Consider the following 144,179-nt stretch of genomic DNA (forward strand, 5'->3'; position numbering starts at 1 on the left):
GAGAGGACAGAGTCATGGACTCCAAGGGAGGACAAGAAGAATGTAGCTGACTGTGTCAAAGGCTGCAAAGGTCAAGGAGGAGGAGGGTGGAGTACTGCATCTGAGCTTTGGTTAGGAAGAAATCATTAGAGACTTTGTTGAGAGCTGTTTCAATGATGTGCAAGCCAGACTGGAGAGGCTCTAGGATGGAATTGGAGGAGAGGAACTCCAGTGATTGTAAATAGCATGTCCCACAAAAGGGAGATGGGGCAGTAGCTGGAGGAGTGAATCAAAGGTGGCAAAAAGGTGGCTGGGATTGAGGACATGGAATTCAGTTAAGTGGGAGAAGCAGAGTTGTCTGCCTTTTCTATGTAGATAATGAGCTCTCCAGGGCAGGGACTCTCTAATATTGCTCCCTAGTGTTCAAAAACCATAAGTCAGGCCCCTCAAAATCATGAGATTTCAAAAACAAGTGCGGGTTATGTTTATTTGCCTTCTGGTGCCAAAACCTTTAGTGCTCACATTTTCAAGCTTTTCCTCACAACCATGAGGACTTGAAACACGATTCCAGAACCGGGGGGCATGGAGAAAACACACCAGATAGGAAAAGCCTTGCGATAAAATCATGAGACCTGGCAACACTGTCTCACACTATGTGTACAGACAAGCAGGGCCGCCCAGAGGGGGGGCAAGTGGGGCAATTTACCCCGGGCCGCAGGGCGCCCCTGAGAATATAGTATTCTATAGTATTGCAACTTTTTTTATAGAAGGGGCCCCCAAAATTGCTTTGCCCCAGGCCCCCTGAATCCTGTGGGCAGCCCTGACAGACAGCACCTCATACAGGGGGATCCTGATCTCAGCTAGGGCCTCTAGCCACTACGGTAATATAAATATACTGGTTCTCCCTCCATTCCGGCTACTGCTTCCCCTGATGGCTCTGTGACACCTGATACTGCAGAAATAAAATCCAGCCTTTAATAATCTGGCATCACCAAAAGACCCAATGGAAATTAAATAATGTTTTGGTTTGTTCAGATGAAAAAAGACACTTTCATATGAAAATACCCGCCAAGCTGAAACATCCAGTCATTTAAAGCAGAAAGAACAGAAGTAATATTTTACAGCTAGAGAAAATAAATCCAGCTCAGAGCAGCTTTCAGTGGCTATGAGTTTTCCCAGCAGCTGGCTGTCCCACTTTTTGCAATGTATAATTATGCTTACTAACAGGAAGTGCTCTTATACGCTCAACAAAGGTACAATCAGGGGCAGCATTTGAAGTATTAGCTAATCTAATAAAGATCTCCTCAAATAGAGCTGAGTATTATTAAACATTGACCTCAGAATATTAGCCAAGAGTCTGAGTAATCAGTAATCACTCCAAGCAAACTCCAATCAGGTTTTATTTCAGAGAGAACCAAACTGAACTGTGCTAGCCACCTATTTAATGCTCTGGTGGAAAACAGAGAGTATGACAACCAGGAATATTTTAATTCTACAAAGAGAATAAACACTTTAGAAAGAAAACTGTTTCAAATATTCACACTTGGTAGATGCTTTGTAAAATGGATCACATTTTATACACGATCCTGGAGAACTGGGTTTTCAGCTAAACAAATTTCTCAAAAAGGGTCAACTTATAGACAAAATGTTTGATTTTTCAATCGAAAACCCAAATGCCTGAGAACTGAAATTTTTTTATTTGAATAGCCTACCATGGTGCCTCACAGGAATTGTAGTTCCACATCCTCATATACCCATTCTCCTCTATGGGAAGGTAATCCCTAGCTCAGGGGTTCTCAAACTGGGGGTTGGGACCCCTCAGGGGGTTGCAAGTTATTACATGGGGGGTCGCAAGCTGTCAGCCTCCACTCCAAACCCCGCTTTGCCTCCAGCATTTATAATGGTGTTAAATATATAAAAATGTATTTTTAATGTGTAAGGAGGGGTCGCACACAGAGACTTGCTATGTGTGCAAACGCAGTACAAAAGTTTGAGAACCACTGCCTTAGCTGGACTACATCACCCATGAACATGGCCAGGGGATGAAATGATGCAACCACCTCCCCTCACCAGGAAGGCAGACCATGGTGCATCATGGAAGACGTAGTCCAACTGGGGAGCCTAGCTCATACAGGAGAAGGGGAACATGAAGCACTGAAACTGCAGTGCCCATATCAGTTTTCCAATCAGCTCTGTCCAACCCTTCGTGCTGCTTGGGATTCTAGTGACTAATGTTATTCTCCTTCCCTTTGAACTAGGAAAGGGTAGCCTGATGCAGAATAGCTACAACTGCTTGTCTCCAAAATTTAAAGGAGCTAAATGGAGCTACCATGATGGGAAAGGTTCCAAGAAAAGGGTGAACTTACAAGGCAAAGATTCAGAAGTTACATATGAATGGCCATACTGGGGCAGACCAAAGGTCCATCTAGAGTGACCAGATAGCAGATGTGAAAAATTGGGACAGGGGGTAGGGGGTAATAGGTGCCTATATAAGAAAAAGCCCCAAATTTCGGGATTGTCCCTATAAAATCGGGACATTTGGTCACCCTAGCTCCATCTAGACCAATATCGTGTCTTCCAGCAGTGGCCAATGCCAGGTGCCCCAGAAGGAATGAACAGAAGAGGCAATCATTAAGTTGCCCATTCTCAGCTTCTGGCAAACAGAGGCTAGGGACACCATCCCTGCCCATCCTGGCTAATAGCCGTTGGTGGACCTATCCTCCATGAACTTACCTAGTTCTTTTTTGAAGAACCGGAAGTTACCAGGCAACCGAAAAGAAATCTCCAGCTCTAACATCGCACCTTGTCTGAGGGCCAGTGGTTTGGGCAGAGGACATGCTCAGGTTTTCAAAACTGGAAGTGGGCATGTTTGAAACAACTGTTTGTTTTTCCTTGATACTATGTCACCGTAAGGAAATGATGAGGAGGGAAGGCAATTGCTGATCATAATATCTGCCTTTTCTGTGCTGATTTTTACAATTGCAAGTGCAGTTTAGCGGGTCCTTGAATAGAAGTTATTGGGCTTGTGGCATTTACCAGCCTTACTGGATTACTAGTTTAGGGGTTGCTGCTCCTCTAGTTGAACTCAGTGGAGCGAAACTGATTTAGACCAGCGGAGGTTCTGGCTCCGTAATTTCAACATTCCGAAGAACAGTAATATGAATTATGACACAATCCAGCAATAACCAGAAAACAAAGTTATTTCACAATCCCCAAACTTGCGTCAAAGGATCATGCTTTCTCCATAGTGGCCTTTGTCAAGTATGAGTCTTAATTTTTCATTTCCTCTCTTAAGTGTGTATCACCCTCTTGCCCAGTCTGAATATAACTTGTGGGGCCATTTTATCAGTGTGTTATTTTTAGCGCATTATTAAGACAAAGAGGCACAATAAGAACCTACGGATTGCAGCACTTGACCTAATTGTTCTATGTAACTTTTTCCCTTTTGTGCTGATAATTGTCAGTGCAGTTCTCAAGAAGCAAAGGTAACAGGATCATATTCACGCTGACGAGGCAGGGTATAAGAAAAGTGCTACTGCACTGAGAGCGCAAGAGGAGTGTGTTTCACTTTCAGAAGAAAATGAAGAGAAATATGAGAACCTCATTTGGGCTGTCACGTCATGTGGCTACAATGCTGGTAGTAACTGGGACCTGAGAAGACCTTGTTTAACAAGCACCCTTAAGCCTGTGCGACCTATATGATTGCACACCTCCTTACGCTTCCAGGGACATCCCTCCCCATGTTTCTCAGTGAACCCAATTCCTTATTCACCATTCCCTCTGATTTCTGTGCCAAGAGGCTTGTGGCAGAGATTCAGGGCCAGATCCACTTGTAATCACAACAACCAATTGGCTAAGAATTGCATACAGCCTGTTACAGGCCCCCTCTCCATACATGAGTCCTATCCACATGTCTGTTAGCTTTTACAGCCTTTGGGGCAAGGACTATGGCTTTTTATATTTGTACAGCACTTCACACAATGGGGCCTGGACCTTGTTGGTTTCTAAGTGCTACTAGAATGTAAGTGTTAAATAACGGTTAATAATAATCCACAGCTGGTGCAAGTTATCATGGCTCCTGATTTACACCAGCTGAGGATCCAGTCCTGATTCCCTAACTAAGCCCCAAACCCACTTCTCATAAGGAAGTCACGGATCCGGCTCTACCTTCTGCTCCAGGAGTAGCTGTGGACTGAGTTCTAACTTCTGAGCAAGCAGAGTTTTTATATTAATGTGCACAGGAGAAAACCCCTAAGCGAATGTAAAAAGGATCTTTGTATTTCCACGTCATGCCTTATTCTGAATGTCTTTTTAATTAGCATAATTGATAACAGTACTTTCAATCTGGCAAAAAAATAAAACAGAATTAGTTTGATAATGTACTTTAAGGCCACCTTCCTATCTTCTTTCCTTTCACAGCTTGGGGTGTTAGTCAGAGCCCTGCTGCTTCTGGATATTAAGGTAACAGAGTAGTGCGGAGTGGGTTTCCCTCCCCCCCCGCACTTGTGACTGGAGATAAGGCAGCAACCTTTTTTCTCTGATTGTCACCACAGGAGTGGATTGGTGCACAATGTGGGCCTGATCCTGCAAACACTTACACCCGTGAGCAGCTTTACATATATGAGCACTTGTGCATTAGTGTGAGTACTCGTGTGTGGGGCTGCCATTTCAGAGTACTTCAGCTACTGCAGAATGCAGCTCTCTACTTGTCTAGCGAAGCTTCTCTCATGTAACACATTACATGCCTGCGCCGTGGTCTGCTCTGGCTTCCATTTTGTCTCCTGGTGCGACTCAAGGCTTGCGTTAGACTTATAAAGCCTTAAATGGTGTGGATCATCTGGCCTACCTTAGAGATGGCCTCTCTCCTCAGGGGACTCTGCTGAGTTGCCTCCTATCCAGTGTAAGTGGGTAAGGGCTGCTGTCTGGGCAATTTCAGTGAGGGGTCCCTTGACTGTGGAGTTCATATGCCCTCTTGGTGTTACACAATCCTGGGTGTTTGTGCTCCTACGCTTTTGACAAGAGAATGGGTCAAGATGGGCAGAGGCAACTCAGGAGGTGGAAGTGATTAGTTTTGGATGAGTGTGCAAGAGATTTTAAAAATTGATATTGACATTGGATTATGCTGTAAATTCTATGTACTATCCGATCCTATCTATATTCTTATAATGCCCTCACCACTGTAGTATCTGGCCTCTAAGTTTTGTTTGTGTGTTCATACTGCACATGGGGTGTGGTTTATCAATGAAATAATGTACATATTCACCCGAGGTAGGCTCTATTCATTGTTTAAGTGTGCGGATGTGCACAGAGGCAGAAAATGGAGCATTTGTGTAGCAGAGGGGGGATCTCTCCACACGTGTGCTGCTAAGGGGTGTGGCGTGGTCTCTTGCCAGCCCTAAATAAGCTTGAAGACTGGGTAATGGGGGACTTGAAGACTGGGTAATAGAATCCTTAATTAACATGAATCCTGTGGCCAAGACTTTCTGTGGTGAGGTGGTAGCCATTATTCCAGTCCACGGAGAGGCTACATTACAGTCCTGGGGCATACCCATGGGCTGTGGGACTGAATTCTAACCCTCTGAGCCCACGGAGATATCCATGCAAAGCTCGATCATTTTAGCTTTGTGCCTGGCTAAGGTAGGAGGGAGGGGGAAATTTCAGTCTAAATATATATCACCTGCCTACCTACAAAAGTTCTGCACAAAGCACCTGTGTACTTACTCATGCATAAAAAGTCTACACCAACTGCTCGCAGAGCTAGCACTGAATGAAAACGTTGCACCAAATACCCTTGTATAGACATGTGTATCACAATGCTGCACCAAGGACTTGTGACTTTTCTAGAGTATAGCAACACTGCACTAAATATCAATGTTCCCGCACATCTATAATAATCCACATTTCAAATCTGCAGAACTGTCTTTGTATTTAACATGTGTCATCATCTGCAAACTTAACTGTAAATATGCACAGGAAAAACTATATTTGGTCTTTAAAACATCAGCTGAGAGGAAAGAAGCAGAAACAGAAAAGAAGGGTGTTTTGAAGAGAAAGGAGAGATATAAGAAATATGGGGTTAGGAAGAAGTATGGTGCAAGAAATTGGTGGGGGAGAAGGTTAGGTCTACATAGTGACCTGCCTGGGTGTGCCCCTTTGCCCACTTTCAGCCTCGTTGACATCAGATAATAATCAAAACAGTAGGTGCTTGGGTCGCCCCAATATTCTGAGGAACCTGATGCATTTTCCTGCATTCAGAAGACTTTAAACATCTCAAAACAAAGATCTGAGACACACAAAACATAAATATATTTCCCTAGAATCCTGGAGATTTATTTCTGGGGCAACAACGGGGTCTATGAAGGCACGGGATTCCCCCATGAAGTTGTCCATGCGGGTCTAGAAACTTTACAGCAAATGCAGCTAGAGAATTAGACTTCCAGCATGTCTGAGAAATAATTTTTTTTGTCTTTGTGTCTGGATGTTTTGTTTTGAAATGCACTAATCTTCTACATGCAGGAAATAGCTCCAGGTTTTCCACAATATTCTGGGAGCTAACAGGATCAGTGCATTCACTGCTTTAATTATAAACCATGTCTCCCTGCTAGTCAGAACTAAATGTTCATACAAGGTTCTCCTGGATGTAAGATGCGGGCAATTATAGCATTTGCAGGCACCATGCTTTCGCTTTTAGGATATGTATTTTCTTTAGACTGGGATTTTTTTTAAAGTTTCTTTTCATTTAACATTTTTTTCCCCCTGTTCTCATCGATGGACAGTTGTTATTTAACTGTGCCTCTTTTGATCAGTTTCTCGGTGTTCTGCACTCTCAGAACCGTTTGCTTTTACCCACAACAAAAATGGTTTCCAGCCATCCGCTGGTAACACATTGATCATTTGCAAACATGAGCCCCCAACTACTTCCTGTTTGGCTTTCATGCCCTCAAGAAAGATGGCTCATGCACTTCCAGTTCAGGAGTTGCAGCTCCCAGTTTTTTCTGCTCCAACTGTGTGAGTATAACAACGACAAGCTAATCAGGGTCTGCTCCCTTTCCCCTTGCAGGCTGTCTCTCTGGGATGGTGTCATTACATGAGGATTACATGATGCTTTAATGGTGTTAGCTGGGGTGGGGGTGTTGCATGGGGGTGCCAGTGGATTTGGGGTGTGGGGGTTATGTGAAGGTTTGGGAAACAAGGGGGGGGAGGTAATATATTTTATTGGACCGACTTCTGGTGGTGAGAGAGACAAGCTTTTGAGCTTATAGAGACAGAGCTCTTCTGGCCTGGGAAAGGGACTCCCAGCTAAATGCAAGGTGGAACAGATTGCACATTGTAAGGGGCCATGCAGAGTAGAGTGGCCTTAACACCTCTCCACTCAGCTTTGTCCTGTCTGGGTGGGGGGTGGGGGGCAAGGAGTTGGGGAATCTGTGTGAGTGACCAGCAGCTGCGCAGGGTGTTTGCTAGAGGCTGGGGGATGTCTGTGTGTGGTTGGGGAGGGGGCTGGTAGAGCAGCACTGGGGCACGCAGGAGGAATGGTTGGCTAAAGGGGGAAGGGTTCCCCTGCCCTAGGGGAGCTGTTAGCGAGCCCTTTTTAGGGAGCATATGGGAGCGGCTGGCAGTTAGTGCGGTCTGGGTGCTGTTCACCTGCCCTCTGACAACCCATCAGCCCTGCTGCCCCCAGACTGTCACAGCTTCTTCCTACAGCCAGGAGGCGGACAGACCTCTCCCAAGGCCTCGCCCCCAGCCAGCGCGCAGTCACACTAAGTAGTGCCGGGGTCTCAATCCTGCGAGCCCGTCTGCATGCATAGACCAGTGCAGGCGCGGGGTCCCCGCTACCTGCTTTCAGGATTGGGGCTGTGGCGACTTATCCCATGCAAAACCATGCTCTTAAGTGTCCCTAGAGCCTCTGCTTGCCAGAAGCTGGGAATGGGCAACAGGGGATTGATCGCTTGATAATTACCTGTTCTGTTCATTCCCTCTGGGGAACCTGGCATTGGCCACTCTTGGAAGATGGGATACTGGGCTAGATGGACCTTTGGTCTGACCCACTGTGGCCGTTCTTATCCCTCCTCTACCCTGGCTGTGCTAGAAAGCCAGGCTTTGTAAATACCACAGTGGAGCACTACAGGGCTTTGTACCATCAGTGGGGGCTGCACATCCCTGCTTGGAACCGATGGCTTGATATGAGGGCCTTTTTACTCACTTTTGGTGTCCCTTGTTGCCTTTCCCTGGGAGCTCTTCTCTGTTTTGCTTTTATTATAAGCAGGCAGGCCCTTAAACGGAAAATTAACATTCAAAAACAAAGCTGGGGAAAGCATCTGTTAAAATACAGCCGCTGGCTTACATGCAGCGCTGGCGGACTGATAAATACTGGAGTTGGGCCAACCTCCCCCAACCCCCTCCAAAAAACCGGACCCGTGTCTCATAAATTTTAGAAAAATGTATGTTTGTTTTACTGGCTCTAACAAATACTAATCGCAGAGACTGATCCCATCATAATATTCACAAGGAGTTCCCTTCCAGCTCGCCTACCCCTGGGCTAGCCGTAAATTATGTTAATGCTTAAAGGGGTGGGTGGGTCTTTAATTTGGCTTGCTTGTTTCAGTGTTACAAGGAGACAGCCCTCATGGTGGGCAGGACGATGCTCTGAATCAGAGTGTGTGTGAATGTAGAAAGGGCAGGGGTAAGCACTGCTGGGACTGTCAGACCTCTGAGGATGGGAGGATCTAGAGTAGGGGTGTCAAACACACCTGAGATAGCGGGCCTGATCCGATACTCTGCCGCTTGTGCAGGCCACACCCAGCAAAAGTTATTAAAATAGAAATAGCCAAGGATAAGCCATGTTGGTAATGACCTACATTTATTTTACGCTTCTCCAGAGCCTCTTAAATGCTTCCAAGTGGTTCAACACCTGTACACAAGGTTTTGCTGGATTGCTGCACCGGAGTCTGGATTGTGGACTAACTCCCCCGCATGGACCCTGCTGGCGCCTGCTAAATGTTCCTTAGTGTGCGTTGATGTCGTCCTGTTTTTATCAGGACTTCATCAGTGCACACTAGCAGGGTCTACACAGGGGTGTTAGAGCACAGCACACTGGTCTGCTCTACAAATCACACCCTGGTAGTGTGGACTCTGGGGTTGTGAAGACAAACCTGAATATTCATGGGAAGTCCACAGTGTGGATGAAACTGTTCTGCAGGCTAGATCCAGCCCATGGGTGTTACATTTGACCCCCCTGATTAGAGGCTAAGAACAGATTTTCCATTCTGTTAACAGCAGTGCATCTCCATTGAGATGAGGGGAATTATATGAGGTTAAGTAGAATAACTAAATGGGGAAACAGACTCTGGAAGGCCAATGAGTTTTATATCAATCTACACCAGCTGCTTGTGGACCTTGCAGTGTGTAAAAACATTACACCAAATACATTTGAATAGATGTGTATGTTATAATGCCGTACCACATGCCTGTGAATTTTGCTCTTTAGGGCAAGGACTGCCTTTTTGTTCTGTGTTTACATTGCCTAGCACAGCAGGGTCCTGGTTCCCGGCTAAGACTCATAGGCCCTACAATAATATAAATAATAATATACTGAGATAGAACAACACTGCATCTGATATCAGTGTTCCTACACATCTATGATGATCCACACTTAAAAGATAGGAATGCAGATTTTTAACATTTGTCATTATCTGCATACTTCTCTTAATATCCATCACAACACAGTTTTTTAAAATCAGCTGAGAGTAGAAAGGCAGAAACATACAAGGAGAGTGTCTTGAAGAGAAGGGAGAGAGGCAGAAATATGGTAGTCTTAGGCCCGAGTCTTGCACTGATGTGCCCACTCTCAGCTCCACTGAAGTGATAACAGTTTCTGTATTAACCTCTGTATTCACATGCTCATAATGTTCTGAAATATTCCTCTTTGGTATTGGAATTTCCTTTCTTTCTGTCTTTCTTAGTTTGAGCAAAATCCTGGCAGTGACTTCAGAGTTATGAGGAGGTAAATGATATATATTTTTTTACTATGGGAAAAATGTATGATTCTCCTATTTCCTTCTGTTTTGTGGGAATAACAGAGAAACAGCTGAACTTTGAAACATCCACCTTGGGGCCTTTGCATCCTGCAGTGTGCTCAGCACCTCCCAGCTCTGCCCTGACTTCAGGTCAAGTTGTGGAAGTGCAAAGCCCCATAGAAACTGCTCTCAAAGTCTTGACCAATCTCTTCCTGGCTAAATCTCAGGTCTGTCCCAGACCACCTCCTCCCTTGCACTTTCCTCTGCCTTTGACAAAGTTGATCATTCCTGCGTCCTCGAATTCCACTTGTCCCTGGTTTCACGGAGCTTCTGGGTCTCTTCCTGCCTCTTTGGCCACCCTTTCCAGGGCTTCTTTGGCAGCTCTTTCTCCTCTCAGCTCCCACGTGCTATCAGAATCCCTTCACGGCTGTGCTCATGGCCCTGGCCGTGGTGTTCTTGGGTGACCTCCTCCACTTGCATGGGTTTAACGACCACTTCAATGCTAATGACACTCACATATACTTCTCTGCTCTGAATTTAGCACCGAGGGTTCACCTTGTGTCTCTCACGGTTTCATTTTGGATCGCTCGCCCTCATCTCATAACCAAGCTCCTAATTTCTTCCAAATTCTCTCCCCTATCTCCGTTCTGCATCATGGCTTCTGACTCCACCAGACCTATAACCTGGGGGCCACCTTCAACTCCTCCTTCTCCTCTCCCACCCAGGTTGTCTCCAAATCCTGGAGCTTTTCCCTCCATAACATTTCAAACAACTCTTCACCGAGGTGAAATCACTGGTATCTAATCATCCTACTTCACTGCTCCAGTCTCCCCCCATGAGATCTTTTGGATACCTACTTCAGCCTCCTCTGTCCATCTTGAATGCCCCAGCCCTGCATCACACAGACCCTGCGTGCTCCTTTCACTGAGTTTCTTTTTGCATTTCCACCCATCTATACCTGCTTTATCGCCTAGCACGAACGTCTCTGTGCCTTCTGCCTTTATGTCTGGATTGCCCTTCCCAAGTCACTTCCCTCTCATTCAGATCCCTCCTCAAAGTCCAGACAGGTCCATGACATACTTCCTCATCTTATTATTGTTGCCCTTGTCTTTCGTTTCCTCTCCTCTTGTTTGTCATACATTAAGTTTAGATTTGTACAGTCATTGGGGCTGGTGTGATGGTCCAAATTTTTGTAAGTGACTTGTGATTTTAGGTGTCCAACTTGAGATACCTTAAAGGAGCTTGATTGTGAGAGAGGAGATTTCAGCAAACAGGTCCCTTTAAGGGGTTTCTAGTTGGACACCTAAAAACATTAGCTCCCTTTGAAAATCTTGGCCTATGTTTTGTGAGGTGGCTAGTCCAGTTTTTGGTTTGTTTACTATTCATTATTTTTCGATCATATACTGAGAACTTGTTCTAACCGGGTTGTGCTTGGATTCAAAAAGTCTGATCTCCAACTTGGTCTGTCTTCCAAGTAAAATTAGGAATAATGATATTTGGGGTTAATATAGCACCTTGGATCATAGGATCTGTGCGTGCGTTACTAAGGTAGGCGTGCATTATCATCACCTTTTTACAGATGGGGAAACCGAGTTTCAGCGGCACGAAGGCCGCAATTTTCAGTACTTTGTTTGCAGGTTTCAGATTTTTGGTTCCTGACTCGAAACACCTTGGCCTTCATTTTTCAGAAGTTTTGAGCACCCACATCTCCAATTGAAGTCAATGGGAGCTGCAGATGCTCAGGACGAAGTTGTCTCAAATTGAGACGTTGCCAGTAAGTGGCCAATCCTTGAAAATATGGTTGCCAGTGACAGTGAGTTTATTGGCTGAGTGGAAAATAGAACCCAGGTCTCCTGAGTCTGGTGCCAGCTCTGAACGCTAGATCATATCCTCTTCCTAGATTATATTTCCTGGAAAGCCTTGGTATGGCACAAACAGGTGTTATAACACTCTGCTGGCTTCAGAATGGCAGCAACAGAGCATACTGGGTAGGTGTGAATGAACGGCTGTTTCCCTAGCACATGTGGGCATGGGCTAAGTAAGGAGGCCGTTTGATTTTTAGTTCCCTGCTTCAAAGTTTTTGAATAAATGAGAGCTCACATGGCATCAACCTAGCACTACAAGTATGGAGGGTGTTAACTTCTCAATGAGGCCGGTCTCACTGTAAAAAGATTGAAGGAAATTATTTCATAAATGTGCTGTTTTTATTTCCCAGGGAAGATCCACTCCTGTGTCAGTCCTGACAAACAGTGGGGAATGTGTTGACTTCAAGTGACACACACTTGTTGAAGGTCATACCATTCTGGCAGTATGATCAGCTAATGCAAGGAATCTAATGACCTGTTTTTCATTTCAAAAGGCTGCAGCTGACAGACTTCCTAGAAGGGAAAGCTGTGTGACAGATGATCACAAACACTGGCAACCTGTTTACTGCCCAAAGGGTTACTCAATCATCAGTGATCCATTCACAGGTATGATGCAAATGAAATGATGTGTCCCCCTCTTGTGCATCTGAGAACTCACAGGTTCAGTCACACCATCACTTTTCCTCTGAGATCAGCCTCTCCACTAAAGGCCTGGAAGCAAGTTAACTGGAGACTGGCTGTACAACTTCTAGAAATCCATTATGGTGTTATAAGGATGTGGCCAATCACCACCTAGCTTGTGTGTTTTTCCCCTTTGCCCTCCCTTCCCTCTTTTTGCTGTGTCTTGAAGAGCATAAGCGACTGCATTCTTTTATGCCTGTACAGCAACTAGACTGTTGGAAGCTCTACTTGTAACTAATATGACTAGGGTGGAGGATAGCTAAAGTGTGGTGCACGGCACGTGGTGCAGAGATGGAATTTTGGCCAGGGATTCCTAGGCATAGTTCCAGTGTTTTGACATGTAGCATAGGAGTATTAATGTCCATGTCGAGCAGACACCCTCCCGTCCACCAGTGAGCTGCGGCGCCTTCAGTTTATCTGTGTAAGGAGAATGAAGGGATGAACTGACCCAGCTGCTGCTAGAGGCCTCAATCTGGAAAAAGGGCTCCAAGCATGTCCTTAATTTTAACTACATGAGCAGTCTAACTCGGGTCATGTGCTCTGTGTTTAGCACTTGCCTCAGTATTTTCCTGGACTCCATGTGTTTCCAGGGAGTCCAGGTATGTCAGCCTTGATGCTTAGACTTCCAAGTTATCCCCTCTGCCCAAGAACAGCAAAATCTACTTCTTTCATGCCGCCTTCCTCTTCTTAGACCCACTCTCCCTTAGTTTAATCAATGACTAAATGCTGAAACCAGAATTTTGTTGTGTGATGATAAAGAGCATGACCAGAAGAGCTCTTCGGAGTTTGCTTTCCTTTGGGTTTTCATGCTACAAAATAGCATTTGGACACAAATCAGACGTCAAGAATTAAAACATTCAAAAACCAGTCTGAGAACACTTCAACCTCCCTGGTCACTCAATTACAGACCTAAAAGTTGCCATACTCCAACAAAAAAACTTCAAAAACAGACTCCAATGAGAAACTGCTGAATTGGAATTAATTTGCAAACTGGACACCATTAAATTAGGCTTGAACAAAGACTGGGAGTGGATGAGTCATTACACAAAGTAAAACTATTTCCCCATGCTAATTTCCCCCCCCTACTGTTACTCACACCTTCTTGTCAACTGTTGGAAATGGGCCATCCTGATTATCACTACAAAAGTTTTTTTTTCTCCTACTGATAATAGCCCACCTTAATTGATTAGTCTCGTTATAGTTGGTATGGCAACACCCATTTTTTCATGTTCTCTGTGTTTATATATATCTTCCTACTGTCTTTTCCACTGCATGCATCTGATGAAATGGGTTTTAGCCCACGAAAGTTTATGCCCAAATAAATTTGTTAGTCTCTAAGGTGCAACAAGGACTCCTTGGTTTTTTTTAACATGGCTGCTACTCTGAAATTTGGATCTCAGTAACAGTTGTGTCTTCACTGCAGTGGGGCCATGGAGGGAGATGAAACAGCATCGAGCCACCCCTCAGAGGACAGCAGCATACTGGACCTTCCCTCTGCTTATGATATAACAGACAGCTTCCTGCTTGAACACAGCACTGGGACCAGTGACGAGCCTTGTAGTTCTGTGGATACTTTTGCCTCATCAGCATGCTTAGGTAAATACTAAACAATGAATGTAAATATTCCTGTTCATACACACACTCACTTCCTTTAGACATAGACCTGTTGGGTCAATATTTATTGCTTCAGGCAGAGTGTTGTTTGAATGAGCAGCAAACAGCTTGCTGAAGTTCGATGCAAGGGCATCTGTCTTAGTGCAAAGTGTGGCTTATTGGAAGTGCAATATGATTCTGTGCTTCCTAGTAAATACAAAGTGCGCTATGGATTGCCAATACATGTGAGAGCAGTCGAGAGGGTTGCTGCTTTCTGGTGTCACTGTGCTCATGGAGGAGGGAGTTACCTGAGGCCAGCCAACAGAAACAATCCTAAAGCACTCATAGGCATCAGGAAAAACATTGCTTTGTACAATTACAACAAGCAAGGCAACATCTACTCTGCAAATCCTTCTACCTTCCATTCCCCCATCTGCAACATGTGTCCTCATTAAACCGGTGCAGAACAAGTGTTCTGTTTATAAAAGGTTATAGAAACAGGCAACTGAAAGGCTGGGTGCTGCATTCCTTGTGGATTAGTAATAAGCTTGCTGTGGGATCTGATTATGCTCAGCAACTAGGAGACAATGGTTAACTTTCTTGCCTTGTTTTGTTTCTTAGAGAGGGGGGATTTCTCCAAAAATGGTCAAGAAACTGAGCTTTGGGCCAGTTCCCACTTTCTAAGCTGCACTGTTGTATTTATCCACAAGGGAGCTGAATTGAGATTGTATCAACAACTTTAATTCTGGACTTTTTCTAATTTTTGAACATGTGACTTTACAACCTGAAAGTTCATTTAATGTAACTGTTATGGAGGTGATATGTATACAGGTATTGTTCTGCTTGTACTTTCTGAGAGCAACTCTGGCCAGTTTCCACTACCTTTGTGTGTTTTGTAGGGATGAATTATTCTACAGTGGTCGGAGTGCCTTTGAGAGGGTGCATTAAAATACAATATTAATATAGTTATCGTAGGTGTCACTAGGTGGCTCTGTTACACACAATCTTCCAAGTTCTTAACAGGGGTGCAGATGTTCAGTCAGGAGAAGACAGGCTATGTGGTGGTCTTGGTTTTGGTTATACAAGATTATGGGATTGGAGCTATGTGAGCAGCAGGAGAATTTGCTCTCTGCCTGGGGCTCTGGTTACCTTTAGCTCTTGAAGCCTCGTTGAAAATTTTCTGTCAAAGCTGTTTTTCAATGGGAAATTGGGTTTTGACCTAAATTAAATTTTCAACAAAAAGTGTCGGCTTTCCACAGAAAATTTAGACTTTTTTCATAAAAAAAACCCAAATATCCAAAATCCAAAAATTTTTGATTTTGGCTGGAAATTTTTATTTTGAAATACAGCCGTTGTGCCTTAATGGGTAGGGTTACCATATTTAAAAAATAAAAAAGAGGACACTCCACGGGGCCCTGGCCCCGCCCCCTTTCCAACCCCTGGCCCTGCCCCAACTCCGCCCCTTCCCCAAAGTCCCTGCCCTAACTCCCCCTCCTCCCTCCCAGCCACGCGAAAAGGGCTGCCCAAGCGCTACCGGCTTCACGGTTTGCTGGGCAGCCCCCAGACCCTGCGCCCCTGGCCGGCGCTTCCCCAGCGCAGCTGGAGCCTGGGAGGGGAAGCGCCCAGCTGGAGGCATAGGGTCTGGAGGCTGCCTGGCAAACCGTGAAGCCGGTAGCGCTCAGGCTTCGGGCAGCCCCTATGCCTCCGGACCCTGCGCCCCCGGCCGGGCACTTCCCCTCCCGGGATCCGGCTGCTGTGCTCCTCCCCTGAGTCTTCAGCTCTGTTTAAGAGCCGAGCTGTCCGAGCGCTACCAGCTTCGGGCAGCCCCCGTGCCTCCGGATTCTGCGCCACCGGAGCCCAGGAGGGGAAGTGCTCGGCTGGTATTTTCCCGGACATGTTCGGCTTTTTGGCAATTCCCCCTGGACGGGGGGTTGATTACCAAAAAGCCGGACATGTCTGGGAAAAAACGGACGTATGGTAACCCTATTAATGGGAGTTGGTTGTACTTTTTGGGTATGTAATGTCCCATTCGCCTCTATGTGCCAAGCTCCCCAAGGGACTAAATGTCTCATGATGCACTGTGGCTATGTGATTGCTGTGATGCACTGTGGCATCTCAGCAAGAAGGGAGAATGTGGTGCATCATGGGAGATGTAGTCCAGCCAGGGAGCCCAGCCCATAAAGAAGAATGGTGTTATGAGGTACCTGAATTACAACTACCATGGGGCAGCATGGCAACATTTCTGAATCAAAAATTTCAGTTTTCTCTTCATTATTTGGCTGAGAATTTTTGGTTTTCAGTTTTCTTGCTGAAAAGTTGAAATTTTCCACAGCGGAAAAAAACAGCAAACCCATTTTTTGACCCGCATAGACTATCCCCAGATTCATCTCACTGTTTTCTCCACCACTGCGAAGCCAACTTGCCAGCCCGTGTCAGTTGCCATGTTGCGGCGGAAGGGGAGCACTGATGTTAGAACAAGATGCTGGTGTCAGAAGAATGGGCAGTAATATATTACATCATGTGATCCAGCCTGACGTTATTGATTCATGTGATCCAGGTTCCCCCCAACCCATCCCCTCCGACTTAAAAGTTTGTGAGGGGAAGTTTGTGACGGGGGAATCGCTTTACTTGTGAACTAAGTGGTGCTACTATGTTGTTTGCTACTTTTAAATATTTCCAGTTAAAATAATTTTTTGATTTAAGACCCACTAGAACAGTCTTCCTTTGTGCGCGGCTTTTGCTGCTGCTGTCATCATCAGCAGGAGTGACACACGGGGCAAAGCTGGATATGTTTGTATTTAGCCTTCGCTCCTTTCTGGAATTTTAAATCCAACCTCCCCACTTTCATCACCTATTCAGTCCTGATGCACCAAGGGTTACGAAGGCTTGTGGCAGTTGGATTAAAAAGCCTGGATTAAAATAAAACTAGATAAGGTTGGGAAGTCATTTGCAAAGAGGTTTGCAAATACTTTTTTAAAAGAAAAAAAATATTTCTTCTGTTTGCAGGCAAAGCTTTAGCAAAATCCCTGTGAAATTTCTGTTCACTTTGGAGATTTAAATAGTTAAAAGGAGGTGTTTAACTCCTCTTCCTCGTGTTCCTGACACAAGATACTTGCTTATGGGCTGAGCAAACTACCAGGGATGGTAACATTTAGACATCAGCACCCTACTGATCGCTCACTATATTGCACAGACAGAGGATAAGCACCCAATGAACCTAGCCTACTGTGGTGTTACTAGCATATGAGGCCTGGGCAGTTTCCTTCAGTTTCCAGTCTGACAATTCCAGGATTTTGTCTCAGGTAAAATAGCATTCATCTGTGACAGGGATTCCAGCCATTGCTGTGTTTTGTCTGTTGACAGTAGGAGCACTGGAGGAGGCTACGTGACCTAGTGGTTATAGTAGATTTGTCCAATCAATATTCCTGTTCTAATTTGAGCCTTGATTAACTTCAGATCTTGGTAATGGTAAAGTGTCCACTTGTGCGTCATAGTGTCATGATGTATTTCCTTGTTGCTAGTGAAAATATGCCAAATGAATCTCTCTTGGCTTTAACAGAGGAATTCCTCTGACAATGTGATAGGCTGGGGTTGGTTTGTTTTAGACAGAGTGTGTCACAGGTTTTCTGTAAGCCTTTATAGGTGTATCCACAAGTGCTGGGATTTGTGGGCAATCCCTGTGATGGGTGTGTGTATCATGAGCTATTTGCTCAGGTCCTATTCTTCTCCAGCAAGGGTTGGTGCTATTTGAGTTAATTGTGTTGGTGATTAATGTTGGGGTGTAGGAGGAACGTGTGATTACTCTGCAGTCCTGAGACTGGTTTGAGGAGCATGGAGTTTACAGCTAATCAGCCAGCCATGACACATGAAAAGACAAACTGCTCAAACGTGAAACTTCATGTTGTGTTTTTCGGCAGTAGAGGCCAGATCCCGCATCTTTGTTCACGTACAACACCCGCTGACTTCAGTGGGTGCTTTGGGTTTTGCAGAGAATGAAAGATCAGGCCCCAGATTCTTCTTCTTTTATTCACATGACAATTGCACCTAGAAGCGCTGACTAGAGCCAAACAGTGATGGACACTGACTACACATAATAAGACAGCCCTGATCCGAAGAACTTGCAATCTAAACAAATACTTATTTGAGTGTCGTTTTCTATACAATTGCGTCTATATAAAACAATGCTGCTCCAAATATCTGGGTGCCTGCTGTATGGAACAGCATCAACGTTTTACATGCACATTCACCTGTGCACATCTATAAAATCATTAACGTTTCAAAAGGAGACTCTGCTTTCTAATCTAGGTTGTTTAGGCTTACATAAGTCCTTTGTAAGTCAGCACTGCAGAAAAACAACCCGCAGCAGCAAGTCTCAGAGCCCGAGTCAACTGACTTGAGCGCTATAGGTTTGCAGTACACCGGGGCTAAAAATAGCAGTACAGATGTTCCCGCTCAGCCTGGAGCCCAGGCTCTGAGACCAACCCCCCTCGCCGGGTTTCATAGCCTGGTGTTCAGCCCAAGCAGGAATGTCTACACTGCTACTTTCAGCCCTGAATCGGGGTTTGGTTGGTTGGTTTTTTTGCAATGTAGTCGTACCCTCAGTCATCTTGGCTACAGAAAACATAACTGCACTGAAAACCAAACCCTACATCTAAGGGGAACTTTCTTAGAGAATTAAATCATACCAAAGAATCTTAGAGTTACAATCCTAGCTCTTGTTTCCTCCCCTCATGAAATAGTGAAAAGTGTTCCAGTGACGACGACTTATTATTTATTTGTATTGCAGTGGCACCTAGGGGCCCCAGTCATGGACCATGACCCCACTGTGTTAGGTGCTGTACAAACACAGAACAAAAAGATGGTCACTGCCCCAGTGAGCTTACCATCTAAGTATGAGACAAGAGACAACAGATGGATACAGACAGAGAGGGGAGCGGAAGGAAACAATGAGAGCATATTGATCAGCATGATAAGCGGTGGTAGCACGCCAGCTTGTAAGATTGAAGTTCAGAGCAGCGATTTGTTCTAACCTGTACTATAAAGCGTTTCGACTTGGAGATCGGCTCCTATGGTTTAGGCAGTGGGAATGACAGGTAATTTTTCGAACTCTGTTTTAAATGCCATTTGTAGTTTGACAAGGACAGTGGTCTCGCTTGCTCCAATGTTAATTTTTCGGCACACAGAAGTACAGCCAGCAGGAGTCACTGTCTCTCAGACATAACAACTTTTCTTAGTGGAGATGTAGATGGAGACAAAGTAATATTTTTCTGGCATTCCTCCTGTCCTGGATTGATATTGACCAGAAGGCATGTCATTCAGCCTTCAGGCATCGCGAATAAATATTTATGTATCCTTAGTGTAACCTAGGAACAATTAAAAGTGTGTATAACAGAGGGAGGATATATCATTTTGTTGGAAGGGAAATGTTGCATCATAGTAGTTGGGTAACTCCATTAGACTGTTGAATCAACAAAACAGTGCTCCCAGTCGCATGGAAATGGTAATAAACACTAAAGTACGTGCGAATTAGTGATTTATGATTCATTAGCAGCATTCTCCTGCTGTAACAAAGATACAGCATAGCCAGCAGTAAACTGAATTTTGTAATGAAGTTAAAGGGACATTGGTAGATCAGAAAGAGCATATTTAAACACACACTCTCAAAATTTCCTTGTTTATACAGCAATGGACCTTAGAATATTAAAGCTGATGAAAATTGTACTTTGCATCTTTTTTTGCTTTTTTTTTTTTTTTTTTGCTCGGCTCAGAAAAGAAAACGAAATGACTGTGTTTATAACATTTCTAATCTGCATTACTCGTATCCTAGCAGGGTTTGGGATACTGGCTTTGTTGGGGATTGTTTTAAATCCAGGCAAATTGTTTTATCATTTCAAGTTTCTAAAAAGGTCTTAAAATATTTAAATTCATATTTCGATTTTGCTGAGGTTTGTTTTTTTTTAACGAAACCTATATTCTGTTCCTTTATTTGCTGCTGTTGTCTGCATTATGGTAGCATCCAGCATGTGCTAAGTGCTGTTCGGACACAGAGGAAGACATGGATCTTGCCCTTAAGAGCCCTGCAGTCTTAAAAAATAAAGGGTGCGAGAAAGGGGATACAGCATCCAAGCGAAGGATCATGGGGAAAGTTGGCTCCTCTCTAAGGCTAAGATTTTGTCATGGCTATTTTTAGTAAAAGTCACGGACAGGTCACGGGCAATAAAGAAAAATTCATGGAAGCCCATGACCTGTCCCTGACTTTTACTAAAAATAGCCATGACAAAGTGGGAAGGGACCGGGCAGCTGTAGGGTGGCTGGGAGCTCTGGGGCTCCCACCACCCATGGGGGCTCAGAGCTCCAGAGTCCCTCTGCCTCCAGCGATGGAGTGGAGCTGCGGGGTCCCCCTGCCCCCTTCTTAGCGGCAGGGAACTGTGGGAATCCCCTTGCCACCACCGCAGTGGGGAGCTGCAGGGCTCCCCCTGCCCCTCACGGCAGCCATCCGCTGCAGGAGTCCCCCTCTTTCCCTATGGCAGCGGCTGGGGAGCTGCGGGGTACCCCTCCCTACCTGCGGTGGCTGGGAGCTGTGGGGTATCCTGCTGCCCATGGCGGCTGAGAGCGTGGGGGTCTGCTGCCTCAGGCGATGGGGGTACCTTGCAGCTCCCTGCTGCTGGAGGTGGCAGGACCCTGCAACTCCCAGCCACCAGAGCTGAAGTCACGGAGGTCTTTGGAAGTCACGGATTCCGTGACTTCCGCGACCTCGGTGACAAAACGGTAGCCTTATTCATCTCTAATTCATTCTGTGGAGGGTTTATGAAAATTGTTACAAGTGATGACTTTGGAGGGGTGGGGTGGGTAGGTGGGAAAAAGGTGGAAAGGAAAGGAGACATTGTAGGGAAGAGATGATGTCAGTGGAGCAAGGGAGTAGGAGAGGAGGGAATTAAGAAGGGGAGGAAGAAGGGGAATGTTGGTGATGTGACCGGAGCTGAGGTCAGAGTCCAAAAGAGTCTTAAGGGCTGGATCATCATCTGGTTTAAATTTGGCTTCAGAGGAGCAGTGTAGTTGGACACATGCTGAGGCTCTGGCCCTATGCACAGATGCACCCTGTGATGTAAGAAGGCTGAGAATCTGAAAGCTGTTCCTGGGAACAAGACCCTTCACAGGCTACCCCAGATGCTTCCCTCCCTGCCCACCCCGGGTATGTCTACACAGCCTGCAGCAGTCAGTTCCAAGACCAGGTCCACAGACTCAGGCTCATGCGACCACGCTAAAAATAACTGTGGAGACAGCACCCTTCAGTTACCCGCCTCTCCCTGCTCTGTTTTGCACTGGTTACGATATTTTTTTAATTAGTATCTGAAATGAAACATGCCCATATCGATGCATATTTATTCTGATTAGTCCCTAACTGTTCTGTTTACTGCTCTCTTTGCCTTTTAAGAGCCTCTTCCATCTTTTCCAGTAGAGCTGTGTCATGTATGTGATGAGAAGAAATGGTTTTACATGCTGTCGTTTTTTTCTTGTACTTGGGTTATGCACGCGTGCTGTTGTGGAATGTTGAACATTAAAGGAACAGGGTGTACTTTTTAATATCGTCAAGCCACGAGGGTCAGTGCTAGCCCTTGAGAGGCCACTCAGAAGTTCATGGCAATATAAAATTCAATGTATTCATTCTTTATCCTGTACATTAAAGAAAAACCCAGCTTGGTTACCTAACTACCAGGAGAAATGGAACTTCTAGAACACGTTTTAACTCGCTGCATTCATTAAGGAGGAAGTGTCATGTCAAAGACCACAGGCTTTATATAAAAGCTCATTAGATGAGTCTGTACATACCCTGTAAGTCTAAAACAGGTTTTCTCCAGTCATGTTATCCATGCAGAGCCAAATTTTAGCTAAAATAGGAGGCCCATTTACATGCACAGTTGCCACAGTTCCATGCAGAGCTTAGATGTGCAAATGGGAATTTAGAAGCCTAAATGCCCATGCATCTGCACAATCATTGTTACTGTGTGCAAAGGTAGATGCACACTTGTGCATGCAAAAATTAATAAAAAATAATAATCAAAATATCTGCCTGCCACGCACGTTCTGATGTTTGGCTTGATCGGGAGGGATTTATATACATACACTTTGTACTCTTATGAAAAAAAAAAAAGACAACTCCTAAGTGAAATAACCCAGTATCGGATGTTAGCGTTTAGAATACTAAGTTAAGGAATGGTAGTTTGATTTCTGCTGCCCTCTAGTGATCAATATTACTGACTTCTGATCTATTAGAAATGTATCAAATGGAGGTACAATTAAACTTCAGGTACTGGTGGTGGAGGAGGAAAATTAACATCTATACATTTCTGCCAGAAGGCCCAGATCCTCAGCTGTTGCAAATCTGTGGAGCTCAACTGATCTCAGTGGAGCTACATCAGTTTACTCCAGCCAAAGATCCTGATCTGGAAATTTTGCCAGAGGAGACTTGATTGTTCACTGCTTAGCTTATAGTATGTAGTTTTCTACATAATGTTGTTCCTGTCAAATGCCGGTGAAGTATTTTTGTGGGTTTTGGAATAGAGTTTTAGTCTGTGTCTACATTACAGCCGTGTCAGCAGATCCAGTGAGAACGACAATGCTTTAGAACCGTGGTTTTCAACCTGTGGACCCCTGGGGGTCCGCAGACTGTCCCTAAGATTTCCAACGGAGCCCCCATCTCCATTCAAAACTTTGTAGGGGTCCCCAAATGAAAAAAGGTTGAAAACCACTGCTACAGAGCTTGATTATGTTGTTTGAGTGTAGACATGACTTGGCCCCCCTGAACTGGGCCAAGCCTTTGAATATGAAGAATGTCTGGTGATTAGCGCTGTTGTAAGGCCGTTCATTACTGGGATTTGCTGATTTTTTTTTTTTTCCCCATCTGAAAAATTCTGGATTTTGAAAAAGCCAGGATTTGGGTTTCACTGTTCCCCCTCCTCCCCTCCAGATTTTGGCTTTTTTGTACCTGGGAATTTTTTACAGGCGAAGCAAATGGAGCTGTGCTGCAGGGGGTCAGCAAGGGGCTGTATGGCTGAGGGGCAGCCTTCTGTTCCCCTCCTGAGCACAGCCCCATCCGCTTTCTCTGCACCGTGGGGGGTGAGACAGGAAAAGAGCCTTGTCCTGGCAGCCAAAACTGCCCAACTGCAGTAGCAGCAGGCCTGCAGGGAGATGCCTTCCTCCACCGCTATATTGCAGGTTACACCCCCCGCCCCCTGGGCCCACCCGCTGCATCCTGGGAGTACCAGGCACCCCCTCCCCTTCGCCTCACCTGCTACCCTTCATTTTCCGTTTTTATTGATTTTTTTTCCACCCGTTTTTAAAATTGGGGACTGCAATTGTAGGTCCTTACGTTGTTGCAGGTGGGTTCTCGGACACAGTCGGAGTGGAGTTGGGAGCATGGACTCTAATCTGGCAAGTGCTATGTTCCATGTGGTACAGACTGGATCAGCCCCAAGGTCCATCTGGTCCATAGTCTGTCTCTGACAGCGACCAGCATCTAATTCTCCAGAGAAAAGTATAAGTATCCTCTCCAGTAGGCAGATGTGGGATAATCTGCCCTCCCCCCCCGCATTAGGTCTCAGCCTGATTTCTGCTAGTCAGAGGCTGGCTTAAATTCTGAAGCATGAGAGTCAAAATTCCTTCAGAATTTTTAGAATTCATTAGATCTCTGGCTATTCCTTACGTCCGTGTTTGATCCCTTGTTGAGGTGGTAGTTTTAGTCGTTTTCCAGGAAAAAGAAGATACTCACACAGCTGGGGGGTTTTCTGTTTTTGTTTTAAGATGAGTGTGTTGATTTTCAGGTTTCAGGCTTGATGTGAAATTGTGCTTCCAATTAATCATTATTATGTTTATTCCCAGTGCACTCACTCCATCCTCGACCAAAGCATCCCTCAGGTACAATTTAAAAAAAAAAAAATCTCCCTCTTCAAAGCTCGTTGGAGTGATTCTGAAATATTTCAAATCTTAATGTGTATGTACACACCTTGGTACAATGGGCCGGATCCTCAGCTGGAGTAAATTAGCATTGCTATGACGAGATTAATGAAGCCACATGGGCTTCACAGCCGTGGACGCTCTAGACAGTTTTGTTTTGTAGTGTCTGTTAGCAAAGTGGTGCAATTGCATGAAATATTAAATGAAGTAGCAAAGCTAAATCGTGGCTTATATAAAATTAATACAAGTAAATTAAGCCGTGCGACACAGAAAACCTGAGATCGCCAGCTAGATGGAGGGTGGCGTGTCCCTGTAGCCATCTGTAATTAATTTTTCAAGAATGTGTTCTACAGAACATTCAACTAAAAATAAACCCAGAGGAAGAGAAGCAGATCTCTTATTCTAGATGCAGTCTAAGGAGGAAAAGCCGCCATGGATTGTTTTTAGAAGTGAGAAGGAGATTTAGAAAGAGCGGGTTCCAAAGATTTTTCTTTGACTATCCTTCCTCTTGACATTGGATCTGGATCAGGCCCATGGAGCCCAATCCAGTAAGGTTGCTGAGCACCCACAGTTCCCATTTAATTTCACGGGGGGTTGGGGGGCTCGGCTCCTCCCAGGACTGGGCACTTACTGCATTCAAACCGCCCGTGATCCCACTCCAGGAAAATGAATCGGTTTCCAAGTACTAAACACAGACTTTATATTCTAATGGCACAGGAGGACTGTGCTAGATATATCTGCCTAATTAATTCCTTGCACACTCCGAACTCCCACTGAAGCCAGTAAGAGTTTTGGATGCAACAGGAATGTGGGATCAGCCCCTTGGCCTCCTGCAGAGTGCTTCATTTGGCCTTTTGTGGCTCTGATTTTCAAATACATATTTTGGGGCCAATGGTCTGCTCCAGTCGGGCCAGATTGTCACCTGCATTCTGCTCCTATGCATGGGAGTAAATAGGTGTAAGAATCCCCTTTGTTCCTTGGCACGGATTCCCTGCATTGTGGGCATCAGCTCTTCTTTCCACACAAGGGTGAGAAGTGTGTGGAGCCTTTTCTCTGCCATTCTGTCGCAGCAGCCAGTGCAGTTGTGCTTTTGTGCTAAGGGAGGTAATCCGGGCCAGCCGCATAGCTGGCTCAGACTATTCCCCTCCCATCCCGGAGTAAGGGCGAACCCGGAACCAGACTGTTACTGAGTCACAACAGTCATGTCATTCCCGATAATGAGAGCCTAGCCAATAAACTGAAAGCTCTTGATTTTGCATTCATCATTTCCTTTGGATGTGAAGAGAGGTGTGGCAGAGAATTCGTACTCTAGAAGAGCATGTTTTGTGTGTGTTTATAGTTAGATTGTAGCATTGGGGTTATAAAAACCCAGTCACTGCAGTCCCCGGTGCAAACTGTGCAATGTCGGAATTTCCATGGAACAGAAATTGTGGCTCCCGACCAGCTCCAATCTTAGCCCAGCTACTGAATGATCGAAAGCCGAAATCCTCCTGTGCTCTGCCTCTGAGCCCAGGGGCAAGGCTCACAGCCTGGTATGAAGATGAACTCGCAGTAGCCCCCCGCCCCTGTAACTTAGCTTTGTACCTTTCCATCCTCTGTGCATGCCCCGGCTCTGATTTTGAAAGGGGGCGTGTTTTTTACTGAGCTACAGCAGGGATTAACGACGTTTACGGACCTGCAGTTGTGCTGTGCTGCTGGAATTGTGCTGTACATCCAACAGGAGGAAGATGTCTGCCGGCTGCTTTCACAGAGACACCTTCTGTCTCTTCCTCCTGTTTCTCCACCCCACAAAAAAGCATTACAAGATGGTGTCCCAGCGAGGACAGCTGCTTCAGTGGTTTCCTGGGCCTGAGTCTTCACTCAGTGACACTGATGTTATGCTGGTGCAGCTCCACTGATTTCAGTTGAGCTATGACAGAACAGGTGACCCAGAATGGAGAATCGGGCCACTTACATCTTTGACGGTGTGTCTGTCACAAGCATCCCCTTCCTGAGGATACTTTTTGGGGGCTGCTAAATGGATGGTCAGTGATTTAAAAGAAGGTTGACTGCCCCCTAGCAGCATATCAGGCTAATGTAAATGGATCTCCCTGTGGGGCCCACTAGCTTGATTTCCCTGCTCCTGAGGGGAAAGGGGGCTGGATGAGGAGAGCCCAGTAGAAAGGAGACTCTTGAGCGTGGGCTGTAGCCTAGCGGATAAGGTGTCTCGTCCCCTCCCTGTGCTTTGTGAAGTTAGTCCCTGCCGCAGAGAGTCTCGGTTTGGCTGAACAGCACCTAGCAGAATGGGATCTCTGGGTGCTACTGGAATACAAATATCCGCACCTTTCTCTGATGAACTCTTTGGCCAACTTCTTAAAGCACTTTGTTGGCTCTTTATCAAGCCCTCCTTGGCCAGAGGAAAGATGATAGGATGTGGGGTTGGGAATAGGAGTAGTAAATACTCTCATGGTCTAGGCTAGTACAATGTAATGTTCACACTAGTTTTTAAGGATGTGACAAAGCCCTGGTTCAGATTCTGGTTGTATTTAGAATCCATGAATTGCGAGTCATGCACTGTCAGTGCAAAACTCTGCAACACGTGGGCAGCTGAAAACGTGGGACAGCGTGAAATAAATGGAATTTATCACCAGAATAAATAACACAGGGCAGAGGTTCAGTATTGGATGTAATAGTCATTTCAATAATGAATTCAGTAAAACACAAACTTTAAAATTTAAATGAAGGTGACACAATTTCCAGTAAAAAGCGACAAAGAGTCCTGTGGCACCTTATAGACTAACAGAAGTATTGGAGCACGAGCTTTCATGGGTGAATACCCACTTCATCAGACGCATGTGGTGGAAATTTCCAGAGACAGGTATAAATATGCAGACAAGAATCAGTCTAGAGATAATGAGGTTAGTTCAATCAGGGAGGATAAGCCCCCCCCCCCCCTTCTAGCAGTTGAGGTGTGAACACCAAGGGAGGAGAAACTGCTTTTGGAGTTGGCTAGCCATTCACAGTCTTTGTTTAATCCTGATCTGATGGTGTCAAATTTGCAAATGAACTGAAGTGCAGCAGTTTCTCTTTGGAGTCTGGTCCTGAATTTTTTTTGTTGCAGGATGGCTACCTTTACATCTGCTAGTGTGTGGCCAGGGAGGTTGAAGTATTCTCCTACAGGTTTTTGTATATTGCCATTCCTAATATCTGACTTGTCCATTTATCCCTTTACGTAGGGATTGTCCAGTTTGGCTGATGTACATAGCAGAGGGGCATTGCTGGCACATGATGGCATATATTACATTGGTGGACGTGCAAGTGAATGAACTGGTGATGTTGTGGCTGATCTGGTTAGGTCCTGTGATCGTGTCGCTGGTGTAGATATGTGGGCAGAGTTGGCATCAAGGTTTGTTGCATGGACTGGTTCCTGAGTTAGAGTGACTATGGTGCGGTGTGTGGTTGCTGGTGAGAATATGCTTAAGGTTGGCCGGTTGTCTATGGGCGAGGACTGGCCTGCCTCCCAAGGTCTGTGAAAGTGAGGGATCATTGTCCAGGATGGGTTGTAGATCGCTGATAATGCATTGGAGAGGTTTTAGCTGAGGAATGTAGGTGATGGCCAGTGGAGTTCTGTTGGTTTATTTCTTGGGCTTGTCTTGCAGCAGGAGGCTTCTGGGTACATGTCTGGCTCTGTTTATTTGTTTCCTTATTTCCTCATGCGGGTATCGTAGTTTTGAGAATGGTTGATGAAGATCTTGTAGGTGTTGGTCTCTGTCTGAGGGGTTGGAACAGATGCGGTTGTACCTCAGCGCTTGGCTGTAGACGATGGATCGTGTGGTGTGTCCGGGGTGGAAGCTGGAGGCATGAAGGTAGGCATAGCAGTCGGTGGGTTTTCGGTATAGGATGTTGTTAACGTGACCGTCACTTATTTGTACCGTGGTGTCTAAGAAGTGGACCTCCCTTGTAGATTGGTCCAGTCTGAGGTTGATAGTGGGGTGGAAGCTGTTGAAATCGTGGTGGAATTCTTCCAGAGTCTCCTTCCCATGGGTCCAGATAATGATGTCGTCATCAATGTAGCATAGATAGAGAAGGGGCATGAGTGGATGAGAGCTGAGGAAGCGTTGTTCCAGGTCAGCCATAAAAATGTTGGCATATTGTGGGGCCATGCGGGTGCCCAGAGCGGTGCCACTGGTCTGGAGGTATATATTGTCCAATTTCCAGAGTGCCCTAGAGTCCAGGGGCCTTATTGAATCATTTAGGTCTCACATATCATAAGAGCATATCTTGGGCCTCCATTGCTAAAGGATTTTTAGCAAAAGTTTTTGGTTTCACTGTATCCTATCCACACCAGGTTGCATGGTGATTTTTCCCTACCGGTGCCAAAGAATTTTCCTTGGGCAGACTGGTAAGTCTAGTCTCTTTTTCTAGATAACTGTTTTTGGACTAATTTTGCTTAGCAATCTACACACACTTCTGTTTCTGGGAGCTTCACTGATAAACATTCCACACTCATAATTTGCAACTTGTGAGCCAAATCCCCAGTTAGCATGAGTCAGCATAGCTCCATTGATTAACAGGTTCTTGTACACTTAATTGATTTCAATGGAGCAATGCTGGTTTATACCAGTTGTAATTCATGCACCATGGAATATGAAGGCACTTGATCTTCTTTCCAATTTTGGCATCGAAATCAGAAACACTGAACAGAATCTATGATTTGGGTCAAAGTAGCTCGTGAACATCCCAATGAGCTCAACGTTTGATTTTGTCTGTTGGGCCATGATTGAAGACAGTGGAAGTACTTCCATTGACTTTGCTGAGCGTTTCTAAGGTCTTTAGAAACCCATAAGCTTGGAGATCTCTTACTACTAGGAACACTGTTGGTTGCTAGTGATGTAACTGACAGGGGGAACAGTCCTTTAGTATGCCAACCACTGCAGATAGGATTCCAAGTCTTTGCTGTTTTCCTTTTCTATAACTCTGCCTATCGGGGTCATTTTTTCTGCTATCTTTTCCCTTTCCCTGCAGAATTCCTTTCCTTTGCAGTTTTCACTGTCTTGTCTCCAACTCTACCCTTTTGTTCACACTTCATCGATTTTCCAAACACATCAACCTTCCTGTTATGGCTTCTGGGTGTGGGAACTTCCACTAGAGGGCTCTCAAAATAGCATGTATCTATTTACATAGTTTGCCAAAAAATATACACTGGAAATCCTAGATATAATTTGTCTCTGGCACTGTACTATTTTGTATTTGTTTTGCATCTCTGAGCTGGTTCCTAAGTTATCAACTATTATTTATTTTGTGTTTAAGGAAACACCACAGTTTCATTGTCTTTGCTTTTAAAGACCTGCTGCACTGAATAAGGCATTTTCAACAAAACGTGGATTGTGTCTTATCTGAGTTTGCGACTGGTATTCAGTTCAATTCTAGCCTTTGGTATATGCTGTTTGTCATATTTTCAAAAGTGGATCTGTTGCAGGTAGCTCTGGGTTATGAATATTTAGATAGAGGGTATGAATTCTGAAATGGCAGAGTTAATATATGAAGAAAATCCTTTAATGCTGGAAAAAGGTCAAACGACCATAAAAGTGAGGCGGAGAAAGAAGAAAATCTATGAGATCGCGATTAGTAGGGAGCGAAAGGATTAGTGAATGTCCCATAGTGGGAATTAATTGTCTCCATAAAGTGTCAAGATATAAAACTGCAGTTAGAGTTCATTGAAAAAAGAAAGTAAATCCTGTGCAAACGCTCCTAGAAGCTTTTAGGATACGGTGTGGCCAAATCTTGTGATTTTGTTGTGACACTCACAATGTTTGTGTGTGTGGGGGTGTGTGTGTGTGTGGAGTTTCTTAAAGCCCAGCTCCAGGAGTTATGTGATTAAAGCTACAATTCTCACAATTTATTTTATATATACACCTCTACCCCGATAGAACGCTGTCCTCGGGAACCAAAAAATCTTACCACGTTATAGGTAAAACCGCGTTATATCGAACTTGCTTTGATCTGCTGGAGTGCACAGCCCCGCCCCCCCGGAGCACTGCTTTACCGCGTTGTATCCGAATTCGTGTTATACCGGGTCGCGTTATATTGGGGTCGAGGTATATATACTTCTAGCCCTCAGGGTTGCAAAGAAAAGCTGAAAAATGTGACCGTTAAAGGCTCCAAAACCAGAAGGCAAATACAAAGACCTGCAATTTATTGTATTTAAAAAACCCAAATCTCCTGATTTTTCGTGGATCTGACTCATGATTTTTTTGAATGCTTGAGGTTGACAACACAGAGGACACCTGCATGCAATGCCAGGAGCTGGGGTACAGTAGATATGTATATATACTGCCAATTTTTCTACCCTGCAATAGGTACACAGCACTGTGTCTGCCATTGGGCATGTTTTGGATCTTTTAATCTTATTTTGCATCACAGTATGGGTTCAACAGACCCTTCGGGCCATTTCTTCTTTATATTTATTTGACCTGTCACTCCAGCACCTCTCATTATAACCTATCTGTGTTTGTCCCACACAGTACAATTGCAGCACCCTAATGTAATTTAGACTGCCGTGATTCCATTATGGTGATTGCTTTTAATGTGGCTGTGAGGTGATTTTGTACAAGTATATGCCAACATTAGTTTATCTCTCCAGACCGGTGAGTGAGCACTGGCTGTCTGTGTAAGGAGGAATAAATACTGTAAATAAATGATGGAGAACATGACTTTGTTCAGTTCTTTATGGGCTGCTCTCCCACCTCCAGAGCACTAGTGGAGATGGAAAGTAATAGGGCAGGAACATTAAAGCAGTTAAAGATGTTTGTTTACAGAAGATTGATGCATGAGTTTGCAGTATACATAAAGTCCTCAGACCAGTATGGTCATGTCTCCTTGACCCACCGTTGTTAGATATTACAGAAGGCAACGGAGAACGTAAGAAGGCCTCAAGAATTTAGTATCCATCTCCCAAGAGTTTGGTCTTATATCAGTGCAGTGCATGTATGATCATCCTTTTGTTCTGTGTTTGTCGAGTCCCTCGCACGACAGAGTACTGGTCCATGACAAGGACTCCTAGATGCTATTGCAACACTGATAATTAATGACAGTAAAATGCTGGGGGATTGCATTGCTGTAGCTCTTCAGGTGCAACACCACCTCCTCACACGCAGTACAGAAATGGCCAAAGAGGCAGTCCCTGCCCTGGAGCAGCATTAGAAACTGTTCCCTGGGTTACACCATTTTATAAATAGAATTCTTATTTTGTGTTTAGAGTAGGAAGTTCCTACTATAGTTCTGCTTTTTAGGCTGTATTTTAAATGTTTTATTCCTTTTCCCTTTGCACTGCATTTCCACACTGCCCATGTCCTTTTTTGTCTATGCTGAACATCCTGTGATTCTAATAATCTGAAGTAAAGGGATTGCAAATTTCCTCTTCTGATCAGGCCTGGCTGGCCTTTGGAGTATGGTAGATCCCAGAAGGGAATTTACCTCTGAGAAAAGGAGCAGAGAATCAACTGAACTCAACGGGACTCTCTGCAGATGGAAGGGCCCACCCACACTGATCCCCTATGCAGCATCAGGACCCTTGTCTGCAAGTTGTTTTTGTTTTTAAATCATTTTAATTGGATTATAAACTCCTCAGGGCAAGGCCTATATCCCTAGTTGGTTATTATTTCTTCACATAAGGCAATGATTTGGCTTAGTAAATGTAGTTGATTCTGTTTCTTCTAGAGCGTGACCCTAATACGTTTTATCCAAAGTCTGTCCAGATTGTTATTGGTGTTTTGAACCATCTGGAGACTCTTCCAGGATGTGTGGCTTTCTTTCTAGATATGAGTCACAACAACCAGAACTGGAAGCCCGAGTGCCTGGATCCCCATAGCCTGGTGTATCTGGTAAGATAAGGTGCCATATTGTGGCTGGTTGCAGGTGGAAACAAGTGTATTTTTGCTGCCAGAATTACTTGGGCACCTGGTTACAATGAGGAGGCCTAAAGGACCCCGAGGCTGAGGGCCAAGTGAACTATCCTGGAGCAGATGCTCCCAAATTGTGGTGGATTTGATAAAAGAGGCAAATCTTTTGAAGTGTTTTGTCTCCCTAGCAACGTCACCTCAATCTCGCCTGGGTACAGCATTAGCCAGCAGCTCCTCATCCAAGTGCTGATGAGTGGGAACCAAGAAAGCCATTTACTTCATGTGATTATAATCTAAAGGACAGGATGTTCTTGCAGGGAGACTTTTCTCTAAGAAATCCGATTGGTAACATGGCTCCTTATCCTTCAGCAATACTGTTGCTTGAGGTAAAGAGTTCAAGCATCAATATAAAGGAGCTAGATGGGATGGAAACATAGAATTCGGGGAAGGGAAACAGGAAATTAAAATCTCTACTACAATGTCCTACTGTAGAAGTTAAAAAACCTCAATAATAAAATGAATCAAAACTAATTAGATATTATTTACAAAACCAAGTAACTTAAGGAACAATCGTCAATGTTATTTAGATGCTGTCTACTTCTTTCAATATTTCATTTTTTTTCTGGGTAAAAAAATAATTTAAAACAATTATTATAATGTAAAAACAATGATTATAGGAAATATTTTCCATGTACACTGAGCATGGATAGAAGTTCCATCTCGATCAAGCACCTTAGGCAGGATACAGGTTGCTTTAGCTGAAATATATCCTCTCCTCTACAGCTACGTTACATTTTAGATGCTGATTTCCTATGTAACTTTTTATGTAATTGTTTTCCAACACCCATGTATCCCTGTTAGTAAATATTTTTCATGCATCTTCCATCCAGGCATCTAAAACGTGCTTTACAAACATAGGGCCATAGTGTTCTCTGTGCACACAACTCCCAGCTAGGGGACAGGGCTGGTGGAATTTCCATTGTCCCCTTCTGCCAGCAAGGTGTTCAGAGGTATCAGAAAATTTGGTCCCCATGCCCCGGTGTAGCCCAGGTTTGCTCTGTCCCCCTCTCATGGCAGGACCACAAGGAGGTTTATGAATCTGCTCTAGCTCATAGATCTGGGTCTTTTTAGCTCAGGCTGTACAGGCTCCTGCTTTTAGGTCCAGAGAGTCCAGGATTCAATCCTTGTGGCCGATGACCCACCCAACGGCATTGTGTTATTTGGAGATCCCCAAGGCTTGCTGAGATACAGGGATGGACAGAGGTTCTGTTCTATGCTGCTTGGGGCTACAGTTCTGGCTGCTGGAGCTGGAAGTCTACTTCAAGGGGCTGGGGGCATTCTGCAGTGCAAAACCAGAGTAAGTTCATGCTGATGGGGTCAGCATCGTGGTTTCCCCCCACGCAGATTTCCTATGGGACCAGAAGGGGGATGATGCTGTAAGGAGCATCCCACCAAGCCCGTGAGATTAGAAAAACGGGGGGTAAATGATGTCACAGAAGTGGCTTTCCCCCTTGTCCATTTTCCTTCCCCACCAAGCAGAGATCTGGCAGAGGGAGCAACTTGGCCCTATGTGCCAGTGCTGTTGGTGTGCCTGGCGTTTTACATAGGGTAATGCAGCCGTACAAAGGGGACAGTGACCCAGGGGAGGGCAGCTCCTGCCGGGGAGGAAAGTTTCTTTCCTTGTGTGAATCTAGTGTTTGTAGGCCTCACCCAGCATCCCCTCTAGTCCCACCCCTCCTTTTGGCAGGAAAGTCAACAAGAGTCCCCTCCCTACATTCTTGCCATACTGGCCCCTTCCGATGTCCCAGTATAAACTGGGCTGGATTTTCATGTTACCCTGCTACAGCCCGGAAGGGTTAAATGCATATATTAGTAATAGCAGTGACTGTTTGAAACTAAAACCCCTTCATTACAAGGAGCTTTTGAATGAATGCCTGGAGATTTAATAAGACCCAGGAAGGAAATAAGGCTGAGTGAGAATATGAGTTACAGCTAAGATTGCAAGGGTTTTTTTTCCCCCCTTGGATCTGCCAGAGATGGAAATGCTGCAATTCCAAGGCTGACTGCTGCCTTTGGCAGTTTGGAAGGGACAGTCCTTCCTTAAGTTCAGCTGAGACGGAGGAGCCTGCTTTGATCTTGCATCTCAATTATTCTCTCGCACCCAGTGAAGAAAGCCCTTTGGAAAATGTAGTCAAGGCAGATAGTTTTCGATCTCGTTCTGAGAGAACCTTGCTTATTTCCCCCTATTCTCATCTAGGCTCTGTCTTTGTAGCTAAAGCTTGGTCTTTGTTCAAAGAGCCTTCAGGAACTTTTCTCTTACTCTAAAAGGTCTCTGAGATTTTCAAAGCCATCTAGGGGATTTAGAAGCATTTTCCATTCATTCCAATGGCGGATGTGTCTAAATCCCTCGATCGCTTTAAAATGTCAGCCCTCCAAATCTGCCAAATTCTTCTTTGCACAAGTGACCTCACTCAGTACAAATTACAGTAAATCCTATATCAACAGGGGCTATGGAAGAAGGTAACTTTGTTCTAAAGAAAATACGATGGACCAAATTCTGCTCTCAGCCATGCCAATCAGTGGAGTTACTCTGGAATTACACTAGCGTAAATTAGAGCAGAATTTGACCCATTAAGTGATTGAAATGCTTACAGACTTGCTTAAGACACATGTCTGTACAACCATTGGAGGTACAGCGTGCCAGAAAAGGTCCCCTACGCCGCCCCCCCCCCCCCCCCGGTTGAAAATTTTTGTCTAAATTTTCCATTAATGTTTTTTGTGCAAAATTTTGAAAACTGATGGAGGGAGGCTGTCAGAGTGGACTCACTGCTGGTGCACCCCTTGTGGCTAGGGGTAATGTAGTAGGCTCTCCTTCTCCAGCAACCTCTGCTGACAGCTGCTCTATCCCTGCTGTGGTCTGCTTCTTCTCATGACTCCTCCCTCCTGCCAGGTCATATTTAGTCCCACCCTGTCTGGGGGAGACAAAGGGTCTAATAAACTAAAGTCACATCAGCGTAACTCCTCACCCCGGTTTACTCTTCTCCAGACTCTTCCCCCTTCCCAGGCTCAGCAGAGTTGTCCTCCCATTCTGATGCAGAATAATACTTCCCTGGAGCCCTAGTTCCAAAGTCAATAGTCCTTCTCCCCATCCCCCCTGTCAGGGTGTTTCCTCACCACCTCTTCCAGTGGAACAAATAGGGGAACACAGGCCCTCCTGCTCCTGTGGGTTCTAGCAGAGGGAACCTGTAATGAGCATACAAAGTCTGTCTGTCCAGTCTCCCACTCCACTGCTATCTCCCTGGGCTTTTTCCTTCCTCAGCCTCTCCCACAGCCCTCTCCTGGGTTTACTGTGCACCCCTCTAGGCTTTTCCTCTACTCTCTCGCACCAGAGAGTGCCTGTGTAACACCGACAGACCCCAGTGGTCAGTGGGTGGGCTTGAACCTGGGACCTCGGGAGCTTAGTGCATTTTATATCTCTCTCTAAGTGGTCTCCGTGCCACTAGATGGGACAGAACACCACATCTAGGAGGTGTGTGGGTTACACCTGCAGAGTTCTTCCCCTCTCTTCCTGCAGCCCCTCCTTATCTGGGCTTCCTCCCTTTATGCTACCCCTCAGCTACTCCCCCAGCTGGCACTCATCTTCACTTGGGCCTGGCCCACCCCAACCAGGTCCCCTAATTGGACTCTCCAGCTCATCTTTCAGTGCCAGTATGGGGTTTACACTGCTTCACAGGGTCAATGTATCATAGGCCTCCCTGGCCTTGGTGTATCATGGGAGATGTAGGTTGGCTGGGGAACCTGGCCAATAGAGAATGGGGACATTAGGCAACTAAACTAGACCTCTTGTGTGGTCCTACTGGAGCATATATCCAAATTGGAATAGCTGTGTTTTTAGCCATTTGGGTTTTTGACCCCTCTGTCAAAAAAATCAACTTTCCACAGAACAAGTTTCCTCAAAACCCCATTTTCCATTGAAAAACAGTTTTGATGGGAAATTTTTGACCAGTCATTCGGGTTGGTCTAAGGTGAACTTTTGTGCTAGTTACAGAATGCTTCATAAATTAACCACTTCTTCAGCATGTTCCACAAATCTGACCGTACCCTCGAATCACTCTGGTGAGGCAGGTAAATATTATCACCATTTTACAAATGGGGCAATTTAGGCTATCACATGAACTACAGTCTGCTCTGTCTCCTTGTATTTTCTTTTTCCTGGTAGACCATAGGGATTTTATGGCCCTGGACAGGAATGCAGGAATTGCCAGATCAGATCCAAAGCCCATCTAGTCCAGTATCCCAGTTTTCTTTTGCTTTTCCGTTCTAAAAAGAAAAAAATAAACGCATGCCCTGAATCCCTGTGTTATTCAAGTAACCAAAGGAAAAACACCGTAGGAGTGTGAATGTTCACATTACATTGACATTCATTCCTGGTATGCTGTTGGTGGATTCTCTCATTAGTGTGTTAGACGGCATTGTCTGGGGCTGCCAAGGTGTCCTACGTTTTATACTTTTTGTATAATAAAGCTGCTCCCTGTAGCTTTGCATTATGGTCTTCTCTCAGTCTCGTGACAATGCAGATTCTACAGAAATGACCCAAAATGGGTTATATCAGTGCTGAGAAGCCAGCAAATTATAAAACATAAAATTGCCAAGGTAACCTTGCTGGATAAAATGAATGTTACCTTTTCCTGCAGCTTTTAAACTTGCATTAATATTTCAAAGTTTAAATGGTATCAGCTGGATCACTGAAAAGTGGCTTGTAAAGTTCTATTAGAAATAGAACTAATTTTTAAGCCACAATATTGTGAAGGTGAGGAATGGCTGCTGTGGGGGCCCAGTGAAAAAGGGCAGTGGGTCTCAACCATGTGCATGCTTGAAGACCCCTCCTTTCCATACCGGGAACCCCCTGTTCCAGCCAGCCAGGACCCCTCTCCCACTTAGTGGCGTGGGAAGGGAGAGCCCCGACACCTGTTTGTGACCCCTCCAGGTTGAGAACTCCTGAATAAGGGCGTATGCTGTAACCAAACATAGGGTGATATTCAGTGCCAATTGGAGTCAGTGGTGATTGGCTCAGATCCATGAAGCACTGATTGCACGTTTTGGGTCCCATCCTGTAGTGATTACTGTTCTGAGTAGTTCTTACTTGCACAAAGAATGCTATTGAATTAGCAGGACTACTCACAGAGCAAGGGGTACTGGATCAGATCTCTATCCAAGTCCTAGTCTCACATATGTAACTGCAACCAGACATCTTAATGTAAGTTGAACTGTGCTGTACAACTCCACTATGGGGAGTTGTCAAATGGAAGGACTTTTTTAATCTGAACCTAAGTGTTCTGTGTTTTTTAATTGGTTTTCCACCGTGGAAAAAGTGCTTAAGTGCAAGATTAGTTGCAGAATATTACAGTACACACATGGTTGCATTGAATAGTCAGTTTAATGGGACCAAATTGTGGGGCCCGGCTAATCTCCATCCAAGAATATTAAAGAAACTGGCACATGAAATTTTAAGCCCAATAGGAAGGATTTTTAATGAATCCGTAAACTCGGGTTTGTACCCCATGACTGAGAATTGCAAATATAGTACCTATACTTAAGAAAAGGGGTGGGGGTAAGGATCTGGGAACTGTAGGCCCATTAGTTTGATCTCAATTGTATGCAAAATCTTAGAACAAACTTTGAAAGAGCATGTAGTTAAGGACGTAGAGGTAAATGGCAATTAATTGGGATAAAATACAACATGGTTTTACAAAAGGTAGATCATGCCAGCCCAACCTGATCTTTTTCTTTGTGTAGGAAATTGGTTTTCTTTTCAAAGGAAATGCAGTAGATATAATCTACCTGGATTTCAGTTCACATGGGAAATTATTAGTTACATTGGAGAAGATAGGTATTAATATGAGAATCGAAAGATGGGTAAAGAACTGGTTAAAGAGGAGGCTACAATGGGTCGTGCTGAAAAGTGAACTAGTAGGCTAGAGGGATGTTACTAGTGGAGTTTCTCAAGGATCAGTCTTGGGGACCAGTTTTATTTAACATTTTCATTAATGACCGTGGCACAAAAAAATGGGAATGTGCTAATAAAATTTGTGGTTGACACAAAGTTGCCATTATGGAGGAAGCCCAGAATATCATACAAGAAGATTTGGATGACCCTGAAATTAGTAGTGCAAGGGATTAACAAGAAGTATGTTTGCTGTAAGATGGGGATGTATCAGTTGGAACTGACAGACGAGGAGAAAGAGTTGGGTGTACGAGTCGATCACAGATGACTATGAGCCGCCATTATGATGTGGCCATGAAAAGTGCTAATGCAATCCTAGCATGTATCAGATGAAGTATTTCCAGTAGAGAAATAGAAGTGTCAGTACCATTCTACAAGGCACTGGTGAGACTTCATCTGGAATACTTTGTGAAATTCTGGTCTCCCATGTTTAAGAAAGATAAATGCAAACTGGAACAGGTTCAGAGAAGGGCTACCAGGATGATCAGAGGAATGGAAAACCTATTTTACGAGAGGCGATTTAAAGCTTTTTTAGCCTAACAGAATGAAGACTGAGGGGAGATATGATTGCTTTCTACAAATGCATCAGAAGGATAAACACCAGGAAGGGAGAGAAGTTACGTAAGTTAAGGGCTAATGGGGACAAAAGAACAAATGGATATACACTGGTCATCAATAAATGTAGGCTTGAAATTAGATGAAGATTTCTAACCATCAGAAGAGTGAAGTTATGGAACAGTCTTCCAAAGGGAGTAATGGGGGAAGGGGGTAAAAAAATCTAACTTGTTTCAAGACTGAGCTTGATAAATTTACAGTGGGGATAGTATGATGAGATTGCTTACAATGGCATATGGCTATTAGCAAAAATCTCCAATGTCCAGGGATGAGACACTACATGGGGAGGGCTCTGAGTTATTACAGAGAATTCTTTCCCAGGTGTCTGTCTGGTGGAGCTCACCCACATGCTCAGGGTCTAACGGATTGATTGCCATATTTGGGGTTGGAAAGGAATTTCCCCCAGGTCAGATTAGCAGAGACCCTGGGGGGGGTTTCACCTTTCTTTGCAGTGTGGGGCACAGGCCACTGGTGTATTCTTTGCAACTCAGTAACTCAGCCAGAGGTTAGGGGTCTATTACAGGAGTGGGTGGATAAGGTTCTGTGGCCTGCGATGTGCAGGAGATCAGACTAGATCAGTGGTTTTCAAACTTTTTTTCTGATGACCCAGTTGAAGAAAATTGTTGCTGCCCATGACCCAACGGAGCTGGGGATGAGAGGTTTGGGGTTTGGGAGGGGCTCAGGGTTGGGGCATAGGGTTGGGGTGCAGGGGTGAGGGCAGGAATGAGAGGTTCAGGGTGTGGAAGGGGGCTCTGGGCTGTGGCAGGGGTTTGGGGTGTGGGAGGGGGTCAGGGCTCTGGGCTGGGGGTGCAGGCTCTGGGTTGGGGCTGGGGGTGAGGAGTTTGGGGTGCAGGAAGGTGCTTCAGGTTTGGGGGAGCTCAGGGCTGGGGCAGGGGTTTGGGGTGTGGAAAAGGGTCGAGGCTCTGGGCTAGGGGTGCAGATTCTGGGGTGGGGCCTGGGATGAGGGGTTTGGGATGCAGGAGGGGGTTCTGGGTTGGGGTGCAGGCTTATGTAGGGCAGCTCCTGGTCAGCGGCGAAGCGGGGGTGCTAAGGCAGGCTTCCTGCCTGTCCTGGCACTGCGGACCGCACTGCGCCCCGGAAGCAGCCAGCAGCAAGTCCGGCTCTGCACGGTTCTCACCTGCAGGCACCGCCCCTCTAGCTCCCATTGGCCGGGGCAGGGGCAGTGCGTGGAGCCCCATGGCCGCCCCGCCTAAGAGCCAGACCTGCTGCTGGCCGCTTCCGGGGCGCAGTGAAGTGTCAGAACAGGTAGGGACTAGCCTTTCTTAGCTGGGCAGCACCGCTGACGGGACTTTTATCGGCCCAGTTGGCGGTGCTAACCGGAGCCGCCACCACCCAGTGCCTTACAGTCCGTGACCCACTGGGTCGCGACCCACAGTTTGAAAACCACTGGACTAGGTGATTATGATAGTCCCTTCTGGCCTTAAAGTCGATGAGCATATTTTATTTTGTAAAGCGTGCTTTTACTGTGATTGTGTATGCAATTGTTGTAACTGCAAATAAACAGATGTACATGGATTTACCACCTAGATGCAAATACAGTCATCGCAAATATGCTTGCAATTTAGGAACAAAAGTACACATGGACCTCCATCCGCAGGGATCTGATACTCTAGTGATGGGCACAGCATTAATGCCTAGATTGAAAACCTGGGTCCCTGAGTCTTTTAAAAACTGCAAATACGGCTCTGCTGTTGTTTCCACAATCTGCCTTCTACGCATATTAGCATCACACATAAATAGCTTTCCTCTCTGATTGTCTGAGTTATTCTTCCCATCACTGGCTATGTGCCCATCCCTTAGCCTCCGTCCTACATCACGCGCTGCGTGAAATCTAACCAGCAGATCCACACCAAAGAGTTTTGTCCTCTAGAGTAATCCAAGGAACAGATTTTATGTCGATCAACACCATCCCACTGGAGCGTGTGTATGTCCATGTCTCTAGCTCCCACTCTATTTTGTGTTCTCTTATGTAATTCTGTATAGTTACTGCTGATGTGGCAGATAGTGCTGTTCTGATTACTTATTCATGTAACTAAGATGTTCTGTATTACAGATTTATGGGCATGTCTTATGTAACTAGCATATGCCAGGGCATACAGTCCTGAGATATCTGCATGTCTTGTGTGTATCTGAATGTCGTTAGAACTGCATGAACCTGGTATTTCAAAATAACCTCATATCCTAAGCTGTGTGGTTCAGTTTGTGTTGTCTTTTACATACTGTATTGCATTCGCTTTTCTGAGTCTGAGTCTATGGTGCTTGGAAGAAGTCTGCTGTTTACGAGCCAGTGAAAGTTGCTTAATAACTATAGCAGTGGACTGGGAGATGGGTCTTGTGTGTTCTGTTCTTGGCTCTTACCCAAGTCACTTAAGGGTTGATTTTCAAAGGCACAAATCTGTGTAAGGTTTGCTCCGTTCTGGGTCTCGGGTGCTGAAACATGCCATTGAGCCTCCTTAAAGGAAGTGTTTCACTGCAGCCCAGACCATTCCTCTTCCTATAATTCCAGCCCTTTCTCTGTGAGTTACTTCAGGTAAGGGGTCTGTGTGCTATGAGACACGGCTGTAGCATATTGCAGCAGCACGACTGCATTAGGAAGCAGCCATCATCTTTTCAGCAAAGGGGAAAGTAGCAAAGTAGAAAGGAGAAGCCTCTGTTCAGACCCCTGGCCTCAGGTCTTCTTCTGACCCATTGCTTCACTGCAGGGTTTCTCTGGGAGTTGCTTCATGGTGGCACTGGGAAATGAATCTCCCATGATGGGTGGGGTGAAGCAGACACTGGTAGAGGGAACCTGACGCTGGTGGAGTGAGAAGCGGTGATTCTCATTAAGCTTTTTTACAGAGCTCCTCAGAGCTGAACTTCTAATAGGCAGAACTTCTTAGATTCTGCTTAATGGATGGGGAGGGCTTCTTCAGACCCACCTGAGTAATATCACTGGGTCTGACAGCACTACAAGAGTAACTCGTTGGCTGCAGCCAAGTTGCACTCTGTTATGTCAATGGTGGAAATGAGGTTGTAGGGGGAAACCACTCATGCCTGTGCAGGAGAAGAGCTTATGCCTGATCAAGCATTGTATGGGAGTGCATATGTAATTTGAGTGGGGAAGTAATGGGGGGAGCTGGCCACAGCTCCCCCACCTTACTGCTCCCAGGAGGCCTCTGAAATCCTGAGTGCCCTAGCATGTGGAATCAGGATACCTCTCCCTGAGTTAATGGATATTAATAATACCTAGCTTTTACATAGCACTTTTCATCAGTAGAGCTCAGTGTGCTTTACAAAGAGGTCAGTATTGTTGTTCCCATTTTACAGATGGGAAAACTGAGACACAGAGCAGTCACCTGGCAGGCAGGGACTAGAACCCAGGCAGGGACTGAGTCCCAGTATAGTGCCCTACCTTTAAACAATACTGCCTCCCTGTTCTTGCAGGCCACTGTATGTTGTCTGAGTGGCTTCAGGTAGATGTGGAGGCTATCCAGCAGCACAGAGGGGAGCTGACTCAAACCAAAAGCTCTGATTTTGAGGGTGACTCTGGATTCAAAGTTTTCAGCTAGAGCTTTTCTCTTAATTCTTGTAATTGTCCCAAACAAGCCTTTGCCCGGGACATCTGTCCGACCTGCCAGCATGCCGTGAGGGAAGGCTGGCCTGTAGGATTGCATTCCAAGCGTAAGACTAGTGCCCTAGCAACTTTCACTTTGGGTTCCTTTTGTTGTTAAAGTTGCTAAAATGTTTTTCCCAGGGGAGCTCTCTCTGGGCTGGGATGATACTGAATTTTGTTGTATTGTCCACGTGAGCCACTAGAATTATTTCATGCCTTTTCTCCCTCGGTTAGCTGCTCGACTAACAGTCTCTGTTGTTTAAACATGTCCACTAGAAGCTACATTTACCTGGGCACCATCTTTTCTCACCCCCTTTGATTGCCCTGTAATCTGACAAGGGCAGTGGGTGGTGGTGTGAGTGAACCCTGGCCAGTCCTGCTTTATTGCACCATTGTTTGGCAATGGAGATCACAGCTTCTGCAATGCCTCAGACTTGCACACATCTTCTCCCCTTACCATTTCCCGCATTTTGAATTGTATTTGTTCCCTAACGACTGCTCTCTGTGGCCAACCCCTTCCTCTCTCCAACCCTACAAGTAGCATTAAAATCAGAGAAGTGAAAGAGAATTCAAAAGGGTCAGCAGAGAAACACATGCAATACAAATCATAAACATACAACTGCAGGGAAGACGTGTGGTGGTGAAAGAATCTGGCAAGTGGCACAACATGTAGCCATGTGGGCCCTGTGTCAGGCGGGGGGAGGAATCACAGAAAGGGTTGTTTTCTTCTAACATCGAACAAAGAACTGTAAGGATAAGGAAAGTAGTATTATTTTCTCTCTCTAGAGCCACTGCCTTGAACCTTTCCAGCCCCTGTTGCTGACTTCCTGCTATCAATTGAAAGATACTCATATCCTCATGTCTTCACTCCCCGCTTTGCCCATCTGCAGCTACAATTTCTTATTAAAGATTGTTCATGCTCAGCAAGATCTAGCCTGAGAGTTCTTTGCCCTTTGAGTCACTTGAATTACAAAATCCCCAAAATATGGACCCCTGTTAAACAGGTTTAGGACTTTTCTCAACGGGATAATCTTCCTCCTTAGGGTATGGTGCAAATACCATTGCTACTAAGGGAACGCTGCAACCGGACTGCATTCTGAGACAGCTGACGATAGTGCCTGCTTTCTCTGTATAGAGGAGCCTTGATCAGTCTCAACCACCTAATGTTTTGTGTTTGAATATAGCTTTAAATGTCTCTTCATTTTACTTTGAGATTGGCCAGAGCCACAAAGTTCAGGTCCAGATTGAACGTTCCCAAAGAGTAGGAGTTAAGCTGAAATAAATATCCAATTTTAAAGGTAAAAGCCAGACATGAATTGGGATCTGGAGCTGCATCTGAATTCCACCAAAATTTCCGGGGATGCTTTGATTCAGGACATTGGTTCCAGCCTCCCTCTCTTTATTTTAGTAGAGTTTAGTGATGTGTGAACACAGACTGACTGTTTATTAAGAATGGGAAGTGAAGAGACAAATAGACATTTTCAGCAGCTAACAATCTTTTAGGACCAAACAAGACTGCTAGTCAGGGAAAATAACCCACCTCCTCCCCTGACAAACCCCATCCGTGTACCTATTTGCTACAACAACGTTGACTTGGACTCTAAATACATTCTATGGGTGGCATACCTGAGATCACTTATTCACTGATGCTTTAAAAACTCCCCAATGTAGGTCTATTCTGGTTAGGTGCTATGTTTGTATCTCGTGAACCTTGTAACCGATACATGTAACTTCTCATAACTCAAGCCTGACCCCAGATGTACAGTACCTTCCTTCTTAACTTGTGTAAATTTGATTTTAAACATTAGCTTTAGTATATATAAAAATAATCTGGTCCTAAAAGATCATGAGTCACAGAAAATGTGTGTGTAAATAAAATATCTGGCTTTAAAAGATGGAGGTATTTCACACACACACCTGAAAAATCAGAGTAAAAAATATGCTCCGGCACATAAGGCCTAAAGCAACTGTGGTATTAGTCATGTCCACCTGTCAGTACTTTTGTTAGAGTGCCACTCTGTTTGGTAGAATTGATCCAGTTTCTTTCACACTTGCCACTTACATCTATGGCTTGGTTCACACGAAGTGCGAACGTTCTAACTGCATCTTGCATCTTAATGGTTATTAGCCAGGATGGGTAAGGAATGGTGTCCCTAGCCTCTGTTTGTCAAAGGTTGGAGATAGATGGCAGGAGAGAGATCACTTGATCATTGCCTGTTGGTCCACTCCCTCTGGGGCACCTGGCATTGGCACTGTCGGCAGACAGGATACTGGGCTAGATGGACCTTTGGTCTGACCTGGTACGGCCGTTTTATGTTCTTATCTTGGCTAGATGGGAACTTCGGAAGAAGAACTTGAGATGTCTGGTATTTTCGTGAAACACATAAAACAGCAAGCAAGAAAAGCTTTTTCTTACGATGGAAAGATCCTCTCATGAGGAGTGTCTTGAACATATATCTCAGTAGCCCAGGTGTGAAAGCCTTACTTTTGTTGGTAATTGTTGCGGAACTAGTCTCATTTGAAAGGAAGGGTGGCCTTGTGGTTAAAGCAGTAGAATGGGCTGTGGGAAATTTGGGCTCAGTGCCTGGCTCTACTACAGACTTCCTATGTGCAAATCCCTGAATTTCTCTGTGCCTCAGTTCTCCGTGTGGAAATGGGTAACACTTCTTTTGTTTGCCTCTAGATGCAACCATAACACGAGTCACAACACCGTTACCACTGAGCCCTAAATTATCCACTAAGGAAAGAATTCCAGGGGTCTCTTAGCATGACAAGGCATTAGGGCGGTGGAATCTGCCACTGCATGAATGCTCCTCTTTAACGCTTGAAGTAGCTTCTATGGAGCAGTTAGGCAGCCAGTCCATGGGCTTGCAGGGCTGGGTGGGAAAGATGCTCACAGGGGGCGCTCTTGGGCTAGGTCTGAGGGCTGCGGATGTGGCATGAGGTGCACAGGTCAGAAAGGGTTAATACCTTTTTCTTTGTAAAACATGTTCTAAATTTTGTGTAGCTGAGCCCCTTGGTTACCTAAAAAAAAAAAATCTTCGGAGATGGATGGAAATCTGCCACGCTGAACAGTGTTTCTGTGTTGACACTGAGCCTTCGCTCTACGGTTACCCACTAACGATAGCTGGCAGCTGGTTATTTATTGCTGTAATAAGCACTGGCAAGCAAATGACCGTGTTTTCTGCTCTGCACTGTTCTTTTCAGCACGGTGAGGGATTTTTTGCTGGGTTTCGCTATTTATGTTCGCTGAGTGGGGTTGTCATTTTGCTTTTGCACAGTGGACTTTGGCTTTTGTTCCCATGCGGGCAATATGTAAACCGATCGTCTCTTTTAAAAATAATATCCATGAGACAGTGCTTCTTACTGTGCTGATAATCTCTGGGGTACACCCGAAGACAAACCCCTGACAGTCTCACTCCCAGAAATCTCTGCGGGGGTGTTTCTGTGCTATTATTTTATGTATTATTTTACCACTTAGAGACCCCGGCTGAAATCAGGGCTACACTGTCCATACAGGTCGTCCCTGTCCAGAAGAGCTTACAATCTAAATAGACAAGACAGGCAAAGGGTGGAAATGCAGGATGGAGAATAAGGCAGAAAATATTATAATCCCTTTATTTCAAATGAAGCCAATGATTTATAGAATCGGTGAGTACTAGTACCCGATCTCAAAAAGAGTATTGCAGAACTCGAGGGGGCTCCAAGAAGGGGGATAAACATGATTGGGGGCAGGGAAATACTCTCATACGAAGAGAAGTTGAAATGGGTGGGATTGTTTACCTTTAGAAAGGAGAGCAAGGAAAAGGGCCATGATAAAATGAGTGAATGGTCTAAAGATGGTATATCAGGAGCTACTGTTCTCCCTGTCTCATACCATAAGAACATGGGGACAACTATCCAAATTGAAAGGTGGCAAATTGAAAACCAATAACGGGAAATACTTTTTCAAAGAATGTATAATTAGACTGTGGAACTCCCTGCCACGAGAAGTTATTGAGGCTTACAATTTAGCAAAATTTAAAAAAGGTTTGGACAAATGGCTAAAAGAATATCCAGGGTGCTAATAGTTAATGGTAACAAAAAGTTTGGAAGGGATATTAAGCTTCATGGTTTAAGCCAGTCTCTGACTATTAGAGATCAAGATGAGACCTATTATGTGGGGTAGATTACCTGACATCCACCTACTGTGGGGTTCTTATGCTTTCTCTGAAGTATCTGGTTCTGGCCACTGTCAGAGACAAAACACTGGACTAGATCATGGACCTCAGATCTGATCAAGTCTGACAATTCCTGTGTTTTCTGTGCCAAAAGGAAGCAGTATTATTCCCATTTTACAGATGAGAAACTAAGGAGCAGAGAAGTTACACCTCTACCCCGATATAACGCTGTCCTCGGGAGCCAAAAAATCTTACCGCGTTATAGTGAAACTGCGTTATATTGAACTTCCTTTGATCCACCAGAGCATGCAGCCCTCCCCCCCCAGAGCGCTGCTTTACCGTGTTATATCCGAATTCATGTTATATCGGGTCGCGTTATATTGGGGTAGAGGTGTATGTGATTTGTGACAGACCTAAGTATTGCACCCAGATCTTCTGAGTCCTAATCCAGTGCCTACCTGTATTTGAAACAATTCTATAGCAATTTATAGAAAACTGCTGATGAAATTTTTCATTTAGCCTTTAGAGCATATAACTGGTTTATTTAAAATATTTTTTCTAGTTTGTTAAGGTGTGAAACAAGTGGGATTTGTTCACTGCTGCCTTGCAATTTAGCAGTAATTTCTTGAAGCCTCAAACTTCTTTCTTTTAAAGTGCTAAATTGGAACAAAACCTGATTATCAAATCTGTACTCTCTGTTGAAATCAATATCACAATGCTTCTCCGCAAAGGGTTTGGGGGAGCCTAGCGAAGAGATACCAATTTCCTCGCTGTCATGGAAAAAGCTCCTAGCTGGGGTAACCCAGACTAGCAAACTGGGGGTGGGGGGAACTATAATTTGGAAGAACTAGCTGGGCAAGGGCATCATATGGATTTTCCAATTAGTCAAGAATGAGAGCTTGGTCTCGTTCTAACACTGAAGTAGTGCTGTGACTTGCTTCCCTCAGCAAAGTGGCAATACTTACAACGAAAACACTTGCTAATGTATCTGTTTGGTCCAGATGCTCTAGGACTGCCAGAGGCCCCAGAGCTACTGGAAACCTTGAAAATGCTTCATAAACTCCCCGGGTCCCGGTCAGCTATGTATCCAGTATCACCTCCCTGAGAGGCAGAAGAATTCTTCTGTTGACAGAACGCTGTCTACACTGGGGGCTATGCTGGCTTAACAACGTCAGGTGGATTTTTTTACACCTTTGGGCGACATAGCTGGGTTGACTTAACTTTTTAGTGTAGCCCTGGCCTGAGAGAGCTCAAATAATGCTAATCTTCCATTACACCCGAACTCTTCACCTTTCCACTCCCTTCCTTCCCTTTTTTGCCTAATTGTGCATGTCATCCTCTGTCTCTCTCCACCGCCTTTTTTTGTTGTTACTCCCACCCTAACATGTGATGTCTGTGTAATGTTCTGATTTTATATATATAATATGGTGCATAATTGCATTGGCTATCACGTGAAATGTGCAGTATTTGGTGACATATACAAACTACGTTGTTTACCTTCTTGTATGTTATGTGTCTCGATGAATATTAATACAAAACTAAATGACTGCTTTGCTTCCTCTGTGGCTGCCAAATGGGGTTATCGGTAGTTTAATTTTTCTCCTGTAGCAGTGTTAATTAAAGATAATAAAGATAGCATGAGACGTGAAGCATAAACAGTGCGAGCGAATCCATTTCGTACTGCACCAATGCTTTGTCAGAGGATATTTGGTATTGCTGCTTGTTTAATAATGTGTGTGAGTCATGCATAGAGTCAGTGGCAACATTCCAGAAACAAAATTCAATTCAGTGGGGAACGTTGCTGCCTGTGAGCTCGTGCTAATGGATTTCATTCCTATGTTACAACAGAGTGGAAGGGAATATCAGGGAAAATTTAAATTGGTTACAATCTGCTCATCAGCTCCAGCAGTTTCAACTATAAAGCTGGGATATTTGAGCACAGAGAAGATCATGGGCTGGTGTCAAACTGGATCACTCCATTGCTGTGGATGGAGAGATACCAGCTAAGGATCTGGCCCTGAGTTCTCAGTAAAAGATTTGGTCCTACACAGGGAAAGCTAAATCCTCCTTCTCCCTCCCCCCCGCAACAAACAAATATAAAATGGCATGTTTTCTCTCACTCATGCATCATCCATTCGTAACAGATTATAGCCACAAAAGCGTATGGGTAGTTTTGACCGCTCCAGGCTGGTAACTTGTCTAAAAGCATTGAGGGCATCATGCTGCTTCAATTGCTTTTTTTAAAAGTAAAAGTCTGCTTTTTTGGGGGCTACAGAAAACACTCTTTCACACTGATTTGCCCACTGCTGGCCTTTAACAGATGCCTGGTTATGATTCAGAAAATATGTAGCTAGTTTCCCCCCAAAATCTTTACTGGGTCTGGTTTAAAACTTGAAGTTGATGTAACAGACAGAGCCTCTTGTGTTTGCAAGCTCTCTTGAGACCACGGTAATTTTCTTTCTGAGATCAGCTAGTCTGAGTCTTTGCACCAAATTCATTTCTTTTAATCTATGAAGAAATTGTTGATATTTCCTGTAGGAATCTCCTATGCAATCGAAACAGAACTTGCCCTCCAGCAGCAATACCAAGTTTGGTACACAGTAATTAAACTTCTAGGGTCAAGTTCTTCTTGCAGCTACACCAGTGAAGTCAGTGGGCTTGCAACTTGGAAGTCAGTTAAATAGAACTGAGTTGCACTGGTGGAGCTGGGAGAATTTGGCCCCTTGGAAATAGATTAATTCAGCATGCATCAAGAGGCCAATCCAATTCCCCTTGAAGTCAATAGGAATCTGTGCATTGACTTCAGTAAATGCTGTGTCAGACAGAACAGGGATGGGTAGGGTTACCATGCATCTGGGATTTCCCAGACATAACCCCTTTTTCAATCCTCCATCCGGGAGGAATTTTCAAGTAAGAGGAAATGTCCAGGAAAACAGTCTCCGTGCCCTGATTGGTCCCTTCCCTGCATCCACAGCTGCCAAATCCGGCCAAGCCCGGCCCACCAGATAAGCAGAGCTGCAAAGCGCCTCTTGGCCGGGCCACCCGCCTGCCCCTCCGCGGGGCCTCAAAGCCCAGCCAGGAGGGGTGACAGGGCCAGGTGCTGTGTCCCAGGCCTGTACCAGCCACGCTGCCACTGCGACAGAGAGCGCGACTCTGTCCCCACCTCAAGTATGAGGCCACAGGTACCCGCTCCAGCACAATGCCAAATACCCTCTCCCAATACACACATCCCTCCAGCTCCCCCCAAACACCCTGTCCCAGTACACCTACACCCCTCCAGCATCCCCCAAATGCCCCCTTAACCCCCCCCCATACCACTCAAGTACCCCCTCCAGCTCTCCTCCCACAGCAGTGTCCTCTATTTGAGAACTTGAAATCTGGTAACCCTAGGGATGGGCAAATTGGAGAAGGTTCCTAAACTATGGAATCCCTTCTGAACCTTTACACCATTTTGAAGCTCTCCCAGACATTTGACTGACCCACCCATCTTTCTCCCCATGGCCGCCCTTGGACTTCTTTCCTCCACTACACCGGCAGCTACCCAGCTTGTTCCACACCTCCCACCTTGCTCCTGCAATAGGGAAACGCTAGTGCTGTTTTTTGTTTTTGTTTTTCCTGTGGGAGGCTGGATGTTTGGGGACGTTTTCTGATGAGATTTTGTTTCCTGTTCACCAAAACTGGCGCTTCTCGGTTTAGCTTTGGTGGAACCAACGTGTATCCCTTTGCTTCACTCTCTTTGTGGTATTAACAGTGTCACAGAGCTTGTCCACCAGCAGCTGAAGCAACAGCAGATGTGGCCAGTGGACTTGGCAGAATCTGGTCACTTTCAGGTAGTGAGAAACATGAGCTACAATGCTTGGATCTGGATCTTCATTTCCCCAAAGTTTGGTTAGTTCCAAGATTTTGATTAAACCCATTTTAGTGACAGGGGTCAGCAACAAGATTCAGAACCAGCTCTAAACTCCCTCAGGAGTAGAAGGGTTGTCCAACAAGAGGAAGGATGGCCCAGTGGTCAGACTTTGGGCAGATCACTTAGTTTCTCTATGCCTCAGTTTCCTATCTGTAAAATGGGGATAATGGCACTGTCCTATCTCACAAGGTTGTTGTGAGGACAAATACATTAAAGACTGTCCGATGCTTAGATACTACAGTCACGGGGGCCAAATAAGTACCAGAGGCTAGAAAGTTCTGGGTAGCTGAGATCTGGAGATTTAGTTGAGGTCCATCTTTACTTTAGGACAATTTCATCCCAGCATTCAATGTTGAATGTGCCTGCCAGACCATACATATATGCACATTCTGATGCTCCAAGTGCACCTTCCGATAATATTGGCATGCCCATGATCCAAGTGACAGTAAGATTAGCAACAAAAAAAGAAAGGAGGGAGCTGACTAAGGATTTTTCCACCTCTCTGTTTACTCAGTGAACCCTGGGTTACAGTTCTGGACCTCTAGGCTCGCGTTCTGTGCTAGCTGTCATATTAGCACTAGTGAATTAGGGGAGGGCCACCAAGAGTTTGAACCAGCCTCTATGAAGAATTAAGTCACTGTATGTAGTGTGCATCCTTAAGAAAAAGCTCTGCAGAATGTAATAGAAAGTGAAAACTGTTCTGTAGGACCCTGTAGAATTTAATAGCTACATCCCTGCTGTTCTATAGATTGGCTTAAATAACCTATAGAAGGATATTCTCTCTCTCTCGTAGTCTTGTGGAGTGATATCTATAGAACACTGTTGGTTTCATCCGTAAGTTCTTTTTATAGGACTTTTCCGTAGAAGGGCTTTGCTGGTTTTGGGCAATGGCTGCAGGAACGTCAGTGCTCTGTTTAATGTTCAGTGTGAATATTCCCAAAAGCGCAATGCAGGATTTGAAAAATGTCAGTGCCACAAATGTGCCTCAGTGCTCTTGGTTACAGGCAAAAAATTAAACAAGAGAAGCGAGCAGTACAATAAACCATCCTTAGTACAACGGCATTATCGTCATAACAAAAGCACTTTGGGGAAATGGAAGAAATATAGTAGGTGGCTTTTAATCTGCAGAGCACGTGCAGTCAAAGTAGAGGGTGGAAGTAACCTTTGATCACTCAGACTCAGATTTTGCCATCCTTACTCAGGGTAAGCAGTACCTTGCTTGTGAATAATCCCATTAAAATTAATGGGTTTACTCAGCCCCACTCCTGCTGAAGTCCCAAGCCCCGGCAGGTGCACCCTGTGGGGCTGAAGCCTGAAACCGCTCTCCCCGCTAGGCAGAAGCCCCTACCCCATCACTCTGCTGCAAGGCAGAAGTCTTGAGCTCTTCCCCTCCCCCCCCCCGTCCCGCCCCATCTGGTAGGTTCAGAATGTGGGTGTGGGGTCATGGGAGGCTCAGTGAACCGCACTTTAACTGTAAGAAGTCGGCATGTAGTTCACGAGCCATGGTTTGCGCACCCCTGATTTAGATTGAGAGCTCTTTGGAGCTGGGACGGTCTCTGACTGTGTGTGCCCAACCCTAGCACAATGGGTCCCCAATCTCAGTTGGGACATCTAGGCACTACAGTAAATGACCGTAAGAAATTGCTGTCTCTCTCTTGTCTTGGAAAGTTGGTGTGTGGCTGTTGCCTTCTCCTATTAAGCATTTTATAAAGCGTGTGGAGTCACAATCTTATAGCAATATTCTGCCCAGATCTGAAACTCTGTAGGTAATTTCCTAGAGAAAATGACTGAAACACCACAAAAACTATGAAAGATTATTTTATGCAAATATGTGCTAGCTCCCCTCCCTGTAAACACCTCTTTGATATGATTCCCTTCATATTGCTCAGTAATCTGTTCATCTCAATTTTCCTAATCTTTAATATTTTCACAAAAGTTTTCGAAAGGAAATTAAACTCCTGTTTTCAGATAGGGAGCTTTGATTAGGCTCAACGGCATACGCTATACAGCAGGCAGCAAACAATACTGATATCGGGGTAATTAGGTTGAGTATCCTGAGCAGTTCTCAAGACCTAAACCCTAGAGGGGAAAAAAATTAATGTGCCAGGGGGTCTTCATAAAACGAAGGCAGATTAAATCGGGAGTACTGTCACAGCATTGCTTTTACGGGTACATCTGCTGCAGACTAATTACCTCTCTTCTGCCCATTAAGTTAATCAGTGTTTTTGGTTTGTGTCTGCAATAAAAACAATTAAAAGCTCAACACTCCTATTTTTATTTTTTTGATAAATTTACAGGTGCTCTGCTTTGGAGGGTAATTTAATTTAGTTTGATGTGTATCATAGTCCAAAGTGTTCTTGTTAGACAACATGCTCTCTCTAATATAATTTACCTGTATCTAGAATGTAATTTTCTTTTCAATCACCTTCTTTCAGTTCCTTGGGCTGTTTTTGTGAAGAGTACAATAGCTTTTTCTTTTTTTAAAGAAACAAACAACTTTGTATAAGTGATTTTAAAGCAAACAAAGAATTGCCATTGGCCCTGATTCAGCAAACCACTAAAACACATGCTAAAAACTAAGCGTGCATTTAAGTCCTGTCGACTTCAGTGTTTTGTTGAATAGAGAAGGACTTAAACATATTCTCGAGTGCTTTGCTGTCTATTATAAAAGTAATTGGAGCAAATTCTGTCATGAAGCATCAAACCAGGTATGAAATATACCCACATGTATATGTTGTGGTCAACCAGGGCAGATGTAAATTGGGATTTTGCTGTGTCGAATAGGGTAAAAGACAAGCATGCTCGTGTGTGTAGGGATTGGGCACTTCATAGTGACTGACAAGGTAGAGGTGGGATTTTCAAAGGCGCCTAAGGGAGCTAGGGATCCAAATATCAGTGAAATGCAGGGAGAGGAAAACACCTATCTCCTGGTAACCCCTTTGAAAAGCCTGGTCTGTGCTCCTAAATCACCTGGGCACGTTTGACAATCCTTTTGTGGGTTTCCTTCAGTGTGTCATGTAGATGGATGCAGTTATATAACTCACACATTAACATCTGATGTTACAGACTAGCGAGGCTGCTCCCAGTGCGGGCCAGGTGCCTAACTCCCTGAGGCCCCTTTGAAAACATGAGCCTAATATACAGCAGTTGGGCAGTTCGGTCACAGGACCAGACACAGCCTGAGATTCTGCCATTGGAAACCCAGGTGCAGGCCACTGGCGGTGAGGAGAGGTTGTGGGCCAGTTCAGACCAGGTGAGTGAATGGTGCTGGCCCAGAACAGCAGAGGGGTGGGGAATGTGTTGATATTAGTGCAGCCTCTGCAGCAATGTCTCCCACAGAGTCACGGTGAAGGAAACACCAGGAAGGGGGAAATTTTATATCCTAGCCCGTGTGCGTGTGTGCTGTTAGGAGCGGGTCAGTACACCGCCTGCCCCCACGTGGTCACAATAGGATTGAAAACCCTTTTCACAAAGCAGGGGAGGATGTGAAATGGGATCTGGAGCAGCAGGAAACAGCGGCAGCAGCCCCACCTGTAGTTCAACCAGCCTTTCTGCCATTTATGGTGGAGAAGGAGCAGCACCAGCATTCTGCACCGGGCATAGGCCCACTAGTTACAGCCACATATCCTTTCCTGGGCACTGCAGGTAGGAATGGCCATAGAAACCCACAAACATATCTGGCTAGATCCTCAACTGGTGTAAATCCTCCTAGCTCTGTAGATTTATAGCAGCTGAGGATCTAGCCCATCACCTCTACCTCTAAATACACATGGTGAAGCTGGGCGGTTGGCTCTGCAGGCACCCCTCCCACTGAAAGTCATGTGCACCCATCTTAAGGATAGACTTGGCGTTGCTTACCTAGGAATGGTGAGTGTCATGTTTTGAAGCTATTTTGTTAATTAAATCAAGTTCCTCGTCTTATGTAACCATTAGGCCCCACGTTTCAGTGAATAACGAAGCTGTGTTCAGAAGCTCCATATCTGGGAGACAGACATTCCACATTATAATAGCTTTTGCCTTTCGTCTTGTCTACTTAATTGGCTCCCAGAGTGCTAAAAGTAACTGCATTTCATCTTGATGGTTTGATCTAAATGAGCTTTTCATTCCCATTTCAACTTACAGCAATTCTGAAAAAAAAAAAAAATCTCTTCACAGGTCATTAATTACTCCCACCAACACATCTTCTTAAGTAAGCAGAGAAGTATCCACATATGCTTCCCCATCTTCCTGTTCAAAAAAATTAGTCCATAAAAGCCTGCATTCAACTCGCAAGATACTGGAGTAGATCCGATGGGTTGCAAGTGCAGAGAGGAAAGGAACTGTAAGCTATACCACTCTGTTAAGAGGAACTTGCTGCCCCTTAAAAAAAAAAAAAAAAAAAAAAACCTAGTGGCTGGCTCCCGCTTTTCAAAGGGTCCCTACTGGCCCAGCTAAGCCAGGATGCCTCCTGCAGAAAGCCTTGGCTCTTTGGTTGGCCAGGCCAGAGACATCAGCTCAGCCTGCTGCTGGCAGAGAACAGAATTCCTCCAACTCAATCCAAGGTTGTAGAAACTTCCTTTTGATGCATTTACCTTGTGGCCACTAATCTGTCCTAAACAGGGGGCTACTCTCCTAGGCACAGCACCTGTTTGACTACACGTTTCCCTTGTAAATGGGTGCTAGCTGTTTATATAGCTTTGTTATATTTTCTCTATTTTTTGTCTGTACTGTGACTTTCATTCCTTAGGCTATGTCTACACGATGGACCTTAGAGCGGCACACCTGTACCACTACAGCTGTGCTGTTGTAAGGTCTTCTGCGTAGCCGCTCTTTGCTGGCAGGAGAGAGTTATCCACACTGGCGCTTTTGCCAATGAAACGTATGTCGGTCGGGAAGGGGGTGTTTTGTTGGTTGGGGTGTGAAAAAAGTTTTACCGACAAAAGTGGTAGTGTAGACAAAGCCTTAGTTCTCTTCTTATATTCTCGGGTAAGGGGGAGGCTAAAATTTCAGAAGAGGCACGTTCCCATTTAGTTACCGAATGAGAACAATGGAAGTTGCTGGATGCTAAGCAAGAGCTACCCACTTTACTTAGATGCTTTAAATAAGAGCTAAGCACATTTCTGAAAATCTGCCCTGTAATCGACACTTACAGGCTTTCCTCACAGTTTACTCCATGGCTATCTACGGAAATAGTGAATGTTAGAGGTAATTGAAGTGAATTGTCCAATTAGCTCATAGGTTAATAGATTTCATATAAAGGGTCAGATCCTTAGCTGGAGTAAGTTGGTACAGCACAGTGGTTTTCAACCTGTGGTCCATGGACCACAGACTATGTCTAAGGGGTCCACGAAAGGTAACTATGAAAACAAAGTTTCAGATCCCAGAAAAGGCATTCTTTTTTGATTTTTTTTCTGATTAATCTTAATACCATCTACTGGTCAAAATTGGGAAGTGTTGTCGTTACCATAGATGCCCACAGTTTAGCGCGCTCTCACGCTGCATCAAAGGCGGGCTGAGCACGTGCAACATTTATATTTGAATTCTGTTCAATCAATTTTCAGTCTAAGACTTCCACAGACCAAAATTCCAATTGAATTTCCAAAGAGGTCCGCACTTGCATTTGAAATTTTTTAGGGGTCCGCAAATGGAAAAAAGTTTTAAAACCACTGCTGTAACACCTCTGGTCCAAAATGTTCACTAAACAATTTCTGAATAAATCAGATTTGTTAAAAAAAAAATGCAAAAGGTGAAATCCTGGCTCCACGGAAGTCCCTGACAAAAGTCCCGTTTACTTAAGTGGGATCAGAATTTCACCCAAAGTCGTCTTCATGGATAGTCAAACAGAGAATTCTTCCTGTAAGTTGTTTGCTATGATTAGTGCATCTGACTCTGCTCATGCCCGATTGTGTTTAAAAATGCAGGGCTAAGGATATCGGTAACAAGATGCTATCTGTAACACCTAGCATAACAGATTGGTAGGGACCAAAAGCTGTTACTGTTTGTGCTTGGTGAAATAAGTTGGATCTCAGTTCAATTCATAGAGCACAAGTGTCTACATCAGACAAACCACCCCGGCAACTTTCATATGTATTGGCACCTAGCTGAGAGTCCAAGGACTGAATGGGCAAGGAGACTAAACTCATCTCTTACCCAAGAAGTGGTCTCTTCAGGTCAAGGGTGAGGCATTGCTGCTGCCCATGTCAGAACCACTCTTAGCAGGCCCCATGTTTTCCCCTCTTGCTGAGACATTGTAGAGTATCATGGAGTCCCAGGGCCAAAGTGCATCATTGGAGATGTAGTGCAGCTCAGGAGATGGGCCCATATAGGAGAACAGAGGGCTGAAGGCCCCAGACTACAACTCCTGTGAGGCACTGTGGCTGTACAGATGCTCCTTGATTTACACAAGTGTTCCGTTCCGGAATGCCTTGCGTAAGTCGGGAACGTATACCCAACAATTATGCACAAAAAAAAAAAAACTTACGGAACTTTTTCCGTAAGTGCGGATTTCCATAAGGCAGGTTTGCATCTATATTTCCAAATAAAACAGTTGGTTTGGGGGTATTTTTTTTCAATTAAGAGTCAGAATTTTCTGCAGAAAGCAGACAGTTTTCATGAAAGATTTCATTTAATTTAAGTGGACATCCAATTTTACATTTAAAAAGTATCTGTGGCAAATGTTGTTAATCCTAAACATGAGTAAAAATAAGAAAAACAAATTATAGCTGTTCCTAAGCCTCCAGGGTATGAGAATGATCTGTAAATTTGTCCATCACTCTGCTCCAATAATTTTTCTACTCATTACTTACCTTAATGTAATACTACACCAGAGCTTATTGGAACCAAATGCTTGTTAAAAATGCATTGAAGTAAGCAAACCAAAAATGACAAGGAGTTTACAAAGTGACAAACATCCCCCAGATAGTAAACTTTTATATCTAGCTGGCTTTTTATTGTCCTATACGAAAGATGGATTTTTCTCTCTCGTTTTTTGGGAAGTTTCCTTGACAACTGTTTAATAATATTTGAGCCTTCACTTTCCTTAGTAACAAGGTGTTCCCTTCATTGGCTGGAACAAAGGCAGATAGCTATCTCTGTTATATACAGAGGGCCTCCAGTTCTTGTGTATGGGTGTTATTTCATTTCTTGATCAACCGCTGTGATTAAGAGGAAAGCATGACACGATTTTTCTCTTGGCACACAGATAAAAAGCAAGCCAAAAAAGTGATTCCTACCCTTCCATGACTTTGGGGAGTTTAAAAAAAGATTAAAAGATGACAAGTCGCTCATTTGAAAGTTTAATCTTTCTAAGGCCCCTGTTATCATTGTATCTGAACCCCTCATAATCTCATGTGTTTATCCTCTCAACACCCCTGTAAGGCACTGAAGTGTAGCTATCCCCATTTTACAGGTAGGGACCTCAGGCAGGCAGGCAGACTAAGTGACTTGCTCAAGGTCATGCAGGAAGTCTGTGGTGGAGCAGGGAATTTAATCTAGGTGTCCTGAGTCTCAGCCCCAACCACTGGGCCATCCTTCCTCTTCTTAATACCCGCTAGAGTTTTGTTTGCACACAAGAGAGTGCCTCTCGCTGATTTTGTTCTGCTCCTGGGACATCAACTAGCACCACTGTGTGCAGATATAAAAGATGATATAAAGCTGGATCACCAACTTGCCTACATGCCCACACAGGTATATAAGGAAGAGTGAATCCCCAGATTCTCACACACCCCCCAGTAGGGCCTCACTGAACCTGGGGTCTGCTACTGTGTCCTGTCTCCAAAACAAGTGGGGGCGGGGAGGGAGGAAGGGAGCAGAGCCACATGTCCATCCCCAATGCACTAGCCAGTTATTAAGAGCAGGGAAAATGTTTTGTCCCAGCTCTGGTTGAAGTTGAGATGTACTATGCTAGGGAACCCTAAACCATAGCAGCAACCCAAAAAACTGTCTGGATGTTCTCCTCGATCAGCCTACATTCTTAGGGAAGTGTTGTCAGGCAGGTGGAGACTGCTTCTCTGCCTGCAGGTGCAATTTGTGGCCACTGACGGATTTGCATGCTCAGACGTGGACACTCAATTGGGTAGTGTTAGACGTGTAACTTCTATGCATCTACAGTTCGGAAGGGTAGACTCACCTCTGGCACACCCCTTTTGTGGCTGGTCATGGTGTAGCAAGCTCTCCTTCTCTAGTGCCCCCCTGCCAATAGCCTACCAACAGCTACCTCTTCTCCTTACTCAGCCCTCTGGCCAGCTCACTTTGAAGTCTCTCTCCTTCCAGAGAGACACTGGATCCTCAGCTCTGATCTACCCCCAAGGGTAGGTTGGCCTTTTCAGGCCCACTCCAAGAGTCTCCTTCATCCCTGCTGCTCTCTCCCATCAGGGCCAGGCCCAAATCATAAGCTTCTTGGTGAAGCTCCCCTGCTCTTTACTCAAGAGAGGCACTGCAGTGTTCCTCTACTTCAGGCTCCTTCTAATCTGGGCTTCCTTTCCTTATAGTCGTTACCCAGTTCCTTCCCCAGCTGGGCTTCACCTTTAATTAAGCCTGATGTGCCCTCCAGGTAGAGCCAGGGGCATAATTAGCCTCTTTCGTTGCCTGTGTGGGGTACACACCCCATTGCCCACTGGCACAGAAATGCGAGGGTCAGCATTGAGATGAATGAGCTCTTTACACATCATAAAGCAAGCAAAAGAGGTCACAAATCCATTTGTCTCCTTTACAGGTCACCGCTGAGCGACTTCCTCAAGGTCACACAGCTAGCTGGTATTAAGAATCCCTTGCTGAATTTTATGCTTTATTTTGGTACTTCAGAGTGAACTTTCCCTCTTTGGCTTCTCGTATTTCATTGGAAAAAATCTCTAGGCGCTCGGTACTTGTCTTGTGACAATTCTGACTTCAGAACAACATGACGTGCCTCGTTCTTCTGGACCAAATGTCACAGAAATCTCATTTGTGCAGCAATCTGCAGCTTTTGTCATCTGAGATTGATACGGAAGTACACGGAACAAGAATACAAACCTGAGTAACTGATCGCTAGCACATGGTGTGGCTGCTTATCACATTCAGTAGATGCCTCCAGGAAGAACTGTCAGCTTCTATTGGAATATTGGAAAGTGGGCAAATTTTGGTGCATGTCTGGAATCTGAGATGCCTAGTAAAATGTGTTGGTGGCTGCTTTATATTTTAAGTATCTTTGAGTACATAGGAAGTGCCAGACAGGATCAGATGCAAGGACCATCTTGTCCAGTGTTCTGTCTCTGATAGTGGCCAGCCTCAGATGCTGCAGAGGAAGGTGTAAGAACCCTCATCAGGTAGATATGGGATAATCTGACCCCCACATTGGGATTCATAATGATCGACTAGTTAGAGATTGGCTTAAACCCTGAAGCATGAGGTTTCATATCTCTTTCACAACTATTATCACACTGGATATTTTTGCTGTCCTTATAAGTGTCCAATCCCTTTATGAATCTTGCTGAGCTCCTGGCTTCAATGACTTCCTGTGGCAGTGAGTTCCACAGTCTAATTCCATGTTTTGTGAAAATGATTTAAAAACAATACTGCTTTGAGTTTGCCAACTTTTAATTTCATTGACTGACTCTTTGCTTTTGTATCACGGGAGCGCAAACTGACTTGGCGAAAGAGCAGAGAAAAGGACACCCTTCCTTTTCTTCCGTCTTCCCTGCTACATGTCTGCTGCATGTCTTTTTAACTTGAATATCAAGAAAGTCTTTTTTTTGGGGGGGGTGGGGGAGTCAGAGGACACCATAGATGACTTGGAGATGTCCCTGCGAACTTTCTCATCTCTTAGCTGAAGGGGTGGGCAGGCTGAATATTTATTTTTTCTCCCAACTGCTTAAATTAAATAGGTATTAACCAAATTCAGAGTTTTTAAAGAGTTAGAATAAAAATTCCTTTTCCTTTCAGTTAATTGGGGTTCAGGGGCAAGGTTTCTTTTATGTCAAAACCCTGCTAGTTCATCAACTGCCTGTGGAGTCTGCTGGGAAAACGAGAGTAGGCAAGACCTGAATTTCTAATTGTAAAAACAAGCAGAAAAAAATACTTTAAAAACCTTAAATCTCTTCAGCCTTTTCTATGCAACATAGCTAAGCAAAAGGGCTTCTTTATGCATCATAAAAGACACACACAAATTTTACTTTACAGGCCACCTTTACATTTATGCAATAAAAGCCGGGAACCCAGCTTTTATTTTTATTATAAAATACAGGTAGCTTGAAGTCTAAGAGGATCTAGCTATAAACTTCACCATCTTTCCAACAAAAAAAAAAATGTATGGGTGTGTTGGAAATTTCTATATGAGAAAGCAAACTTTAAAGCCCTTTACCAAAAAAGATAAAAAAAAATTCCAAAGGTTAATTAAATCTTTTTTAAAGAAAGTCTACAAGAGGAAAAAAATCAAACTTGGTCAGTCCTGAGATGTGTGAGCTCCCCAGTGAAATACCAGAGGTGGTTCTTGTTTGTATCACAGTAGCAGCAAAAGGCCTCAACCTAGACTGAAGTGTTGTGAAGAGCTACAAGCTACTTTGCTGAAAAGTTCATGCACGTTTGGGAAGGCGTCCCAAACTGCATCGGTCCACTCCCCCACCGCATCCACCAAACAGCCCACCTTCCTTCCTGGAGTTCAGCACATTCCTTAGTTGACACTGCCCAACAACCTCTGACTCCACCCCACGGCTTTCCTGGATGGGTGAAAGACAGTCACGAGAAACTGTTACCGCTCATGATCAAGATAACTAATGCCTTATCAGGGAAGGAATCTTCACTTTCTCCTTCAAGCAGTGTGACTGACAGTGAAGAAACACACCTTGGATACATTGGTTCTAGCCTGGATATGCTGGTTTTAGCCAATTACTGCCCATGTCAAGCCTCCTATTCTGGAGAAAGCCCTGAGTGAAGCTAGCTAAATGCCAGCTACAAGTTCAGCTACACCTCTACCTCGATATAACGCTGTCCTCGGGAGCCAAAAAATTGTACCGCGTTATAGGTGAAACCACGTTATATCGAACGTGCTTTGATCCACCGGAGTGCGCAGCCCCACCCCCCTGGAGCACTGCTTTACCACGTTATATCTGAATTTGTGTTATATCGGGTCGCGTTATATCGGGATAGAGGTATAATTGAAGCCAATATTCTAGACCCGGCCAGTCTGAACTCACACCAACCCACAGAACTGAAACTGCCTTAGTGGTACTGATGGACGATCTCTTCCTCTCAGCGCAGTAGGACAGACATGCATTCTCACCCTACTGGACCTTTCCGCAGCATTTGACGCTACTGACCATGGGATACTGCTGTCTCGCCAGAGGGAAGTGGCTGGGATTAAGGGTAATGCACTAACATGGTTTGGGTACATCCTCCCAGGAAGGCATCAGTGCACCTCCACCACTAGGCCCCTCATTTGTGAAGTCCCACCAGGGTCAATTATCTCTCTGGCCCTGTTCAATATATACTCACAGCCCAGTAGGTGAACTGGTCAGACAATATGGACTCAACTGCCAGCAATATGCAGATGACACACAACTCTGTCTAGTATCAGAGGGGTAGATGACACACAACTCTATCTATCCTTCACCACCTACCACCACCAATATGACCTAGATTCTGCCTTCTTCTACACCCCAGGCAATCCCACTGGCTCTGAGACCGGATAGAATTTTGTCCCTGGTTTCCAAGATTGGCAGCTTACCTTTCTAGCTACATTCCCACCTGCAATTTCAATTGGTTTTGATGGTGGTTCTTCAGTGGTTGAAATTATTCCTGCATATATCTGGGCAAATTCTGGCCCCATGGAAGTCAGTGGGAGTTTTGCCATCAACTTCGATGCAAAACAAGATTCAGCCAATAGTTCATGAAGTGCTCTGTAATTCTTGCGGATGAAAGGCCCTTCATAAACGTAAGTGTGAGTGTTTCCATCTATATGGGATGGGTGTATTAAATGGAATTTTAGTAAATGGCAATTTAAGAAAAATTGAATAAACTGTCACCTAAAATCAATAAAATGATCTCATGGTAAATTTAAGGGTAGCATTGTGAAATTCTTCCTGGATTATGGCTGTTCATGAATGAAAGTGCATCAGGATATATAGTTGTGGCTAATAAGAGTTTGGTTTTATAGAAAACTTTGCCCAGCACATATTTTTGTGATACTACTCCTGGTTGTCACTGAGAACATTTCCCTGACCTCTTAATAACGGTATCAATTTTCACTCAGACTCCAGATAATTAGCTGAAGCAGTCTTATCAGGAGTAAATTATTGGGACAGTTATTACTTTCATCAGCATTTTATAGATGGAAGTGATTGGAGCTCACAGTTATTGATACTATATATCTAAATATGAAAAAAAGAGTTATAGACAGTTTTAAGAGTTTTTTTTAATTACCTCATCTGCTAGCTAATAAGATACCAGGCCACAATACCGTTAATCTACAGTGAATGCTTGAAGCTGGCAATTTGAATTTAATTATTTTTGTTTCAGACAAAGCCTATTTTTGATAATAGAATCCCTGTCTGATACATGGTAGCTTTTAATAATTACTGGATTAAGAATGTGATTAAAAGAAGCTTTCATAATTTTATTTTTATTGGCTGCAAATGCACAAACTGTATAGTGCACCATTTTTAATCTTTTTAAATGTTTTAAAATATCAGAATTAAAATACAAACAACCGCCTTCAAGCTGTGAATATAATGTACAGGATCAATACAACTAAAAATAAACTAGGAACATCACTGGGAAAACTCACTTCTAAGTTTCCTCTGTATTTAAAGCAGTTATTTTAATTGGTTCTTATATCATGCCTGTCACTGTAGTATGTGATTGGGTACATGCCAATTCCAGGTTTTTAATATTGGAAATAATTGGAAAAAAGACTGTCATTTAAACCTCAATTACCACCACTCCAGCATGTCTCCATCATCATATACCATGATGGTTACGTGCATTAGAGACAGATTCTTGTGACCAAATGGGTATAAACCTGCTGGAGTTCAGAAAACCAGGAGGGATCTTAATTTGCAACAGTTTGCATTCTAGCTGTCTTCTTTTGCTGTCAATAACACATAAGAACAGCTATACTGGGTCAGACCAAGGGTTCCTCTAGCCCAGTATCCTGTCTTCTGACAATGGCCAGTGACAGATGCTTCACATAACATCCCTGCGGCCCGCACCATTTCCCGCATTGGGAACAGCGAACTGGCCGGGAACAGGGAGCTGCGGGCGGCCATGCAAATGTAAACAAACTGTCTGGCGGCCCGCCAGCAGATTACTCTGACGGGCTGTGCACAGCCCACACGTTGCCCACCACTGACATCGTGGCATTATGATATTTTCTGTCACATCTATCCCTTTCCTAATGGGTCCTAACATTGTTAGCTTTTTGGACTGCCACTGAACATTGAGCAGATGTTTCAAAGTATTCCCCATGACTCCAAGATCTTTCTGGAGTGAGAACAGCTAATTTAGACCCCATGTGCATTACTTCACATTTAGCAACATTGTATTTCATCTGCCATTTTGCTGCCCAGTCACCCACTTTTGAGAGATTCTTTTGTAACTCTTCACAGTCAGCTTTGAATTTAGCTATCTTGAGTAATTTTGTATCCTGCCAATTTTGCCACCTCACTGTTAATCTCCTTTTCCAATTATTTATGGATACTTTGAACATCACAGGTCCCAATACAGATCCTTGGGGGACCCTGCTATTTGCCTCTCTCTACTATGGGCACTGACCTTTTTTTCCCTGTTCTTTGTTTCCTATCTTTTAACCAGTTCCTGATTTATGAGAAGACCTCCCCAATTGTTAATTACCCAAGTTAAAAATGTGTGTCTTATTGCTAGGCTGAATTTGTCAACTTCCATTGCCATTGTTAACTTCCAGCCACTGGATCATGTTATACCTTTGTCTCTTAAACTGAAGATCTTTTATCATCAGATTTCTGTTCCCCCTGTGGGAACTTAAAGAGACGGCTGAAGGATGTCTTGTAAGTTAGACTCCAGGAGCTCAACCTGCTTATCACTGTAAGGCAAGTTGTCTAACCCTTTAATCATTTTTTGGCTCTCCTCTGAACCCTCTCCCAATTTATCAACATCCTTCTTGAAATATTCCAGAGTGGTCCCACCTGTGCCAAATATAGAGGTACTAATCTTCCTACTCTATATCTTCTCATTTATACATCCAAGGATTGCATTAGCTCTCTTGGCCACAGCATCTCACTGGGAGCTCATAGAATCATAGAAGATTAGGGTTGGAAGAGACCTCAGGAGGTCATCTAATCCAACCCTCTGCTCAAAGTAGGATCAACACCTACTAAATTATCCCAGCCAGGGTTTTGTCAAGCCGGGCCTTAAAACCCTCTGAGGATGATTCCACCACCTCCCTAGGTAACCCATTCCACTGCTTCACCACTCTCCTATTGCAATAGTGTTTCCTAACATCCAACCTCTTCATCTATCTATGAGTCATGTTCATTCCCCTCCATCCTCAATGTCTTTTTCAGAGTCACTACTTCCCAGGATACAGCTCCTTTACATTCTCTGTTCCTAGATATAGGACTTTACATTTGGCCATATTAAAATTCATTCATGTTTTCTTGTGCCTAGTTTACTATATGACCCTGATCAGTCTGTCAGTGACCTGTCCTCTTAATTATTTACCACTCCCCCAGTCTGCATGTCCCGTCATCCCAGACTTCAGCGCCTAACTCAGAGGGGGTGAGGGTTAGTACATGCTGCTCTGGTTGGCATCTCCCAGGGGCTAGTGCCCTGACTCTGCGTATGAGAGTCTAAGGGTAGGTCTACACTTACCCGGTAGTTCGGCGGCGAGCGATTGAACTTCTGGGTTCGACTTATCGCGTCTTGTCTGGACGCGATAAGTTGAACCCGAAAGTGCTCGCCGTCGACTGCGGTACTCCAGCTAGATGAGAGGAATACCGCGGAGTCGACGGGGGAGCCTGCCTGCCGCGTGTGGACCGAGGTAAGTTCGAACTAAGGTACTTCGAACTTCAGCTACGTTATTCACGTAGCTGAAGTTGCGTACCTTAGTTCGAATTAGCGGGTTAGTGTAGACCTGGCCTAAGGTGCCTCTCTCCCCATTCATTGTATAGGGAGCCTAGGCACCTAACTCAGGCTTTGTGGATTGCAGTGTTGTTCCCATTGTTTTCTAAGTACCTAAGAGTTAGGTGCTGACACACACAGCATTGCAACCCCTAAGTCTATTTATGGATCCCACCCCAAGAATATACATTACTGGTCTAGGCTCTATTATTTTGCACATACCAAATGTAATCAAGTCATAAATTACTTGTACCTAAGCTACCATTCCTTTTTAGTTGACAGTCCTGAGCACTCATGAAATTGAAATTAAAATTATATTAAAAACCATTTTTAATTTCTAAGGGGGGAGGGGTCACACTCAGAGGCTTGCTGCGTAAAAGGGGTTGCCCATAAAAAAAAGTTTAGAACCCCTGCCTTTGCTTTATTTAAAGGGACTCTCAAATCACACACACACTTTCAGCTGTTTAAAAATTAATGGAGGTCCCTTTGGAGTAAAGTACCAGCCAAAGTGAGTAAAAATGTGGCCCTATAAGCCCAGTTATGCAGCTCTTACTCACGTTGGTGAGCACTTCGTCAATGGGACGACTCGCACAGCAAGGTGCTGCTTAATATAAGTGGGGGTATCTTCAGCTAGTCCTGTCGTGCTAAATTCTGGGACTGGGTTTGCTGTATTTTCTCAAAGCAGTGCCAAAATAATAATAATAATTAATAATTAACACCACCACCACATTTTTCCCCACTGGAAATCAGCAAGTCAAAACAACCTATTGAATTGAATGAAAAGCAGTTTTATTTTTTTCATAGATTCATAGATTCATAGATTATAGGACTGGAAGGGACCTCGAGAGGTCATCGAGTCCAGTCCCCTGCCCGCATGGCAGGACCAAATACTGTCTAGACCATCCCTGATAGACATTTATCTAACCTACTCTTAAATATCTCCAGAGATTTTAAGTGTTTAACATGCATAATTGTAAATTGTGCAGTTGTCTTGGGAATTCCAGTAGGTTATGGGATCTGTTCTTACCTCGTGTTAGTGGGAGTAGAGCAAGATCCTCAGCTGCTGAAATTTGGTACGACTCCATTATCAATTTGAAGCTATGCCAAATTGTGTGTGTGTGTGTGTGTGTGTGTGTGTGTGTGAGAGAGAGTGAGAGAGAGAGAAATGGGAGGGAGGGGTACATATTTTTGTGTGTGGGAAGAGAAGCTAATGGGGGTCTGATCATTCTTTATGGGGAAACCAAGAATCCTATTTGGGACCAGTAACTTCTACCTTGTTTGTTCCTTTGATCACTACTGTGAACGGGTTCTCAGAAATTCGTGCAGGCAGGATTTTTAGTTTAGTGAAGCGATGACTAACAAAACTACCCACAGTTTGAGGGGGGCTCAGTGGGGAAAGGGAAGCCTGGAAAGGGGGAGTAGTTTGACTGGGGAGGCAAGAGCCAGAGGAACCACCTTCCAGAGTGCCCTGGGCCTCTTGCTGTCACTGTCCACTACCACAACTGTTAGGAGCTGGGCAGCAATAGATGGTCTTTTCTCTCCTCAGATGAAGTTTGGAAGGACTGCTGTCTTGTACTGCAGTGGTCTGATGGCCTCTACACATGCATCGCCCTCCCGCTGTTTGCCGTCCCTCGGGCTTTTGAATTTAGCGCAGCATCATGGCAGTGTCTCAGATCATAGGGAATACAGCCACTAACTGAACTCAGACCCAGGAGGCAACAGTGGCCAGCTAGGGCCTGCCCTCGCCTCAGCTAAATTCTCACCTCCTGGCTCCACTATTCCCTTCCTTTCCCCGTGCTGCTTCATTCCACCATATTGCATGTCTCAGTTACTCCTCTCACCCTTGACAAAAGGCAGAGCAGGGCCCCAATGCCCTGAAACAGCTGAGCAGGGCTGTGAGGGTTAAAGGGCAATAAAGTTTTGGCAGCCTCCTCCATTAGTGTAGCGCTCACATCAGGCAGGGAGCGTAGGGTTACATAGAACCTGACTTAATAGTTGAGCAGCTATGTCACGTGTTAGGCAAGAGGTCAGACTAGATGATCGTAATGGTCCGTTCCGGTCTGAATTTCTGAGAAGACTAGACAAGCTTGTTATAGTGCGAAACAGACAGGCTTCTATTTGAAACAGCCCCATGTTAAGTACCATCATCGGGTACACCAAGCCACAACATCGCTGTACGGCTAAATGGTCTTTTTACGCCAGCACACTCGCTATCAAGACGTTTATGATCCAAAAGCCGCAATCAGCAGAGCAACATACGAGTGTGCCCTTGTGCCATCTGGTTACCTTACATCATCATACTGAAGGTGAGGCAGTTTCTGTGGTTCCAGATTCATTACATTAAAATAATATTTAACTAGAGAACTCAGTTTCTCCAGCAGTTTTCTTTCCTTGTTCCTAATTTAAGGCCCCCCTTTTAAAACTATGGTGTTTTTAGGCCACATGGTTTGCAGATAAGTGCCCTAAAGCCTCCAAAATTCATACCTGTGCTTTGGATGCTGGGTCTGTCTCCAGTATAGTTAGTGTCTTTAACCAGAGATCGCACTTACAATGGGACAGCGACCTCTAGAGTGGTACAAAGAAAGTAGCCCAGCCCCATCTTCGCTATAGGTCCGGATAACATCTTCAGCACACCTGCCCTATTCAGATGCTTTGACAGCTGGAACATTGTTGCACTCGCCTGCCATGCTGATCAACACTCGTGGACAATGGGTCAGCAGCAGGAAGTTTTTATATCTCCCTGTGCTAAAGATTGACTGTTTGCAGTTTTCTGTAGTTCCAGCTTTGAAATTAACGGCTTATGGAATGCAGCAAAACACTAAGGGCAGATAACAAGATGACAGATTTGCTGCATTCAGAGATAAATTTTCATTTCCCCTTTGATGCAGAAGCGCACAGTCTTTTTTGAAAATGTTTTGACTAGACTTACTGGGCGGAGGACTAATTATTTGGAAAATTGCTGGAAGATGGTCAGAAAAAGAGCCTACTGTCACTATGTTGCAGTCCTCTTTTTATATTGAGAAAAGTGCAAGGATTGCTTATGAAATACAACAATGTGCCTTACTGAGCATAGTCCCTCTGTTAAACCTTGCTTCAGCAGACAACCTAGCCTCAATAGTCTTGCACTTTAGTCTTTCTGAGCACATCTTAATCCCATAATATTTATTTACACATTATGCGCAGTTCATTTTGCAAACACTCCATCAGCGACAGTCCCTGCTCTGAAGAGCTGACTACTGAAGGGCAGGCAGACAATTAGAGGCTGGGGTAAGAGGAATAACCAAGGAGGAGATTTTCATGGGCACCTAACTCCCACTGCCTTTGAAAATCATCCTTTGTGGGTACATTCTACACTGCTTTTACACATTTATGAAGAAACAGGACTCAAAATATTCCTGGGTTCGGTCTGTCTGTCTCTATATAGATAATGTAAACAGTTCATAGACAAAGTGCTGGTAGAGGGCACTTAAGAATATATAGCATAACTCCTGGGTTTTGAAGGACCAATAAAACTAGTTGTGCATTGCAAATGACTTCCTCTGCACCAGTTTTTAACTATAGCAGGTACTTGGCAATAGTAATATCTACCAGCAGTCCTAGGGGAAAAGTCACTGAGCTGCCCACAGTCCCACTTCAACCCAGAGTCAGGGCACTTGGATCCAGTCAATCCTACCCCAAATGGAGGTGGGGATGAGGCCACCTTGATTCAGCACCTCAGCCAGTGCAGTTCCTAGCTGGATTTTAAAGTTATCCTTCCTGGGCTGTACTGCCATAGCATGTGTAATGGGGGTTCACTTTGCTAGTCCTGAGCTTGTGCTGATGGATCTAGCCTGCCCCTTCTCCCTTCTCCTCAAAAAGAAAACATACATCGATGGAGCTGAGTGATGCTATACACAAATTTAGCCCTGGAATTCACATATAGTGTTGCAATTCCCTGTGTTATATAGTTTGGAAACAAGATTTGCTCTATTATCTAGGACCACTGCTCCATCATGTCCTGAATCCTTCCTCCACTAGTCGCTAATAGCGGACACTATACAAGCATCTAAAACCTCCTGTTGGGCTTGATCATCGCTGTCAGTGAAAAGATCCCCACTGACTTCAAAGGCCTTTAGAACAGGCCCATAATGCACCTGGCCATTTTTGCACTGCTGTTCCTAGGCAGATTTCTCTAATTGCCACCAGGCTCAGAGTTTATATTCTGAAGCATGAGATTGAGTTATTCTTATCAGAGAATGCGTAACATGCTTCTTCTGAGAACAGTGTTACTCAGTTCTTTACAAAAACCTTGCTATAGTATTTAACTTTGGATACTTTCAGAACAATGGGGGACATCTTCCAGGCCATTGAAAGCCCTGCATCTGTGGGACGGGCACATTTCTGTTACAGAGGGAAGGAGACAGAACGTGGAAGACCCTTGCGGGGGAACGATATGCCAGGCATGCTGTGTTCTCTGGGAGTTCCATCTGCACTAGCATTAAGGAGAGTAATGGGAGAGGTTGAGCTGCAGAAGAGGCACAGTAACTACATAGATCCACCAACCAAACCTCTGTGTCGACGGGACGTGGACACCACAGCAATAGACTCTACAGCCTGCCTGATACTTTAGCAGCAACCGCAAGAGGCACAGGCAACCCTAACCGAGAAGGCTCTCTCTCCAGCAATTCAGCCCTGGTGATGAATATCTAATTTCACACCCCCACTATATTTACTCAGCAGAGCCATTAGCCTGGCTATAAACTCTCAAATGGTGGCACAAGCTGATTGGGGAAGTGAAAATAATAAAGCTGAAGTGCTGTTGTACCACTGAAAGGAGACCCAAGTCCAAAGCAGTTTTTCCACATGCAGAGGCTCAGTTGTAAGATATGGAGACTTAAAATTATCAGTAGGGTTTATAAACGTACAGAATATCCCGTTATCAGCCCCCACATCTTGTGCAAATAAGTTACAAACGCCCATCTCCAGTTACTGTGGAGGCGGATCAAGTAATACACTTTCTTACTGATGATTATCTGTCATGAGGGTGAAGCACAATGAGTAATGGAATGGGTTTTCACATGCAGTCTGCGGTATAAATAGACGTGTGAAGATATTTAAAGACAGTTTGGGCAAGATCCTCAGGCGGTGCAAGTCTGTGCAGCTCAGCTGAAGACAAATGGAGATACAGGGATTTACATCAGCTGAGAACCAAGCCTCCTATATCTGCTGAAACCTGACTGACCTGTCCATTGGTTTTGGTGGGCTTTGGGTCAGACCCCTTGAAGCAGTGGTGGGCAACCTGCAGCCCGTCAGGGTAATCCACTGGCAGACCGCCAGACAGTTTGTTTACATTTACACGGTTGCCCGCAGTTCCCAGTGGCCGCGGTTCGCCATTCCCGGCCAATGGGAGCTGCGGGAAGCGGTGGCCAGCACATGCCTGCGGCACTTCCCACAGCTCCCATTGGCCAGGAACACCGAACCGCGGCCACTGGGAACTGCGGGTGGCTGTGCAGATGTAAACAAACTGTCTGGCGGCCTGCCAGCAGATTACCCTGATGGGCCGCGTGGGGGCTGCAGGATGCCAACCACTGCCTTGAAGCCTTGTAACATCCATATGGTCATTGAGCTTCTCCGTGGAAGACCTGAGAAACTCTAGGTGGTTGAAACCCTGCCCCCAAGGGCAGCCCCGGGAAGCTTAGGCCCCATAGAGCCACTGTGGTACAGCCGTGCTGTCAGGGACTCGGTACCCCTGCACTCTCTTCTCTCTGGAGCCTCACTGAGAGGGTGACTTACCGGGGAAGGCAGAGGGTGGGTTTATGCTGGCTCAATTCCACTGGCCTTGTACCCTCCCTCCCCCCACCCGGGAGGGGGGCAGCACAGAAGCCCCAGCCATTGATACAGTTCATGAGCCATTGCAGAGAGTGTTCACAAGTGCCTTTCACCCGAGAGGCTCCTTCCCTCACCTCCTAAGCGAGTCACCTGTCGGAAGCCAGTTTACTAGAGCTTCCCAGGAGGGAAGGGGGCAACATTTGCCCAGCTGGATTTAAACCCACAGAGGGGGTTGTGTGGCATAATGGCAGATTGACTTTAGTTTTGGAGACATGCGAAGCCCAGGCATATGGTTAAACACCATCTAAGCTGTGGCTCTGTCAGGAGAGTCCTTGAGAGTCCTCGTGGGAGCTCAGACACTTGTCCAATGTGAATTCTAAAAAGCAGTAGCACTCAGGATGGTTCGGAGCATTAAGGGATGGGAATTATTTGTGCTGTAATTTGAGGTGGGACTCACTAGAGAAAGTTAAGAGGATAATGTGGAAGGTATTGATACAGTGAGCAATTATGTATCTTCATTTGGAAAAATCTCTTGTTAGCTTTTCTGAGGTTTGGGTCCGGCCCTTGGAGTTCTGTCTCCAAGTGTGATCACCTCCCTGCAGTGACACGGTCCAGAGAAGGGGGAAGATGCTAAAGGTTATTTTGATGGGACTTGCGTATGAGTAGAGGTTTCTGTTGTGCAAAAAGAAGCTATAGGCTGGAGCAGAGACTTGAATGAGGTAATCACAATTATGTAGAGGTCACTTCCATACTTAACTGGTAATGTCACATATGCGTGGTAGGTACAGGCATGCTAGTGGCCATCAGCTCAGTGCTAGCATCATGGTTGGCGATTCTGTACATTCATGGTCAGCAGCAACTCCCGCTGAGTTGGGGTCTCATAAGGTCAGATCCAAAGCCTATTGAAATCAGTGGAAAGATTCCCACTTAAGCCAATTAAGTGATTCCCACTGACTGTAGGGAGCTTTGGCTCAGGCCAACAGTGACTACTATTGTGAGGACAGAGGCCTCCTACTGAAAGTATAGTTACTCCCTGTAACTCTATAGGAGTATTTTCTGTCTCAGTCAAAAAAAATCCCTTCAATATTTGCTGGTCATTTCTCCACTGGGTTGTAAGTAAGAAGAGGAGGCAGCAAATATGATCATGCTTGTTTAGAAATAGGAGAAAGGAATAACAGCAGAAATCTTTTCTGATCATGCGAAGCTAATGGGACTTTGCTCTTACCAACAGGATCATGCAGGGTTTCTATATTTGCAGGTAGTGGCAACTGCTGCTTTTTCACAAAGTGTAACGGCAAGCTACATGTAATAGGTAGCGAGGGGATGGCAGCATGGGGAGTTGCAGGCTGCCACAGGAGTCTGAGTTCAAGTGACATCTGACTGAGTTACTGGAGATGCCAGATTCAATGCAGACCTAACGCACACACCGAGGCAGATGGATTATTAAGGGAAAATGGACCTGCTGTCTTTGATTAGCTTTGATTTGCTACTGGGATGGCATAGATTGATGTAAAAAGGAAGCCACATAAGCTTCTCTTTGTACTGAATTAGAAATGCCTTTGTGCAGGACAAGGCTAAGTTATTTCATCTCAGAATGGAGGATGAAGTCAATTTGGAAGGAAAGATCAAAAGGTGGAACGTAAGGGCAGGAAGCACTCTTGAAGCAATATACAGTATAGCTACTCTGCCACCTTAATTTTAATGCATCTCTGAGCGCAAACTGGGGATACAACTCTTTGTGTCCCCATATTAAGAAAGCCCTTCATGGTTAGCGCTGATGTTCCCTTTGAACAAGATTGCTAATTTAAACGAAGGGCTGTGCGCCACTTCACATGCCAATGAATTATAAAAGACCCAGCTATTTGCTGACTTTCTGCACACTGCTCATGTGATCTGAAGCCACTGGCACCGCCTCTGAGTGAAGAACAGAAAAGAGCCCTTAGGCTAATGTCTACACAGGGATAAAAGACCCGTGACCGGCCTGCACTAGTGGGGCTGGGGCTTGGGCTTGCAGGGCTAAAAAATTGCTGTGTCGACATTCGGGTTCACGGGACCCTAGAGCCCAAACATCTACACAGCAATTCTTCGGCCCCAGCACCCAAGCCCTGTGAGCCCAAGTCAGCTGACCTGGGCCAGCCCTTAGAAATTCCTTCCTTTCAGTACCTTAGGTGTTCTGCCAGTTAGCTTAAAGGAAGGGATGGAGGAGAGAATGCAGTTAGAGGTGTCGGTAGAGGAGCCTGTTGTCTCCATCGATCTGTGAAGGCTATTTAGGCTGTGAGATGTATTTGCCCTGTTGTAAACTCTCCTGTTTTCACACAAACTGCAGAGTGCCTGTAACACTGTCAACACTGCGTTAGTAATAAATAGGTGCCTGGTTGCAGATCACTCCTATTGATTTCACTGGGAGGAGGAGTGGATCCGTGTAACTGAATGACATCAGGAATGTTGATCAATAAGGAAGTGGGACAAGAACTAGACTAGACTGAATCAAGAGGTTAAGCAAATTAAAAGTCCCACATGAAGGCAGTGTGGGAGAATTTAGTTTGAGCGAGCAGGAAAAATGGGGCTCGGGATGGAGGAGCATGGTAACCCTACGCAACGCCTAATCCCGTAGTAAGACACTCTGATAAGGTGCTGGTAGAAGGCTGGGGAAGAGGACTCTTTACACAAAGCGGGAACGGTAAGATGAGGAACACGGTTTTAAAGCTCACAACAGAAAGGGGTAGTAAAACCAAAGTGAGCTGTGGAGAAGATAAGGCCATGAAGATGCCTAGGCATAGGCGCCGACTCCATGGGTACTCCAGGGCTGGAGCACCCGGGGGGGGGGGAGGAGAGGGGAAGAGTGGGCCTAGCCAATGAGCTCCTCCCCTCCCGCCACCAGTGCTGCCCACCCAAGGAGGATTAGCTGTTCAGTGGTAGGCAGGAGGCACTGTGGGGAGGGGAGGGGTAGAATGGGGCAGAAAGAGGTGGAGCAAGGGCAGGGTACTTTGGGGAAGGGGCAGACTGGGGGTGGGAAGAGGCAGGGTGGGGACTTGGAGGGGGAAAGAGGTGGAGTGGGAGTCAAGCACCCCCCCCAGGAAAATCAGAAAGTCAGCACCTCTGTGCCTAGGGCAGCAATCCTGAGATCCCCTCAGTCCTGGCTATGGCCATTGGCAGCAGAAAGTCCACAAGTTACCTGCAACCCTCCCCTTTCTAGGAGCATTAGGGGGCAAGATCCAGCCAGCGCAGACCATAAAGTGGACTGGGCCAGCTGGAGAGGTGGGGGAGGCCAGGACACCTGTGAGTTCTAATTCAGCACATCTCCTGAGGAACCTGTTCAGTCAGCCTGTTGTGGAGGCCTGGTCAGTGTTTAAAGCTTTCCTCCCCCCAGGGATGTATGCACCTATTCCATTTTAGGATCTATAGGACCACGCCTTAGGGAGCCCTTGCTGTGAGATCGCTAGCTGACAGCAGTGAATCAGACAGGCTTTGAATCCCGACGCCACAAGGACAATTCTATTAATCAGCTGCAGCCTGTGGCTAGTTTCTCTGTTTCCTGAACATCTGACATATTTCAGTGTTTCTCTGCTTGCAGGTGCTAGTAGCCCAGATCCTGGAGAAGCTCAGCATGCAGCTAGCACGAGCGTTTGGCATGGACACTGTGAGGAAGCAAATCCTAGACACCGTCTGCCTGCAGAGCCATTTCAACCTGCTGAACCTGGTGGGATTCCATCCTCTTGGACATATGAGCAAGAGGGCACAGAAGACATCAGCATTAGAAAGTCTCTAGACAGCTTCTATGAAACATGTTGTCAGCAGCAGCCCGGCAGAGGGGATCCCACGTACAATGCAGCTTCAGAATGGCTCTCTCTCAAAATTCAGGACCTGGCAAACAAGGAAGGAGGAAAATATTCCTTGTGCTGTCTCCACATGGCCCAGATGGTTTTGAACAGAGATGGATGTAAGGTCTTTCCAAACCACTCCAGCAATGCTGGTTTCTCAGCACCAGCTAATGGAGAAGTTGCACTGGAAGAAGGAAAGCGAACACCGGGACTGTCTGATGATGTCCTCCAATTTCTCTTAAAACAGAATGTGATGAAATCATAGGGCCTGATGTTTGGGGCTAAGGGAGGGGTGAGCAAGCTGTTTATTTGGTTTTGCTGTGTCTTTTAGTAGAGGGCACCATGTGGCATTTAGCTCCTGCTCTGAGTAGGGACGGCTCTGCCTCAGGAAAGGTCAATCCTTCCTTGAGCCTCCCACTTAAACTGCAAAACCACCCATTACATCTTCTCTCCTGCCCCCAGACTCCAGTGTGAATTTCACCTACGTATTGAACTTGTTTCCCAGCATCTAGCGGTGACTCTGGTGCTTAGTGGACTTGTTCTCCAGTTTGAAATGTTGCTACTATCCTAAAGCTCACCCTGTGACCATGGGCTAGAAAACATGCCGTTCTCCGAACCTGCCCTAAGGGCTCTCCATACTCTGATGCTAGGGGGTGCTTATACAGAGCTAGATCCTGCTACCTTCATACTCAGTGAATCTTACTACTCAAGTAGCTCCCATTTATTTCCATAGGGCTATTCATGGAATGTGATGCTATTCAGTGAGAGTTAGTGTGTCAGTGTGGTCCATAATGACAAGGCTCTCTACTACTACCACCACCACTGCCGCCACCACCACACCAAGCCCTTATCTCTGCATCATCTAAGATTGCCAGCAACCAGGGCTGCTTAACTTACCTGAACCCCCAGCACTGTGAACAGTGTCCCCACACTGAGACCTGTCCCTTTTATACTTGTGCCAATACCTGTAAGTCCCATTTACTGCAACAAACAGGATAGGGAGTGCACCAGCCTAGGCAGGTATCTTTACAGGGTGTGTAGGCTTGGAATGATTAGATGTGTATTGGCAGATGTCAGTTTCACCATGCACACACAACCCTTGATAAAAAAATATTTCCATCAATAATTGACATTTACAGATAAGCAGCATTTTTCTTTGCCTGAGAACTTAGTTTGCTCTGAGGATATTTTGACATGTGATGCTGACAATTTGTGTTTTAGTGATTATAAAGGTTATGTTTTTTAATCTCAATGTCTCAGTTATTGTCTGATTCCCCAGTCCATAATTTCCTGCAACTGTACAAATTTAAATTGATTAAGCGTTTTTTCAATGTTTAAGACAGATATTGCCCAAAATCTTATTTTTAATGAGTTCTACCAAGCCTGTCATAGATGTTTCCAAATGTTTTTGCTCAGATCATACTGCACCTAGTCTGATATTCTGCAGAAAAAAAAAGAATATTTATATAAAACCATTATGCAACCTCCTTCTCTGAACAGACTGACAACTGTGCCCTCTGTGTGTCCACGAGAGAAAAAACCTGGTTGTGATCTCAAACCAGTTTAACGCCATTGGCATCGATGGATTTACTCCTGAGAATCTGTCTGTCTTAGCACACGTCTTCACTACCCGCCGGATCGGCAGGTAGCAATCGATTTATTGGGGATCGACTTATCGCGTCTAGTGAAGACGCGATAAAATCGATCCCCGATGGCTCTGCCGTCGACTCCGGAAATCCACCGCGGCAAGAGGCGGAAGCGGAGTCGACGGTGTCGCGGCAGTGGTCGACTCGCCGCCATCCTCGCAGCCAGGTAAGTCGACCTAAAATACGCAACTTCAGCTATGCTATTCACGTAGCTGAAGTTACGTATCTTAGGTCGACCTCCCCCCCGTAGTGTAGACCTAGCATTAGAGATGCTAATCGAAAATTAATTGGCTTCATACCAGTTATTATTTCCCCAAGAGCATTTCAAGAAGGTGTCTGTAAATGCACCGGCTTAAACTAGGTGTTAAAAATGTGATAGAGACCTGGATACACCACTTGGAAAAAGTGAGAGCTAGAAATGCTGCCTCTGGATGGCTTGTAGCATTAGCAACCTCATGCTGATGCTCACAGCTCTAGGGAGCTACTACCAGACAGGAAATCCCTTTCCCACCGCCATCTGTATGAACTATAGAGAGACAACCTGAAAAATATTTAAGGGTTGGGAGGTATTAGTATGTCTGAGTTACCCAGGAAATGGGACTCCAGGGGTGTGTTCTTCATAGTGAAGGCTCTTGTGCAACGCATGTGCTTGCTGCTTTGCTGTTAAACTGCTGTGGGAAGCGTACGGCCAAGCTCAAGGGTTTCAGCCGTTTTAAACAAAACCAAAGCTGGCACAATTCACCGTAGCGCCATCGGACCTGCACGGATTTCTCCAGAGCTCGATCTGTCCATTAACATCAAAGAGGCTGTGCCCCTTTACACCATTTTAGGATTTGAGCGAGTTAATATTCATCTCTCGCCCGCAGCCCGTTCATTGATGTTATTCTTGGTCACTCCTATACAGGATGCCTAGAGATTACTTTCCGGGTATGTTGACAGATAGGAGGGAATTGTACTTCAGAATATTTTTTCTGTTTAGGTGTGGTTTTTGTTACTGTATTAACAGCTGATAAGCAGTTGACAGCTGGTTACAGCAGTCCATCTATTTCTGTGGGGGCTGTCATTCTGTCTGTCCTGAGCCCTGTACTACTCTGGTTTTACTCAGGCAAAATGCCTGTTGGCTTCACTCAGAGCTGTGACTAAGTTACAGACTTCAGGATTTGGTCCATTATTACTTTTTCATTGTTGATTGTTCGTCTAGTGAGACTGGAAGGTGACTGAAATCAATCATTGGGGCTCCTATTTCATATCACAGGTTGCAGCCTCCCACGTGCAGTTTTATAACACACTGGGCCTGAGCCTGATGTCAATGGGAGTTCTAGGAGACCAGTTGTCTTCTCCCTGGTACTGGTGAAAACCAGGAGTAATTCTGTAGGCAATCTATGCAGGTACGTTGAAGTGAGTGAGAAGAATAAGGCCCAAGGTGCACAAGGAATGCAGGATCAGGCCCTCCATCTACACCTTAGTTGGAAACATGCTGAGATAGCAAATAGCTTTAATTTGATCTCTGTTGTCTCTGATGCAGCTGTCCATCTGACTGAAGCACCTCTGGTACTAGCTATGCCCTGGGAACTGTTGTTTAGCCAGGATCAAACAGTGCTTCCTTCCCTAGCTCAGTCATTTAGGTTTGGTTTATTCAGTCACTGTAGTCTTAAATTTTTGAACATTATGTTTTTAAATATTTAAAGGGGCACTCAGGTGAAAAACTATCTCCTTACCTAGGTCACTAACACCACAGGTTTGACTTAGGGTAGGTTTACACTGCAATCAGAAGTATGACTGCAGCATGTGTAGACATAGCTAGATCAAAGCTTGCTTAGGTATCTTGACTAACAATAGCAAGGGGGGGTGGGATAGCTCAGTGGTTTGAGCATTGGCCTGCTAAACCCAGGGTTGTGAGTTCAATCCTTGAGGGGGCCACTCAGGGATCTGGGGCAAAATCAGTACTTGGTCCTGCTAGTGAAGGCAGGGGGCAGGACTTGATGACCTTCAAGGTCCCTTCCAGTTCTAGGAGATGGGATATCTTTATTAATTATTATTATTATAAACCACAGCAACACAGCACAGACTGTACAAGCCCACCCAGGATCCTGGGATCAACTAGCCTGAGCTTCACTGCTATTGTTACTTGAGATACTGGAGCTAACGTTGATCTTTGTATGTCTACACGTGCTGCAGTCACACCCCTGATGCAGTGTAGATATAGCCTTAGGCCTGGTCTATACTAGGAAATTAGGTCAATGTAACTATGTTGCTGAGGAGTGTGAAAAATCTACACCCTGAGCAATACAGGCTAGGTCTACACTGGGGGAGGGAGGAGAGAGGCAGCGAATAGCATAGCTGAAGTCGGCGTATCTTAGGTCGATTTACCTGGCCGTGAGGATGGCGGCGAGTCGACCGCTGCCGCTCCCCCGTTGACTCCGCTTCCGCCTCTCGACGCGGTGGAGTTCCGGAGTTGATGGCAGAGCAATCGGGGATCGATTTTGTCACGTCTACACTAGACGCGATAAATTGATCCCTGATAGATCAATCACTACCCGCCAATCCGGCGAGTAGTGTAGACGTACCCACAGTTAAACCAACCTAACCCCATTTATAGACAGCACTAGTTGATGGGAGAATTCTCCTGTCAACCTAGCTACCGCATCTCCGGAAGGTTAAGTACCTATGCCCATGGGAGAACCCCTCCTGTCAGTGTAGGTTGTATCTTCACTGAAGTGCTACAGTGGTATAGCTGCACCACTGCAGTGTTTTAAGTGTAGACAAACCCTTGGTTTTCACTGTTTATGCTGTGTGCTTGATCTATACACATTCATTCAGCAATTCAACTAGTCCGTTTCACTTCTGTTTCTCAGCAGTTTTCGATGTCTGGTTCTGAAGCATTGGCACAATGCTGGAATATTTGGATTGCAAACCTGGCAGGAGAAATTTTTTGGCGAGTGGGATGAAAACAGTTTTTGCTGTTTTTTCCTCTTTTTACTTCATGAAAAGAACTCTAGTGTTAGCATTTGTAAATTCTAAAAACAGCACCACCACCACCACACACACACCCCCTAACAACTTTGGATCCGATTTTCAGAAGTCTTTAGACACCTACTGGGATATTCAAAGGTGCTGAAGCAGGTTAGGCACTTACATCCCATTGAAATCAATGGGAGGTAGACGCCTCAGTTGTTTAGGTGCTTTTGAAAAGCCCACTGTTGAAAATCTGGCCCTTTCAGCCTTAAATATCTGCCTGTCCCTACTTTAAGGTGCAGTGTTCAGTATCTGCAGAGACACTTGCTATTAAGAGGCGTTTACATCAGTTCTCTCTAGTTTAGTCATTTTTATTAAATGAAACAAGATCTCCACAGTGAACAAACACATCATCATTCTTTCTCCACTCACTGCTAATTAATTTTTTACAAACCTATTCTGGAACCTACTGTATATGCTTCCACCTCTGCTAAAAAGCCAGATTGTTTGCATTACTCATTTCCTGATAAACATCTATCTGCTGTTTCTTATTCAAGAAATTGGGAAACAAGTATTACCCCCCCCCCTTTGTCAGGGGGTTTAAGCAAAAAACTGACTGTTTTCAACACTTGAAGGAAATGGAATCAGTGCTTAGGCTAAGCTGTTCATAGCCCCAACATCTCTGGGCTTGCTGCATCAGTTATGAATGTAAAAAAATTGCTTGAGCCCCGGAACCTCTCTAATTACAAATTAAGCACAATCTGGCATTTTATGCTGCTAGAGCGATATTGCAGTAATAAAGATCACTTGCAAGCAATAGCACATCTGGTCTAATTTAGGTCAGTGTCTGAATTTTACAAACTAATTGGCAACTATAGGATGAGTTACATGGAATGAACTAAGCAGTTTTCATATTTACCAAATTAAAATGGTCTGGTTTGTTGTTGTTTTTTCAATAAAAACACAATGAAAAAAATAGCGGGGAGTTTTACGCAGGACTGAATTCTGACACCTTGACTCCAATAGTAGTCCCATTGATATGGGACTCTCAGTAAAGTAACGACTCAACTGGGCTAGTTCTCTAGTGCTATGGCCCCCTTATGCCGCTCCAGCAATGTAAAAGAGTTTTCAAGGGAGCAAAAGCAGCTACCAGGGACTATCCTGTCTGAAAGGTGTGAAGCTGCCAGAGCACTGATGCTACATCACAGCAGTCTCCACCAATTACCATAATCTCCATCCAATACTCCTCCCACTACTATCCCACAAAGTTTATGTGGCCTGTCTGGTCTACTTTCTATACTCCACTGCACCCGGGCCAAATTTGACCGAAGCTGCTGACCTGTAGTAGTAACACTGCATGCAGCTTGGAATTAATTTTACTCCAGCCTGTCTCAAAGGATGCCTTGCTGTGAGCATGCTGCCAGCTGGTTGGAAGCCAGCACATGGGCATTGGTGACCAGCTTGGGGGAAAATGAGGAAACCCAGCCTCGTCGGAAATCAGTCATGGAGAGCCCCCTCCTCCACAATGGTGCGTTTGAGTTCCCAGTGGAGATGAGCATCACTTTTGGGAAAGGACAACACTAGCCAGATGAACAGGGTGTGACAAAGTGGGAATTCTTTGTAATATTTTTATGAATCCAAGGTGTGTCTCGGTTTCCCTCTATACTTTGCACTGCTACCCAGGGGGGAGTGTCAGCAGGTCCACTCACCACTAGGGTAGCTCTCAGAACTAGCTCCTTCCAGGTGCTGGGCCATTCTCTGACAGTCTCTCCACCCATCGCCCTCTAGCCCTGCAGCCCCTCGTGCTCCAGGAGCTGCAGCTTCCTTTTCATGACTTGGCCCTCCAGCTAGGTCACTATGGTCCTCCCCTTCCAGGGTATCAAAGTCTTTCAGGGCAAACTGTTCCAGGCAAGCCACTTCCCCAGTGGCTGGTAGGGGAACCCAAGCCCGTCCTCTACTTCAGGTCCCAGCTCAGGCATGGGGGCCAACTCCATGGGTGCTCTGGGGCTGGAGCACCCCTGGGGAAAAAATGGTGGGTGCTGAGCACCCACCAGCAGCCCCCTCCCCACTGCCTCCCATCCGCAGGCCCCAGAGTTCAGCACCTCCCGCCCTCTTCAATCAGCTGTTTTGCAGCATGCAGGAGAGGGGGTGGGGAAGCAAAAACACAGCACACTCAGGAGGAAGGCGGCAGAACTGGGTGGGAAGAGGCAGGGCAGGGGTGGAGCAGCGTCAGGAAGAGGCAAGGCAGGGGTGGGGCCTTGGGTGGAGTGGCAGGGCCTGGGGCAGAGCTGTGGGTCCAGCACCCCCCAGCACTTTGGAAAGTCAGTACCTGTGAGCTCAGGGACCTCTCTTCAGCAGCTGAGGCTGCACTGTATTAGGCCCTAATGCTTTTCCCACCTTTCCGGCTCCCCCTCAGGGTTTGCCAGCTGCACACCTCACTTCTCCCAGGGAGCAACAGCAGACTACTGCCCTTCAGCCCCCAGCTACTGGGCTTTATACATCCCCTCCAGCTGAGCCTCTGTCTAATTACTCCCTGGCTCCTCCTCCTGGTGCAGCCTGGGCAGTTAACTGGCCTCCCTAGCCACCTTAACCCCTTCAGGTCTTGTGTGGGGTGGACACCCCATCACAGAGGAGAAAGGGTTGAAGTTTGCTCTTGCGGCAGACTAAAAAAAGGGTGGGGGGGTGTGTCACCTCCCTGTTTGAGTGGAATAAGTAGAGTTCTTAAGGAACTGGCTGAAAATAAACTCGGTAGACAAAGGGCCCAGAGAGACAATGCAAGCTCCAGTGACTCATGGATTGACACTGTCAGCAGGGAAGCTGACAGAGACCCCATTCTGAGAACAAAGGACCAAGAGGTGGGGGAATAACAGTCAGCTTCTTGCAGAGACTGTGAGCTCTGACCTGGGAAGTGACTAAGCAAGGAAGTCAGTGAGACAGCCTGCACTGGTCCCTGAAGAGGGTACAAGTTTCTACTAGGCGTCTGTCTCATTTGGACTTGCTGAGCAGAGCTCATGGAGTGAAGCAGTAGTGCTGGAGGCCAGGAGCTCAGTCTAGGGGGCAGCAAGGCGGCATAGGCTAAGCTGAAGGAAGAGTGAGACCCTGTGGGGATCTGACACACTAAAGGTGTTCCTCATAAGAATGTGTCTCAGTGATGGTCCATTCAAGCAGGAGGTTGACGTTGCCATGCTCTGTTCAGCCGGTGATGCAATGCAAGGCTTAATGGTCTAGCCTGGTTCCCTCCCAAGACTTTTAATGGAAAACCCTCAGAGACAACTTGCGAACAATCAGAACCCCTTGGAGGTCAAAAGGAACCTTACATAGACCAGGGATCACCCTGCCTATGAATAAAGAAAAAAAGACTATTTCAGCGTAACACAGAGTGGGGGGGAGGGAGGCACTCTAGATCCTCTTATTGAGGAGACATCTTGAGGAGTGGGCGTGTTCTAATGAAAAATTGATCCTGGTTCCTGTGAAACCAGCTGGCTCTGCAACTGACTGGAGTCACTGGAGTTTGGGGCAGGGGAACCAACTTTATTAGCTAGGAAAAGTAACTATTTATAGAGTTGAGATCCAGGTTCACATTTTATGAGTTTATTTTGTATTGTAACCAGTTGTTTCCATCACTCTCTTGTTTCTAGCAGGATCTTTTATCCTTTCCTAAACTTTCTTTTGTTTTATTACAAGTGCTGTGTTATACAGGAGAAGGTGGTTTACTGGAGTACACTACACCTTTGAGGGCAGAGGATCTTTGGGATTTCTCTGATTAGCCCGTGTCAGGGCTGGATATCACAGGGGACTGCTTCAAAGGGCCCCGGGGACTTGGGTGCACCTGTTCTTAACTGCAAGGCAAAGACAGGGCTGGCATAGGCCAGAGGGGAGTGTGTGTGAGTGGCTAAAAGGCTGGTGGTGTTAGGCAGCGGACACCCAATGAGGCATGGGCAAAGCTCCCTCATGCTAGAGGTAGAGGTAATAAGGTGACATAGTCCTGAGTACCCTGAGAACTGTGTCACCTCCTGCTCCTCAGCAGAGCTGCATAAAGGCCACGAGGCAGAAGTAGCCTCCATGGAATGGCCCGTCAGGCAGCACCAATTCCTGGCATGTCTGCCCGAGTCTGGCCCCATGGCCCAGCTCAGCCAGTCGTCGGGCGCACCAACCTTTCCCAGAACAGCAGCCTGTGGTGCCAGAAGTGTGTGTGGGGGGGGGGGGGGGGGGAGGCAGGAAGATACTGAGGGGAATGCAGCCACTGGGGAATTTGGGGAGCTCAACTGCAAAGCCTGGGGGTGGCTTGTGCTGAGGTGGTGGGTAGGTGAGGGGAGTGGTTGAGCCTGGACGAAGCCTTCTGCCCTTTTACCAGAATCAATGGCTGTGTGGGTAAGGCTCTGAAAAGGTGCAGGCTTTTCCCCCGCAAACTCAGCCCCCACTGGGCCCCGTCGTCTTAGAGACCTGCACCCTTGGCACAGAGCACACACCTCATCCCTCTGCTGGGGAGCTGGCTCAGCCCCGCTCTCTGCTGGCCTGTCTGGATCCTAGAACACCCCAAACAGATTTGCTCCAGGACCATAATGCATACTTCCAATATACTTACATGATTCCTTAACTACTACCCATACAGACATTTTGAAGTGATTATGAATCTTGACACATTATGAGCTTTCTATATACACTTCATGTGCTACTCTTTATGGACAAATATCCTGCAAGACACGGTGTGGTGAGTTTGTCAGGTCTGAGCCAAGAGTTGTTTGCAAAGAACAGGGGACCCTTTGCCAAGGAGCCTGTGCGTCACAGGAAGCTTTGAGCAACAGCAGATCATCCTGCCCTGCCCTTGCCTGCCCCCTCAGAGTTGAGCATCAGCGTGCTGGATCTGGCCTTCATCCCACTTGCCCCAGCTCACACTACATGTCAGTCCCAATTTGGCCACACAGGTTTTATGGCTTCGAGCCCTGTGCTTAGCTCACTAGCCAGCACTGGCTCTCATAGACAATGTTCCCTCAGCCCTACAGCAGTGCAGGGTCAGGTACACAAAGCATGCCCACTTGGATGGTTCAGCGGCTTCTTTTTGTCAGTCTCTAACACTGGCTTGTGGTGGGGCTAAAAAATGCAACGGAAACAGCTTCTTACCCCCCTCCCCAGTTTATTGTAAATGACTCTCAAGCAACTGTTTTTGTGACAGTGCCAACTGGATCCCTAGGGAAGCCTTCTCTTGAAAAATTCATCAGATCTTCTGCTGCAGCCCTTGGAGGTGCATGTCAGTCTGTAAACCCAAACACCGCTACGTAAGATCTTCCCTTCCCAGACCACCTCTCATAGGTGGAATGGTTCCTCTACTGTGCTCTGCTCCCTTTGCCCAGAAGGCATGGCTTAGCACCCTTCACACATGCCCAAGTTATTGCCCACTGGTTTGCAATCCATTAAATGTGGATTTCTCCAGTGACACTAGTCAAATTGGGAGAATCAGTTTGGGGCTGAGGGCCTCACTACTGTGCCTTGACTAACAGTGGGCAGCAAGAGATGGGGCACAGTCCACTAATGAAAGCAAAAAGGATTCAGGGGGCCAAAGTCCCATCAAGCTGTAAGGCCAGATTCTCAGCTGGAATAAATGGGCATAGCTCAATGGAGCTCTACCCATCTACACCGGATGAGGATCTGGTCTTTGGTGCACTTTGTATAAACCCATTTCTGAAATTGTCAGTGCCTCGCTGGAATGATCTGGTCTCTATTACAGATCTATGCTGGCCAGATTCCAGGCTAGGTAATTGCTTTCTGCCCACTTTAAATTGCCTCTGCAATTTCACATGGGTACAGTATTCCTCCCTTCCAAGATTAAAGTAATCAGTGGCACTGCTCTGTTCTGCAGCAGCCCCCGGGGAAGCCAGCAGGAGTTTTGCTATTGACTTCAATGGGAGCAGCTGCTGCTGTCTGTCACCCCCGAGATGCCTGGTTTCCATGGCTGGTGCAGCGGTTCTTTAGTTGGCAAATAGGTTTGTAAAGTACCCTGGAGATCCTGCAGGAGAAAAGTTGCCGTCTTAATGCAGATCGTTACCATCCTCACATGGCTGCTTATCTGTTCTAGTCACAGTGTAGCACTGTTGCCTGTTGTAATCTAACAGAGGAGTTACTAAGACATGAGTCAGGCTAACGGGCCAGATTCTCAGCTGGTGTAAATTGGCATAGCTCTATTGAAGTCATTTGGACTATGCTGATTTACACCCGCTAAGGATCTGACTTAAGGTTTTTAACCTCAGGGCAGGGGCATCACAGGAATAAATATTTCACTGCTTTTGGAGGGGTACGTTCTGTGCCCCTGCCACGGCCCCGTGACCGGAGAAGCTTGCTCTCCCTGCTATGGCGCCGGAGGTGTTCTGTGCCCTTGCCGATTATTGGGGTGCCGTACCCCTGCTTGCCCCCCATTGTGCACACCCCTGCCTCAGGGTAATGTGATTCAGGAGCACTTCTATGGGACTAAATAGCTTTCAATCCCTTATGACACAATGGTAGTCTCTCTCCGCACACAGATAGATGTACTCATGCTAGTGTTGATGCAGTTGTGTCAGGAGGGTATTCAGTACATAGCAAGAATCAGATACAAAGCCTTTCCTCTTGCGCTTGCTCTGATTCAGGCACTTAAATTTTAATTGCCTAACCAACCATTTAATTTTCATTTTGAAGGAAATAAATTCCCATCTAGGAGAATCAGAGATCAAGACCAGGACCTTGGGTCTGAATCTTTTCAAATCTGGCCTTGGGTTCAGATTCAAGTCAGTCTGTGTTTCAGGTTGGTCCTAGAACCAAAAGGCCCAAGAACTCGTTTCCCCATTCTGATTTGTACATGGCTAACTCTTCCAAGAGCGGCTGTGACATCGCAGTCCAAAAATGCCAGGAATCTGTCAAGATCAGTCACCCTTGGGAGAGTTCTGTCATTATTGGCCTACAATTTCTGAGACGAGTCTACAAGATTTCTACACCATGGAAGCCAAACCCTAACTGACTGCCAATCCAAACGTTAGACTAACCCTAATCCAGACCCAGACCTCACCACCTCCTCCTCTGCCCAGAATTCATTGGCCCCATCTATTCAACGTCACTGTTTGGTGACATGGAATTATCACCTGAATCCTGACAGACACTGATGTTCTGTATCAGAGGGGTAGCCGTGTTAGTCTGAATCTGTAAAAAGCAACAGAGGGTCCTGTGGCACCTTTGAGACTAACAGAAGTACTGGGAGCATAAGCTTTCGTGGGTAAGAACCTCACTTCTTCAGATGCAAGACTGATGTTCTGTTTTCTCATTTCTTGCACATTATCCGTAAGCTATTCAAGGGGCTGAGTGTATAAATTACTTCTGCTGTTGATGTGCTCCTTTAAAGTTAAAGTTGCATTGCACTGGCTTGCCATAACTCTTGTACAGCCATTTAACTCAGTAAATGTTGTGCTCTGTACAGCAAATTGCTGGTAAATACCATAAGCCAATTTCCACATATGCACAATTCATAAAATGACAGAGAGATCATAAGAGATTATATTATGTGACATAGTACTTATTACTTTAAAAACATTAACATAATCAAGCTTACATCACCCCACTCCTCCACATGGTAGGTAAGAATTATTACCCCAGTATGCGGATAGTGGAAATTAAGGCAGAGAACTACTGGCAGAGGCACAACTGGAACTGAGAAGTTCTTCAGCCCCAGCCACATATACAAACCCACACACGATTATATGAGTGACAAAGGAATTCCCACACTGGCTCAGAACCATGGTCCCTCTACTCCAGTATCCTGTCTCTGGCAATGACCAGTACCAGCTGCTTCCGTGGAAGGTGCAAGACACCGTACAATAGGCAGTTGTGCAATAACCTATAATCCACTGGAAAAGTTGTCCCCTGATTGGACAGTTTGAGGTTAGCATATGCCCTGAAGCATGAGGATTTACATACCATCCAAACCCTAGGTTATTTTTAATCCTTGCTGTTACAACTCAGGATGTTCTCGTTATCCACTGAGCTGTTTGATCACCTTCTGAATCCTGCTAAGGTCTTCCAAAGGTGAATGAGGGTTATCACCTCCTGCAGTAGAGATTACCCCACTTTAAAGCTGAAGAAGTTCCAGTGTCCATGAGAATCTTGTAGATGACTTGATTCACCTTCCTTTGTGACATTTCCTGGTAGAAGCTGTCTGGATTGAACGCTCAGTATTTCTAATACTTGCACCTTTACAGACAACTACCCCCATAGAGCACATACATTAATTCCACTTGAAAACTGATGTCTGGAAATATTTTTAGCTCTGCCTCGGTCAGATGAGACCTTAGGAGACAGAGGCTGGCCTTCCCAGTCTATATACATCTCAGATGCTCTTAAACGTACCCAGCTATCACTGATCTGCAAATTTCTAAACAGATGAAAGAGTAAAGAGATCCCATCTGCATTCAAGCCTTTTGGAAACGAGATCCAACTAAGAAAAATGAAACAGAGACAGGGAAGAAACCAAAAGACCATGGACGTAGAGCCTCAGAAGATGATAGCCTGAAGTTATTAAACTTTACATCTAAGCAAAACACACTGGAGACCGCTGAGATTTCAAGCCCATGACTCAGATCTGCAATCTCGGCTGGAGCTGCACAAAGGAATACATAAGCATGTCCTGTGGGAATGTACAGCTATCACAGTCTGTTGAAAAAAGGTTTGTCAGCATAATAGTCAAATATGCCACCAGGGTTCACATTCTGCCTGAACAGCGTTTGCTTCCCAGTACATAGCAGTCCACACAAGTAAACAGCAGGTGACATTAGCAACAATAGTGGGTAAATGTATCATGCCATTTCATAGGGAGGACCAACACACACACACCCCTACCTTATCCTTAGGTACTGAACCATTCTAACAGGTGGCCAGCATTGCCTCCTGGAATAGACCTAGCTATATCATGCAGGAGAAAGATATTAGACATACATCTGATCCACACTGGGATTACCTGCCCTCTGAGCAAAACTAACCCATTTTGCTTATGCCCTGAAGCGCTGCCCAACATGACATGCTCATAAGCAAACTTAGGAAATGTGGCCTAGATGAAATTACTACAAGGTGCATGCACAACCGGTTGCAAAACTGTACTCAAGGAGAAGATATCAATGGTTCACTGTCAACCTGGGAAGGACATATTAAGTGGGGTCCCACAGGTGTCTGACCTGGGCCCAGTACTATTCAATATTTTTGTCAATGACTTGGATAATGGTCATTTGCAACTCTACATCCAGACGTAGGAAGGGAAGGTCTGATGATACCCTCAGAGTCTCTCCTCGCTTCGGGGTAGACCTGGTTATCAGTTTTAATAAAGTATAATGAAAGCCCAACAGGCTTTTTTCAAAGCATGAGGGAGAGGGAGAGGGAGTAGGCATTGCTTGTTTTTTGCTTAATGCCAAGTGTGGTTTTGCAGGAAGAACTTTTGGAGCACGCCGGTGTGTATTTTGGGCTCTCTGATTATGACTGAATGGAGGGAGGACTGACTCTTCAACAAGGGCATCCTTTCACCCAAGTTGTGTACTAGGCATTGGGGTTAAGAGGTGTTATCAAAAACACACCAAAACTGGATCCCACCCCTATTGAAAGGCCTAGCAGGCTCAGAAGTGTCATAATCCAGGTCAGCTGTGTTCTTATTGGCTCTGGCACTGACATTTAAGAAAATCCTGATTTGCATGGAGGGTAATTAAGAAGAGAATTTTGTCAAAGAGTAAATTATCTACAGTGGAAATAAATAGTTCTTGGATTCCTAGGGGAAACCAACAGACAGCAAAGCATTTGTTTAGCTGGATGATAACCCAGCATCTGGCAGACTACTCGTAATAGCCCCCACAGCTGGGCTGTGTATGTGATAGGAGACATTTACATGGTTCGTATGAAATGCTAAAAGTATTCTTAGCCTCTCTGTTCCCCGCTCTCCCTCAAAAAAATAGAGCCACCACTTTCTCATCCATTTTGGTTTGAAAGAAAAATGCAGCCTTCACAAGTAAAATCAAAAGATGCTGTGCTTTGCTAGGAAAGGACTCAAACTGCAGGGAAAATTTAGGAGGCCTGAATGTTTCCATCTGTTGTGTGTGTTGTATGAATGGGTTCAGGTTAGTTAATATAGCATAGCTATTGGAAAAAAAGACCTTACACAGTCTATTGCCCTCCACTGCAATTTAAAGACATGAACAAACCAAAACCCCAAAGCTAAACACCCCTAAATTTTGATGTGGTGGAGAGTTCAGAATCCAGATATGAATTTTGCTTAATTCCTACCTCTTATGGACCAAAACAAGACTACAGCTCCCAAACATTCCGGGCCTATTCCATGCTTGAAATCTGGATCCAGACAGTGAAGCTCCTGACATATCCCTGATGCACTACTGAGTTTTCTGTGTTACTTGTCTCTGTTACCTACACAGACTGATTTCTCCTATTATTCAACTAGTTCATAAATTTCAATTAGGCCCAGTGCCCGGCTGACACCCTCCCCAGTTGCTAGAGGCCACAGACATCCAATCACAAGCTCATTTCATTTTGAACCAGCTTCTGCTAGTGGCCATTGTTAAGATTGAAATAATGGACTAAGAGGGTGGTGAGCCAGAGATGGGGATCTGCTCCTCTCTCTGACACACATGGGGATCAGATTTACTGGATGTCCCAAGCGTTCATAGCTCATCTTTCAAAGCCCACTGAAATCAATAGGAGTTTTTCCATGGACTTCAGTGGCCTTTGGATCAGGTCCTCGGTCTCCATGGTAGATTTTGCATTGCTCCTTGTTGCCCTGAGCTATTTATGCTAAATAAGCATCACTTGGCTGGAATGATATTTGTACTCTCCCACACCTTTTCAGATTTACAGCCTCATTTTTGGAATTCACTGCACTTTGACTTCTCTCAGCCTCGGCATTAGAACTCTAGGGATGGCTGAGGCCTTCATATCAGCCAGCCCCTCTCTCCTCTTCCGTGGCAAGACCTTTGTTGCCACAACTGATTCCATATTTTCGTCCACTGCCACATCTGGGCAGGAAATACCAATTCACCTCAAGGAGAAGACAGTTAAGAACACCAAGCCCTTATGTAGTGCTTGAAAACATCAACCTGCTTCATCAGTTTTTAGCTAGTGAAAGATGAGTTTTTTGGTAATTTTTGTTTTGTTTTTTAAAGAGGCCTTAGTTGTAAACACCAAAGTTTTACCTGAACTCAAAATAAATGGTCTTGGAAATGAGATCACTGAGAAACGATGGGCTACACCGCACAGTCCTGAGCAAGGGGTATAAATTACACATCCCCTTTTAACCCCTCCCTCTAAGCCTGACACCTACTGCAGCTGTAGCAAGCAGGGGCTGAATGAGCCCATAGCAGCCTGTTATCCTTTTCCTGACCAAGGTGAGGTTCATATACCCATCACACCATCTCCTTGCCTGCCATTCCCACTTTCCTCCTCCTGAACATCTTTAAGATGATTAGTTCAATATTGTCACGATGGCCTAGCTGGCACATAAGTTCTGGTTGACAGAACTTATCCCTCCCACACCTTCTCTAGTGGGACGAACTGATTCATGCCAAAGACCTGCCTGCCACTGATTAGTAAAGAGAGCTGCCTGGAGAGAGCTGCAACATTTCAATGTATTGTCTCTGCGCCAGACCCTCCACTGGCATAAATGATGTAGCTCCATTCCCTTGAATGGGGCCAGGTGGGTTTCTGCCAGCAAGGATCTGCCCCCACTAATATTTTAGTGTTTTGTTGTGCGTGGGTACATCATGACATATGGTTTCTAAAGTCAGTGTACAACATGCAGTATATGACATGTAAATTATTCCATTTCATTATGGAGTGTAGGCAATTTTGTGGGGAGCACATGTTTTTCCAACAACAGAAGTTCATTTTAAAAATACCACCTTGCGTACCTATTCACTAACTGCCTCCTCCTAACCCACTTGGTCCCCATACATTTTTATTAACTGACAACAGATGCCAGCATTTTTCCTTAAAAGCAAGAACCAGATCAGTTAATAGACAATATTAGAGGACAAAATGTGATTAAGACAGTAACTGGGGCTAACTAAAGCCAGAAAACTCATGGCTGAAATGTTAAATCATGTTTCAATTGACTTTGCCATGGGCTATTTATTTACTGGGGTCTCTGAAGGAGGAAAGGATGGTCTTGAGACTAGAGCACTGGGTTAGTAAAATAAATAAACCTGTCTCTTTTCATCAGTGGATCTCAAAGGACATCAGTATCATTATCCCATTTTACAGATGGGGAAACTGCAGCACAGGAAGGCAACTACCCAAGGTCTCCCAGCCAGGAATAGAACTCAGGTCTCCAGGGCTGGAGTCCAGTGTTCTAACCACTAGGCAACACTTCCTACAGCTATGCCCTGGTCTGCCACAGATTTCCTATATGACCTTGGGCAAGTCACTGAATCTCTCTTTGCACTAGAGGCAGATTTCGCTGATGCCAGTGAAGACTCGCCATGGTTCTGGGCAGTTAAGGGTGCCAGGAGAGCAACAGATTGGTGGAGGATTTGCATATTCCCCTAGAAGAGGATACAGGTAGAGGCTACAATACATTTTTCTGTCCTCCAAAGAGGAGCTGTCATATATCCTAGTGTTACAGAGACTGTCTAATATTTTCATGTGATGCCTCAAGGTCCTAAGAACTTTTTGGGATACCCAAAAGGTCCTCGCTTTTCCATTTCATCAGTCAAAGCATTTGATTTCTTTAGATTTGTTCAAGAAGTACTACTACAGTGAGTAGGATGAAGTGGAACGAGCAGTGGAACAAACCGTCAATGCTAGCAACGGTGTTTGGGGGTGAAGAGAAAAGTCAAAGGAGGGTGGACACTTCCCCAGCTTTAATTCTGACCCAAGCCAGTGTTAATGGTCCTCACTCAGTGCTCCAGAACAAACTTGTTGAGACAGTGAGTTACTACGGAAAGTCCTCCAGGCTGAGGAATATGCCCACTTAACAACTGAGCCAGAAGACAGCAGCAGCAACACCCTCACACATTAAAAAATATAAATGTGTACCTGTGTCTTTTGTCTGGGTATTCATGACCCTAAAAGTGGCACCACAGAAGTGACCCAGTTCTTAATTATAAAACTATGGTCACCTTGTTTTAGGAGGTTCCTGGGAGCAGCTACAGCTAGCAGATGCTCTAGAACAGGGGTTCTCAAACTTCATTGCACCGTGACCCCCTTTTGACAACAAAAATTACTACAGCCCCCAGAAGGTGAGGAAACGAAGCCTGAGCCCACCCAAGTCCAGCCACCCTGGATGGGGGGCCAAAGTCCAAGGGGTCCCAGGCAGGGGCCTGTACCTTGAGCCCCACCACCCAGAGCTGATGCCCTCAGCTTTATGGTCCCAGGCAGTGGGGCTTGGGCTTTAGTCCTGGGCCCCAGCCAGTCTAACATCAGCTCTGGTGACCCCATTAAAATAGGGACACAACCCACTTTGGGGTCCCGACCCACAGTTTGAGAACCACTGCTCTAGACTCTCTGTCAGGAGCTTATCTACACTGAAAATGTTGCAATGGCACAGCTGCACCACTGTAGCACTTCAGTAAAAACACTAGCTACACCAGTGGGAGGGATTCTCCGGTCAGCGTAGATAATCCGCCTCCTGGAGAGGTGGTAGCCAGGTTAATGGGCAAATTCTTCCATCAACTTAGCACTGTCTACACCAGGTGTTAGGTCAGTTTAATTGCATTGGGGGGGAGGGGGGGGAGAATTTATCACAGCCCTGAGCAACATAATTTATACTGACCTAATTTCCTAATTTAGACCAAGCCTGGAGGCTGGTTTGGGATGGCCATTATTACAGGCATGGCTGTAGCACTCCTATTATTAAAGTTGCCCAACATTTCGTATTATAAGACTGTGTTGTCAGTTGCTTATAACTGTGCCAAACATTGTGTATTTGAGCTGAAGTTTTCCATTCCAGGAGTTTGCCTCAAGCTAAATGTTTTTGGAAAATTGGAACAAGTGAAAGGGATTGGGGGGGGGGGGACACTAGCAACCTTCATCCTGGCACACATTGGGGGTACAACGCTTCCAGAGCACCTTCTCACAGGCAGGGTTGGCTCTGCAGCAGCCCTGCTGCAGTTTCCCCCTTCTCATAGCTCCTCAAAAACACCACCACCTAGTATAGCTGCTGCAGCCACTTGGCCCGCTAGCTAAATCAGTTGTAAAAAAAACAAAAGTTCACCCCTTGCAGGGTAGTAGAGTTCCTTAGCAGAAAAACCAAACACAAAACACACAGTGTCTTTGTTCCTGTCCCAAGCTGGGCCCAGCACCTCCTTCCCAAGGAGTCTATCTTCTCTAATTCTTCTGCCCACCCTCTAGGCTCAGCTTTCAACCTACCCAGGGTATTTCCATGTCTCCCCTCAGCCTCTCATTGGATCCTCTGGGTTATTCCCTGATCTTTCCTGAGCAGCCATTCCCCAGCTTTCTTACCTGGAGTCTTCCATGGGCCTCTATCTGCATAGTGCTCTTCTCAGAACTTCCATCCTCTCCTTCTTTTCTCTCCAGGCAGCTATCATGTGAGGCCTTCTCCTTCTCTAGCTCAGGGGCCTGACTGAGTCACATGATCTTCTTCATTTCCCCCACCTGGGAGGAGAGTTTTGTGTGTCATAGGTGGGCTGAGACCCATCTCCCTTGAAAAGGCCAGCCAGCCTGAGACATGGCATTTCCAAACTTTCAAGTGCTTGACTTTGCAACCTCAATAATGTTCTTTTATTGTAGTTTTTAGTGTGTAATTAGTATTTACATTGCAGTAGTGTGCACGGTGCTTTACAAGCACATGGGACAACTGGCCCTGCCCTGAACAGCTTGCATTCTAGAAAGACAGACCCAGAAAGGGGTACAACACACAAGCAATGTGCCCAAGCTGAAGATGGCATGGACATTGCCTGAAAATCCCAACATGGTGTGCTGGGTTGCCAAAGTCTCCTACAGTGCCACTCCATGCATCCCCCTTGTGCAGCACCTCCATAGGGCTTGAACTGGTTGGAAGTCCCCCCATAGGCCCTCTTCACTGGGATGAATTTCACTCCAAATAGGTTAAAACATTTCAGACAGTGTCTTTAAAACATCTCATAGGGATTGCCAGGCTGGATCAGAGCCAAAGTCTGTCTAGTCCAGTACCCGGTCTCTGACAGCGACCATAATCAGGTGTTTCAGAGGAAGACACAATAACCTTTGCATTTAGGCAGATGTGGGCTAAACCAAGCACCAAGAACTCACGTAGCTGTTTGACAGCCCAGAAGTAGTGTGGACATTTGCAGAAGGGCCAAACAAACACCAGAACATCGTATACAGCATTCAGTGGGGGAGCAGGGATGCTTGTTGTCATATGCTGTGCTCCCCAAACCAGGCTGTGCAGGGCAGGGCCCCCGGGGGAATGTGCAGTGGGGCATATGTTATATTGTTTTGAAAAAAGAAGCAAGTGCCTCCTGCTAGGGCATGAGGCAGATGGTGGGGTATACACTAGGCAGGTTGGGGACAGGCGGACATTGTTGCCTCGCCATAGGGGCTGTGGTGCATGGGCCAGGGTCGGATTCGATTCCCTGAGTGCTCCTGTCTGCAGCTCTACATCCTCTTCCCCCTTTGCTGCTGCTGCATAGCAGAGAGCAGGACATAGCCCCTTAGCATCTTGTGGGAATATTCTTCATTAGAAACCCTTTGTCCTGTTGTTCTCTCTCCTCCCACTCTTTGCCCTGCACAAATGCATTCCAGGGACATCTGTATTTTTTTTTGGACAAGCCAACATACACAATGATGTGCATTTCCCAGTGTACCAGGAGAAAAGCAAACCAGTCTCTCTAGCTGCACAGGCTGACCCAGAATACAAATCAGCATCCTGGTCCTCGGGAGAGACTTAAGCAAAGAGCCAAAGGAAGAAAGGAAAAGGGCAAAAGAAAAAATCAAAACTGCAGTTAAAACACATAGTAGAAAGTAGAGGGGGAGTGAGTGGGGAGTGAAATGAATTTCCCACAGATTTTATGCAGCCTTATCTAGCCATACTGAGCATCAGCATTTGTGCCATGTGCTAACTAACCTGTATTCTCCAAGCATAGTCCTTGGGCTGGCAGCAGCATTTCATAGAATCATAGAAGATTAGGGTTGTAAGAGACCTCAGGAGGTATCTAGTCCAACCCTCTGCTCAAAGCAGGACCAACCCCAACTAAATCATCCCAGCCAGGGCTTTGTCAAGATGGCCCTTAAAACCCTCTAAGGATGGAGATTCCACTACCTCCCTAGGTAACCCATTCCAGTGCTTCACCACCCTCCTAGTGAAATAGTTTTCCCTAATATCCAACCTAGACCTCCCCCACTGCAACTTGAGACCATTGCTCCTTGTTCTGTCATCTGCCACCACTGAGAACAGCCCAGCTCCATCCTCTTTGGAACCCCCCTTCAGGTAGTTGAAGGCTGCTATCAAATCCCCCCTCACTCTTCTCTTCTGCAGACTAAATAAGCCCAGTTCCCTCAGCCTCTCCTCGTAAGTCATGTGCCCCAGCCTCCTGATCATTTTTGTTGCCCTCCACTGGACTCTCTCCAATTTGTCCACATCCTTTCTGTAGTGGGGGGCCCAAAACTGGACGCAATACTCCAGATGTGGCCTCACCAGTGCCAAATAGAGGGGAATAATCACTTTCCTCGATCTGCTGGCAATGCTCCTACTAATGCAGCCCAATATGCTGTTAGCCTTCTTGGCAACAAGGGCACACTGTTGACTCATATCCAGCTTCTCATCCACTGTAATCCCCAGGTCCTTTTCTGCAGAACTGCTGCTTAGCCAGTCGGTCCCCAGCCTGTAGCAGTGCATGGGATTCTTCCATCCTAAGTGCAAGACTCTGCACTTGTCCTTGTTGAACCTCATCAGATTTCTTTTGGCCCAATCTTCCAATTTGTCTAGGTCACTCTTGACCCTATCCCTTCCCTCCAGCATATCTACCTCTCCCCCCAACTTAGTGTCATCTGCGAACTTGCTGAGGATGCAATCCATCCCATCATCCAGATCATTAATGAAGATGTTGAACAAAACCAGCCCCAGCACTAACCTCTGGGGCACTCCGCTTGATATCAGCTGCCAATTAGACATTGAGCCATTGATCACTACCTGTTGAGCCCAACAATCTATCCACCTTATAGTCCATTCATCGAATCCATACTTTTTTAACTTGCTGGCAAGAATACTGTGGGAGACCGTATCAAAAGCTTTGCTAACGTCAAGATATATCATGTCCACTGCTTTTCCCATATCCACAGAGCCAGTTATCTCATCATAGCAGGGCCAGCTCCAGGCACCAGCCGACCAAGCACGTGCTTGGAGCGGCACCTTGGGGCAGGGCGGTGCTCGATTTTTTAATTTTTTTTTTTTGGATTCGGCGGTGCGGCGCTTGGAGCGGGGGTGGGGGCTTCGGGCGGCGTGGTGCTCGGAGGGGGGAGGGGGCTTTGGGTGGCGTGGTGCTCAGAGCGGGGGCGGGGGCTTCGGGCGGCATGGTGCTCGGAGAGGGGAGGGGGCTTCGGGTGGCATGGTGCTCGGAGGGGGGGCGGGGGCTTCGGGTGGCATGGTGCTCAGGGGGGCGGGGTCTTGGGGGGGCCTGGCGCAGTGCGGCGCTCGGAGGAGGGGCGGGGCTTTGGGCGGTGCGCCGGGGGGGGGGGGCGGGGCTTCAGGTGGCCGGGGGGGGGGGGGGGGGGGGATAGCCAGCCCTGCATCATAGAAGGCAATCAGGTTGGTCAGGAATGCTTTGCTCTTGGTGAATCTATGTTGACTGTTCTGATCACCTTCATCTCCTCCAAGTGTTTCAAAATGGATTCCTTGAGGACGTGCTCCATGATTTTTCTAGGGACTGAGTGAGGCTGACTGGTCTGTAGTTCCCCAGATTCTCCTTCTTCCCTTTTTTAAAGATAGGCACTATATTTGCCTTTTCCCAATCATCTGTGACCTCCCCTGATCGCCACAAGTTTTCAAAGATAATGGCCAATGGCTCTGCAATCACATCAGCTAACTCCTTCAGCACCCTCAGACGCATTGCATCCGGCCCCATGGACTTGTGCATGTCCAGCTTTTCTAAATAGTCCTTAACCTGTTCTTTCACCACTGAGGGCTGCTCACCTCCTCCCCATACTGTGCTGCCCAGTGCAGCAGTCTGGGACCAGACCTTGTCTGTGAAGACCGAAGCAAAAAAAGCATTGAGTACTTCAGCTTTTTCCACATCATCTGTCACTAGGTTGCCTCCCCCATTCAGTAAGAGTCCCACACTTCCCCTGACCTCCTTCTGGTTGCTAACATACCTGTAGAACCCCTTCTTGTTACCCTTCACATCCCTTGCTAGCTGCAACTCTAATTGTGCTTTGGCCTTCCTGATTACAACCCTGCATGCTTGAGCAATATTTTTATACTCCTCCCTAGTCATCTGTCCAAGTTTCCACTTCTTGTAAGCTTCCTTTTTGTGTTTAAGCTCACTGAAGATTTCTCTGGTAAGCCAAGCCAGTTGCCTGTTATATTTGCTATTCTTTCTGCACATCGGGATGGTTTGTTCCTGCACCCTCAATAAGGCTTCTTTAAAATACAGCCAGCTCTCCTGGACTCCTTTCCCCCTCATATTAGCCTCCCAGGGGATCCTGCCCATCAGTTTCCTGAGGGAGTCAAAGTCTGCTTTTCTGAAGTCCAGGGTCTGTATTCCACTGCTCTCCTTTCTTCCTTTTGTCAGGATCCTGAACTCAACCATCTCATGGTCACTGCTGCCCAGGTTGCCACCCACTTCTATTTCCCCTACCAATTCTTCCCCTGTTTGTGAGCATGGCCCCTAGTTGGTTCCTCTAGCACTTGCATCAGAAAGTTGTCCCCAACACGCTCCAAAAATTTCCTGGATTGTCTGTGCACTGCTGTACTGCTCTCCCAGCAGATGTCAGGGTGATTGAAGTCCCCCATGAGAACCAGGACCTGTGATCTGGAAACATCTGTTAGTTGTCCAAAGAAAGCCTGGGGCCTACGGTGTTAACAGCCTGAGCTAAAAGGCCATGTTCCTGAACTAAAGTCCATTCAAATCAATGAGATGTTCTACTGACTTCAGCGAGCTTTGATCAGGCCTGAAGTTGGCTACTGTAGCCATCTCATAAACCTCTTATGTGGACTAGCCTCTAGTGGGAGACAAAGAGCCACATTCTTCTAGCATGGGTGACACTTGCTCGGGACTAGTGTGGCTGTGTAAGTGTGAGGATGGTACAAGGATTCCTCCTCTGCCACAGTTTCAATCCCTGCTCCCTCCTGAGCACAAAGGCTGATTCAAGTTAGTGTAGCTCATCACCCACAAAGGTGCCTGGTGCCCCTGCCCTTTCCACACCAGCCAATGGGGATGCCGAGCTGCAGAGGAGCGCATGCTGCACCCCCTTTCAGAGGTAAAGCAGTGGTCATGCCCCTCCTGCTTCCCTTAAGCATGGACTCCAGAAGCATGATGCTCCCTGGAGCGCCTGCCAAGGCAATGCAGCTCAACACCTATCCCAGCATAGGCCCGTGGCTTTAAAGGGAAAATTGAGCTCTCCTCCATCTGGGCTGGAGCTCACTGCAGGATTAGGGGCTTTAGTTTCTATTACATGCCAAACCCCCCCAAGGAACCATTTTATCCCCAGCTCAGCACATTGCAGTGTTTCCTGGCGCTATCATCTTGCTTGTCCCTTGCTGACAATTGACGCAAGCTCTATTCAATCCAGAATTTTGCAGCACTTGAGCTTCAGCTGCAGTTGTTTTTGCTTTGTTTTTGTTTTTCTCCCCTGCAAAACTTCTGATTAGTCTGGCTGGAGATCATTCTCTCTCCTTTGGCTGAGATAGTTTGGATTGGAAAACTTTAGCCTTTCAGGAGCAGGAGACGCACAATGAACTTGGAGCTGACCTTTTACAAGGGAAGACCATTAAAACTGCTTAGCTTCCCGAGCCCTGGCTGGTTTGGCCTGGTGAACTGAGTGGGCTCTTTTCAATCAGACTCTCACTTCCGGCTGTCCTTCCCTCGGGGCTATGTGTATGGCAGGGGTCGGCAACCTTTCAGAAGGGGTGTGCCGAGTCTTCATTTATTCACTCTAATTTAAGGTTTCGTGTGCCAGTGATACATTTTAATGTTTTTAGAAGGTCTCTTTCTATAAGTCTATAATATATAACTAAACTATTGTTGTATGTAAAGTAAATAAGGTTTTTGAAATGTTTAAGAAGCTTCATTTAAAATTAAATTAAAATGCAGAGCCCCCCGGATTGGTGGCCAGGACCCGGGCAGTGTGAGTGCCACTGAAAATCAGCTCGTGTGCCGCCTTCGGCACGCGTGCCATAGGTTGCCTACCCCTGGTGTATGGCAACGACTGTTTTTCTGGGTGAGTTTCTGAGTCACTCTCCTACCTAGAATGCCTGCAGGTATATTTTCACACAGCAGCTGAAATTTCACACTCCTAGCTGTTACCTAGATCTGTGGTGGAAATGTGGCTCTCATCTCAAATGCTTTCATACTGCAGAAAACTTTGTCAGAGCCGGCTCCTCTCACATAGAGTAAGCCCATTGAAGCCTCTGGAGGTACCACAGGGATGAATTTGACCCACAATACAGGATTACTGTAATGGGAGAGGCCTGTTGTCTTTAAGTGCAGAATTATGTGTGAATACATATTCAGATCATTTTAAAAAAAAGTATATTTACCCAATAAAATGGTGCTAAATGGAATCATTACAGTCTGTTGCATATATATATTTAGCCTATGGAATTGGAATTAGCCTCTGTGAAGCTTCCAGGACACTAGACTAGCAACCACAGAGCAATATTATTCTTATTGAATGAAGCCTTGTTGAAAGTTGAAACTCTATAAATATTTAAATAAACAATGTTTTAGGTAAGCCAGGCTAGCCCCAGTCATTGTAAACATTAAGCATAAGCTACATTAACTGGTAAAAAACTTTGAGTTCACAGTGAGGTACAGTAAATGAGCTGTTTTAATGTCTAAAGGAGGATTGGTTAGCAGTATAAATGCAGTTGGTAAAGTTGTTCTGTTTAATGGTAAATAGCACTTAGGTTGTTTTTCAGAAGCAATTTCCTTTCTTTGTACAGTCTCCACCAATTATCATACATGTGGGATTGTGACCCTGCACATTTAGGTCCAGATATTCCTCAAAGTATTTAGACTTCTAACTAGCATTGCCAATTTTGGGTGGATGAATTCCTGGAGGTTTCATCACATGACATTAAAGATTAATCTTTCATTCCTGGAGGCTCCTGGACAATCCTAGAGGGCTGGCAACTCTACTCCTAACTTCCACTAAAGTATGTGTGTGTGAAAGCAATGGAAGTCAGGAGCCTAAATACCTTTAAGGCATATCTGGGCCTTAGTTTTCTGGGTTTATGACTAAAATGGTCCCATGGGGCCAGAGTTTCACAAATACTCAACCTGTCTCTTTTGAAAATCTGGCCATGAGTACCATAATCAGTGCTGCTGCAAACTGAGCTCTTTTCAAAACCTGGCCCTGATTGTGGGTGATGAACGCTTGAAATTCTGGCCCTTAAGGCACAACCCTGCTATAGGAAGCAGTTTGGAGATACACTGCCCCAATGGAAGCTCCTGATATGGTTGGGCCTAATTCTCCATTGCCCTGTCCCTTGTGCAGTCATTAGTGCAAAGGGAGTGCAAACCATTAGTATTCTACACTCACTGTACACAGATGAGTGAAATGTGTAAATTACTTCACCCCTTTAACGCTCACTCCCCTCCCACTCTCTGAGAAGGCTGGAAGCCATTGTGTCTCCCTGGGGCATTATGCATGCACTTTCTCAGTGTTGGGCAATTCCAGGCTCCAGGAGGAAAATTTGCAGTGGAGGGTGAGCAAGGCAGACCTGCTGTTCTTATCCCATGGAGAACAGGTTCCAGCCATTAGCCATAGAATTCCACCCCCATTCCAGGAGCTGTGATCTGATGGGATTTCTCACTCTTCCCCCATACAGAATTCCCCAGCAAGTTAGTCCAGCTTGGCACTTGGGGAAGAGGCTTTTCACGTGATTCCACCTATTCAAAGGGATATTTACAGCTGTTTAGCTTAATGATCAATTAAATTGACATGGTAGAGTCTGACCACTTTTCATTGCCTTTCTAAATTGAAAATCCAATACACCACTTTCAGACTGCATCTGGGAAAGGAAAAATCTACACAAATACAAGAAGTGACAGCCCAGATGCAAGGAAGAGACTTCAAAAACCAGCTCATCTAATTCACCATTGTAGTATGCTAAAAATAATAAATTGTATGATGATTTATATTTAATTGATAATTACTAGGCAAATTAAATTTTTCTTATGTATGTGAGGGGGAGAGAGGCATGGAGAATCTATATATTATTTCAGGCCCAAGTCCTCTTTTCCATGAATAACGCACGAATATAATTACAAGAGATAAGTTACATTTAGTGCCTGAAGCAAACAAACCCTGCTGAGTCGCTGTCAGGGAAGTACTTATGAAGTGGCAGCATTTTTTAGTGTTAAACATGCTGAAAATACAATATGGAATAATTATTCTCACTTCAGTAGGCCCCAAAGGGATTTCTGTTTTAAAGTACTGCAATGTGGTTAAGGCTTCCTGTGTCATTGGATGGTCTGAAAATGTGACCCATTGGCCCTGAGCTGGCAGGGAATCAGGGCTGTAGGAGGTGGGACATTAGCCCAATCCAGTGGATCCACTGGGATCCACGTTGACTGGAGGGAATCAGCTGAGTTTGGGGCTATATCCCCTCCTTCTTTGTTTACCTGTTTCTTCTTCTTCTTCTCTATTTATTATTTGTATTCCCATAGCACAGAGCCAGCCCTAACCCAAATGGTGCCCCAGGCACCATGGTAATACAAATAATAAGTAATAATAATAACCAGGCAAGCATGGCCACTGCATCACCCTCTGAGAGGGTGCAGTGTATGTGCTGTATAGCATTTGGTTGACCCTGTTGGTCAGTACAGGGGGAGGGCCCTAATCATGGCCCTTCCCACTTCTCATGCTTCCCCATGCCCTCTAAGGGTGTACCACTGGCAACGGAAACCTTGACCTGCAGTATCTGAATTCAGAGAAGTTCAAGGATCTATAGCGCAGTGGAGCCTTCTTCCCCATTGTATACCTGCTCAGGGCAGGGCACAGTAATGTGTGATTGTAGCATGGACAGATGTACCCATGTTAGTTTTAATCATGATAGCACAGGTAACAATAGCAGTGTAGATGTGGTGGCACAGGCTAACAACCAGAGTATGTACCCAGGGTCTCTGGAAGCCTTGTACTTGAGTTGCTAAAGCTTATGCCACCATGTCTACACTACTATCGTTAGCTGTGAGATTAAAGATAACACGGGTATACCTTTGGTTCATCTCCTTAGCACCTCCATAATGCAAGGGATGATTTTATTCATGAATTGGGCTCATAAAAATTGTATTCATGAATTGGGCCCATAAAAATAACTGACAGCCTGGCATAGATATAAACCTGCCTCAACATCTAATTGAAGGAAAACAATGCCCATGGTCCACAGAGCAGCCTGCTGAAATCTCTCAATACAAGATCAACTCAGAAGCAGACATGAAACTTCATTTATCATCTTTTGAAATTTCAGCTTTTTACGATGAGCCAAACAGTTATTAAAAAAAAAAAGCTTTTATATTTGAGCTAATCCAATAGGATGAATATTGTTTATCCATAAAGTGACAGATTGTCACAGCATTATGTGGTGTGCATAGCAGTGAAATGAAAATTCTGACGCATCTGAAAAGCATGGGTAGGATGCGCCATTCATTTCACCGGCAGTGTGAAACATTGCCACAGCCTGCTGTAACCCTTACTCTTTAATGCAATCAAACCTCTAGGAAATCGTAACCTCAACTCAATGGAAAGCCATTCATTGGTGGGGGGTGGGGAACCGGGGTCAGAGTGTGGCGGGGAGTGGAGGTGGGAAAGCCGGTCTGTGTGTGGCAGGGGGCGGGGTGGGGGGAAACGGGGTCTGGTGGTGTAACAACAGATACATGCCTGTGAAGGTTATGGTGATGACATTTTTGGAAAATATGATCTTGAATAATCCATCATGGAGAAATATTTGGATTATATGTCATTGCTTGGGTTTTCCAGCACCAACCTAAATGTGCTTCATACCATGTTTGTCCAAGTCACGATGATATTCTGCCTGTGTCCATTCAAGCTGGGGTGAAATCCACCCCATTTTACTCCATTCCTAGTTCTGCTATAGACTTCTTGTGTGTCCTTTGGAAAGCTATGTGAATTTCATTGGGCCAGATTCTGATCTCAGTAGCAACTCCGAGTTACTCTTGACATGTATTGATGTAACTGAGAGCAACATTTATCCTTCTTGGTCTCTAGTTCCCCATCTGTAAACTGAAGATACAAAACTTCCCTACCTCCTAGGGGTGCTGTGCAGATGGATTCCTTTAATGCCTGTGGAGTACTCAGACTCTGTGGGGAGGAGCGTGTTACAAAATCCTGTAAGTAAAAATAAAATATAAACAAATCAACTGCTAAGGCTGAATACAGAGAGGTAGCACAGCTTCCTCGGACTGCTACTGCAGCGTATGGACTGGAATAGCAGCCACTAAAACAGAGGGATTAGCTCACTGGACCTACATAAACCTAAATAATGTGGGCCTGTCCCAACCCCAGTGCCACCTTCTGCAGCATGAAGCCATCTCTGTGGCTGCTCCATCAGCAATCCCCCATCAGTGGGTCAAAAGTGGTGCAGATGCTTTGTGTGGGTCTTGTGCTCTGGGGTGAATTTCACCCTGTATGAATCTCAAACAGATATTAAGATGGCCCGGTAGTTTTAAAAGATAGACCTTGTACTGGCAAGTGACATGCCCCTCGATAGTGCAGTGCAAACACAGTGAGTTAGTAACTACACAGGGACAACCAAGAAGTGCCATCTAAATAAATGGGAAGGCCAAAGAGCACTTTTAAATGGCAATATCAAATCTTTTATTTACATCTTTTTTCTAATTAACTGTTGAAAACGATAGTTCACAAGTTTTCGTCTCACAGCATTGCCAGGGCCTGAGGCACAGGCCACTGAAGTCAATGAGTTTCTTTCCCTAGATTTCCCACAGTCAGTGAGTGATATCAGGGAACAGGGACATCGGGGTTGCCTGAGGGGAGCATTGTTGCTTAACTGATACAGGAACTGCAAGACAGAGAGAATGCTGCCCAAAGCACAGACTGGATTGCAGTGTTAAAATGACCATAGATTTGCTTCTAAATAACAGCTAACTTTTATTAAGTAATTGTATTAGCTTGGATTCAGATTCCAAAGGAAACCACTTCGCACAAATTACAAAAGGGATTATGGAGGCCCTCCACCTTGACTCTATAGTTAAGGTTACCTTCTGACACAGGATTAAAATAGGGCATAAATTCCTGGTTTTCTTTATGCATAGATGGCTATTCACTGTGAAATTTCATACAGTGTTATGTGTCCCTATGTATCCTTTATTCCCTTTGAATATATATATCAATCTAGCATCATCAGTAACAATTTGAAGAGGGGACTGTCTATTGTTCTAGGTTTCTCCAGTGCCTAGCAGAATGGGACCCCGTTCTCAATCTAGGCACTACTGTAGTAGAAATAATAAATAAGATAGTATATAGTAGCTGGTGTTTGGGGACAATAAATTCACCCATCTTCAGGAATATTGGCACTCAAACATAGGCTCCTGCAAACATGATTTGAAAAAACAAATGCCTAATACAAAGAAATGGGAACCATCCCATGAAGATTTAACGGAGGGGGAAACAAAAAAACAACATAAAAACAAACCCCAAACCTGTGTCATCAATATTTTTGCTCAGCTGTATTCAGAATTTGTAGCTGTATTCAGAATTTCTCTCTGCAAAGAGTTTGTTATGAGATTTTATACTTTACATTTCATGGAGGAATAATCAGACAAGATGGGGTCTGTTTAAGAAATTATTTAAAATCTCTTCTCTGTGGCTTTGTTTTGTCTCCCTAGATCATAACAACAAAAGAGTAAATAAGAGGCTGGTGTGAAGATAGCTCATAAGCGATTTGTTTAGTATCACCTCTTGAGGAACCATGTGTGCCATTCACTCACCAGATGAAATAAGTAGCATGATGTGGAAAGATGTCAAAACCTGATTGCTGCAAAAAGGCCTGCGCTATTGCTAGACTCCCAGAAAACTTTGATCAGAATTGTAGTAGAAATGTGTGTGTTCCACCCCTTCCCACATGTATGCATGGAGGTAAATGTATAGGCTACCCTGATAATGGGTACGGGGAGTCAAGAAGAAGATTCCACATCCTTTAGTTTGGAGAAAAGGGAAGGGGAGCTCTCTTTCCACCCTGGGAGAGATTAGTGAAGGGTAAGAGATTCTACCTCTTGCTACCTTGAGAGGGGGATATGAGGCAGGGGAGAAGTAGGCAGAGGGGAGGAGGGAGAAGAGGAGAGAGCTCTGGCTTCCCAGTTCTGGGAAGGGGGGACGTGGGATGAGATAGATAAGGGGTTCTTTTTCCGGGAGCCTTGGAGCTGGGGTGAATAACAGTGAGGGAATGGGGGACAAAGAAAGAGGCTGTGGGATGAGCAGAGAAGGGAAAGGATAATGTCTCTCTGTGTGTTGGAGTAGGAGGTAGGGAGGGAAGGGGGCATCTGTATGTGGCAGGGTGATGGAGTCTGTGTTGGAGTAGGGGTGGGTAGTCAGGGGAGGGGTTGGGCAGCGGGCGCTGTGTGTGGCAGGGGATGGGGTCTGTGTGTTGGTTTGGGGGTGGAGTAGTGAGGGGAGGGGATGAGGGTGGAGAGGGGGAGCAGAGTCTGTGGGTGGCGGGGGAAGGGATGGGGTCTGGGTGGTGGGCATGAGGGAGCTGGGTCTGTGTGTGGCAGGGGGTGGGTAGTGAGAGGAGGGGTTGGGCAGCGGGCGCTGTGTATGGCAGGGGATGGGGTCTGTGTGTTGGAGTGAGGGTGGAGTAGTGAGGGGAGGGAATGGAGTCGGGGATGGGGTCTGTGTGTTGGAATGGGGGTGGAATAGTGAGGGGAGGGGATGAGAGTGGAGAGGGGGAGCAGAGTCTGTGGGTGTTGGGGGAGCCGGGTCTGTGGGTGGCGAGGGAGGGAAGTGGGGTCTGTGGGTGGCGGGGGAAGGGATGGGGTCTGGGTGGTGGGCATGAGGGAGCTGGGTCTGTGTGTGGCAGGGGTGGGATGGGAAAGCGGGGTCTGTGGTTGGCCGGGGGTGAGGAACCGGGGTCTGTGTGTGGCGCGGCAGTGGGGGTGAGGGTGGGGAAGCGGGTCTGTGTGTGGGAGGGCGTGGGGGGGTGTCTGTGGGTGGTGTGTGTGTGTCGGGGCAGAGGGGGTGGGGAGCGGGTCTATGTGTGGCGTGGGGTAGGGAAGCGGGTGTGTGTGTGACTGGGGGTGGGGAACCGGGGTCTGTTTGTGGCGGGGGGTGGGGAACCGGGTGGATCTAAGTGTGGCGGGGGGTGGAAGTGGGGCAGCGGGTCTGTGGGGGGGTGGGGTGGGATGCCGGGGTCTGCGTGTGGCGGGGGGGGGACCGGGGTCTGTGTGTGGCGGGGGGGAGGGGGAGGAGGGGGCTCTAGCTCGGGCCCCGCCCTCCCGCCGGGGGCTTCGTGACGCAGGCTGCTGGCGGGATCGCGCCGGATTTCCCCCCCCCCCCCACTCCCCAGTCCCGCCGCCCCCGCTCCCCCTTTAAATAGCGCGGCACGGCGGCGCTGCCGGAGCAGCCTGTGCAGCAGCCGCCGCAGCCGCCTGCCCGCGCCCCGCACCGCCCGCACCCCGCGCCGCCCCGCACCATGCCGCCCTTGGCGCTGCTCAGCCTGTTGGGAGCCGCCGCGCTGGCAGGTGAGTGCCGTCAGCACCCTGGAGAGCGGGCTGCCCCCGGCCCGCAGCCTGCAGCATCCGCCCTGGACAGCTCCGGGGCCCCTGCCCCAGCCAGACCGGGACCCCCGCTCCCGGAGCTAGAGACCCGTGTGTGTGTGAGTGTGAGTGTAGACGGGCAGCCGGTCTGCCTGGGCGATAGCCTGAGAGAGAATGTCACCCACCCGCCCCTCTCTTGTGCGGGTATTATTCGTGTAGCCATCCATGGACTGTACCCACCTTCAGTGGCTGTATCTACATCTCCTGTGTGCCTCTATGTACAGAGTATAGAGGGTGTATTGTGTGTACATATATAGAGACTACATACTGTATGCTTCTTTTATATATAACACAGACACTGATAGGTGTGTGTGTGTGTCAGTGTCTCTGAGTGTGTTGATGGACACATAGATAGTGTGAGTACAAACACGCAAATTTGATCATTTGTGGCTCAGAGTAGAAACAACCATGACTGTTTTAACTTTACTAGACAGACTGGGTAGAAATTAGGACAGCTGAAAGTAATTAAAAATAAAAGGAAGAAATGGCCCCCGTATTGGATTTAGGAGAATACAAACAGGTAATAAGTGTCTGGCATCTTTGTCTCTTCTCCAACTCCCATCCTATTAACAGGTTTATATGTTAAAAAAATTTCATTGTCTGGGGGGAAAAAATCTACTCTGTGGATTCAGTTTAAAATGGTATGTGAATTAAAAGTCCAGATCGATTTTTTTCAAACTGGTGTTTGTTTTTTAGTTGATGTTAGTCAGCATACTCTTAATAAATAAATAAATAAAAATATGTCCAACCAACTGACCTAAAAAACCTCTTGCTGTTGGAGGGAAATTTTACCTACATTGAGAAGGGGAATGTTTTGTCCTGGAGGATTACGCCATCTGTTGAGATTTTGTCGTCATTTCTATCCACCCACTTTAATTATTTAGATTGAGCCTGGATGGTGGCACTTTGCCTCCTTACTGAAACCAATGGATCACTTGAAATCAACGGATGGATTTATTTGCTGCAACTGTCAAACAGACCTGAATTCTGGAAAAGGAAAAAAAACACGATAATTGAATGGTTTATTTCTGTCAAATGGTCTGTGAGTTTGCATAGTCCTCTGCAAAAGCTAGACACGAAGAGCCCTAGAGGTTTAACAAGATGCTCAGAATGAATAGTATGACTAGGGAGAGATGCTTCGGCAGACAACGGTTTCTATGTAATGGGTGTTGGCTAAATATAAGGTGTTTCTAGAAATTTAAAGGGAAAGCATTAACAAAAATCAATATACTATTCATGGATGGTTAAACAGTAACATTACATAGCTGGAATTCCTGTTAAATTTACCAATTAATTGTATTCATATGCCCGATTTTAGAAAAGCTTTAATATGTTAAAAGTAAGGATGCAAAAACATAGTGTCTTCTTGAATGGCTTTGCCAATTTAGTCTTTCATAATCTGTATTTTTATTCTTTATTCTGCTTCTATTCATTTGGGATCTGATTCTGCTACCCTTACTCTCATTGTGTAGTACCCAACTCCTCCACTAGTCCCATTGATTTCAATGGGACTCATCACAGAGTAAGGCACTACTCAGGGTAAGGACCTTTTCACTGTAGTGCTTGGTGAATCTTCGTACCCTGCCTGTTAACTGTAGAATTAGTGCCAAGGATCATTTTTTTAAATACACCTTTTCCTTAAACTACTTAAAAGCTAATCAACCATCTGTTTACTTTGTCTCCAGTATGACAATTACATTGATGTCTAAAAGTCTAATTTTATGCAAAATAAGTTAATTAGAAGCAACTGGCAAAATATAATAGCTGATTTTAAAGTAGCAAAGCTAGTATTTTTAGGTAATAGAGATTTTTGTTCACATTGTTTTGAATTCAAAGGTTTTTATATTAAACTTAACTCACGCAATTTACATGAGCTCTATAACTAAAACCAAAATGAGTATTTTCTTATACATACTACCTAATTTCACTAGGGAAATTTAAAGGTTAACAATGCATTTCTGGGTTATTATTATTTCAGGTTTAGATACACTAAAAGGCATCAAATGGAAAGCAGAGTAAACCCAGCTCTAGAAGTGCAATAATTTCACAAAATGTGTCTTGTTACTATAAGAATGCAGAAATGAAAAAGGAAGATATAAATGCTTACATATAGGGCCTGATCCAAAAAGCCCGCTGAAGTCCATCAGAGTTGTTTCATTGCTTCACTGGGCTTTGGATCAGGCCTTTATTGTTCATTTTTATTTGGCTGTGACATCACTGCCAACACCATGTATATGCAATTTCTTATCTTGACTATATAGCTTTCAAAAGTCACAGGGGTAAGTAAACTATAGAATTGGCAAGTCTATTTTTTTTAAATGACTAATTCCTCCAGCCTCCTGAATTTTATTTTCATTCCTACCAAACTTGGACTTATATGATCTTTGTTAAAAAATAATTTTTGCTGAAATTTCCATTTCATTCAGAGATTGTGCTGTCGTGAGTCATCAGCACTGATGAAATGTTGAAACAGTGCCCTATTGGAGAGTCTACATGGCTACACCGAAACAATCATAAATCGTGCAAGTAAAACTAACGCTGACATATTGCTTACTTTTTCAAATGTGGTGAGCACCTGCAGTTCTCATGCTTTTAGTGGTATTTGTGATCACTCAACACCTTTGAAAATCAGGCCATCTGGTTTTCGTGGCCTAAACATATTTGTTACAGGAGGGGGAAATGTTCATGTGATGTCTGCCAGGTAGGTATTAAAAATTAAGTTAAGACCGTGTTTAAATATAGGGCTTGCTTTTCTGTACGCTTCCTGGTTTTGTTCCTACTTTATCAAGCTAAAGCTGTATACATGATAGAAAAAACACATGGGGCAGATTCACTGCCCTGCTCCAATCCTTTGTGCTGTTGAGGCAGTGAAAACATCTACATCTCCCGAGCAGCTACAGAACCAGTGTAGAAAGTTCCTACATGCACCCATTGCAACCCAGTGCAGGATGACTATATAGCCAGAGAGTGCTGAACTCCAGCTGTCCCCAGCTGGCAACCAGTCCCTTGGGACTCTTGCCAGCTGGCACAGGTTAGAGCAACATACAGCGGGGAAGAACAGAGCAGATTGGCTGCCTGATGGCTTCCCCCTCTGTTGCTTTGAATGGATTTTTGCTACAGCAGAGAATCTGCCTCATATATATTTTTCAGCGCTCATGTGAATTTGATATTCATTTTATTCCCCCACGGAAGGCTAATATGACACTTGTCCACTATTCACTATTTCTCCTGATGTTATGATGGCCTCACACCTCTTATTGGCCTTGGAACGTCATCTTTCATCATCAGACAAATGCTGCTTGAGGAACATTTATCTGCCTGTGAAGAGCCCGACTCTTGGAGAAACTGGAGTTTTGGAATGACAGAATGGCACAGTGCTGTTTTGATTCCTATATTAACATAATACTCAAGAGACTGCACAGAGTTAGGATCGTTAATATTTTAAAGTGATCAAGGGATGAAGACGTTTTATATTCTGTGTCTTACCAAATTAAACAAGCGTCAGTCAGATGCGGTGCTCTGTGGCTGGATTATTAGAAAGAACACAAAACAGCTGCAGGCAACAGTTTATTCACATTTGTGCAGCACACTTTGCAAGTGCGCATATGTTTTCTGATGGAATGAGTCACACCAACTCACAACAATGAGAAGAGGCTATGAGCTGGATCATCCCCTCAGTTTACACATGATGAGAGGGGAAGTGCCACCTCCATTACATTGTTCTTCCGACACTGGGATCCAGGGGACGACCCTACAGGGGGACCCCAAGCACAGAAGCCTCTACTTAGTGTGTGTGGAAGGGGGCAAGTGATGTGCTCTCAAGGGATAAGTTTTAACAGGAATTTGAAAGCTGCCACATACCCTGCAGGACATTGTATGGTGCCACATTTTCTGTTTTCTCTCTCAGAGAGAGTTTCTGCAACAGGTCACTGAGTGTAAGACTGAGGATGCAGGCAGGTTAGATTCCAGCACCATCAGTTCTGTGGTTACTTGGTATATTATTTCTTCCTGTAACTTAAATAAATAACCTGCTTCAGACAGCCCCAAATACTAATGGTGGAGGAGATGATTAGCTTTAAACAGCACCCTCACCTGCACTCCAGCTGGAGTTCTGCTAGAAATGATTGGGTAGGGACTTATTACAGTTTGGAGGTGCATTAACTACCTCTGGGTCCCCTCTAGGACTTCAACTCTGCAGTCATAGGAGAAAACAAGCCTATGGTAGCACATCTACTATATCCACGCTGCTGGATGTGGAAGGTAGGCCATTGGAGCTACAGAGATTCAGTCATGCGTGAAACAGGCTCCTGACTCTACAAACCCACATACCATAGGGCTGGAAGGTCTTGCTCCCACTTGATGATGCAATACCACAAACTCCTCTCTACTGTATGGATGAGGTCAGCCTCACAGAATTTTGCTGGTTCTTTGTGAGAGGGGGCAGACTGGCTCAATTTTCTCTTTAGTCTGCTTTATTGTGCCTATCTTCTAAATCCCACCAGTCATATGGTCATAAAGAAGGCAACAGTTGAATGTGATCTTTATTTGCATAACTATACACAATATGGTGAGGCAAAGGCACAGAGACCATCTTCACTCCAAAGCCCCTTGCTTCTGCATCATAATGTCTAGCTGGCCACCTTATCTAATTCCATTTCTAAAAAAACCCATAGAGAGTCCCATTCATGTGATTCTACAAGGTTTATTATTGGACAGTAACAATGCTTGTTAAGCAGTAAAAGAGCTTACTGTAGCACTAATGCATGAAATGATGTATTCATACTCAGCAGCTCCTTCCCAAATGTAAACAGCTTGGGACAGAATCACTATTGCTGGTGCAGGGAGGTGTTAATTTTATCTCCCCAGTAGACCTTCTGCACCCTACCGAAAAGTTGCAGTAGAAGCTGAGAATGAATATGGGCCCTTAAGGTGGTCACATCTACATGAGCTGACTCACTATATACAGCTCTTTACTTGGCCCTCGCACTCTCAGAATGTTTCCTTCTTATGCTAGAAATATCAACAGCAGCCACAAAAATAACATGTGGGTTGAAATGTGTTGCCGAACTACTAGAATGTAGACCTGAGCTTCAAACATTAATTAAAGCCACACAATGCCCCTGGGAGAAAGCTATTTTAGATTGTTACAAATGGGCATCTCTCAGAAACTAAATCACTTATCCAGAGTCACATAATCACTCAGGAGCAGACAAGGGAATAGAACCCAGGAGCCTAGATTCCAGTTTCCTGTTCTCTAATGCCAGCCCACAACCCAGGCCAGCAGTTACTTGAGATAGGTATTGTCTCTTGCATAAAGGTATAATATAAAATAACTCTGGGCTGCACCTGCAAACCCCTCATCAAGCAAACAGCCATTCAAGGTCAATTTTCCCAATGACTCTTGTCAGTGAAATTAATGTTGGCTTTTGTGTTGCATGAATCCATGATACTGTAAACTTTCCCCCTTCCAGGTATCAGTTGCATGCCAATGGAAAAAGACCATGTTGAAGAAATGGTGAGTAGCCGTATCCCATAAAGTGTTGTATTTAGAAAGTTTCAATCAAAATACTCGCCACCAATTTTCAAAAGCACTTAAGTGACATAGGCACCTAAATCCCATCAGCTTTCAATAGGTTCCTTAAACCCAGAGTGTTAAAAGATATTTAGGCACTGCTGCACTCAGTGTTGCAATGCCTAACTGACTGAGGAGCCTAAATCTCCTTTGCAAAATGGATTTAAGTGCTTAGAAGCCTAAATCCCATTGTCAATAGGGTTTTGGCTCCTAAGTGCTGAAATCCCTTCAGGAAATTGTTTGCAACACCTGACTGAGGATCCTAACAAAAGCGTTGAAAACCCTTCAGATAATTAGAAGCCAAAATCCTATTGACAATTAATGGGATTTAGGCTCCCAAGTGCCTAAATCCACTCTGAAAATGAGGTTTAGGCTCCTCAGTCTGTTAGATGTTGCAACACTGAGCTCAGCAATGCCTAAGTACCTTTGAAAAGCTGGGCCTCACTTTTGAAAATGGGACTTGGGCACTTTTGAAAATTTTATCTTTTTTGTCTGCCTGAAAAATTATCTGAAATATTCATTTGAATAAAACCAAAATGTGGCTGGATCACAAAGAGTGAGGTCACAAATTTGAAGGCCTCAAATGGGTATCTCTTAGGAATTTATAAATGTAGCCTTGACATACCGGTGAAATAAGGAAGACTGGTTACTAATTCTATGAGGAAATCCTCAGGTGTTTTCCAAGAAAGCTCTGAGGGTAATCTGAGCTCACGTGATACATTTTATTTATCCGGTGCGCTCATCATCAGCACCTTGGCCACGGCTCTGTTCCCATTGGTTTACTTCTGACAGTCCCTGGGTCTGAGCAGCTTCGGGCAGCTGAGAGTATTTAAAAAGAAGCAATTTGTCGCAAAAATGTTTTTTTCTATCTTCACAATCAAACCCCCAAAATTACATTGCCCTAAGGCCCAGGATGGGTAATAGTTGTGTCTTAACCCAGTGAGAGATTTGTGGTTGTGAATTATGAGACCTCTGGAACTTTACCTATTAATAAGCCAGAAGCCCTGTACGTTTTGTTGTTAGCTCCAGAAAGCCCTTAAAATGACATTACATTGTTATGTAGGGAAAAAGCTATTTTAGATCATTTTTAGATTTTTTTTATTTTTACATTTTAGTAGTTAATAATTTTCCTTTCCTTCAAAGGACTATACAGTTGAACTCTTGCTACTAAGAGTCAGGCATTATAGCACAGACTTGGGAAAAACAGTACTTCTAGAAACTCGATATCACATTTCTGAAATAGCTGGCTATTAAACATGTGGCATATACAAAATAGATAAATGGTGTGATCTGGTTTATTGGCACTCCTGAGCCATGTGGTCACCCCAAACTCAGCCAATAAAGCCTTTATACCACACCACATCCTTGTACATACTCTACAGTGTGATAGCCAGGAAAAAAGATGTTTCAATGTTCTGGTGTTTTAGTTGTTTTTCTAAAGGCTCTTGTTTAACACCATGTGTTGTTTAGGACAGTACTTTGCACTTCTATGGAATATTTACTGTAAGGAACTCTATAAATGAGTTGATACCTCCCAGGCATTCCCTCGGGGCCCCAGTGCAGCTCTGCAAGTGGCCCCTCACCTCAGTTTCCCTTTTAAGTCTCCAGTTACTCCATGGAAGCTTATCTTCTAGTCCATACATAGTTTATTAATAAAACAGTTGAAATCCCCCACAGCATAATCCATATCACCCCAATGCAAGTAGACTCTCAAACTCACATCCTCTGGGTCACTGACATAACACACCACATTCTGGTGCCTTCCATCACACCTGGACTGTCAGTTCTCCTTTGTCCCTCTGCCAGGACAGCAACCCCACTCTTCCTAAGGGGAACCCCCACAGACTCTCTGCTAGGAGTATTGTTGGCAGGGAAGCATTCCGCACTTCCCCCAGCCCTCTCATTGTTCGTCAGGGTCCAGCTCTCCAGCGAGGAACCCCCTCTGCTGCTCCCCCTTCCTTCTGCCTTCTCTGGCCTTTAACTCCACCTCAGAGCCAGCAGGCATCTCCCTGTGCTAGTCCTCCTGCCTTCAGCTCTCCGGCCGTGACTCTGTGGCTGGGGGAGGCCAGGGAGCAAACCACTCTTGCTCCTCTTCAACTTTAGCCCAGGAACCACTTTCTCTCTCTGGCAGCTCTCCTCTCCTGCCCTTCCTGACTGACCTTTCATAGCCTCCACTTGCTGCCTTGCCCTCTTAATTGGTCCAGCTGGGAGCATGTGGACCGGAACAGGAGAGCTGAGCTCAGTTTCATTTAATGGGCCAGCGACCCTGTTATGATCTCAATGTGATTTACAAATTAATTAATTATGAGTCACCTGAGGCACAGGTGATTTGTGAAGTAGAGACAAGTATTAAAACCTGCCCTCTATTCAAACCACGGGACACATTCCGTCTCTTTTTAAAATCATTTTACCAGTACAAATCCTAAACGTTGCTGATATCACTTATTATTTGTATGCTAATATGCATAGAAGTGGAGATCAGAGCCCCATTGTGCTAGGCACTGCACAGACCCACAATAAAAGGCCCACCCCTGAAGAGTCTGTTATCTAAGTAAACAAAAGGTGGGAGAAATGAACCATTATCATCCCCATTTTATCGGCATGGAACTGAGGTGCAGAGAGATGAAGTGACCTGCACAAGGTTACCTGGGAAGGCTCTGGTAGAGATGGGAAATGAACCCAGATGTCCTTGAGTCACAGTCCAATGTTGTTACAGCTAAACATCTCTCTGATAATGCATGATTGGACATATGCAGAGTTTTTAAAAGTCTTACACTTGAAATGTGCTTTTCTCCAATTACTGCTTCTTCTAGGTAACACGATGTATAGTGGAAGTTCTCTCTACTGCTCTGTCTAAACCAAATGCTCCACCAATAAATCCTCTGTGCAAAGATATCCTTAAGAAGAGTAAGTGCAATACTAAATGAATTTGAGATGCTCATTGAATCAGTGTCATTGCTGATGAAGAGAATTTGGTAGATGTGACTTAATTTTATTAACACAATGACTTTTTTATGATGTGTTCTCATTTTATAGGCCAGATGCATTTGCCATTTTAATTTCACGTATAAGAAAAGACTTCAAGGTTAATAGTACTTCTTAAAATGTTATAATTTGTTTTTTTCTGAGCTCTGAATCCAAACCATATTTTTCAAAAGTGTTATGAAAAGCCATCATTTGTTTGTTATTCCAAAATGCAAATATGAAAGGATGTAATTTTGCAATATGAACAGTAGAATAACTTTTTTTTTCCACAGTCGGTAAAGACCCCGTTCTTACTGATAAGTTATCCTTAAAGTGGAGTAATCTTTTTTTGTGTAAGCAATCCCATTGAAGTGGGACTATATGCAAGAAAGAAATAGAAGAGGAAAAAGGGTGGAGGATTAAGCCCGTTGATAATTCTAGCAAAATAATGTTCAAACAGAGTGCATTCTACCCAGCATTACAAACACCTGAATATTATAAGGCATGATCCTCTTCCCATTGATTTCAATGTCAAAAGTACCATTGCCATCAACAGATAGAGGACTGGGTTAATCTAGCCTGGCCTTGAGCTGGTGGCTAACAATGGGTTAAGAATCCCAGGCTAAACCAATCACCTAGCCAGACAAAAGACAATGAAGCAAATGCCTGATTTCCTATGCTTAACTTCTCTTGTAAAGCATGAGAAAATAGATGAGTTTTTCCAGCAAGCCCTGAAGATGAACAAATTTGGGCTATTTTGTCCAAAATAGAGACTGCATTCCAAAATGGAGGGAGTTTGCCTGCAGCTGCTTTTTAAACCAACCAGGCTCCAGCTCGAGTGCTTTTGCTAATGACAACTGAGTCAGTGTTACATTGGAGAGAAGCAGTGTTTCAAGTAGGCAGGTACCCGCTTATTCAGGGGTTCATATCCATCCAGAAACTACTGGGCAGCCAGTGCTGTTTCCAGAATCCAGAGCATTGGAGTAATGCTCCAAGGAACTGAAAATTATCCTCTCAGGTCTTGAACTAGTAGCAATTCTCCTCCGTGTCATGGAATTTACCACAAAAAGACAGGTATAAACCTGCTTGCATAGTTTATAATAGCCATAGTGAAATGTGGCTAAACTTAACAGTGCGGCAAACTACAGTACTCACTTTTTTGTCTTTCCAACTGATGTTTAATTACAGAAAAATAAAAAGACTGGAGCTAACCTACCAAGAAAAGCAATAATAAAAGCTCACAGTTGATGCTTCTCTCAGTAGAATGGTAATCCTCAGCCTATCACAATGATTAGAACACAGTGATTTTCAAATACAGCTGGCACAAATTTGGCTGAGATTTTCAAAAATCAAGAGTGATTTTGAATGTCTCAGTTTTTGGGTGCCCAATTTGAAGCCCCCTAAAGCTGCCTGATTTTCATAAAGGGCTGAATGTCAAGCACATTTAAGGAGTCTCAAGTTGGAAATCCAAAAATTGAGGCATTCAGAATCATTTGTCCTTTTTGAAAATCTTGGCCTTGATCTACTGTATTATAGCTCTTTAAGCTGAATGTGCTTATCCTTACTACTGTATCTAAGACCCAAACTGATAGCAGGTTGGACACCTTGCATTCCATTCTTGACATCCTGTTATATAATTTCTTGTTGGCATATGTATTAGCTCTTCCACTAAAGGAGAACAATTTTTGCGATGTTAGAGGATGCTATAAATGTAGACAGACCTCTTTCTAGAGCACCAAGAAACACAAATGCAGTCTATACAAAGTAAGACATTTTAAACTGTGATGTTACAATCTGCATATCTTTAAGATTTTGATTCTGATCTCACTCACACAGGTGTAAATTGGGAATATCTCCACTGAAGTCAATGGAGTTACACCATACCGTGTGTACATATAATACTATTACAACTGATTTCAGAATCAGGCTCTTATTTAACATTTTGGAAACACCACAGAGTGTGAGATTTAAGTCTAATAACTACAGGATCATACCTTGGTATCACTTTGGTACTATGCATTCAAAAACCTTGAAAGGTTTTTCTATTTGCTTTGAGTATAATGTTCATTCTATATACCAGTCACTTTATTTGGGCAATTTGGAATGGTTTTAGGGTGCAAAAATTGCAACAGGGGAGGGATAGCTCTGTGGTTTGAGCATTGGCCTGCTAAACCCAGGATTGCGAGTTCAATCCTTGAGGAGGCCATTTAGGGATTTGGGGATTAGTTGGGGATTGGTCCTGCTTTGAGCAGGGGGTTGGACTAGATGACCTCTTGAGTTCCCGTCCAACCCTGATATTCTATGACAGACTTTGAAAGATGGTGAGGATCTACATCTCCCATTGACTGTAATGTGAGCTAAAAGTGCTTAGTATTAGAGCTGGTTGAAAAACACCAGCAAATTAAAAGAAAAATGCATAGATTTTTTTTAATATAATTTTTAGAAGGTTTGACCAGCTTTAAAAATACATTGTGTTTAATTTTTTGCATAAAAAAGTCAATCTGACCAATTTAGCAACATCAAAAACTATTCCACTTATTCTGAATGAAGAATGTGTTAATGAAGAGTTGGGTTAACATTTTTAAACACAATTTTTGTTTTTGTAGGTGGCAGGCATAAAGCAGAGAAGAAAAATGAAAACGAGGAGGAGCAACTTGAAGTGAGGCATTTGAAAGAATCATCAGAGGATGAAAAACATCAGCATATGAGTGTAGAGGAAGAGAGAGGTCAGAAGGAAGAAATCGAAGAGAAACACCATCATGAGGAAGATGAGAGCAGGGGAGAGGAGGAAAAACACAATGGGGATAGTCATTCTCATGAGAATAGAATCCATAAAGGAGAAAAAAAGCACCATCTGGACATAAGAGGTGAGGAAGAAGAGGACGATGATGAGAATAGCTATAAGAGAAATAACCACAGTGAAGAAGGAAGCAAAGAAAAGAAGCATCATGCCGAAGAGTCAGGAGAGGCAGAGCATGAGCTTCCAGACAAAAGGTCTCACTCTCTAGCTAAAAGCATGGAGGAGTTCTCTCCTGGGGATGATAAACACTCTACGGGTCATAGGCACACTGAGGAAAAGATGCACAGTAATGAAAAGAGAAGCCATGAAAGTGTGGAAGAGGAGGAGGAGGAAGAGGAAGAGGAGGAGAGCAGTGAAAGGAATCACCATGAGTCTAAGGAACACGGTTCCTACCAGTACAGAGGGCATGAAGAATCTGAGGAGAGTGAAGAAGCTGAGGAAGAAAAACGACGCTACAAACCAAGACATAATCACAGAAAGCACAGAGTGGGCGACTCCTTCAAAGAGAGGCGAGATCACGAGGGTGAGAAAAGGAACCCACTTGAGGAATCTGATGAGGAAGAGAACCAATTCTGGGATAAAAAGAGCCACTACCAGAAACACCATTATGAAGAGCCAGAGCATCATCGTGAGGAGAAGAGTAATGATTATGGGAAACACAGCTCTGAAGATGTGGAGGAGAAGAGGCACGCCGGCCACGGGAGTGAGGAGTACAGAGAGCAGCGGCATCAGAACAAGGAGAACAGCGAAGAGGAAGACAAGAGGCACCACCTTAGTGGGGAAAGCGAGGAAGAACGACATGAGAAAAAGAGGCACCATGATGAACCACATGAGGCAGTGAGACATCACTATGAGGGGAGGAAACACCACAGTGAAGAGAGTGAGGAAGAGCTGGATAAGCACCAGGGTCATAGCAGCAGGGATGAGAAGAGACATCATGGTGAAGGCAGACACCACCTTCACGACAGGGAAGATGAGGAGATGCACAAGCTGCACAGTGGAGAGAGCAAAGGACAGTCGACAGGGCACTACAGCACTGAGGAGAGGGACAGTGAGGAGAAAAGGCACTATCCTGGCTACGACGAGATGGACGCTGAAATAGAAAAGAGACGTGACAGTGAGGATCAGAAACAAGACAATGAGGATAGTACGGAGAAAGTGAGATATGGGGAGAAGGAGTACAAGAGTTACTTCCCTGCAGAGAATGAGAAAAGAGCAGCAATTCGGTACAGTCCCTTCTACCACCGCCTACAGTGGAAAAGCAGGCACTTGGACAAAAAGGACAATATGGGGGACCAGATTCTGGGGAGTGAACAGGAAAGTAGACCCAGCCTGAATGAGAAGAATTTCTTCCCTGAATACGACTATGACTGGTGGGAGAAAAAGCAACTTCTGGATGGTCTGAATCACGGGCACGGCGAGAAGAGAAATCCAGGAAGGCTCCGCAAACTTGATATGAAAAGACAGTATGACAGGATGGATCAACTCGCCCAGCTTCTGAATTACAGGAAGAAATCGGCTGAATTTCCAGAACTGTACAATTCTGGGGAAGACCTAAAAAAGCGTCAATTGATCAGGAGCGACAAGGGAAATCTCAGCCAGAGGCCTCTGACGGAAGAGGAGGTACGTGTTTATGAGTTTCTATGAAAAGAAAAGTGACACTGATATTACTTATCAAGCTCAGACTTTAGCTCCACCTACAAAAATGATATCAGTAGAATCTCAGAGTGAAACATCATAAAAAGTGTACTGAAGTTTCATTAAGGGCCAAGTCCTCAGCTGATATAAATCAGTGTGGCTTGACTGAATTCAATGGACCTATGCTGATGTGCACTTCCAGAACTAATTTTAAAAACACATTACACACATCCTCACAGTCTCCAAATAGTCTACTTCCCCACAGCAGGACACACATAGAGAGGAGATCTGTCACCTAACTGGGTCTTAGATCATACAGACTGCCTTACAGACCGTAACCATGAACGGCACCCAGAAGCATGCAGATAGCGATTTACTCTTGCCGAAGATCCGGTCCTTTAAATTGTAAATTACCAACTGTTTTGTAGAGCTGGTTGAATAATACAGGGGAAAAAATATCTTGAGTTTCACATTGAGTAAAATTCTGCCTTCCATTGACTTCATGAGTGTAATGCAGAGTAGAATTTGAGACAGTTTTGTTTGAGCTGTTCAGCTCATGAACCCCATTGCTAGATCTCACAATATGCTCCGATAGTGCCATTTAAATGAATATTCTACAGGTAAGAGCAGAATGTCAGCACATATCAGATGTATGCACCTGAGTTGGTGATGTGTTGCATCTATCTGATATCTTTGGCAGCAGGGAAGGAGGTAATAGGAGTTATGTGCACATGGAATGGAGAACAATCCTCTTAATATACAGCAGTAGATGCCCAAGAGTTTCCCTGGGAGGAATTTGATTTTGTGTGTGAATTTCCATATTGTGCCATTTGTGTGTTTCATAAAATAGAACCACTGTGATCACAACAAAGATTACTAACGTCCAACGAACTTGCCTGGATCTTAATCTAAATGTGTGTGATCTCAAGCGGCTAGGATTAGCAACATGTGGAAAACTAGCACAGAAGTTCATAAAGAAAGTAGCTAGCATAAGACTTAAAAGCTGATGGACCACGGTTTGGCCTCAGCGAATAGAACAAGGATATTGGAGACATTCCTTGACTGTGGTTAGTGAAGTACTCTGGATAGCAGTAGCAACGGGAGATTGCACATAAATTGGGGAGGTGCTGTATGACAGAGAGACAGTTCGCATGGAGTAAATCCTGTTTTTAAATTATGGTAATAGTATGATCTCCTGTACAGCCATATTTTTGCAGAATATACCCCTTCTGTATTAGGATACACTGTGTGTCTGGGCAATAATTGAACAGAAAGCAGTGCTGTGCGGCCAGAGGTAGAGTGATTTCCACTATCCTATAAATGTGCATGTGTAGTGATCACTCAAACTAACCATTCACTCTGGACAACTAAATAACTTTACATCAATATTTATGGTATAAAAGGTATTTCTGACAGTAAATAGTGGGAAATACAAGGGAATCCTGCAGCTATTGAGATATCTTTATGTATGGAAGGGAAAACTGGCAAGACATGAAACAATTATACATTCACTGTTTATCCATCTACCTAATCTATTTCTTTGCCTTGGTACAAATACGATCTTCCACCACAGAATCTGAGCGCCTCACAGTATTTTAAAAAGGAAGAAGAAACATCAGCTACATAATAATCAGAAAATTAAAGTAATATTTAGGTCATCAAGTGCATCCTAACTCCAGTGTATGACCCTATTCAGAATTCCTTACTAGAGCTGGGCAAACATTTTTTTTATTCATTGGCAATTTTAAAAAGTGGGGAAAAAAAGTTGTTGGTCAAAATATTTTTTTTTTAATTTTCAGCAAAGCAAAGAGACAAAAAAAATTAATTTTGGGTTGAACAAAATTTTTTTTTGACAAAATCAAAAATGATTCATTTTGATAATTTATGCATTTAAAAAAAAAAGATTAATGTTAGCTTTGAAGCAGTCATTTCAAACATTTAATTTTGAAAATGACAGAATAAATCAGATTTTTTAAAAAAAATATTTAGGGGAGGGAGTGTCAGAAATGTTTTTGAAATTAATTGTTTGGTGAAATCAACACAAATTTGAAAAATGTTTTGGGTTGCCAACTCTGCATTTTTCCACTAAAAAAAGTTGCAGTTGAAAAAAAAATTTACCCACCACTACAACTTACCCAGACAAAAATACCATTGAGGTTAATGAGAGTTTTGCCTGAGTAAACAGTGCTGACTTGGGCTCTATTTAGTTCAAATAGGAATTAATTCGGGGAGTTCTATGGTTCATGTTATGTAGGAGGTCAGACTAGATGATTCGCAGTGGTCCCTTCTGGCTTTATCAGCTTTGAATCTATATATAATTGAATGGAGGTGTGTTTCAGTCAACATGTCTAAGGGTACGTCTATACTTACCTCCGGGTTCGGCGATAAGCAATCGATCTTCTGGGATCGATTTATCGTGTCTTGTCTAGACGTGATAAATCGATCCCGGAAGTGCTCACCGTCGAGCCGGTACTCCTGCTCCGCGAGAGGAGTACGCGGAGTCGACAGGGCAGCCTGCCTGCTGCGTGTGGACCTGCGGTAAGTACCTTGTAGTTCAAACTAAGGTACTTCGACTTCAGCTACGTTATTCACGTAGCTGAAGTTGCATATCTTAGTTCGAACTGGGGGGTTAGTGTGGACCAGCCCTTAGTCTCTATTTTTTGTAATACAAAAGAACATTTGCCTACCTGTTCCCTGCCCTAAAACCATCTTGGTTTCAATGCTTCATAGGAAAAAGAGCTGGAAAATCTGGCTGCTATGGATTTGGAACTGCAGAAAATAGCTGAGAAGTTCAACGATAACAGGAGGGGATGAAGACTGTGTCGAGTGGTATATTTCAAAGCTAGGTGTAGCTTTATTTACTTAAAATACCTATATTTCTTGGTAATTCACTGCCACTGAAGTGTTGTTTACCCTAAAACAGGAAATGCAGTTTACTGTCCACTGAAGTGTAGTGATTTACACAGCTGGAAATGTCTTTAAGTTGCAATTATGCTACTGAGATCCAACTCGCATGAATTCTAGTACATAAACTTACATGTAAGGCAGATATTTTAATAGGCTTGTGAAAATAATTGTATTAGTGTTCTTCACAAATATATTTGTCTGAGTTTGAAATAATAAACACACTGATCTTGGACCAAAATCCTTCTCCTTGCTTGACTTGTTTTGGTCTAAATTTTGTGGATATTTTCAAATAACCCAGATCAGACAAACAGATCTACATAAAACACTGAAATGTAGTTTCTGGATGTTATTTCTGAAGGTTAAAATAGAACCACATGCACATTTTCTTTATATTCTAGATAGCAAGAGCATGCAAAAATATGCCAGAACCTTGATGGTTTGCCCCAATGACTCAAATTCATTGTCAGTAAACTAGTTTTGTAAATTAGTTTCAGTAAATAAATTTTGCAAAGTTATCGTATCACCAAATACATGTGGTTGTTTATTTTGGCCATTTATAATGATTAAATTGTGTTAATACATGCACTGTTGTCGACTGTAAAAGTAGGACCAAATTAGAACACACTTGTTCAAATTGAGTACTCCCTTACTCTGGGAGTACTCCAATTAACTTAATTTGTGTGAGTAGGTGCTCCCCATTGTAGGAGTTACATCATCTCATCCATCATTTCTCAGTAATAGGAGCCCTCACATCACACCACATTACTCATTCTTTGCATGCAAGTGCCAAATGATAAAGCATGTGGATTAGGAGTTTTACAGTATTGTTTTAAATGGGCCCAGTTCCTCAGTGAATGAGCAACTGGTACAGGGCTTGGATCTCCATAATACAGTTTGATTCCTTGCTAAGAACAATGAGTAGCAGGGCTGTAGAAACAGCTACTCATGAATCATATGGCATCACACAACAGCATAAGGAATTTTCCCTTAAATAGCTTCAAGACTATTTGTATGTCTTGATCTCAAGTTTAACCAGATTTATCTAAGTGTTTAAAAAAAAACAAAACGTGCCATGACAATGTCTCTTTTTACTGTATAGCATCGGGGAAGGGATATTTATTTAAAGTGTAACGTGCTGCCTCCCTGTATCACAGCATATGTTCTGCCTGGGACTATTTTAATCCAATTAGCCAGCTGCTTATTAAAATATTTCAGCCTAAATGTAACACTGCAAAGCAGCTCAAAGCAAAACTACAGTTTAAGGTCCTCCTCCTGCAAACACTTAGGCACAGGCTACTCACACGGAGTTTAACGGGACTACTCAAGGACTTGAGTCTGTCCCATTTAAAAGTCACTGAGGGTGAAACCCTGGACCCATTGAAGGCAATGGCAGTTTTGCCATTGACTCGGACAAGGACCAGGATTTCACGGGAAGATGTGTCATTGACTTCAATCGGAGCATGAGCAGGCCCATAATGTGTAAATATTGCAGGAAGAAATGTGTAGTCTGCATACTTTTCAGACCTCTCCGCTCCCTGGAAATGTACAGCATAATGCCATTTTTTCCTCCAGTTATGACAAAAGAAACGAATCTTTGCCAGCAGCATCAGCTATAAGCAAGCAGAAGTTTTCAGAAGCTTCTAGGGATATGACAAATCCCCCCCCCCTCGCCTTTTTTTTGTTTAGTATTCAATCAAATCAAATTCTAGGTTAACATCCATGTCTAGTACTGACTACAGTCAAGCTCATTATAGCATGTTACATTTACAATTCATTGAAGCTTTGCTTTAAAATAATTTAGGATTTAAATAGCAATTCATATTTACAGCAACCATTATTCATAATAGTCTTAGGGGTATGTGCTATGGTGAAAATATGATAATATAATGTAAGTATGTAATTGTACCAAAAGCCCTTTAACCACAACTTACTGAATGTGTGCTGTGAGTCTGTTTCAAAATACAGTACTGTAACACCATTTTGCAATGCTAATTCATAGGGAATAATGACCTGATATTTTAGCTAAAAATTAAGAATTCAGTCTGCATTTTAATACACATAATGCTCAAGTCTGCTGCAATGTTCTCAATCAAAAACTTCAGCAGAATTGAACAACCTCTTTGGTGGAAAACTATTCATAGGGCTCCAAACAACGCTTGTGGTAGCTCCGCTATTTATAAGCCTGTGTTCTGCTTTCATCATTTCACAGGGCTGATAGACATAGCAATGAAGGGCTGTATTGACTGCACTGTGCCCATACTAGTTTTATCTGAGCAATTCTGCAGACTTGCATTGCCTGGCCATGATTTTTTGATGGTGGCCAGAGATCATTTTTGTTTGATTTCTCTCTTTGCATGAACAGCATTTATATTCTTTTGCTTTTTTTCCTATAAGACAGAACAGATACAATTTAAAGCATCTATTAAGGATACGAAATGTGGAAGCCAGTTCCAGCTCAATGAGACCAAATGGTGTTGAAATAATGTTTAGCTTTTAAAGTATTAAACATAGAGGTCTTAAACAAAAATGACCAAGTGCAAACATGACATGGATGAGAGTAGAACAAGGAAAACGTCAGTATTCACTATTGATATCACTTAATTGAGTTCAAGTGTTTCAGCAATATTTTAGCGTTAGGGACTAGAATGGAAGGAAACAAATTCCCCACTGATTTTCAATTTTATTGAAAGTTTTTGTGATAAGTACCTTCAGATAGGTGGGTCCAGACCATGCTTAGCTACTTCTGTAGGTTATGGAATTTGGAGGTAAAGAATGCTTTAAAAAGCTGATGAGGCTCCAGACAATTGTCCAATTATTTTCTGGTGGACTGATGCTAAATAAACTGATGTTATCAACCTCAAGTATTCAAAAATCATGTGTCAGGCCCCAAAAGTCATGGTTGTCTTACCCTGAGGACTAGATATCTTACTTTCTAAAATGAAAGTTGAGAAGATCAGGTAGTAACTTAATTCCAGCAGCTCAGGCATTAAGAACTCGGGGGGAGGGATAGCCCAGTGGTTTGAGCATTGGCCCGCTAAACCCAGGGTTGTGAGTTCAATCCTTAAGGGGGCCATTTAGGGAACTGGGGTAAAAATCTGTCTGGGGATTGGTCCTGCTTTGAGCAGGGGGTTGGACTAGATGACCTCCTGAGGTCCCTTCCAACCTGGATATTCTATGATTCTATGAACTCCCCTCCAACTCCAAAATCACACATTAGCAACACTGAAACCATCAATGCACAATTGCAACACACACTTAGAACAGCTCCAACACAAACTTTTCAGTTCCTGAAAGCTTTAAGAGGTTTGCTGTATTCTCACAACACCAGAAAGTAGCCATCCTGCCATTTCTTGGTCATTTAAGAAATGTTAATCAAAGAAATGGCAGTACCTCTGTAGTTGCCACTGAAACCCTAGCTGTGGAAAATGATGACGCTTCCACTTGATGTTGCAATGCTGCATTTAGTAAAGAACTCCCATGCTCAAATGCAGTCCATGCTTATTCTTTTAGCTCTAGCAGCAACTGCCTCTGGTTTACTGACCTGGAATTTTCTTTGTCAAGCCTGAGGAAGCTCTTGAGTGGCTCCATTTGTTTCTTCAGGATGTAGCACAGGATAGGAAGTTGCTTCCCTCCTCCTCCTCCTCCTCTCACACAGGGTTCTATACAGCTCCATTCTGCCAACCTCCTGGTCAGCATATATAATTATGGTGGTGAGGGCTGCAATTCCTCAACACCCAGGTCTGTGCCACCATTTCATCAGACCCAGGGAATACAGCTGACTTACTTCAGTGTCCCGACAAACCTGAAGCTCGAAGGAGAGCTGGCTGAGATTCATCCTGGATAAGGGTAACAGGAAAACCACATGCCATCAACTCACTTTCAAGAGAGATCAGACCACCATCTTCAGTGCCTTCGAACTGAAATACAAAGCCCACTTCTACTATCTCGAATGTGCCAACTGCAACTAGCAACAGCTAAACTCTGGCAATCAAAACAAACAAACAAACAAAAATCTATTTTCACAAAGCCAGTTCTGCTCTGTGACAGTTTTTTCCCTGTCAAAATTCAACTTTCTAGCCACAGGTGTTTCGGCAGCAGAGCTGTTTAAAAAATATTACACTTAAAAAAAATATTTTTCGCTTTTGTTAAAAATAAGCACAACTATTTTTACTCAAACTTTGAAAAAAAGTCACCCTCTGACAGGGAATAGGCCTGGACTATTTCATTTAGTTATGCACATCTGAATGCAAGTTCTTTAGCAACTGGAATTATGGAACTATTAGCACTCAAGCGCTAACACAGCACACCAGCTCTCTCAGCTCAACAACTGATCACCAGAAAAGATTTCAGGAAGGCATTCAGGCTTATCTCGACAAACATGAAATTACAAGACTCATAGGACTAGCACAATCTGAACCAGTTTTTCTCATTGCAGCAGCCTTTGCAGTACTTGTTGGTCCTGTAGTCCACATTCCTCCTGTTCTTATAAAATGGACAGGTTTCCCCCCCCCCATAACATCTCTCACTTCGATCTTCCCTTCCTCACTTCCTTTACTGTCTACCGACCACTTGGTCACAATCCAATCATATCAATTTACAGTGCGATGTGGACTTTAGGTTTATGGTCTATGTGACCAGTACTACACCTAGGTATACGACCCTCTATTTTTTTTTTAAATGCGTGGAAACGGAGTTCTTTTCATGTCATCAACTTGATTTTCAATACGTATCAGACACACACAAACCTTAGGTGCTGTAATCCAATTCTTCACATTGGCTCTAAAATTCCCTTAAAATTACACAGTAATTTGTAAAATTGCAAAGCCCAAAATACACTGGCAGGGAGTTTATGCAAATTGCAGCAATTATAAGTTACTTCTTAGTGCTTTACTCTCCAAGACAGTTTTTAAGACTTTGTTATAGGTTTATATTATAATCAACATGCGTGGACATTTATCAGCTACATAATATGCACAGATGCACTTCAGTTGTTCTAATTTGATATGTACTTTGTTTCATGAATTACATTATGCATAAAATTGTTGGTCTGAAATGCGATATTCCACTTGACTGCTAATATATTTCTTATATTAAATGAATGCTCATCATATTCTTCTTACAAGTAGCATTAACACTTGGGGAAAAAAGGATTATGGTGAATTTTAAAATTAGGTAATGTGACAGGAATTAATACTGAACCAGATTGTCAGACTGTCTAATGCAAATGAGATCAAGCTAATCTGAGGCATCTGGTTTTAAATAAGTAATTTTTCTCTATGTTCATGTTTCAGTCTCTTCTACAGCCAATTTCTTTTTGTCACTGAATTATACAATCCAAGTATCAGTCAGCATTTTTTTTGGAATTAGCACATTTGCATGACAATCAGCATTAAATCCTGTTTCTCGTGTTTCAAATGGGGTAATCCAGTTTCAAAGGTTAGGTTAGGCAATCAACAGTAACCTCAATATTTATCACTTATACAGAGATTTACACCTTCACAGTAGTGGAAAGACAACTAATTAAGCATCTCAAGAACTCAATGAAAGTGGCGGGTAGGTACCAGCTATGTCTTACAGGTGGGGAAACTGAGGCATACAGCAATGGAGATTTAAACCAACATCGCAATGCAGGAAGTCAGTGGAGTCGGGATAACTAATGAGCCCTTAACTTCCATCCCCATATCCATCACTCTGGGCCAGGCTGCCTCACTTAGCAGTAATATATATATGCAATAATTATAAGCATCTTTGCTGTCTTCACTGAATTCAAGTGCATGTGTGAGATAAGGAGTTCACCCCCACTATCCCCCCGCAAAAAGGCCTAGAAAACTCAGATTAAATTCAGCAAGACTCTTCTCCAGATAACTAATTAAAAGGACATTAAGTCACATATTGGATTTTTTTTTACTGCTTACTTTCTATTTGTAACCCTTAAAATTACTGAAAGATTAGAGGAAACCATTCTCTTTTTCAGTTCACTTTGTGTATATGCCAGCACTTTCTGCAGTCAATTTTGCCATTTCCCCTATATAGTCAGTTTCTTCCAGTTTCTATGGGTCTTTCACTCAGTAACAAAGGAGAGAATTTTCATAAAATAGGATTGAGAAGGCACAAATTAGCAAAGGGACCTGGAGGCAAAAAACCCTCAATCTATTACTCATGGCTAATATATACATAACTTCTTTAAAATGCACACATTTGTATTTTGATTAGATTATTAGCTAGCAGTTTGCCAAAAAGTGTTAACCTTGTCTAATGGTGAGCAACACTTTACATTTTAATGTAATCTAAATATTTTATTAAAATACACACCTGAAATATACTGTAGCTTCCATCCCTGAGCGCTAATTCTCCATTAGGATCTGGAGCCCTGGAATCAAGCAGAAGCCTGCTGATTCCATGGGAGACACATGGGTCGAGCAGTTCACGCTACTGGATTCTGATACAGGATTTGGGTGGTTTTGTATCAACCTCCCCTGCCCCCACCTAGAAGCTTTTTCTCCCCAAAAGAAGAAAATAAAACAAAATGTGTCTCTTTTTAGAAGAAAATTCTTGAGAGTTTAATTGAAATGGCAAATGTGAAGTGTTTTGCAAATTAACAAAAATTCTAGACACATAATAGAGACAAAACAGTAAAATAAATAAGGAAAATTTCAAATTTGACACATTAAAAAGAATAAAAACCAATACAAATCCAGCTTTCAAAAAAAGAAAATATGCAATACTAATAGAAACATTTTAAACATCTGGTATTTTAATTTACAAACATACACCTGATGTTTTGCATTTCTTCCTTTCAGGAACAAGAGGCCAAGACATGATGATTTGGTTTCAATATCCTTCACTTTCTTTTCATTTTCCCATTACAAATAAAAGTGCATGATTTTGCTGCATTCTTTCTGATTGGTTAAAAAAAATCACTTAAAATGGCAGGGTTCTACATTTGAGAAGGGAAGCAGATTATTGTACAAAATATTTTAATCTGCTGTAGCTGTAAAACAAGAAGCTAAATTAGGTATGTTAATTCAAACCCTACCTTTGTAAAGGACTTCAGAGTCTTAGTCATTTCTGCAACAACCAAATAAAATGGTTTCATTAATCCATGAATCTCACCCAATAGTTTCTCTCAATGTGATCGTCAGAAAGTGTTTCTGAAGCTACTGAATTGTTAACGTGTCTGTTGCTTGATTATGTCAACGAAGATATTCTGACACAAAGTTGCCTCTAAAATTTCTCTCCTCCTTCCTGTCATGTTGTTACCAGAGGGAATGGACAAAATTTTCTCTACAATACAACTCTGCTTCTGTTGGCAGATGTGTAACAGGTATATTTTTCTTTGTTGTCAAGAGCACGAAAAGTACATTAGTTACATTACTAATTGTAAGACTCCTGAGAACTAAAAGTACATCAATTCTTCAGATGTTAACAATGAAGCTCTTGAAGTTTGCGCTTTTTAGATGTTGGCTCTTCAATTTTCTGTGCTTCTAAACTGCTGGCATCAGATTGGACCTTCTCCACGGTGACAGTGATACCTGAAAGAAGGTATCCCCCACCTCCACTCATCATCAGTTTTGGATGGCTGCGATCTGGCAAGACCTTCACAAAGAAGAAAAACATTTTCTGTGAGGAGTCATTTTCTGTGTGAGCATGTTTAAAAAAAAAAGGAATTTGGACAAAACTTTGAGAGACTAGAATCTTTTAAAACCCAAAGGAGGTCTGAGAAGTGCATTTGTATTATGCAATGATACTTAATCCTTTGGAGGGCTGAAACTCATTTTTCCAGACTCCGGGAATAGAAATACATAGGGCTGCACGTTTGCCATGGTGACCACTGGTGAAAAACAGTTTTGTCATGCAATCACCATAGAAGTTATAAATTCATACACCTAGGTATGTGAAGCCAAAAAATTACTGAAAGCATCACAGGTTCTTTTGTATTCCCAATCACTGGACCTTTCCAAAAACTACCCAAAAGCCCCACTGGTCCAACACCCCATATTACTTAAATAGTAAACACGACAGTGTCTGTTTATTGCTAGTTTCCAGTTCTATCATCTCCATCATCAGTGAATTACCGGAGTGGTACGAAGCTTAACAGAGATGCTAAGTTTACCAAATAAAAAAATTTCAATGTGAAAAAAATCCTCATTATCAGATATTTATCATATTTCTACTTTGATAGTTTTGTCGGAGAAAAACAGTACTCGCTCTCAGGTTGGGTGCAGCAAGTCAGATACTTTATTATCTCTAGCAATTGCGTGGAGGGAGAGAGCTAAACAGGACTCTCAACAGGTAAACAATTACAGCAAGCATTTATACTTTTTGTTACATACAATAATGAGCAACAGCTGCATTTTGTTTATACATAGGTCATCCTGATATCTTATTTTTCTCACCAATTTAAACTATAGTCTACATTCCATACTTATCTAACTCAAGGTCGCAACAACTTCTCACACAGTTCTTTCCCACTCGCCTCACACAATCCTCACTTCTACAAGTCTCGCGTTATTAGGGTTACAGCTAGCCTGACTCTTGCTCACATAAGAATATGAAATCCCCTTCAAATCCCTGTCAGTTCTTTCTCTACTTCCACAGTTTAAATCATCCTTAGATTTCCTCAAACCAACGTACAGAAATTCCTCATTGACTGCAGATGGAGAGAGTCAATAAAATGCAGGATTCTCCTTAACAGATGGACAGTCTGCTTATAAATCAAAAAGGTGTTTCTGCTGATTTAAGACCAAGAGGAACCTCAGATTTGTACTCATCCCCCTTTTTCTCAACAGGAAAAAAGAAAAATAAAAGAAGCCAGATAGAGGTTTTTCTTGCTTAGAACCAGTTTTCACCGTTCAGGTACAGACATGAGTCTTGTTACTACTTTTATTTTGGGAGATGTGCCATATATGACAGTACCCAAAAAGCTGACTTTAGATGTTCTCATAGATATGTAGAGCTGAAAGGGATTTCAAGAGGTATTCTAGTCCATCCCTCCATGCTGAGACAGGACCAAGCATACCTAGGTCATCCCTGACAGGTATTTGTCTAACCTGTTCTTAAAAACCTTCAATGACCTGGATTCCACAACATCATTTGGTAACCTATTCTCTTATTTAAATATCCTTCTAGTTACACCATTTCCCCCCCAATAATCAAACCTAAATCTTCCTTCCTGAAGATTAAGCCAATTATTTCTTGTTCCCCAACTCCACTGATGGTAGAACAATTGATCACTGTCCTCTTTACAACAGCCCTTAACATATTTGAAAATTTATAAGGTTCCCCCTCAGTCTTCTTTTCTTAAGACTAAACATGCTTTTTTTTTTTTTTTAAACCTTTCCTCATAGATCAGGTTTCTAAACCTTATTATTTATATTGCTCTTCTCTGGACTCTCTAATTTGTCCACATCTTTCTTAAAATGTGGTGTCCAGAATTGGCGCAATATCCAGATGAGGCCTCACCAGTGCTGAATAAATTGGGACAATTATTTCCTGTGTCTTAAATACAACACTCCTGTTAATACATCCCAGAATGATATTTGCCTTTTTCGCAAGTGCATCACACTGTTGGCTGATATTCTGTTTGTGACCCACTTTAATCCTGAGATTCTTTTCTGGTATTGCCTAGCCAATTATTCCCCACTTTTTAGTTGTGCGCTTGATTTTTCCTTCCTAAGTAGAACTTTGCACTTGTCTTTACTGTATTTAATCTTGTTGATTTCAGACCAATTCATCAAGATTGTTTTGAATTCTAATCCTATCCCTCAAAGTGATTTCAACCCCTCCTAGCTTGGTGTCATCCAGAAATTTTATAACCATCCTCTCCACTCCTTTATCCAAGTCATTAATGCAAATATTGATAGTACGGAATCCAGGACAGACCTCTGTGGGACCCCACTAGATAAGTCTTCCCAGTTTGACAGTGAACCCCACTGATTACTCCTTGAGTACAGTTTTGCAACAAGTTGTGTACCCACATTATAGTAATTTAATCTAGACCACATTTCCCTAGTTTGCTTATGGGAATGTCGTGTATGACCGTGTCAAAAGCCTTACTAAAATCTACAGCTTTCCCCCAGGCACTAAGTCAGTAACTCTGCCAAAGAAGGAAATTAGGTTAGTTAGCCATGATTTGTTCTTGACAAATCCATGCTGGCTAGTTCTTATTATCCCATAGGTGCTCACAAACTGATTGTTCAATAATTTGTTTTACTAGCTTTCCAGTTATCGAAGTTAGGCAAACTGATCTATAATTCCCCAGGTCCTTTTTGTTACCCTTTTAAAAGATACACTATGTTTGCCCTGCTCCAGTCCTCTGGGATCTGACCTGTCCTTCAGGAGTTCTTGAAGGCAATCACTAATGGTTCTGAGACTGCTTCAGCTAGCTCCTTAAGTACCCTAACATAAATTCCATCAGGTCCTGCCAATTTGAGTATATCTAACACACCTAAATATTCTTGAAGCTGTTGTTAACAGTATAAAAATATATAATATTAATCGTGTTACGCCTATGGTCACAAATAACCTTTTTAGTGTGAAGACGGAAGCAAAGTAGGCATTAAACACATCATCCTTCTTGCTGTCATCTGTTTTTAGCTCTCCTTCTCTGCTATGTAGTGGACCTACATTTTCCTTTGTCCTTCCCTTACTCCTAATGTACAGGACCTCTTCTTATTGCCCTTCACGTCCCTTGCTATTTAGGTTATCCTCCGAACACTGCAGGAATTAGGCACAAGGAGATAACAGTTTGGATAAAACTACCAATTCATGAGCAGTTGAGTATTTGACATTATTTTCTACAAGATTGCATTTCCCTGACATATAGGCACTCCCTGCAGCTCTTACCTGATAATTTCGTAGCCAGGTTTCAGAGAGTTTGAGGTTAATAACGCCACCTTTTTCTCTCAGCTTTGTATAACATTCTAATAATGGCTGGAAGAAAAAAAATGAGTTAACTAAACTTGTCTCAAACTTAAAATACAACAATAACTATAACATATATAGATTTGATTTACCTCTTTATATTGGCAATAGACAACAAAAGGTCTGGATGGAGCAACAAATTCCAATAAAGAAAGTAACAAAGGAGTTGGATGGAATCTGCTGGCTACAATTAAGCTGTAACAGAAATTTTACAGGTTAGTTTTCTGCTTCCAAAGGGGCAAGAGACTTGTTAAAAACCATGAGTCATCTGACTGCATTAAACACATAAAATACACTTTTAATTATTATAATGCAGTTCTCTAGAAACAAAGAATCAAAAGTATATTTCCAGTTTATTAATATTTTATAGCTATTAAGGGCATTGGTTTTAATATCTTCTTTGATGACCAGATGGTTAGTTTCATTTAGCTAATAAAATTTTTAAAATGCTAGGTTTTTGTACACTTTTTGTTCAATTCAAGTTTCGATCCAAATGTAACCTGACACAAATCCATACACAAAATTATCATCAAGTAAATAAGAAATGTCATTCACATTTTCTTTAAAAAATTAAGAATCTGAATAAATTTATGTTAAGCTGTATAACTGCTTAAATAACCAAGTTTAAATATAGTGTATCCTCCTGGTTAGCAAAAAGTGCCAAATTTAATGTAAAGGCTATATTTGGTTGCAAATCGACATGTTTTAATGGTTGTATCAACCAATGAGAAAGTTATTTTCCTAAAGAAAGGTTCAACGTACATAGCAAAACAAGATTAAAATCAATTATTTACATCGGGGTTTACGATTTGCTGATTTAAATAATCCACTGCTTTATAAGTAATCTTCATAAATAAAATAAATTAAAGTAACATACCAATGGCATCACAGAAGTGCCTGTGTCACTATGCAACAATTTTAAGACCCACAATGACCCCAATGATCTACAGAATTAAAATGCTTCCTTTCCTTGCTTCTTCAGTATTGTGCAATGTGGACAAAAGTGTACTAAGTTTGCTCGTTAATACATCCTTTTTATCATATACAAAAGTCTCTATGCCTGTCATAATGTCTTTCCTTGGAGTTTTTTGCCACATCCAACTTTCTCCAAACTGCCTTCATTACGATTTTATAAAACAGAGATCTAGTTCCAAATTCACTTGTTAGATTTTTACCGTTAACCATTGGCTGTGGCTTATTATTTCAATGCATTTTCACCTGATAGTCTTTAAACCAGGCAAATTCTATTTAAATGTAATCGTTTATCTAAAAAGGTTTAGAACCTAATCCTTATATTCACATTTGTGACTCAAGATCACATCTTGAAAAAAGAAATCAAGTCATTGCCTATTTAATAGCTTCACTATCTCTTTCAACCCTCATTTAATAGTCTATTGTACAGCATGATACAATTTACACTTACCGGTTTCCAAAGTTTTAATTAAAAAAGTTACCCTGCTAAACCGTACTTCAAGATACTATTAACATCTTCTGGTAACTATGCTTAGGGAGACGTCTATATAAGCTCTTCTTCTAATTTCCAAACACTACATTAAAGTTCTAACTCATTAACTTGTTCTCCAGTAGATTGCAATACTGGAGAGAGTCAAGGTTACCCAACATGGGGAAGGGACAGTTATTTTGATGCACATGCCCAGGTCAGTAAAAACGAAGCCAAAATGGGGGAGATCACTACTACTTTCCAGACCATAAGCCCTTCTGCTCTGCTGAGAAGCTACACAGAACAAGGACTTCCTTTCAGATACAAAGACTGGCTGAATTCCCTTGGAAAACCATCAGCTCATGTATTAACCAAGCATGACTTAAAAACAAGATTCCCAAGCCTTATCTAGTAGAGTTTGGAGTGCTGCGTAAATACTGTGCGGGACTGTGATAGACAACAGGAAGATAAGCGTAAGATGAGGTAAAGTCCAATAATCAAATTTTGTTTTTTTCTTTCATATGGCGCCATATATTGGTGCCCCCAGGCAATCTGGCCTGCCTCAAGATTAATGTGGTGGACTAATTCTGGAAATACATTATACGTGAGATACAACTAACTTCTATTTTTCATAACATTTGTAGACCTAATGATATTTCTGCTTACCACTTTCTTCTATTAAAAACACCTCAGAACGCTTTCATTCCATCCTATGAAATGGGGTTAAAATCTCCTTAATGGAATTAGAGAGATGGACCCCAGTACAAACATAGCATTATGATCACAGACAAGCAAAAAACTAGGGGCGGGGGGGGAATATATTGCTGAAAAATTGAACTGAATAAAAATTAATTCATTCACTTTGAATAGTAAATCCAGAACACAGTTTATGATTACAACCCCCGAGAAGAGCAAACTCATCCAAAGACGGGTGCTGAGTTTACCCGACTCCCATCTTTCTTCTTCTCCAGCAAGAAGCCTTGAGTCCTTCCCTTCTAGCTCAAAAGAGAGGTAACTTCTACCTTTCTAGCCCTCCCTTGATTCCTATGACAAGACAATGCCCCACTGATAGCAGAAAGAGTTCCAAGCTCCCTGCTTGCTTCCACTCACATGCTGTACTGACAAGATGACCAGAGCCACTCTGGATTGTATGCCAGATTATTTCTGCCCCAGCCTACTTCCCCAAGGTATGCCATCATCCACTTCACTGTTCTCAGCCTGAGGGATGTAGGGGCAGGGCAGGCTAAAGGAAGAAATGTGTCCCTGGAAGAGCCATTTGGAATTCTCTCTATGCAAGATTCCAGGAACAGGTTTGCCTCTCAGAAGCCAGAAATGTTCAGTTTCCTCCTACCAAAACACTCCCTAGTGCCCCCCAGACAGTCCTTAAGAAGCTGGTCCCGAAAGTCTAACACGTTATTACCAGCCATTGTCATAATGTTAAGAAGCAGTTATTTTTTAAGAAAGTGAAGGCAGAGGGATAAGATGAATAAGACACCACACACTGAGTAATTGTGCTATTCCATATAAACTGATGCATGTTTTCAAGCAGCATAGTTCACTTTTATTCCAGAGCAAAAAGCTACATCCTTCAAAATATTTGTATTAGGAATAAAAGTATGGTCTGCAACAAACTCACCCATCAGCATTTTTCTCTTCCAACAAAGCAGCAGTTTCCACCAGTTTTCTCCTCCTTTCTTGTTGTTTTCTTTGTTTTTCCCGAATCTTTGCATACAAGAACAGAAATAACACTTTAAATGGCAAGGATACATCAGAGAGTTCACACAAACAAAGACTATTTTACTTTATGCAGCTTTGTGGTCATTAATTTACAAAATAATACAATACTCCGAAGCTCCATTTTGATGGATACAAGAGGAGTCTATTTTGATGGTCCTGATTCAGGGGACAACAGGTTTTAAACCAAAATATATTATTGTAAAATACTTTTCTCCTGCTTTTTTTCCCTCCCAGTCACTATATAGTTTAAAACTGTACTTTGAGGACTATTAAAAAGTTTCACTAACATTTTGGTTAATCTTTTCCAAGTTACAATACAGTTTGCTTGTCTATAGTTACAGTGGCTCCAGGGAAAGCTAGTAAAAGACACACACTTACATTTTCTTTATTTCCCTTTTCTTTGCTCTCTTTATATTCTGTATCTTCAGCAGCAAGGTCCATTGTTTCTTGCTCTTCTGTTTCATTGCTCTCCATAACTGCTTCAGTACTGGATTCCTCTTCTGTTTCCTGTATCAAAGTCTGCTTCTCATCGAGTGACCCATTGCTTTCTTCTTCTACTGGAACATTATATTCAGGTTCTGAAGGCAAAGTCTCAGAAGAAAATGTTCCAGAGACAAGACTGTCCACTTTGCTGAGCGGGAATTCATAAAGAGTGTTGAAAAAAGATTCTGGAAATCCAAAACAACTTGTGGCTGCTCTAACAGGTCCCCCTCCTGGATACATTTGAATAACGGATCCATAACCTTTAAATACAAAATAAATAAAAGCAAATTTGTAAGTAATCAATGACAGAATCTAGTGCCCTCAAGGAGCTCACTATCTAACCAGATTTACCATAATGCTATTGACAGTATCATCACTGCAGGTCTGGATTCAAATCTCAATTTAGATATATAGAAATAAGCTGTTTAATGTTAATGTAACCTTTGCAAAACTTAACGTGTAAGCAGTTTTTGACTGCCAGGAAAGATGGGGAGTGCCCCGCCGAATGGGTAATAGGTTACAATTCAGAAGGCACAATGTACCCCTTTAAGACCATATGTATTTGTTAAGCAAGCATTTAATACTCCTGGGGGAATTCTGAGCCACTGTGCATGTGCAGAATTTATGTCCTCTACAGAATTCTTTGCTTCCCAGCAGAAAAATTACTTTCTGACAGGGAAGAAAAGGGAAGCCACAAGAGCGGTCATGCAACCCTCTCCAGCTGTATGTTTCAGGTGCCCAGTACAGCCGGCAGAGAGATAAATTACTGTGAGGCAGAAACCTCCCACCTCCACAAGCCCCGGGGGGAGGATGCAGAGTGCTCCCCAATGCCATGGTAGAGCCTCCACATTTATTTGACAAAATTTGCAGAATTTTAAAATATTGTGTGCAGAATTTATTTTTTGGCACAGAAGGGCCTCGGGAGTAATTTAAGTTCAGCTGTATTCCCCCATGGTATGTGATCAGTAAGCAGCAGAAACTCACTAATGACATTGGCATTATAAAAAAGTTGGAAACTATTAAAAGAAGACTGAAAATTTCCTTTGGCTACTTTTTTTTGTTTATATCTATCAAATGGTTTGGTTGAAAGGTATAATCTGCCCAGTTTAAAGGACATTCGAAAATGCAGTGAGATATACAGCCTCTTCAACATCAAGGTTACTCCACCACAGACAAACATTTATCAAATGTTTATAATTAATCTGGAATTACTACCTCCGTCCCTCTGCTTCAGAGGAAACCCTACTACTCCAAAGTCACTGGCTAGGGCTGAGGTTTGTCATGGTGGTAGAAAAGTCATAGATAGCGTGAGTCCCATTGGTCAGTGATCTTTTTCCTGTGGCCATGACTCACCTGGCAGTAGCGGTGCCTGTCCAGTGGGTCTGGGCCCACCTCCCTGCTTCAGATGTTGCAACTTGGCACGTGGGGTCGCAGCACCATGGCAATTTGGCATGCTGGACCCTCTGTCATGATGAGAGGGACTAAAGCTGAGCCGCATTGCACTGCAACCCTCCCTGCACACCAGGTCTCAATGCCAAGAGCAGGGCACCGGGCTTAGCCCTGAGGGACATGAGCCACAGGAGCTGCCACTGCCAGGTGAGCACGGGGCAGGCTCTCTCTCTCCAGGCCTCCCACGCGACCGGGGTGGGATTAGGGTTGGCGAGCTGGGGGCGGAGGGTAGTGCTGTTGCATGTGGTCGGTGCCCACTCCAAAGCATGAGGAGAACTTTTTAAATAAAAGATCAGGGAGCAATCACAGTTAGTTTAGCAACCCATGACTTCTACTACATTTACCTGGACTGCTCTGTGATTTTTGATTTAAAAAATGCCATGACAAATTAGCAGCCCTATGGGAATTGAAAAACAGGCTGTCAAAACATTAAAATAAACCTAACAATGTGGTGTGTGTTTGTCAGCTAATACACAGGAACCCTGAGTACTAAGCCATTATGCTGCAACTTGTGCCTCAACAAACACCAGGTGTGGGCATATCAGATGATAAACACACAGCCCATTACATACATGTCCCATTTACTAACACTTCACTTTATTAATAAGAAACTGTCAAGTTGAATTTTTTAAATAAAAATCAAGTTTGATAGCACTCCCTTAGAAAATAAATTCTGCACATGCTATTTAGTTATTGTATAAAATAGGAGGTTTTCCCCCCGGCTTCCCTGCTGATATTTATAAAGGTCTTTTTCAATCTGGCAGGGTGGGCAAGCCCAAAAACATCTCCTACACACTTGGGAGCCCACTGCTGCCTCTCAAATTGCAGTTTTACTGCTGCTGTTATTAGTAATTTTCCCCAGGTCCTGCAAGAGGGAGAGTTTGCACATGGGCTCCCCAGCCATCTTTGAGAGTGATGCATGAGAAGGAACTGAAATGGACCACCAACACAACATTGAGACGGACTATACACAAAGTGCTGTGACATGTACAAAGTAAACAAAATGAAAAGAGAATATATTTTTCTATGTTCTTTCAATTGCAGTAACCTTAACTACAAACTTTTCATATTGAAATGTGATTTTCAATTTGACGGTGTCCCTTTAAATACCACAGAAAGTACAAGCAAAACATTAAGCATTGTTTTAAACTAAGATAAAGTGTTGTAAAGTACTGTAAATAAACATTTATTGTCTCAGTTTCAAACAAGCATCAGTTTTGTTCTTCACTAGAGCCGCTGTACTACTTACCTCCCATTCGCTCCATTATGGCGCCCAGAACCAAGCCCGCACAAGTTTCCATCACAATCATTTTGTTGCCAGCTCGGATATTTCCCAAAGTCAACATTTGAGCTAGAGTATCATATCGCAAATGGCTAGAAAAGAAATTGTTCTTTTACTTTCAGTGCCAAACAGCTTTGCCTAGACTTAAAAGCACTGTGCATCAGCCCATAAAGCTGTCATCAGCAAGAGGCAGGTTAAAAAAGGAATTGTTCAGGAACTAGATCAATGACATTGAGGGTCAAAGTGCAGTAGAATACAACTAAGTCTGTTAATCAAGATACACTGAGAACAAAACAAACATGCAGTTAGACGCAGTGAGGCATTTAGTATACAAAAGAGTGTTCAGTGGAAGTATTGAAGGGTAGGAGATGAAACGGTGAATGTACTGACGCACCAATCTAAATGTGCACCAGCCAGAGTGCAAGTTCCTGTATAATTTTGTCAAACACCTTAGAGTCAGTTTTGTAAAGACATGAAGTGTCTTTAAAAGCAATTTTATTCCCAATAATGCACACTTTGTAATTATTTTTATAATATTTTCAATTCCCTCTCTCTGGAGCAGTAGAACCTACAGGCCCCTATCATTAATCAAGGCCCCATTGTGTTCAGTGCTGTATACATGTAATAAGAAAGTTATCTAGAGCCCGAAAGAGTTTACAACATGACAAGAGTTAACAGATGAATAAAATAAATGAAGGAGAGAATGGACGGGAAAGAAAAGATAAAAATTAAACAATCATGGCTAACATAATAAGCAGCAGTCTAATCAACAGTCTCAATATCTTATAACTACTTTGTATGATTAAAAAACAATGAATAAGTCCAGGTTGGGAGCAAAAAACAAAACTATATATATATATACACACACACACCCCCCAATAGGTAATTATTCCATTATATATTTAAATTAAGTCAAATGTGGCTTGGTTTGTTTTCAACCCCAACTGCATTTTTAAAATTTGGGAGGGTTCTGGAAAGTAATAATAATGTTTTTTAAATTTTGAAAAAACAAGTATTTATTTATTTTACTTTTTCCTTCTTTATTTCTGCTAGGTGGCCCCATTTCTTGGCTGCTGACCCACAATACACAGGCAGGATCCTGTCTGACCAGAAAGTGGGAACTGGCAGCTCACCAGAATATGTTCAGCAGCAGCTGAGGTGATTTATGTGATGAGATAAAGAGGTACAATTGGTCTCATATAGATGTTTTACGTTTTTTACCCAGTCCAAGGGGATATTAGTTCCTCAATTATTTTTCATTATTTAGAAATGTTGTATTGACAGGAAAAAATAAATGTATAATTCATCATTTTTAATTTATAACTTTTAAAAAAATCATGTTTCCAATCATATTTTAAAAATTTACTTTTTAAAATATACTTACTTGATTTTCCCAGGTTCCCTTGCATAGTACATTGTTGAAAGAATGCGGGTAGATGGCTTTACAATTGTAATAACTGCCTCATATCTGTAAGTAAAAGCACAGTAATATTCTTCAAGCTCTACAAGTTAGAAAACTACTGAACTTTCCTGTTTTGTGAACTTAACTTACTTTTTCTTCTTCTTCTTTATGTACTTATCTTGGGCAAATTCTGTTTTGCCTCGAAACGTTGTACTGTTCTCTATTAATTGTTGAACTATTTCCTTGAAAAAGAGAGATTAAAGATTATTTTTATTGTATCCAGTTATTTCCCCACTTATTTCACACACAGCATACATTTTAAGGGAGGCGTTAACATAAACATTTCTCACTCACTAAAGATTTATGTATGCAGTTACCATTAACATCAATGAAAGTTTGCATGGTAAATTCCTGCTCATTATTGGAGCACATAAAACATCTGTCTCTTTCAACAGTAATTGCAAATGGGAATTAAAAAACAAAACAAAACAACACAAATGAGAGACATTCTTTCAAGAAATAATGGCAGCTTAAAAATTACAGTGTGAGAATGTTGTTCTTTGGTGCAGGCATTGTCTTTTCAGGGTATGTGTATAATGCCTAGCAAAATGAAGCACTGATCTTGACAGGTGCTACCGCAATGTAAATATATGGCAATCTACAATTATAACACCACCACCTAAGATCATTGTAACTGAAATAGTAAAGAGTCACCGTATTTTCAGATTGTTTACTTTAGGCAATTGATAACACTTTGTTTATAGTTAATTTCATAGTTTTCCCTGTAGAGTCAGTTTCCTCTGTATGAGTCACATGCAAAGTTACAGAGGAGAGAAAAATATTTTTAAAACAGGAAAATGTAACAAAAATCACTAAAATTGGCAGGGAATCTCAGGGGCATGTATAGTATTTGAAACTACTTTTACTCATTTTTTAAAAATTAACTAGATTTCAAATTAATAGTGTCCCTTTAATGTATTTTGGATGATGGAGGTGGCAGGAGAAGGATTAATTTAGGGAGTTTAGAAAATGTTTAAAAACAAATTGCCCAAAGTGATATCAGAACTGTGTTCTAATTTCAAGTAACACATACACGTGCCACTCAAATCTATACTAAAGAAAGTCTACCAAAGGAAATTGGGGAAGCCTGCTACCTACAGACATTTAAACATCTAGACATAACACCAGGGAAGAAAATTAAAACTGCCAGGAACAAGTCTGTTCTGACAAAGAAATTGGCTAGATGGCTTTTTCCAATCACTAACGCTATAATTCTGTGAAACATGAAGCAGTGTTCTTCTTCCAGTGTACATGACAATCTGTGCCACTCTACCACCAGCCCAACCTATAATAAAGCGTTCACATTTTCAGAAGAACTCTGCTCTGTATTGGGCATCTAACTTAAGTGGCCAGATTTTCCAGAAGTACTCAAGAGCTTCCATTGAGAACAATGCCAGATAATTGACGCTTCATTTTGCTGTCTAACAGGGCGCTGAGTTCTTCTGAAAATCTGGTCCCAACTGAAGGTGCTGATCACTGTTCAAAAATCTTGTCCCCTCAAGAAACAAGCCTTTTCCATCTTTAATTTAGGAGAGTCTATGAAAACTCTGACACAAGAAAATGTAGCTAACAAATAGTTATGTACTTTCTACCACTTCAACTGCAATTTCATGAAGGAACTCTGTCTATGGAAGCTAACATCACAAACGAAATGAAGTCTATGGTTATATTTCAGAAATCAGTTACCCCATAGTAGAATATTCTAATAAAATGTATTAACAATATAGCACAGATATGGCACAGAGATGCTGATGATACACAGGAAAGCAATTGTCCACATGAGATGTCTTCTATCACAGATGAGAACTAACAGAAGTTATCAAAGCTCTCAAACTGATTAGTGCATTCCTTTGGAACTGATGGATATCAACAGTTGCACAACAGAACAAATAACTGTATAAGGCAGGCACACAAGCAACAACGACAGCTGCTTTGAACAGGAAGATAAAACTGGACCTTGCAAGGAGAATATAGCAAGTTTATTTGATATAAACATAAGAGATCCCCCAAACTCTACTAGAAAGGA

The 144,179-nt window shown here is 44.0% G+C and overlaps 3 protein-coding genes and 1 long non-coding RNA gene across 9 annotated transcripts in view; 3 read left to right on the plus strand and 1 right to left on the minus strand.

The window, feature by feature from the left end:
• Positions 1-6,881: 6,881 nt before the first annotated feature.
• SHLD1 (shieldin complex subunit 1) lies at positions 6,882-76,209 on the plus strand. 5 transcript variants are annotated; one of them, XM_034764087.1, is made up of 5 exons: positions 6,894-6,987; positions 9,939-9,979; positions 12,352-12,463; positions 13,962-14,134; positions 74,695-76,209. In XM_034764087.1, exons 4-5 carry the CDS (start codon positions 13,969-13,971, stop codon positions 75,204-75,206), a joined length of 678 nt encoding a protein of 225 aa, XP_034619978.1. In that variant the 5' UTR covers positions 6,894-6,987; positions 9,939-9,979; positions 12,352-12,463; positions 13,962-13,968; the 3' UTR covers positions 75,207-76,209. The 5 variants fall into 5 exon arrangements, with proteins under 5 accessions (XP_034619977.1, XP_034619978.1, XP_034619981.1 ...); XM_034764090.1 differs by lacking the exon at positions 6,894-6,987 and adding an exon at positions 7,970-8,078; XM_034764089.1 differs by lacking the exon at positions 6,894-6,987 and adding an exon at positions 8,152-8,417.
• Positions 76,210-107,329: 31,120 nt separating this feature from the next.
• CHGB (chromogranin B) lies at positions 107,330-123,614 on the plus strand. The gene is made up of 5 exons (XM_034764085.1): positions 107,330-107,420; positions 112,967-113,010; positions 115,881-115,974; positions 118,638-120,454; positions 123,200-123,614. The coding sequence occupies exons 1-5, from the start codon at positions 107,372-107,374 to the stop codon at positions 123,281-123,283; spliced, it is 2,088 nt and encodes a 695-aa protein (XP_034619976.1). The 5' UTR covers positions 107,330-107,371; the 3' UTR covers positions 123,284-123,614.
• Positions 123,615-126,511: 2,897 nt separating this feature from the next.
• LOC117874208 lies at positions 126,512-130,488 on the plus strand. The gene is made up of 2 exons (XR_004644920.1): positions 126,512-128,929; positions 130,177-130,488. It is a non-coding gene; the product is annotated as an uncharacterized LOC117874208 (long non-coding RNA).
• The window catches only part of TRMT6 (tRNA methyltransferase 6), a 20,313-nt gene continuing 6,242 nt past the window's right edge, over positions 130,109-144,179 (minus strand). Inside the window, exons 4-12 of one of the 2 annotated variants that reach the window (XR_004644919.1) lie at positions 142,244-142,335; positions 142,076-142,159; positions 140,659-140,783; positions 137,856-138,220; positions 137,377-137,462; positions 134,392-134,494; positions 134,222-134,308; positions 133,902-134,092; positions 130,868-130,972 (exon numbers count right to left, since the gene is read on the minus strand). Coding sequence is in view for 1 of the 2 variants with exons in the window: in XM_034764092.1 (XP_034619983.1) it covers positions 130,799-130,972; positions 134,222-134,308; positions 134,392-134,494; positions 137,377-137,462; positions 137,856-138,220; positions 140,659-140,783; positions 142,076-142,159; positions 142,244-142,335 (1,116 nt within the window). In the remaining variant the exon portion in view is untranslated. Of the gene's footprint in view, positions 130,973-133,901; positions 134,093-134,221; positions 134,309-134,391; positions 134,495-137,376; positions 137,463-137,855; positions 138,221-140,658; positions 140,784-142,075; positions 142,160-142,243; positions 142,336-144,179 lie in introns of both variants that reach the window. The other variant, XM_034764092.1, reaches the window with a different exon arrangement.

The sequence above is a fragment of the Trachemys scripta genome, chromosome 3 (assembly GCF_013100865.1).
Source record: "Trachemys scripta elegans isolate TJP31775 chromosome 3, CAS_Tse_1.0, whole genome shotgun sequence".
Lineage (NCBI taxonomy): Eukaryota > Metazoa > Chordata > Testudines > Emydidae > Trachemys > Trachemys scripta.

What these genes read in the sequence shown, in the direction of transcription:
- SHLD1 (XM_034764086.1), top strand. Translation starts at nt 13,969, where the DNA reads ATGGAGGGAGATGAAACAGCATCGAGCCACCCCTCAGAGGACAGCAGC. An exon ending in TGCCTCATCAGCATGCTTAG is followed by an intron (nt 14,135 to 74,694) that starts GTAAATACTAAA and finishes CTCTGCTTGCAG; the next exon opens with GTGCTAGTAGCCCAGATCCT.
- CHGB (XM_034764085.1), top strand. Translation starts at nt 107,372, where the DNA reads ATGCCGCCCTTGGCGCTGCTCAGCCTGTTGGGAGCCGCCGCGCTGGCA. An exon ending in AAGACCATGTTGAAGAAATG is followed by an intron (nt 113,011 to 115,880) that starts GTGAGTAGCCGT and finishes TGCTTCTTCTAG; the next exon opens with GTAACACGATGTATAGTGGA. An exon ending in CAAAGATATCCTTAAGAAGA is followed by an intron (nt 115,975 to 118,637) that starts GTAAGTGCAATA and finishes TTGTTTTTGTAG; the next exon opens with GTGGCAGGCATAAAGCAGAG.